The sequence below is a fragment of the Triturus cristatus genome, chromosome 11 (genome assembly GCF_964204655.1).
Source record: "Triturus cristatus chromosome 11, aTriCri1.1, whole genome shotgun sequence".
NCBI classification, from domain to species: domain Eukaryota; kingdom Metazoa; phylum Chordata; class Amphibia; order Caudata; family Salamandridae; genus Triturus; species Triturus cristatus.
This window is the reverse complement of record NC_140594.1, coordinates 348,764,060-348,908,238: the sequence shown is the minus strand read 5'-3', so window position 1 is coordinate 348,908,238 and position 144,179 is coordinate 348,764,060.

Sequence of the window (144,179 nt, the reverse complement as noted above, 5' to 3'; positions counted from 1 at the left end):
CTTTATGTGCCTAATATCTTCAGGCCACCCAGGCCTTAAAATGTGCACCAAAGTTCGACCACGGCTTTTACCCTCTATATCGTCTCTAGCCACAACATATTTCCCTTGAAATCTTATTTCTCTTTCTGCCATGTCCTAAACCTCCGTGAGCTTAGGCTGGAATTCATTTAATATCTTCTCATCCCTCGCTAGTGCTGGAGCTGCCTCCTTCCACCATTTCTAGTTGAAGGTATTGAGGCTGACCTTGGCTGATTTCAGGATGTCTGATTATTTGATTCAGCGTTCACTTCGAATGTATGCCTCAAGTACTTCCCTGACAGTGTTGTAATTATGTACCCTACCCAGGTGATTCAGAACTGCTACATGATGGACGTGCCAATTTCTGCTTTAAATGCAGTTTCTAACAGTGCCTTTGATGGGAATCTCTAAGCATTGTGCAGTTTTTTTACCTGGAGGTAGAAATCCCTTAAGTAGTTGTAAACGGTGAAAGTATGTACATGGTAGATGTGTGTACTATTGGACCCAAACCACAGCACAATGGTGTTTTGGGTTCTTTCTCTTAAACCAATGGCACCTTCCTTGCTTTTATTTTAGCAAAGTCTTTAAGATGATCTTTAATGTAAAGCTGGTAAGCCATGTCTTTTTCTACTGATTTTGTGGCAAGTCCCATGAGTCTCTCTTGGCTCATGGAACTGCGCAGATAGGTTTTTATTAATTTGACTTTTGAGAAACTCCTCTCTGGACTTGCCACTGATATCGGTAAAGTCAAAAGGATACGAAGAGCTACAAATTTTAATCGGAGCCCGGAGCGGAGCTGAAGCAATTATTTTGTTGTGATTTGATTGATTTGATTGATTGATCTGATTTGATTTGATTTATAGATTTGTATAGCACACGTATGCCCGAAGGCGTCTTGGCGCTGCGGAGCGGAGCAAGTAAAAAAAATGTTGCTCCGAACCTCTGCTAAATATGCTTACACTTTACAGACACAGACACAGAAATACATATGTATGCACACAATGTGCTTTTGAAAGTCCGGGATTCCCCGTTTTACATCTTGCTACACAGAATATTTCAAATCGGCTTACTGTTCACAAATGAATTATTTTTCGCCGTTTGTTTTCTCCCGGCCATCCCAAAATCTAAATTATTAAGCCGGTGCCATTTTGTTTCTCGCAACCCTCATACTTATTCACAATTATATAGGTAGGTTGGTAGGAAATAATATAACATAATAGTAATTATCTCATTTATATGAAACATGAATTGCACTTACCGTTTAGATATGTTGAAAGAGAAGTACAAAACCTAGCTCTAGCACAACGACCGTGCCTCAGGCACGGTCGTTGTGCGGCTCGATCCCCGGAATTCTGGCGCTGTCTCTTGCGGCGGCTCTCGACCCGTCAATGCTTAGTCCTAGAGGCTCTTCCCGTGTGATGATCTGGTGGAAGGCGGCGATTCAGCAAGCGTTGTATGATGTCGTCACAGAGGTCCGATCGGGTTGAGAGGATCGGGTCGAGAGCGAAATCGGAAGTCGGTATCTGAAGTTGAAGTCGAAAGTCCATTTCAGAAGTCCTTTTCTGCCAAAGTCCTCCCCGTCTTCGAGACTCGCATATTTATAGTGGTGCGCACGGCCCCCACCCGTGGCGCCGAACGTGACATCGAATTGTAGGGGCCCTACCCAATGCGCTTTCGAGGTCGAAGGCTGTTCAAGGCGGGGATTCCCAAATTCATGTTTGTTTACGTTTCGTACTCAGTAGCGGCTCTTTACTTTCCTACTTTCGAGGTAGGTAGAGGCAATGTTTCCATTAGTCAAAGGAAACACATATTAAGTAATTGTTCCCTATGCTTCTGAAAACAATTCGATGTTTTAATTTTTTCTCTATATCATCTCCTAATTAGCTCAATTTTTTTACTGTTCGATTTCAAATTAAAATAAATTGCCGCCCTACCCTTTTTCCACCCTAGATGGCCGCCTAGTCTTGCCTAATAGTAGAAACGGCCCTGTCTCCTTGCACTCCGCCTTGAGAACTTGCCACCAGGTATTTCTGGGCCTTCCTCTTTTCCTTTTCCCTTGAGAGTTCCAGGTCAGGGCTTGCCAGGTGGTATGTGACGCGGGCTTGTGGAGGGTGTGACCTATCTAGCCCAGTGTCTTTTCATGATTTCTACATGGGAAAAGAGTTGGGAAGTCTGCTGCCATAGGTTTGTGTTGTTGAAGGTGTTTGGCCAGCGGATTTGGCAGATTTTCCTCCTACAGGTGTTGATGAAGGTCAGGACTTTCCCATAACTACGATAAATTAACAATATGGTTATAATTATTTTAATGGGCTGCCTCTCCTAACCCATTCCAATATTTCTCTAGCATAACACCTATAGGATGCACATATGCATTAGGGGTGGGCGGAATTTGCGTAAGTGCGTTACGCAAATCTCCGCGAAACGGTAAAAAATCTCCGCGAACATGCAGAAATTCCGCGAACACGCGGAATTGCTTGTTCGCGATGGTTTTTTCCTGTTCACAGTTGCTGTTTGCGGGCTCGGGGAGAAATATCTCGCGAACATGCATTTTGAGAACGCGAACAAGAAAAAATTTCGCGAACTCGCGGAAAGCAGAATTTTGGGCAATTTCGCGTTCTCCGTGGAACGCGAAATTACCGAAATTTCGCAAATTCCGCGAGCGGAACGGAATTTGCCGCCCAGGCCTAATATGCATGTGCCAACCATCATTGTTCTGTTTTTTTACACTGAGGGGTATAAGATCAGTTTGTTGAAGTAAGCAGTAACTATTGTGTCTCTCTGAAGATACGCAGTACTTTTCTAGCCTTCCAGTGATGATTTAACCCTCCTATATGCCTGGTGATTAGTCACTGAATGGGTCAGCACCATATAGTACACATCTTGTTACCAACGTGAGCTTCGTTTTTCCTACCTTACAGTCTGTCTCTAGCACTTAACTATGCACCCTTACTTCTCAAAATGATCTTAATCCATTGCCCTACCCACACTCATAATGAGATCAACCAACTGACACTGGTAGCCACATCCCCCTTCAAGCACTATTGTACTCCCCCCCCCCCAACAGTATAATTGCTTTAGTTCTGCGGGTCACTTTTGGGGGGCAAAGCAAGTCAATCCCCATTCCAGATCTATATGAAGTGACAACGCCAATCCTGTCTGTTAGTGGTGGGACCCTGCTGCTTATATTTTTCTAGTCATGTTTTATTTAGTTAAACCACATGCTCAATACAATGTACATTTTCATCATTACAGATTTTTCGTGTGTAGTAGTGCTATTTGTGGCATGTCTGTATTTTGCTATATAATTACCACCCAGCATGTAGCCCTTTCACTTGGAAGCATACAGCTAACCTTATTTGTTCCGCAAACCCTCATCCTTTTCTAGAGCAAACAACAAACAATGTATGAAACCACTTAGCAATAACATGCGAGTCAGTTAAGGATACAATGTTATGCTTCAGTCATTGTTATCCATATTGCTCGCCCCCTCGCCTCAGCAATGTCCTTAATTCTGTTGCCTCTCTCCTTAATCTCCTTTTGAGGCCTTACTGCTATCTGTGTAGATTTACAGTTTACTCCACATGGCAAACCTGAGCAGAGCAGGGAAAAATCATACTCTAGTTCATAGCTTGCAATTTTCTCATAACTGCAGAGAAAGATCTTTGCACCTTTTATACACCTGCTGCAAAGTTCGGGAGCAAGAAGTATGACTCCAAAGTATTGCAATTTCTTTTTCTCATGTCTTTCAGAGAGCCATGTTTCTGTAGTTCATAAGCTGAGCTATTATTGGCTGGTGTGCATGCTCGACTATGACTCATGATGAGGAGCTATCTCTGCCAGATAATTCAGTCTTCATTGCTTCAATAAAAGTTCCCTTGTTGCTGGTGTTAGTGTAATTAGGGAGGCAACAATTTCATCTAGACCTGACCTGGCCTGGTCTCAAAGCCTTCATTCTTTTGCATATTGACTCAATTGTTTTTTTCTGACTTTTGATACTTTTCGTTATAGGCTGACGTGTCATCGTCGATATCAGAGGACTAATATTCTGCCTGTTCCAGTCTTGCAGCTGAGAGGGCCGGATTCTTGCCTACCTGGTTACCTCCAAGAATCCTCACCGGTCGCCAGGATCTTTTTATCTGCCAGATAGCGTGGAGGGGATGAACACAATTATCAAAATATAACTGCCAAAATTAGACTTCATTTGGAAAGGACCACTGACTCCGAATCTAAAATTTGTAAGATTTTATTACAACCAAAAACAGCTGGACATATAAATACCTCAAAACAAGGTGTAAAAGGTAAATGGGCCACTAATACAAAAGCTAGCCTACGTAAAATTCTCATCCGACTCAAAACGAAAAGGATTACAGATTCCAAAATCATCAAAAAGGCGATCGTAAGGCCAATGTCTAAATTGGGAATCATTAGTCAAAGGAGAAACGTTAGTCTGTCCCTACTCTATCTCTAAGGTGACATCCCTACTTAACATTCCCATCCCAGGCAAGAGAATCAAGGAAAGGTGTCAGAAGTGAAGACTCCTTGAAGAAGTACCTTCACTTAGTCAGAGCTCGTTCTAAGATGCTCCTTCTAGCTTCCCGTCTCAACCTTATCTGCTCAACCCACGGGGCACTGTCCCTAATACAAAACCCCAAAATCATAGAACACGCCCTTCGGCACACCTTCTCAGCCAGGTCTTCTCTCGGTAGTTTTCCACAAAGTTGTCTGGCATCCAATGACGGTTAGCTTGACCTTGGGTCCCAGGCACCTTGCGCAGCCAATGTATCTGTCTCACATTCCAATGCACTCCCCTGTTGGCTTCCCACAGCATCCTAACTCCTGAAACAAAGATCTATTCTCACTAACGAGCTACATGTCCTTGCACCTGCAACAGAAACATGAGAACGAGAAAAGGCAGTTCACATCTTTAAGATTTTACATTTCCCTGCAACCCAAAGCCTTTACCAAGGGAATCATTTTCGGCCTACAACATTAGCTAACGTAAGGAATGAACAGGCCTTCTCTTTAGCATATAGGTGATCAGGCCTTTACACATTAAACACTATTATTCTGCACTCTAAGCATTAGTTCACTACTTTCATATATATGAATAAGCAACCTACACGTAAGCTTTAACACGGCACACGTTTAACCTAATACATTGCATTGTACAAATCTAATGATTATGCGTTTTGTTGAATACATTCACAATAACTTGCAACGTTAACCCTCACAAAAGCATTATTACATTTCTAATCACCTCTAAGTTAAACGATCACATCAATACATTTCTATGACACTTCTAAACATACATTGGTTAATATGCGGGTGCTGACTAACGGTGAATATGATGCACCCCTACAAATTTCAGAATCTTGCGACGCTCTATCAGTTCCCCCCTTTGATGCCAAATGTCATCACACCATCACAATTTCATTCCCTTGGAGAAAGAACCGACCTAAACAGTGCTTGTTGCCATTCCATTTTGTCGGAACCTCTCCATTCTCTTAAGATTCTGGTATTGACTGTCCTGCAGTCTAGCCATTCGCCTCTCACTTGATCTAAGAGCTCTCTCAACCTTGTTTCCTCTGTACCACTTACAGGCTCTAATGAGTCCCCGCAAACAGATCACACAAACCACAACAATAACTAGTGGCTTCAATACAAATCCAAGGAATCCTTTTCCCAAGTACGCAAACCAACTTCCCACATGACTGAATCCTCTACCAATCTTCTCCCACACACCCTCTTCAGTCAAATCCGCAGTCTCTTGGTGAATCGTGGTAATGTTGTCAATATATTTCTCCAAATCCTTGCTGTTATCTGGAATATACGTGCAACATTCTTGAACTTTCAACAATTTACAGACTCCACCCTCTTTTGCCAATAAAACGTCGAACGCAAGACGATTTTGCAAAACCATAGTTTTTATCGACAACATCTCTCCATCCACCAACAACAAAGACCTCGCTGTATTCATTGACAATTCATCTACCACAGTCGCCAACCTTCTTATCCTCACATCATTCAAAACCACACCCAAACCTGGTATCATTGCTCCAAAGATATCACCAATCACTGCTCCTGCACTTGCAGCTCTCCACACTTTAGAGTGATGTCCAGTCTCCAAAAGATTTAAATCTTCTGTATGATAAATCTTCGGAAAAATAATAGCCAAATAACATGTACCATACCAATTCGCAGGCAACCTCACATAGGCGTTCCTTCCACACACAAAATACACAGTTGGAATCACTTGCACAGGACCTTGCAAAAAGATTTTAGCAGAGTCCTCCATGGTAAAGGTATGGTCACACGTACTATATCCCACTGAAACCTTGTCATAATAGGTCTGAGGACGTCCCACACACAAATTCCCCTTCTGTACTTGATCTAATGCTATAGGTCCATAACTTCCCTTTGATCGGTGTAATTTCTCCTCCTCAGTCCAATCTACTGGATTCTCTCCTGTGTTTCGTGTCTGGGTTAGTTATCTATATCTATCCTCAATTTGACCAATAAACTTCTTCTCAGTTTCTGATAATAAGAATGTCAAATTATGACTATGAGCATAAGCTGTATCTAAACTCGTAGTCGGTATGAAATAAGTCCGGAGTCTGTCTTCTGACTTATAGTAATCATACTTACTTCAGGAAGTACTGCATCGTAATTAGAAAATAGATAATCAAACTGTTTCCTCTCATAGAACATGCTAAGCAATAAGCTGCAAGAAATCCCATATGTTAGTGGAAGGTGATGGTATCTAATACCCTCATCTACAGTAGAAGGTAGGTGCATGCACACATAGCAATCTTTCGCATCCATCGCATCAACATACTCATTCAACAGCTTCACATAAGCATTAAACTTGAAATCACCTCTAGACAGGTCTACATGAAATCTACAACTTTCTTCAAGTGTCAAAGCTCTTTGGGCTCCTATAGTAACCCCTTTTTGACTGGAAGTGGTAGGTGTAGGTGTCCCCTGTACCTCCTCCTCCTCCTTGTGTGACACTATATATAAGGCTACAACTATCGTAACTATAGCAGCTATCACTACCCCTAAAAGAGTACCTATCACTAATTTAGCTCTACGGTGGGTTTTTCCAGCATCCGCCATCTTTGCAAAATTCTCAGAATTTCAGTTCAGCAGCAATGTAAAAGTCTCTTTTCTCATCCGAATATTGCTTGTCAAACCACATCCAAATGGTCGCACACTGCTGCCCTACCTGCGTGTTACCCCAAAGAACTGTGGTCCCTGTAGTTAGCGTCGGTGGATACACCTTTGCTCGTGTCGTGAGTGCAAGTGTGAATAGCGTTAGCCATCCCTGGACACGTGTTTCGAGGTAGTTGCCTCTCGTCAGCAGGGAGTAGGAAAGAGTGCAGGGTTGCTGTGTAGGCTGCTAAAATCATTATCAGGTAAAGTACCTCTCGTAGCAACGCAGGTGCGTAACCTGAGCCCGTCGACTCCCCGGCTCAAAGAGCCACTAAATAACTAAATCCAAATGGACGCACACTGCTGACCTACCTGCGTGTTACCCCAAAGAACTGTGGTCCCTGTAGTTAGCATCGGCGGATACACCTATGCTCGTGTCGTGAGTGCAAGTGTGAATAGCGTTAGCCATCCCTGGACACGTGTTTCGAGGTAGTTGCCTCTCGTCAGCAGGGAGTAGGAAAGAGTGCAGGGTTGCTGTGTAGGCTGCTAAAATCATTATCAGGTAAAGTACCTCTCGTAGCAACGCAGGTGCGTAACCTGAGCCCGTCGACTCCCCGGCTCAAAGAGCCACTAAATAACTAAATCCAAATGGTCGCACACTGCTGACCTACCTGCGTGTTACCCCAGAGAACTGTGGTCCCTGTAGTTAGCGTCGGCGGATACACCTATGCTCGTGTCGTGAGTGCAAGTGTGAATAGCGTTAGCCATACCTGGACACGTGTTTCGAGGTAGTTGCCTCTCGTCAGCAGGGAGTAGGAAAGAGTGCAGGGTTGCTGTGTAGGCTGCTAAAATCATTATCAGGTAAAGTACCTCTCGTAGCAACGCAGGTGCGTAACCTGAGCCCGTCGACTCCCCGGCTCAAAGAGCCACTAAATAACTAAATCCAAATGGTCGCACACTGCTGACCTACCTGCGTGTTACCCCAAAGAACTGTGGTCCCTGTAGTTAGCGTCGGCGGATACACCTATGCTCGTGTCGTGAGTGCAAGTGTGAATAGCGTTAGCCATCCCTGGACACGTGTTTCGAGGTAGTTGCCTCTCGTCAGCAGGGAGTAGGAAAGAGTGCAGGGTTGCTGTGTAGGCTGCTAAAATCATTATCAGGTAAAGTACCTCTCGTAGCAACGCAGGTGCGTAACCTGAGCCCGTCGACTCCCCGGCTCAAAGAGCCACTAAATAACTAAATCCAAATGGTCGCACACTGCTGACCTACCTGCGTGTTACCCCAAAGAACTGTGGTCCCTGTAGTTAGCGTCGGCGGATACACCTATGCTCGTGTCGTGAGTGCAAGTGTGAATAGCGTTAGCCATCCCTGGACACGTGTTTCGAGGTAGTTGCCTCTCGTCAGCAGGGAGTAGGAAAGGGACCACAGTTCTTTGGGGTAACACGCAGGTAGGTCAGCAGTGTGCGACCATTTGGATTTAGTTATTTAGTGGCTCTTTGAGCTGGGGAGTCGACGGGCTCAGGTTACGCACCTGCGTTGCTACGAGAGGTACATACCTGATAATGATTTTAGTAGCCTACACAGCAACCCTGCACTCTTTCCTACTCCCTGCTGACGAGAGGCAACTACCTCGAAACACGTGTCCAGGGATGGCTAACGCTATTCACACTTGCACTCAGGACACGAGCATAGGTGTATCCGCCGACGCTGACTACAGGGACCACAGTTCTTTGGGGTAACACGCAGGTAGGTCAGCAGTGTGCGACCATTTGGATTTAGTTATTTAGTGGCTCTTTGAGCCGGGGAGTCGACGGGCTCAGGTTACGCACCTGCGTTGCTACGAGAGGTACATACCTGATAATGATTTTAGCAGCCTACACAGCAACCCTGCACTCTTTCCTACTCCCTGCTGACGAGAGGCAACTACCTCGAAACACGTGTCCAGGGATGGCTAACGCTATTCACACTTGCACTCTCGACACGAGCATAGGTGTATCCGCCGACGCTGACTACAGGGACCACAGTTCTTTGGGGTAACACGCAGATAGGTCAGCAGTGTGCGACCATTTGGATTTAGTTATTTAGTGGCTCTTTGAGCCGGGGAGTCGACGGGCTCAGGTTACGCACCTGCGTTGCTACGAGAGGTACATACCTGATAATGATTTTAGCAGCCTACACAGCAACCCTACACTCTTTCCTACTCCCTGCTGACGAGAGGCAACTACCTCGAAACACGTGTCCAGGGATGGCTAACGCTATTCACACTTGCACTCACGACACGAGCATAGGTGTATCCGCCGACGCTGACTACAGGGACCACAGTTCTTTGGGGTAACACGCAGGTAGGTCAGCAGTGTGCGACCATTTGGATTTAGTTATTTAAAGGCTCTTTGAGCCGGGGAGTCGACGGGCTCAGGTTTCGCACCTGCGTTGCTACGAGAGGTACATACCTGATAATGATTTTAGCAGCCTACACAGCAACCCTGCATTCTTTCCTACTCCCTGCTGACGAGAGGCAACTACCTCGAAACACGTGTCCAGGGATGGCTAACGCTATTCACACTTGCACTCACGACACGAGCATAGGTGTATCCGCCGACGCTGACTACAGGGACCACAGTTCTTTGGGGTAACACGCAGGTAGGTCAGCAGTGTGCGACCATTTGGATTTAATTGCTTGTCAAACCAGTTCACACATCGCCTTGAAGCTGGAAGTCCCCTAGCAATTCTCAGTTCCTTATTTACATAGTCCACAAAAGACTTCCTTAGCCCTCTTTTGGTGTCCTGACGGAAAGTCCCTAACTTTATTCTTCTTCCACTCGGGCCTAGGTTATCTTCTTCTTTTGGACCTTTATGTACAGCAAAGTTTTACTTCTTAATCCAGAATGATATTCGCTCCCAACAGCTCTAAAACCCCTTGCAAAATCTCAAGACGAAGAATCACCAACTCCTGATGTGGTGGTACAATAGCAAAAGTCGGGAAGACCAGCGTCTCCAGAATCAACTCACGAACTTTACTCAGAAGCGGTGGATTCGGAATATTGAGGGTCAATATTCCTTCGATTTCCAATCCTGGAACTCTCAGTAGCACTTCTACCTTCAAGTTCAGAGAATTGCTGATCAATGTCAGGGATCTCAGCCTCCCTGTGCTCGGTAGGCCTGGCATCAGTCACAGCATATGTCCACTCCGGCGAGGCGTACCTTTGACACGGCACTCTTGCTCTCCTTGACCGTCTCAAATTCACTCGATCTCGCTCTTCGTCACTCTGCTCAGATTCAGACGTTTCAGAAACTGGGGCAAAATCTCTTCCAGGTGCCAATCGCAAGTTTACCCGTCTCTGGTTCACGGGCCAAACTCTCTCTGCTTCAGTGGCACTGCTGCTCTCCCTTCGAGTACCCTGTGCACTACTTCCTTCTTCAGCAGAATTTGACTACTCCACCCACAGCCACACTTTCTCCGTCTGAGTCAAATTCGGGGCTTCGATATGCACAACCCCTTTCAGCTCGGTCTAGTGCACAATCAACTGCATCAGCAACCCCCACAGCTTGGCTTGCCCTCTCAGATGGCTCTGCCACCTCAGCTGGATTTTCATTCACGAGAGGGGCTGTATCTTCCAAGGGTGCTGGAACTCTGCGGGTATGGGAGGCATGCACCCAGTTCGGCAGTCCCCCACACTTCACTGCCATGTTCGTAACCAGTATTACCTGGTACGGACCACGCCAACGAGCATCCAGGCAGCTCTTCCTCATGTGTTTACGCACAAGCACCCAATCCCCTGGACACAGGTCATGGCACAGGTCACTTGCGGCTGGAACAACTGCTGGTTGCACCTGCTGAGACACAGAACGGACTACGTCAGCCAGGCCCTTACAGTAGTCGAGAATCAAGTCATCAGTGATGTTAATTAAAGCAGTAGCAGGTATTGCTGGTACTCGCATTGCTCTCCCCATGAGTATCTCATGAGGTGACAACCCAGTCCTCCTATCAGGAACACTACGGAGACTCATGAGAACTAAAGGAAGTGCGTCGGGCCATTTCAGTGATGTCGAAGAACACATTTTTGCCATTCGTGCTTTCAAAGTCCCATTAACTTGTTCCACAATCCCAGAAGCCTCTGGTCGATAACTGCAATGCAATATCTGATCCACACTTAAGGCAGCACAAAGCAATTTCATGATCTCACTCTGGAAATGTGTCCCTCTGTCTGACTCCAAAGAGGTCGGGAAACCGAACCTCGGGATAAGTATTCTTAACAACAGTTTAGCTACGGTGAGTGTGTCACATCTACGTGTTGGGTAAGCCTCCAACCATCTTGAGAAGACACATACTACAACTAAGATGTACCTCAACCCATTGCATTTGGACATCTCATTGAAATCCAACTGCATCCTATTGAAAGGCCCTCCTGACCTCCCAATGTGGCTCAAAGTCACAGCAGTTCTCTTTCCTGCATTCATCTGCTGGCATGTAACGCACCTCTGACACACAGCTTCAGCTACTGCACGAAACTTCGGATTGTACCAGGTCTGCCGAAACACACGCATCATCACGTCTCTACCAAGATGTACAGCACCATGCACAGTCGTGCCATTGGATTCAACAAACATTCTGGCAAGACAGCTCGTCCATCATTCGAAATCCACACATCCACATCTCCCTTTTCACATCCAGCTCGTATCCAACTGTCTCGTTCCTGATCAGTAACTTCCTCCTGCACCCGTTTTAGTTCCTCCCATGCATCAGCCATGGTCAACATCATGCTGAGGTCGGTTCTCTCTTGGCTCTTTTCTACATGGCCTTCAGTAAATATGCTTTCATATTCTGCGCAAAACCGGGCAACTTCATCCGCATAGCTATTACCCCGTGACACGAAATTGTTCCCCTTGCTGTGCCCAGAACATTTGACAACTGCGATTTCCTCGGGACATTGCAATGCTTCCAACAATTGTCTCACATATTCCCCATTTCTGATGGGCGAACCAGAAGATGTCATGAACCCCCTCTGTGACCATACCTGCCCGAAATCATGAACGACACCAAACCCGTACTGACTATCGTGTAAATCGTTACCCGAATCTGGTCAGCAGCCAAACAGGCACGGGTCAAAGCAATAAGTTCAGCCACCTGCGTGGAGTATACTCCTTCTAAACAAGTGGCTTCAACCACTCCTGTGATGGTACATACAGCAAACGCTGCGCTCAGTCGACCAGCACTGTCTCTTAAACATCAACCGTCCACGAAGAAAATGTAATCGGGGTCTGTGAGCGGCTCGTCAACAATGTCTGGTCTCGGTGTGGTGAACAATTCAGTCACATCGAGGCAATCATGGTCCTCACAATCTTCATCATCTACGGTTGGAATAGGCAATAACGTAGCAGGATTTAAAACAGAACACCTCTTCAGTCACATTCTCTGCAGCAAGTATAACTTGCTCATAGCAAGTCAATCGATTATTCGTGAGGTGCTGTGTTTTAGTCCTTGTCATCAACAGTTCAACAGAATGTGGTACATAAACTGTAAGCGGATGACCCATTACAATACTCTTGCATCTTTCAATACTGACACCTGTTGCAGCAACGGATTTGAGACATCCAGGCAACGCAGAAGCTACTGGATCTAAAGTAGCTGAAAAGTAGGCAACTGGTCTACGGACACCTCCATGACTCTGAGTCAAGACTGCCAATGCACAGCTTTCCCTTTCGCAGCAGAATAAAGCAAATGCCTTATTGTAATCAGGCATTCCCAAAGCTGGGGCACAGCACAAGGCTTCTCTCAGCCTCAAGAATGATCTTAAACAGTCTTCGTCCCATGGTACCGGATCACTCACATCCTTACGCGTCAGCCGTTGTAAAGGCTTCGCTTCAAAGGAGAAATTGGGAATCCATTGGCGACAGTAGCCAAACATCCCCAAGAACATTCTGACTCCTCTCTGAGTTGTAGGCACAGACATATTCATAATAGCCTCATTACGGTCTGGTGACACCTTTCTCCTGCCTTTATCAATTCTATGGCCCAAGTACTGCACTTCGCTCAGGCAATACTGCAGCTTGTTCGGAGACACCTTATGTCCATTCTCTGCCAGATAATTCAGTAAGGCAATTGTATCGATCCGGCAAGCGTCTTCAGTCTCTGACGCAACAAGCAGATCGTCAATGTATTGCACCAGAACAGAGTTCTGAAGCAACACAAGACCTTCAAGATTCTTCTTCAAGATCTGATTGAAGATAGACGGGCTCTCTGTATACCCCTGTGGGATACGACACCACGTTAACACACGATTCTCCAGCCGGAAAGCAAAAAGAAATTGGCGTTCCTCATGTAGAGGGATCGAGAAGAAAGCTTGACACAAGTCAACCACTGTGAACCATTCAGCTTCACATGGGATCTGAAACAGGATCACAGACTGATTCGGTACCACCGGACAACATGGAACGACTATCTCGTTAATCTTTCGCAGGTCTTGCACGATCCTGAACTTCCCACTGGGTTTTTGTAGTCCCATGATAGGTGAATTGCATGGGCTACCCATGATCTCCTTTAGAATTCCCTGCTTGATCATCGACTCAATTACAGGTTTGATCCCTGCAATAGTTTCAGGTGACAAATTATATTGGGGCGTCCTAGGGAACTCTACATTTGGCTTAACCTGGATTTTCACTGGGTCTACACCCTTAACCAATCCGATCTCTACTCCACTGAGGTCCCAGACATCAATTGACACAGAATCCCTCAGATCTAATGGGAGTTCTTCCACTGTCAATGCCGAATACATTTCCACGCACACACGCTGATTCGCGACCTTGAAGGTCGCATCATCATCCCTCGTCTGTACCTCCACTCCCTTTGGGGTACAATAAATGGTGCAATTCAGCTTGCACAACAGATCTCTACCTAACAGGCAAACTGGACTGGAGTCACACACCACGAACTGGTGCCGATCTCTGAAATTCCCTATCTTCACTGGAATTGGCTCGGTCAATGGGCTAGTCATTCTCTTATTTGCTACACCAATGATCTGGATTGACTGTCCCAAGAGGGGTAGGTCAGGGACTACTGCAGATCATACAGTAGACCGTGTAGCACCGGTGTCAACCAAAAAGGTTGTAGGGTGACCGTCAATGTCCGCTTCCACAAATGGTCCCCTCTGATCTACCTCCAAGACTGCTCCAAGCGCGCAGTCCTCCTCCCCTCTCAAGCACGGTCGTGCCAACGGATCTGGACTGTATTCCTCACTCCCCTCAAACATGGGCATCTGTAGGTAAGTTCGGACTCCCTGTTGCGTATTCGGTATCCTAGGTGGTTGAGGAACCTGCATCTGCGGAACACCAGACCCCCCTTTGACCATCTTCGGTCAAGTCACTGTAGGGCTCATGTCCGCCACAGGAACCTGAACTACCTCTCCTTCTTGCTGTATCTGTTTTAAGGGTTCAAAGGACACTCGCGTTTCCAGTGTCTGATTTGGTGACAAAGATGACACGCAGTGGGGGGCGCTAGGTGGCGCTGGACCGACATGGCCGCACTCTAGTGAGGCTCCAGCCGGCCAGGCGAATTCACATCCTGCAGCACCATCCTCTTGCCAGATACGGATGGCCCAACGACACAAGCGTGTAGCGGAACCCACCGTGACCACTCGGCGAAACTTTGAAGGCGATCGGAGGCTCAGAGGCAGAGACATCGGCTCTCGAAGTTGCCGGGAGCCGCTCAACGCGCGGTGCTGATCAGCGGAGCGGATGCCCCTGTCACTCTGCACCGGGATCCGTGGGGCCTGCCTGGTCTCGCCCGGGACGCCGGCCTGTGACCCTTGCCGCCGCCATCCTCGGCCGCTTGCTGGGGGATTACCCCCCCCCCGGATGACTGACTTGTCGTCGCTGGAGGTGGCGTTCGCTCCGGGGACAGGCGCGGGGTGCCTATGCTCGGATCTCCGGTGGGTCTGTTGTGCCGGGAGGCCTTGGCACCATTTTGAGGATCGGCGGTAACTCTGGTCCCGCATCTGCTGGCCCGCTTTGAGCACCTTCGGGGGCGCGACTCGAACTGTGTGCCTACGGGATGCCTGCATGACACTGGCAGAGACGCGGAGGGCCAGCATTATACAGTCGCTGACGGGACCACTTCCCCCACTCTCCCCCCCTGACGGAGGGCGCTGGGGCCGAATCTGCGGGGGGACCTTGACCCTCTTCCCGGTTTTTTGCCCGGATACTTCCATAACTGCAAATGCGCCGCCTGGGCATTGCTGCAGCGCGGAGGACATCGGAAGCGTTGCAGAACCTGTCCGCCTCTGGACAACGTTGTGCCCTTGGCCGGCTGCCTGGGCGGACTACACCCCAGACGATCGACGGGCTGCTTCCTGGTTTACCTCCCCGAGGCTGGGGACTGGGTGTGCTGGGTGGCACTGTGGTGTACACGGACTGTTGCTGGACACCGCGGACGGAACCTACAGCACCATCTGGAGGCCACAACCCATACACTAACGGGCCTCGGCGGTCTGGGCTAGCGCACGCTGACAACATGGGCAAAACAGACGCGAAGCAATCCACACTGCACTTTAATGCCCCAAAAAAGAAAACACGTACACAATCCGCGGATAGAGCGGAACCAGACACTAGCGATGAGCCTGAAATAGACTGGAAGGCCCTCCTTGTGGGCATGCAGAAGAGCCTAACCTCCATTGACGCAAAGATCGACAGCATGAACACTCGCCTAGATGCGGTGGTCCACCGGTTGGACCAGCACGGAGAGCGCCTGAAGGAGGCGGAGGGACGAATATCTGAACTGGAGGACGGGGCCGGGGCCAGCGCAACTAAACTTTCTCAAATGGACCGGCTGCTCAAGGTGATTGCGGAGAAGAATGAAGACTTGGAAGCGCGCTCCCGAAGGAATAATGTCCGCCTGATTGGCCTTGCAGAGTCCAGTGGCGGGGGTCGCATGGAGGAGTTCATAGAGCGCCTATTGACTGACACCTTTGGACGGGCCTCTTTTTTGCCGCAGTTGGCTGTGGAGCACGCCCATCGCTCATTGGGGCCTCGACCAGTCCCCGGGGCTCCACCGCGCCCTGTCATCTTCAAGTTCTTAAACTACAGAGACCGCGACACCCTGCTACGCCTGGCCCGGGAGAAACAACCGATTTTGCACGAAAACACCACCATTTCGTTTTATCCGGATTTCACCCAGGCGGTACAGGAGGCTCGCCGCAAGTTCACGGGAGTGAATAAGAAGCTTCTACAGCGAGATATTCCCTATTTTATGCTGTATCCTGCCAGGCTCAAGATTACGCATCATGGCAAACCCCTTTTCTTCAGTAACCCACAGCAGGTGGAGGACTTTTTGAAAGAGCAGCGATCTTCCGTCTCGCGCCGGCGCAGCCCCGGGGCGAGGTCCGGATCCCGATCTCCGACATCTGCTCCTGACTGATGAGTGCTGCTGTCATGTTGTTTTTTTTGTGTTTTTTTTTGGCCTATGCCTTATTTCAGATGCACTTGTGGGAATGGCTGAATTCGCGAGGAGGTTGCTCTCAATGGGGTGTGTGCTATCCTAGCTCCCTTCGAAATTGATGCGGGCACGGGGTTACAGAAATTATGGGCCCCACCTGTAGTCCTACCCATTTTACTCTGATGTACTGGCAAGGTCATAGATGCCACTATTCGCCTTGGCACTCCCCCCCACCCCACTTATGTCCCTCGCCAAGCATGGTGACGGCGCAGTGGGTGAAATATTGGGATAGGGGAGGGTAGGTCCGGCTCACTGGTGTCCCCCAGAGAGGGAATACCCCACAGCATTGGTTATGTTCCTTATGGTTGACGGCAGGGATATGGATCCCGACAGGTTTGGGCTGTCGTGGTGGAAGGGGGTGGGACGAGGCATGGCTTCCTTGACAGGGGAAATGTTATTAAGGAGGGTCTCCTCCGACGAGTTGGGGAGGTCGGAAGGAACGGGAGGTGGGGGGAAATGTAAGTACCAAAACACACTTGGACATCGGAATACACACACTTGCACACTTGGCTTCGATGCTTTACAGTCTTCGCGGTGGGCCCCAGTGAAGGCGTTGTGACACACTAATCATGCGGTTGGGGATGGGCCGCTGAGCGCGGTGCTTGGCCACAAGACTTGCCCGGGACTACCACTCGGCACGCCTCCGTGTAATGGCACAAGGAGATGAGCTTACACAACGCGACCCACATAGCAGGGTCAATGTTCTGACGTGGAACATACGGGGGTTGGGTGGTCCGCATAAGCGTAGACAGGTCCTGGGATACCTTGATCGCCGTCAGATACACATTGCATTGCTGCAAGAAACCCACACGGACCCCCGCCGATTACCGACATTTGCATCTAGGTGGGCAGCTTATAGTCTCTTCTCTTCATACTCGACATACTCCAGGGGAACAGCCATACTAGTTAAAAAACATACTCCATTTGTGCCTTTAGGAGAAAGGACCGACGTGGAGGGGAGGTACTGTGTCGTGTGGGGGCGGGTGGGTGGGAATTGCCACTATCACCATTCCATTGCATCATCATATGGGCCCAACATTGACGAACCCACACACTTTATCTCCCTGTGGGAGGCCATACTGGATATAGGATCCACTCACCTAATCTGGGGAGGGGATTTTAACGCCAACTTGAATCCTGTTCTGGATTGGTCTAATGCGGGCACTCCACACTATACGCGCACTCAGGTGTACCTTTCTGATCTAATGGCTCACCATTCGCTGCTCGACGCCTGGCGCCACATTCACCCGGACGCGCAGGAAGGCACACACTGGTCGGCGCCGCACTCTACCTGGGCTAGACTGGACTATATCTTACTTTCCAGAAGTTTGGGGTCCTCTCTGCTGTGCGCATAACACTTGTCCTGAACCACTGATCTTGCTGAAAGCTACCTCGCCCTGGTTCCTGCTTGTTGCATTCTGCTGCATTCATCTGACTTCGTCAGAAGCTCGCTGGACACGCTATGCGGGTCCCGCATCGCCGTGTTTTCACCTGTGCCTGGAGTGAGGCTATCACGCTGTGGGCTGTGTTAAGTGCAGCAGGGCTGCGAGCAACAGAACAGGGACTCCATCTCCCAGGAGTCCCTGTGTGAACGATCTGCACCTGGACGCTCTCCCTGCTTGCCACGCCCCCTAACCGCCTCCACACCGTCATAAGTTACTTCGTTCACCTGCTGACCAAAGCACCGCACTGGTTAACTAATAACATGGTAATAACCCTCTGGGGTAAGCACCAGTTAGTGGATGAACTAGTCATGGCAAGAAGGGTGGATTGGATAGGAAGTGGTCCAAAACGATTTAGGGGGGACTGGGTTGTGTTGAACTTTACTGACCCGGCAGTACTGACTAATATATTACCAAATTTACTCCCCCCTCAGTGTAGATCAACCAATATCATTCCACTCACACTTGACTTCTTCTATCAAAGGAGGGGAAGTGGCCTCAATCCGAGCATTTTGAGGACAGAATGGAATTTGGTACAAAACAAACGGGGAAGGGCTACCCAAATTAACGAGTGGGGACTCAACATAGAAAATAGGTTCTCAGCTCTATCTAATCTGAACGATTGCGACTGACTTGTTGGGGGCAAGAGTGTAGTACCCTGTGAACCAACTGGCCCAAATAGTTTAAGTACCCTCACCAAGAAGAGCAATGTACGTGGCAAGAAGCCATTGCCAGATAGTGTGTCGGCTGAGCCTCAATTGGCTGGTCCTGCGGCTGAGGTGGGAAAATTAATCTCTTGGAACCTTGCTGGGCTGCGTTCTAAACTTGACTCTGGTGATTGGTTCAGCTTTGTTAACTCCTTTGATGTTTGTGTATTTCAGGAGACCTGGGCATGTGAACCCGTATTTGTGTTGGGATATTTGAATTTTTTTGTGCCCGCTCTAAAAGGCCCAAAGGGGAGACCAATGGGGGGTCTCACTATTTGGGTTCAGCAGTCCCTAAATCTATCAATTAAAGCTATGGAAACTAGTCATAGTGATATCCAGTTAATTAGAATGTCTACTGGCACTATAGGAAAACTTGATATTTATAACATCTACGCCAGAGGCAACAAGGGAGGCAGATCACAGGTATTAATTGCCTTGGGTACCCTTCTTGACACGCATTCGCAAGACAATAATATTGTCATTGCAGGTGATTTCAATCGGACTTTTGAACCTCTAGTCGCTGGTGAAGACTCCCTTGGGGACGAAGAGGATTCTCATTGGGGCATTCCTAGGTTAGAGTTGGCTCCAGTCATATGCTGGACTGAGGATGTGGTCGGTCTGAACGCCTTGTGTTTTGAAAAGGGTTTAAGAGCCTTGAATGGTAGAATAAAATCCGATAAACAAGGGGCTATGACATTTGACAATGGGCGGCACAAAAGCAGAATAGACTATGTATTCTGTAGTATGACCTTATGGCCTAGGGTCTCCAACATGGAGGTTGTTTGGAGAAGTGAGAGTGACCACAACCCCTTATGCGTGGAGCATGAATGGTGGCTAGCTGCCAATGGTCTCATAGGCCCTAATACTCTTGTTCCACCCTTGGTTGTTCCAGCAAATGATATGCGGAGGTTAAGGTGGGACAGGGTAGCAACCGATCAACAGGCCATTGATAAAATCAATTTTGAAACAGATAAAGCGATATTAGCTATGGAATCCGCTAATCCCTTTGCAGCTGGACTGGGTTGTGTGGTCAAAATTCATGACACTCTCTTTAGTATGATTAAAGATCAGTTTTTGAAGCCTGCCAAGCGTTACGGGGTGAGAGCCCGCAAAGGTGCAAAATGGTACAATGCTAACTGTAGAAATGCACGACTTGCTTTAGGTCGTGCCATCAAGAGGAGGGAGCCCGAATCTATCCGGCTAGCCAGGAAGGATTATAAAGCTTGTATAGTGAAGGCTAAGAAAGCCTGGGACGAGCGCCACTGGACTGAACTAAAATGTGCTAATGATAGAAAAGATTCTAGAGCGTTTTGGACCATTGTCAAGTGGGGAGGTGAGGGAGTGGTGGAGCCCCCTAATAACAATGTTCCACAGGATGATTGGGTAAAATTCTTTAGCACCCAGTATGCTGAGACATGTCAGAATGTAAGCGTAGATAGTATTTGTCTACCGACTTCTCAAGATAATCTCTTTAGTTATAAAGAGATTATGACTGCACTAAGCTCAGTAAATAGTGGGCCCGCCCCAGGGCTAGATGGCGTACCTGCTGATATTTTTATAAGTGATAAGGAACGGTGGTGTAAATACATCTACCTACTTATTAATACTATTGCGAAAGGAGCAGAGGTTCCGAAATCTTGGAGGGGTGCTATAATCATCCCAGTGTATAACAAGCATTTTCAATGCAATAGGTCTCCCATTTGCGAAAGTTTGAGCTATTGGCATTGTATATGACAATACCTTTTATTTATGTGTTTGAAAACCTGCAAGCTGTGCGTAAACAAGCACTTTGTACTTATAGTCCATGCTTATGAGAAGCAAGGCTGGCAGTCTCTTTTACTGCCAGCCTTGCTTCTCGCAAGGCAAGGAATATTCGTTCAAAGTGCATGTTTATGCACCGATTGCAGGTTTTAAAAACAAATGAATAAAAGGCATGGTCATTTACAATGCCAATAGCTCCAACTCTCGCAAATGCGAGACCTATTGCATTGCAAATGCTTGTTTTCTTTGTTATGCTGGGCTTCAAAACGCTAACACTAAGGGGCACCAGAGATCTGGGCTGCAGCAGCAAAATACACCAATAACCGGCTGCTGCAGAAGAGAACTCATAACTTATACGAGGGAAAGGCGCTCAGAAAAAAACAGCGTGAGGGAGTTTCGATGGGTTCAGTGGTAACCCCGACAATGGTACTACAAAACGCAAGAACTTCTAGAAATCTTCCCCTTTTGTGGCACGCATGCTGCAGAAGGGAAATAAGAGCACAAATGCAGTTTTGAGTATGGGAAATGTTGCAGATGTTTGAGTGGGTGACTGCATGCTCCCAAGTCCGAGGCTGGTTCATCTGCACATCCCGTTGCTTTGGTCATCGCTTTTTAGGGACTGTGGTGGTCAGAAGGACCCTAAAATTGCAGTTGCTACGAGGCATAGCTGGAGCACGTGAGCGTGAATAAAACGTGCCTGCACACGGTTTCCTGGTCTGCGTTGGGTTTTTAATGAAGACAGGAGTTGCCCACCGTCCCTGTCGCTGCCCGTCACCGCACTCCATTAGCGCATGCCGGGGGACCCGCTCTGTTCCTCGCCGTTCCACCGCACTATGTAAATGGGGGGGATTTCAAGGAAATGCCGGCATGAGGCAGCTGACATGTGTTTGCCCGCGATCCCCCACCCTCCCTTTCTCCTCCTCAAGCATGAGGCAGAGCCACCAGGGCAGAGAGCGCTCGGTACCGGGGATGACACAGAAAAGGCAGCTCCTCCCAAAAAGAGTTTCAGGACAAAGATGGCGGCCACCTAGACCCGGACCAATTAATATTGTGGAGCCATTGGGAGCAGCATAGCCCTGGCGGTGGAGTCAGCCCAGTCCCAAAATATGTGCTGTGGTCTTCTGGTGGAGCGGTAACTGTGCAGGATGGTGTGAGAAGTGATGTGGTGGATATGCAAGGCTGCGTGTGGTTGGCGGGCGGTGACGTACCATGGGCTGGCACGGACGGGAACCACGGTATGGCCCGGGGAGGCGTGGGGACTGCTTACGTCAGCACTTCCTGGTACAGCCGGTTGCAGGGCTCAGCACTGGGCATGTGCACTTGACTCTGGCTGGACCCAGCAGGTGGCGAGCGCTAAGTGAGGCCCGGCTCAGAGTGACTGTTTCTGCGGTTGAAAGGGGTAAAGGCACACGCTAACAGGCACATGTTCAGCTGGATGAAGGAGAGCGCGGAGATGCAGCGGTGGTGTGCAGCCTTTTCACGTTTAGTTTGTGCCGTGCACGTGCAGAATCTCCAGTCCGGGTTGGCAGGGCCGAAGGGCGACAGGGCAGACACAAACGCTGCTCCCAAAGAAGTAGGACACAAAAGCAACGACAAAAGATCTCGCCATGGCGAAGCAGCGCATGCGTGACCTAAAAAGGGATAGTTCATCAAGAGATGTTATAAGAGATGTCTCTTATGGGGAGAACTGTATCGGGTCACATGACTGCAATGGCCATCATGCATCACTACTAATTTGTGGAGGAACTAGAATGAGCAGATTAATGACTGATGTACTGCTTACTACAAAATTCCAGCCAGTAAACTAAGGCGAGGAAGCCGGAAACGTGTGTGGCCTCATGCTTGCAGCATGCCTTTATGTGTTTGCCGCAGAATAATTGTAACGTTGCCTGCCATCGAGTACGTCTCCATTCAAGGTTGAACTTCTCTTTTTTGATTGAGATAGAGATAGAGATATAGATAGATAGATATATATACACACACACACATCTACATATATACATACACACACACACACATATATACATACACACACACACACACACACTTACCAAGCAATACGCAAGATAGCTTTGGACAGGATTTAGGAAAAGATACATGGAAAATTACAAATGCTCCACATGAACAATAGCAATTTGGTTCAGGTAACCAATGTCTTGCCTTTAGGGCTCAGAAAGCCTTCTGTCCCGTGTGTAGCGTCACAGGGTATTACAGAGAGGTGACAGTGTACAGACGCTATGGGTTTTGTTGCCGGTGAAAAGTAAGCCTACTTGGTGTACTAAAAGTCTGAGTTTTGCCTACTGAAGCGAGGAGCTTCGTGATACTGCACCCTAATGCAGTAGGGAATTTGATCATAAATGCACAAAATTCCAACGAAATTATTATCCTGTAAGCATTTGCTTGCAGTGCTGTAGATTCAGATACTTCGCAAACTTCGGTCATCTAGTGTGGAGCTTGGACCTTTGCAAGTTGATTTTCGTCTAAGAAAGTCTTTCAAGTCATGGCATGCACTGGACTCCACCCTTAGGCAGCAGTGAGCATGGACAAAGACATGCTAGATTGTGAAGATAAACATACTCTGCATAGACCGTATAGTAGTACCCCTCCCATCACTAAAGCGGGGACTACTGTGTGGCTGGTACATATGTCTGAAATAAAGCCCATAGGACACACAGGTCAACCACCACAGCCTGCTGCAGAGCTACGACACCCATGCAGTTGTCTTTTTGGTACACGTGTGGGGTTGATCCAGTGATTGTTTTACACACTTCAGTTAGGGGGGATAACAAGGAGGGTTATTACGGCTCTACAACAGCAACCCTTTTGCAGACCGTCATAAAAGCCATTGCTCTTGGAATGCGAAAGAGGGAGGAGTGTTCTCTGCATGCAAGTAGCTATAGCTGGTAATTGGAAGCGAACTGAAGCGGATGAGAGATCAGAATTTTGCAGAATGGGGGTGTAAACAGAAGATGCCCTGGACAGCAGCGTTAAAAAGAGAGTAGGGGGTTTGGTGATGCAATACTGGAGACATTTTTTCCATTCTGCTGCATAGTTGGATTGAGTGGTTGGCTTGTGGGCTCACGTAAGATGCCAAGCACTCCTGTGAAATAAGGTGACCGTCCATTGTTTTAAGCAGATGATAGAGGTCTTGAGCCAGTGGTCGGGGAGGATGAGTGAGATGGTGGTCTGAGCGGTTTGAAAACCTCACCTCTGGACTCTGCGGCAGTTGGTGGACGGAATACCTAAAAGAATAGTGTCCTAACCTTCGATGTTGAGGGCCTAGCCTTCAAAAAGGTCTGGTGTGCAGTCAGAGGAGTCATTCTTCTTAGTCTGATGTTCTCCAAGCATCTCCCCTTCGACGGTGGTCTTACTCGCCTGGAAGTTGAGGCAGGCTTTGCACATGGTGTTGCTGTAGTTTGTAGAGAGGCAGAAGCTACAGACCTTAAGGAGGACAGGCCATGGGCTCTTTGCATAGCAATGGGGACAGTACTGGAAGGGTATCCGTTCCATCAACTGCAAACATGTCAAAAACGAGGGGGCACACTGCCCTGAAGTGCGTTCGGCGACCGGGGAAGTGGGAGACCATCAATGGGTGTCAGTCTCTGCAGTGTCTCAGAATAAGGTCACGGGCGATGGCTTTCCCCCAATTGCAGGGGTCTAATTTAAGAACGTGGGTCAGAAGAAAACAGACAAGACGCGGAGTCTCTGAGCTTCGCTGGTACACGGCCAAATACGCGGCAGAAAAATCCCCAATAAAAATCTAACTGAGTCAGTGTCAATGCAAACTATGGCGTGGGAACCTGTGACTAAAAAACCTTTGTTACAACAGGCAACTTGCTAACGCCTGAGGCCAAAACAAAATGGCAGGAGTATGCAGAGCATTTATATCTACAGCAACATATGCACTGACAAATGGTTCCTTTGAGTGGACCCTTAAACGCCCTACTATATTATTCTTTAAATCCTATATAGCTCAATGGAATGAGCATTTTCCATTTAAGAATACACGACTGAAAAGGTGTCAGGGAGTTAATCACATACCTCTAATAACAGCAGCCTCCAAAGCATATCTACTTTGGACTAATGTGGTAGCTCATTTTTTTTCAAAGCGCATAACGTACCAACTTTAAATAAAGGTTTCTTAGACATGGAACACCGAACTCCATTTTTTACTTTTATTTGAAGCCAACTGGTTTAGGCATATCCGGAGGAGGATTTCTACATCAACAAAATCGGTGCAAAACTGAAATGTTGCAGTGATTAGCCTGAAACGATGATGTATATTATAGCTTGTTAAGTTTTGAACAAACGTATGTTCGCGGAGTAATAGCTTTACAACTTCACAAACCAATATCCCTAAATTTCCCATGACTAGTTCTTGCTGATGTGCTTTACTTGGTCATATCAAAGCAGACTTTGCTAATGTCCATGCCATATACTTTGACTTATGAGGAAATGTGCATGCATACTCAGCCCCTAGAAGGTGAAACTAGGTTAAAAACTCAAGTACAAGACACTGCAAATAAATTTAATGAAAAAGTAGTGCCATAACTAGTCTAACTTTAGGTAATGAGAGCTAAATTAAACAATGCTTTGCTAGACCACAGGGAAATCTCTTTACTAGCGAAAACTAAATCACAATTTAGTATTTTCTTTACTTGTGTGACACCTTAAAGGAAATACACAATGAAATAAAGGTACTCTATATCACAAAGTTAAATCTCATGTGTGGCATCTGAAACAAGGTTTGTTCCAGATGTCAAGATGTCATGGCAACACATGACATCACACCCATGGTTCTGTGCAACCTTGATTTCCTGGAACTTTTGAATGTGTTCTTTCAAATGACAGAGAGCTCTTACCTGGTTAGGCTGTGGCATGGATGGGTTCTCTCTTTCCTTGGAATAAACCTAACCTTACAACTGTTACCTGTGTCCTGGGTGATCCTTTTCAGCTGCATGAGGATCTTACACTGGCGTAGTCGGCAGCTGAAAGGAAGAGGGACTCAACAACCTCAACTTTCTGGATATTTTCTGAACTTTGCGCTACTCTCAAGGTACTGTACATTTATATTCATTCAAGGGATTGGGAGCATCTGCCCCTCTGTCAATTGTCATGGACTCATCCCTGGATTAATCTGCATTTATACATTTACTTGAAGGTCCACCCGTCATTACAGAGACAGGGATATTTGGCTTTACTGTGGACACGGGTTTGTGGCAACTCTATAATCTACATCATTTTTGGGAGTTCCTAATGTCAAGTAGTTGTTAGGACTGGGAGCTTCGCCGCACGCTGGCCCCACCCTCTTGTTCCGTTGTGGGGTCGGGAGGCTGTTTCCTCGGTGCAGGCTCGTCCTTATCTTCAACTGACTTGTTTTCTCACTTAGAGAGTTGTTTTTGTGTATTCAACTTATGGTGCGCTTTGGGAAGTGAATCGCACTTGAGGTGGACGTACAATTCTTTTGTACTCTGATTACAAACTTAAGTTGAACATTGCACGACCTCAGACGCGAGCGGACATTTAAATGCAAACTCCAACGATCTTCCCAGCAACATCATTGCTGTATTGGAGAACTCTTACCTGGTTGAAGATTCTTCCATTCATGTTCTGGATTCCTTACACGTCTTCTTTCCTCTGGAATCCATACACGTCTTCTTTGCTTCGCATCCTCCTTTGACGTCACGTGCAGTGCGTGGTGGCCATTTTTGGTCTAATATATATATATATATATTTGGTTGCATAGCAACGGTACGAGTCTGCCTTTCAGGAATAAGCTTGAAATTATATATTTGTTTCACGTGTTAATACGGTGACATGCACACCCTTTTCTCTACCTTTTGGAAGTTGGGCTTTCAGGAATAAGCTTGAAATTATTTATTTGGAACCTTCTAGAACCTGGAAGTGGTATGTACATTTGACTTTGCATGTCCTTTCAGTGACACGCACACGGATACTCGCATCTTTCAGTTCCTTTTGGAGCAGTGGCACTTGATTTGCGTGTCATATCAGTGGCACGCTCACTAGCCTAATTATTTTTAGTTATTTCAGTGGAATTCGCACTCCATATTTAAACAAACATTTGACCATTTGGCATACACTTGCGTGTCATATCTTCTCTGACACACACTAATACTAATTCATCAACCCTGAAAACATTTTTATTATATATTGTCACTATATTGTTTACGGTTTTTATTAACCAACCATGCACAATGTAACAGCTCCTTTTTTCCTAATGTCACCTGATGAGCCCGCCATTAAGTGGCGGAAGTGGAAAAAAGTTAGTGAATGTTATGCAAAAGTTTGTGGTGCGAGTCTTCGTGCTGAACGCAGAACCTCTCCTTCACTGTCTTGGCCCGGAGGGACAAGATGTGTTTGATCACTTGCCTGAGCTCAGTGATGCAGAAGGTAGAGATCTCAATGAATTTGAAATCTGCATGAGAAAATTAGACAAGCACTATTTGCCAAAAGTAAGCACTATATTGGAGAAATACCAATTTGTTAAAAAGATGCAAAATGAGGATGAATCTAGCGAAGCTTACATCATACAGCTTAGGAAATTAGCATCTCCTTGCAAATTTTTTGAGTCGTTGGATGAGGATCAGGGACCAATTTATGGCAGGCTGCAATATAGAAAGGGTTCGTGAAGAACTTTGGCTAAAAGATGAACTCTCTTTAGATGAAGTGATTCAATTGGCGAAGAGGGTTGAGCATTCTTTAAAATGTGTTGACACCTTGAAGAAAGACAAACAGGTCTTGGTTCAAGTTGTCAAAGAAGAGTTTAAAACATTGGCTAAAACGGATAACTACTAAATCAAAAAAAACAAATCTTTCGTTACGAAGTATTTTAGATGTGATAAAGTTGGGCACTTTGCCAATGATAAAAAAATGTCTCACTCTTAATGTTGTATGTTATTTATGTTCCAAAACCAAAACATAAATAAAAGGCATTGTCATTTACAATGCCAACAGCTCAAACTCACGTAAATGCGAGACCTGTTGCATTGCAATCAGAAAAATGAAAAAATGAAATTTCAAATTATAAAATAACAATACAACTGTAGAAACGTGGAGTTAAAAGTTTAATCTTCTCGCCACGTAAAAGAGTTAATTAGATTTCACATCGGGTAAGACAGATCTACAAAGGCAAGCTAATAGTGCTGTAAACCTACTGTATTTTATTTCACGCTGTGCGGATTGTCAACATACGTGGTCATAATAGGCACTTTAAAGATGGTGGACGAAGAGCCATACTCTTGTAGTACTGAATCAGCAAAAGGGATCTCATTTTGAATAAATCGCACTAAACACTGTGAAGGCTTACGCCAAGTTTTTCAAAGATTTGTAAACAGGGCAGAGGAGAATCTGTACAGGGAACACTTTGGGCATGCACACCCTGCCTCCTAGGCAACAACTCCTCTCAGACGTCATCCGGTGGGATATTTAGTTTTCCTGTATACAAGTGCTTTAACACGTCATCGTGCTTTCAGAGGCGTGATATACTGAGGGCACTCATGGTCACAAAAACACTGACTGATAAGACCTTACAAAAGTGCATATTGTGAAAGCTGGCCTATAACTTGTTACCTCATCTCGTCAACCAAGATTATCCCAGTTTCTCGTATAGTCCATGGGCCTAATTCGCCCTCCCTGTCAAATCATTATTTTTTGTATGCAATTTTATATAACGCAAACACGACCCAAAGGGGTTCTAGGGCTTTACATGAGCACCGGCTACATTACACAAGGTCATATTAGTCTCTTTTATACACTGAATTGTGCAGGGTCACAGAATGTTAAGCCAATGCTGCTGAGACTCAAACATGGTTCACCAGTTTCAAAGTTGGTAACTTTGGCCCTAGCGCATTCCAAGTCAACAGCAATTTAAAGCCTGGATTTATCTACTACATGGGACATATTTCATTATCTTTACAAAGCATAAAGGTTTAAAACCTTTAAGATTGGCATTTCTGGGGCCCTGAAGCTCTGTGATCACTAAGGGTGAATATAAGTTTTTCAAAGACAGATCAATGTGAACGAGGGAAGGTCCCGATCCCACAGAGCCGGGACCAGTCATCCAAGTTGATCTCGTGGGAGAATTCCTTTGGGCTCATCCATTTGTGTGTGGATATTTCTTCCCTCACATGAATTAGCCACATTGACAAACTAGCAGCATCTTTCCAAAAAAGTAAACGGATCCAGGGCAGACTTCAATACGCACATTAGGCGCACCAACAACAGCTTACAACAGGAGAATGTCTAGTAATGAGGGTAAACAATTTGTGACAAACAGAAGAATTAATTAGAAATATATATGTGATGAAGGCAGCTGTAGAGAGCCCTCCATGCAATATATAAAAAGAGGGATTTCAAAAAAAAAAGTGCCAGAGCCTAATCCAATTCACATGTAGCTAATACCATTTTCCCAAAAAATGATAGGGACACGATAACTATCTGTTTGGATCCCACATTGTTTTTTTAATTTGATTATAATGATTAGTACCATTTATAGTGCACTTTAGTGTCCAGAGCATGTACTCACCTTTCGCGCAGATGAAGAGTGAAGTTATTTCTGCACTGTAAATGCATAATTTGGGAGGCTCGTACATTGTGTTTGGAGAAACTAAATGGGAAACTGATGCAAGTAGCTGTCGCCACGGATATAACTTAGCCAACATCTGTTTTCGTAGCTTGAATTATTAAGATTTGCTTTGGTGCACAGATAGCGGAATACGGGTTACTTTGATCCCATTGTAGCTAGGACGGAATTCACTTGTGTAATATGCCAAAACATGTCTTAGAAAACAGATGATCAACTGTCGAACATTCTGAAGAAAACGTGCCATTTGGACGTGTCAGGTTCGTTCATGAAAGGTTCTCACCTCCATAAAATAGATGACATTCACTCGAGGGGAACGTCCAGGTACTGCATAAATTAGATGGTTGCATTACATTAATCCAAATTCTTCTCGTTTATGTGTGTCTCAAAAATATACAGCTGACTGTAAAACGGGACGCATTTAATTGGTTCGATTGTCTGTGAAACAAGCAGGAATTGAGATAAGGGAGGGGGTGGCAAATGGTGAGCATTTTGCGGCGGCTTTGATGTTTTCAGTGGCCGCGCGGCTCACTGAGAACATCAAAGCCGCCGCGAAATGAGCTTTTGTAAACGGGGGATTTGAAAGTGCAAACTAGTGCTTTCAGGCTGCCAAATGGTGCGCGCGCCTGGCGCACATGCACTGTATTTGGAGGCCTGAAAGCACTCGTTTGCACTTCCAGATCCCCCTTTTACAAAAGCTCTCGCGAGAGCAGCGCTAAAGCGCTGGCTCCAGCGAGACCTAAAAAGGGCGATCGATCAAAGCCTGGTAACTATAGGCCGATAAGCCTCATTGATACCGTGCAAAAGATAGTAGGGCGGGTGATAGTAAACAGGCTTCTTGACTGGGTTGATGATAATAATGCTCTGTCACCTTTCCAAGCAGTTTTTCGTAGGGCTACAAGTACGGTGGACCAGGTATTCCGGTTTCAACTACTGCAATGGAGGACTGTGGTGTTGGGGGGGGGCCTGCCTTTATGCGTCTTTCGTCGATTTACGGGCTGCCTTCGACCTGGTGCCACGGTCGAAGCTGTGGTTTGTTCTTAAGGATTTGGGGGTGCCAGAGGTGCTACTGTCACTGATAATGCGGCTTCATGAGTTAACTTTTGCTAAAATCCAGTGGGGTGGTCAGGGGATGGTCACAGCGGTCTTCCCTGTTGAACGAGGTGTTCGACAAGGGTGCTCAATGGCACCAACCTTGTTTACTTTGTATATTAATGGTGTGGTCGCCCGTATGCTATCAGCGCAGGTGGACGCTCCCTCGCTTTCTGGTACAAAAATTCCCATTCTAATGTTTGCGGACAACACGCTTATTCTATCTAAGACCCCAAGTGGTCTGCAGCGTGCTCTGTCCATTTTTGATCAATTCTGTGGGGAACACGGTCTTGAGGTCAACGTGACTAAAACAAAACTCATGATTTTTAATCCCCATCCTAGTTTTAAATCAAAGATTATCATGAGTGGTCGTCCTCTTGAGGTGGTGAACTCCTTTACGTATCTGGGTATTCTCATTGCTGACAATAGTAGGTGGCGCCAGCATATAGATATTGCTACCTTGAGGCATAAGCAATTATCAGGTGCTATTAGCTCGGAACACAGAAAATCTTTGACGAAACCCGTTAAGCCTGCCTTGCAGGTTTACGAAGCGAAGGCGCTTGGGTCAGCTCTTTACGGGGCGGAGCTGTGGGGGTTCGAGAAGTTGAATACCCTACAAGCTTCGGAAAACAAGTTCTTCCGGGCAATTACAGGCACCCCGAAAAGTACTCCGCTGTTGCCTTTAAGGTACGATCTAGGTAGGAAACAAGTTTCCGATCTAGCTAGACTACGCCCAATTCTATACTGGAGAAGGCTCTGGACGACTCCCAAGCTTTCCCATTATGCTGATGGTTTTGAAGACGTTATCAAAGCGGATTCATTCCATAAAATAGGGTGGCTCAAATCGCTGAAGGTAACATTGTTTGAATTAGGTTTGAGCTCGCTTTAGCTAGATCCAGCAGGAGCAACATTTCCTACCAAGAGTGTCTTGAAAAATATCTATTGGGACTACGTTGCCATTAGGAGTATGAGTAGCTTTAGCACAGGGTCCATGACAGTGGGATTCCTCGAGGCGAAATTGTATCCTGCCCTAGAACCCTACTGGGATATTATAACCAAACCAGGTGATAGAAAACTTCTCTTCCAGTTGAGAGCCGGTGCCCTCCCCCTAAAAAGTCTTATACGTAAATGGGGAGGTGAGGTGTGTGATATCTGCCCAGCCTGTGGTTTGGGGAAAGAAACTCTTGGCCATTTTTTATTTTCTTGTAAGGCCTATTGTGTGCCTAGACGTGTATGGTTATCTCCAATGTGTAGGAACCTGGGGACTAATTGCAGTACTGTTGCCCTGCGAATTATATGTTCGAGTACTCTGTCTTGGATTTCAATTGCCACTGCTAAGTACATCGGATGGGCCTGGTCGATCAGGCAGAGACTGCTAGTCAACTGACTATTCTCTGCCTGGATAATTTTTCTGCACGTTTAGAGTTATGGCTTTTAGATATTTGCGTTTTTTAACCAAGTACATTTTATTCTTGTATAAACTCTTATCTTACTTGCTAACCTTGTAATAGGTGAAATTATTGTAATTAATTTTTTTACTTGAGACAACTGTGAATTGCTTGCTTTATTCCGACTGTTTAGTTTAATTGTTTTTTAATTGGTGTATGTTCTGCTTTTATGAGTGCTAACTCAAATAAAGCATTATTTGACTTGACTTGACTTGTCCCGAACCCATTCGGACCATGCACCCGTGTTGATCACCCTGGCTAGGACTGGACTGGCCGGCGCCCCGCTCCCCTGGCGCATGCAGCCTAATATCCTTCTAGATGAACTATTCAAGGTTGAAATGTCCCAGGAGATCACAGAATTCCTAGATCGGAACAGGGGGACAGTGGACTGCGTGGCGACGGTGTGGGAGGCCCTTAAGGCCACCATGCGGGGGGTATGCATTTCCAGGGGCTCGGGGGTTCTGCGCTCTCTCCGCACCACGCTGAGCTCCCTGGAGCGTGAGTTACATGTACTAGAGACTGCCCCTGATTTTTTGGATGACCCCAAGGCGCAACTCGACTACCGCACCAAACTTACCGAGTTCAAGGCTACTGCTGAGAGTGAAGTCCACTTTCGCGGTAAGCACTTCGCTGCATGAGCGTATGGGGAGGGTGAGCGACCTGGTAGATTTCTGGCGGGAGTGGTTCGCCGCCCGCGATGCGCTAACCACATACTGGGAGTCAAAACCCCTGACGGCACCCTGCTCCGCGACACGCACTCCATACTCTCTACTTTTGTGTCTCATTATTCTACCCTTTACACATCCAGACGCGAGTCGCCATTAGAGATGTCTGAATACCTGTCGGGACTCACTCTCGGATGGATCTCAAACGCCCAACGAGAGTTCCTCGCGGCTCCCATAGGGATAGCTGAAATCAAAGACGCCATAATGCAAACAGCGTCGGGCAAGGCGCCGGGCCTAGATGGCTTCCCTGTTGAGTACTACAAAACCTTCACTGACCCATTAGCGGCAGTTTTAAAAGAAGTGTTCGACGAAGCACATGAGACTGGCTCCTTGCCGCCCACTATGTCTGAGACCCCAATTGTCTCTCTTCTCAAGCCTGGAAAGCCCTCGGACTGCTGTGACTCCTACAGGCCCCTTTCCCTCATCAATTGTGAGTAAAGATCCTAGCCAAAGTCTTAGCGAATCGCGTTAATCTCTTGATCGGAGACTTGATTCTGCCGGATCAGGCAGGGTTTATTCCCGGCAGATCTACCTCCCATAATTTGCGGACACTCTTCTCCATCCTGGAAAACGCTGACCCCTCTCTCGCCCTGGTGGCGGTGTTTCTCGATGCCACCAAGGCAATTGACTCGGTCGAATGGGACTATATCCACTTGATTCTAAAGAACATGGGTATGCCGTTGGCCTTCTCCAGATGGATTCACATCCTGTATCGCCGCCCCATGGCAAGAGTCCTCATTAACGGCCGCGTGTCTGATCCATTTCTCGTCACCAGAGGCACTAGACAGGGGTGTCCACTGTCGCCACTTCTCTTCGCCTTGGCGATAGAACCATTGGCGTCTCGCCTTCGGCAGTATCTTGCGGCATCCCTGAGATGCCAACGGAGGCAAATTTTATTGTCACTGTACACGGACGATCTTACACTATACATCAAACATCCCCGGGATAATCTAAACCCCATACTTAGGGAATTCGTGAGATTCGCGCTGTACTCAGGAATACACATAAATTGGGGCTAGTCCGCTGTCTTCCCTCTTACGGGTGGTGTTGACAGAATCCCGCTCGACTTTCCCCTGGAGTGGCGCGAGACCGACGTCAAATACCTGGGCGTGTGGGTTTCCAGGGATCGGCAGGAAGTAATGCGCATGAACTATGGCAGGGCCCTCGAAACTATACGCTTGAATGTGACTAGGTGGCTGACCCTACCATTGACCATGGCCGGCCGGAACTCACTTATAAAGATGACTATACTCCCCAAACTGCTCTATCTCTTCCTAAATATACCGTTTCATCTGGGCGGCTATTTCTTTAGAACATTACGATCTGAGCTCATCTGCCTGGCATGGGGAGGGAAAAGGCCGCGGCTTAAATGGGGTGTGCTCACGCGCCCGTACATACAAGGTGGGCTCGACATTCCCGATTTCGAACTTTACTATAACTGCGCGCAGGCCCACTATGCATATTATTGGTTTCGGCCTTCCCCTTTCATGCCACAGACTGCGGTCGAACACTGGCTGGCTGACCCGATCCCGCTGGAGGGAGCAGTCCTTGCTGAAGTGTATTTGTCTCGCGCAGACCACAACCCCGTCCATACCATGGTGCGTGCCTGGGGTTTCCTCGCTAGTCACATGGGTACGATGCTCCCCTATTCCCCACTAATGCCACTAGTGTATCACCCAGCCCTCCCACTCCTGGGAGAAGGGCTGTTTCAGCAAATAAAACTAAAAATGGGTATCACCAGCTGGGGTGACCTATTCCATGAGGGCAAATTTCACGACCTCCCGCTCCTCTACGGGGACACTTCCCCCACCCCTCTGGAGGTCTTCGCTTTTATCCGGCTCCGCAGTGGACTACAGAAAATACTGCCGGCATATCCGGATGAACCTGCCGTTCTGGAGCCTCTCCACTACATGATTGACTCATCTTCCCCATCGCACATGGTCTCCTCTCTTTATCGGCGTCTATACAACCACATTGGGGGGGAGTGTTGAGGTCCCGGGCCTGTTGGGAGTCTGAGATCGGCATCGCCCTTACGGACGACCAGTGGGAGTTTTGCTGCCTACAAACTGAAATGATCTCCTCTAGCAGTAGATTTTGCCTTATACATTATAAGTTCCTACACCGTCTCTACTGTACTCCGGTACAGATGGGCAGGTTCAATCTTCGCGATAATGATCGCTGCGGCAGGTGCCACTCTCCTCAGGCGGACTTCGTACACCTGGCCTGGACGTGCCCGAGCATAGATGAATACTGGAGCCAGGTGTACACGGCCCTGGGGGAAATGCTAGGGTCCCCGCTCCAACCCTCTCCTTTACAAGCACTACTGGGGTGCACCCGTGACATACCTAAGCCAGATCGCCGCTTTGTCACTAGCGTACTACTGCTTCCTAAGCGCCGCATAGTGTGTAGGTGGGGAAGGGGGAGAAGTCCCAAATTCAAGGAATGGCTCTGAGATCTACTCACTTGCCAGGAAAATGTCCTTCAATACTCAGAGCAGCTTCCACCCGCCTCCCGCCCCCTTGACATTTGGGGACCCCTGACACGGTACCTAGCTGCGCGCAGCGATCGGACCTCGCCCCCTGCTGTCACTGAGGGGTAGCCCCCTACCGTCTGGTCCCACCATGGAGGGTGGTATCCCATAGGCGCCTTTCGCGGATAGAACTACATGCTGTCTGCCCATTCTCGCAATGGTTCCCCTGGGGTGGGTCCTGCCGCTGGAGACGCTGGTCGCGGCCTGTGGTGCCCCCCCTTCCGCTCCATTCCCCTGCACTAACATAGCATTACAATGCCGCCACTCGTGGGGATGGGTGGGTTGTAGCCCCCCCGCGGGGAGGGCATGGGGGGGGGGATACGGGGAGGTGATGAGCTTGACCAATAATGGACACTAAAGAATTATACAGCTGGACGTGGCCGGGGATCTCCCACCGGTCGAATGGGATCATCGAAAGGACCTGGCTAGCCGGATGGGACATTAAATAAATTGGCTGCCACTCCGAGGGCCCACCGCGGGGCCGGGATACTCCGATTGTATAACAGTATCAAGTGTAAGATGTCAAGAATAATGATGGTACTAAGTTTATTCCGTATATGACCAAGTGTGCTGTACTATTGTTTCTTGTTGAATAAAGACTAAATAAAGAGTTAAAAAAAAAAAAAGATGACACGCAGTGGTCTTTTTCAATGACGCCACATCCATTCCTGTCTTAGGATCAATTGACTTCGATCTTCCCTGACCCTGGGCGTTCTGGTTTCCTACTTGATTATTTCCCTGTTTTCTTCCTAGGGTCCCTCCATTAGACTGTCCCTGAGCGGTTTGCATCTGAAAAAGCATCAATTTGTCTTTCAGCTTCCTGTGCTTTGTTTCTATCTCATCACTACAGTACCTGGCATACCGTAAAATCTCATCCACTGGCTTATTCTGCCAACAAATCAAATGTATCATGAGACTAACTTCTGGCCTCAATCCCAACACAAATTTCAAAACAAACTGTCCCATGTCCTTCGTGTCTAACGCATCTAATCCACTATACTGTTTAAACGCCTGCAAAAGTCTCTCATAAAACTCATGCACCGTCTCTTTTGGCTCTTGCACTTTCCGATCTATCTTCACCCAATCAATGTCCTGAGGTGAGATTTTCGACTTCAACCATGTGATCACCTGCTCGAACTTTTTCATTACAATGGGCGACGGACCATTCGAGATTGGATCCCTGTCAGGTTCTGCGGTTGGCCACTCGACAGCAATTTTACATGCTGACCATAAATCACTCAGAACCACGATGTCAAATAACGTGTTCAAATCAACCCACAACACTTTCGAAATTTTGACAAACCGATCAACTTGCTTGTACCACTCTATGGGCTTCTCCCTCAGCCGGGGAAAATCATTTGTAAATGCAGCCAAATCACCCCTACTCCACGGTACATGCACATATCCTCCATTCTGTACCTCTCGTAACGGGAAATTCCCTACCTCTGTCATCCCTCCACCTGGGGGTGGCTTCTCTCCTACCGTTTTTCACGATCTTTTCTTCTTGGACCATTTTTCTTCCCACTTATCAAGCGTGATCCATGCACGCATTGCTATGATCAAATCCTTGATATGGGTTCTCAAACCCATGATTCCCTTTTCTTCCAATTCCTGATCACTATACTGCAATCTATGACTTCCTTGCAATGATTTCGTTTTGGAGAAGTCCACATCATACCATTTTGCCAATTCTGACAACTTCTCATGTGCAGCTTGTGCCTTGCGAGTCACATCCTTCGCTACAAAGAGTAACTCGTCTTGTTCGTACATGCATGTTCTCTCAAGAGGCAAGTTCCCACTTATGATCTCGTCTACCTCTGCCTTTAGCCTAACAACATCTACCATTTTCCCCTTCAGGGCTCCCTTCAGTACTTCCCTACAAGGTGCACCATCCCTTTCATCATAATCACCTTCCCGTTCCTGAGATCTACTCTCTTCTGACATACTCATAGGAACTATTGTGCCTCGTTCACTTTCTGCTGTTCTCACACTCTGATTCTGATTCCTCACTGGTGGTGCCCACATCCACAAATCTGATCTTGACTCGGCCAAAGACCTCGGCCTCACTGGTCTCACATCTGTCTGTCCCCTAGAAGAGTCTGCCGTAGCTGACAATGGCGTACTCCATTCTATAGGCTTTGGAGTTTGCTCCATCCCGCTCACTGATCCATTCCCTTCAACCACACTCCTCGTTCCTACAACTGACTGCACTGAACTTCCAACTTTCTCTTGATCTGGGTCGTAAACAGAAACAATGGGTCCTATGGTGACCGGTACCTTTAGAGCATCCGGTAACTGCACACCTCTCCCAACCTCTGTGCTGGCTACAGGCTGGTTTCTAGTACTCTCAGCTCCTGTCGAGATCTTTCCTTCTATTCTCACTTCTGACTGAGTCGGTACTCCACTATTCTCTTCTGACTGAGCCGATTTTCCCTCACAAGAATCATGATTATATGGAGGTGGTCTCTCGGACAACAACCTCTCTAGCAGGCTATCGTCTGTATCACTGTCATCATCCTCCTCTACTCTCTTTATCCCTGAGCCATCAGTTTTTACCAGTAGTGGATACAACCTGTCTCCTTCTATCGTTTGCACTCTCCACCTTTTCTCTTCTGCATCCCATCTTGCATTCTGGAATGCCTTAATCGACTTTTTCACCCTTTCCTGACTTCGATCTCTTTTCCTATCATACGCTGCTCTAATCCATGCATGCAACGCTTCAAACTGAGTTGGTCTCAGCAAGGGTCGTAATGCCGCCATCACAGATTTCGACTGGTACAACACTTCCAATCTAAATGTGCCATATTGCGAGAAAGCTAGCTCTCCTTCATTCTGGGTCATTTTATGCCAATTTTCAAGCCAAATTATAGTATGCAACCCTACATTTCTTGCCATATAATGCGCTGGAGTATCTTCGGGAGGCGCCTTTTCTCCCCCACGAGTAACCACATGTTTGTCACCTCTACACAATTCTCGGAAAACTTTAAAACATTTCATGATGAACAAATTTCAATCGCACACAATGTTTTCATTTACTTCCTGATGTCAAACCCCACCAATAACAGCGCGACTCACACCAACCGACCTATCACAGCGCTGCACCTTCTGACATCACCCGTCCTCCGCTTGCAGCAGTTCCCCTCCTTCACAGCATACCTCTGACCCTTGCATCCATCCCATTCATACGCTGAAATAACCATTTGTCCCAAACAAGTTACTTCTCTGACTGTCCGTCTACAGTCTCTCGAAGTTGTCGACCTCGGTTGGCAACTGTCTGCTCACGTCCGACCAGACAATCACCTCTGATAGGTTACAAATACTCAAATTCCACGTACAACAACACACGACCAGCGTCGGTTACTCACGCACTCACACATTCACTCCCCCTATCTCGGTCCAGGTGATCGATGACGTCTCACGATCCCCTTTCGGTGGTCAACAAAATCTACCCCGGGTGTCTTCTACACCACAATCGCTTAAGCTACTCGTCGAGCCTAAGACTTTCCCGGGCTGCGCGCGCTCACAGCCTGATCTCACAATCACTCAACACTCACTCCAACTCCGCAAGACATCACACATCAAAACAACACCGCAATCTACAACATCTCACCCTATTCATACTCACTCCTCCACGAACTGCCGCTTTCCGCTGCACTGCTACTCTCAGTCAATCTCCATCAACCGCCGTTGTCCGCTGCTCGCCATCTGATAAGTCACCATCACCTGACTTCTATGGGCCTCAAGGATCTCTTATCCTAATCTAGATCTCCCCTCACTATCGGAAACAACCATCCTACTCTGCTACCAACTGATAGGGCCGGATTCTTGCCTACCTGGTTACCTCCAAGAATCCTCATTGGTCGCCAGGATCTTTTTATTTGCCAGATAGCGTGGAGGGGATGAACACAATTATCAAAATATAACAGCCAAAATTAGACTTCATTTGGAAAGGACCACTGACTCCGAATCTAAAATTTTTAAGATTTTATTACAACCAAAAACAGCTGGACATACAAACACCTCAAAACGAGGTGTAAAAGGTAAATGGGCACTAATACAAAAGCTAGCCTACGTGAGATTCTCATCCGACTCAAAACGAAAAGGATTACAGATTCCAAAATCATCAAAAAGGCGATCATAAGGCCAATGTCTAAATTGGGAATCATTAGTCAAAGGAGAAACGTTAGTCTGTCCCTACTCTATCTCTAAGGTGACATCCCTACTTAACATTCCCATCCCAGGCAAGAGAATCAAGGAAAGGTGTCAAAAGTGAAGACTCCTTGAAGAAGTACCTTCACTTAGTCAGAGCTCGTTCTAAGATGCTCCTTCTAGCTTCCCGTCTCAACCTCATCTGCTCAACCCATGGGGCACTGTCCCTAATACAAAGCCCCAAAATCATAGAACACGCCCTCGGCACACCTCCTCAGCCAGGTCTTCTCTCTGTAGTTTTCCACAAAGTTGTCTTGCATCCAACAACTGTTAGCTTGACCTTGGGTCCCAGGCACCTTGCGCAGCAAATGTATCTGTCTCACATTCCAATGCACTCCCCTGTTGGCTTCCCACAGCATCCTTTCTCCTGAAACAAAGATCTATTCGCACTAACGAGCTACATGTCCTTGCACCTGCAACAGAAACATGAGAACAAGAAAAGGCAGTTCACATCTTTAAGATTTTAAATTTCCTTGTATTAGGGCATCAGGCGTATGCAGTGGAGCATTTCAAGCAGCAAATAAGCATTTGTGTCTCCTCCTTGCCTACAATGGATGTAGTCAGTTGTGCCTGGATGTCTGACAGTGTTAGCCAGTTACTTACCATGGTGTGGCACATTTTGAATATGGGTACATTGAGTGCAATTGGGCTGATATTTTAGATGTGTTTGTGTCATATGGTAAAAACCTACAATATTTCTCAACCGGGTGCTGCTTTAAGCTGTACCTGTCAGATAGGGTGTTGATTGTCTTCAGTAGCTCACTTGATGGTCACATTTGGGTAAGAGTACTGCACCCAAATTGGGGTTGATGATGCTTACTTCAGTCTCTTAAGCTTGTGAGCTGCATCCATCCCCACTCAACGACCTTTTCCTGGTGGGGACACCGTCATGCGAGACTCGGCGGAAAAGCAGGTAATGAGGGGAAAACTACTGCCAGGTTGAATGTGCCCTCATGAAATGTAACGGTGCTCATATTTTGACCTCCAGTGCCTTCAGGTCAGGTGCGCGCACTGTTTCTCTTGCACATCGATGATTCAAGGAAGCAGTGCTCCCAAGTGGCTGGAGACAGTGTTACAACAAACAAATGATGGACGGAATGCTGACAATGCAGACATTCTCCCCCAGTCAAGAGATCTGGGTTAAATCCATCGTTCTTTTGCCCACTACGCCACCCTAGTTCAGACATGGCCATATGCAAATTAGTCTTGACCCTGTGCCTCATGGGAACAGTCCAGCCCGAACCGCCAAGCCATGTCTTCCCTGGCCTGGAATCAAGCATCCTAGGACCGGTTTCTGGCTATCAGCCGTCATCAGCCAGGATAGCTTGACTCCAGTGGCGTAGTGAGCACCGGTCCCACGTCTGGGAATACCCATCCCACTTAGGGCGAAAAGCGTTACAACAAACAAATGATGGACGGAATGCTGACAATGCAGACATTCTCCCCCAGTCAAGAGATCTGGGTTAAATCCATCGTTCTTTTGCCCACTACGCCACCCCAGTTCAGAAATGGCCATATGCAAATCAGTCTTGACCCTGTGCCTCATGGGAACAGTCCATCCCGAACCGCCAAGCCATGTCTTCCCTGGACCGGAATCAAGCATCCTAGGACCGGTTTCTGGCTATCAGCCGTCATCAGCCAGGATAGCTTGACTCCAGTGGCGTAGTGAGCACGGGTCCCACGTCTGGGAATACCCATCCCACTTAGGGCGAAAAGCGTTACAACAAACAAATGATGGACGGAATGCTGACAATGCAGACATTCTCCCCCAGTCAAGAGATCTGGGTTAAATCCATCGTTCTTTTGCCCACTACGCCACCCTAGTTCAGACATGGCCATATGCAAATCAGTCTTGACCCTGTGCCTCATGGGAACAGTCCAGCCTGAACCGCCAAGCCATGTCTTCCCTGGACCGGAATCAAGCATCCTAGGACCGGTTTCTGGCTATCAGCCGTCATCAGCCAGGATAGCTTGACTCCAGTGGCGTAGTGAGCACCGGTCCCACGTCTGGGAATACCCATCCCACTTAGGGCGAAAAGCGTTACAACAAACAAATGATGGACGGAATGCTGACAATGCAGACATTCTCCCCCAGTCAAGAGATCTGGGTTAAATCCATCGTTCTTTTGCCCACTACGCCACCCCAGTTCAGACATGGCCATATGCAAATCAGTCTTGACCCTGTGCCTCATGGGAACAGTCCATCCCGAACCGCCAAGCCATGTCTTCCCTGGACCGGAATCAAGCATCCTAGGACCGGTTTCTGGCTATCAGCCGTCATCAGCCAGGATAGCTTGACTCCAGTGGCGTAGTGAGCACGGGTCCCACGTCTGGGAATACCCATCCCACTTAGGGCGAAAAGCGTTACAACAAACAAATGATGGACGGAATGCTGACAATGCAGACATTCTCCCCCAGTCAAGAGATCTGGGTTAAATCCATCGTTCTTTTGCCCACTACGCCACCCCAGTTCAGACATGGCCATATGCAAATCAGTCTTGACCCTGTGCCTCATGGGAACAGTCCAGCCTGAACCGCCAAGCCATGTCTTCCCTGGACCGGAATCAAGCATCCTAGGACCGGTTTCTGGCTATCAGCCGTCATCAGCCAGGATAGCTTGACTCCAGTGGCGTAGTGAGCACGGGTCCCACGTCTGGGAATACCCATCCCACTTAGGGCGAAAAGCGTTACAACAAACAAATGATGGACGGAATGCTGACAATGCAGACATTCTCCCCCAGTCAAGAGATCTGGGTTAAATCCATCATTCTTTTGCCCACTACGCCACCCCAGTTCAGACATGGCCATATGCAAATCAGTCTTGACCCTGTGCCTCATGGGAACAGTCCAGCCCGAACCGCCAAGCCATGTCTTCCCTTGACCGGAATCAAGCATCCTAGGACCGGTTTCTGGCTATCAGCCGTCATCAGCCAGGATAGCTTGACTCCAGTGGCGTAGTGAGCACGGGTCCCACGTCTGGGAATACCCATCCCACTTAGGGCGAAAAGCGTTACAACAAATAAATGATGGACGGAATGCTGACAATGCAGACATTCTCCCCCAGTCAAGAGATCTGGGTTAAATCCATCGTTCTTTTGCCCACTACGCCACCCCAGTTCAGACATGGCCATATGCAAATCAGTCTTGACCCTGTGCCTCATGGGAACAGTCCAGCCCGAACCGCCAAGCCATGTCTTCCCTGGACCGGAATCAAGCATCCTAGGACCGGTTTCTGGCTATCAGCCGTCATCAGCAAGGATAGCTTGACTCCAGTGGCTTAGTGAGCACGGGTCCCACGTCTGGGAATACCCATCCCACTTAGGGCGAAAAGCGTTACAACAAACAAATGATGGACGGAATGCTGACAATGCAGACATTCTCCCCCAGTCAAGAGATCTGGGTTAAATCCATCGTTCTTTTGCCCACTACGCCACCCCAGTTCAGACATGGCCATATGCAAATCAGTCTTGACCCTGTGCCTCATGGGAACAGTCCAGCCCGAACCGCCAAGCCATGTCTTCCCTGGACCGGAATCAAGCATCCTAGGACCGGTTTCTGGCTATCAGCGGTCATCAGCCAGGATAGCTTGACTCCAGTGGCGTAGTGAGCACGGGTCCCACGTCTGGGAATACCCATCCCACTTAGGGCGAAAAGCGTTACAACAAACAAATGATGGACGGAATGCTGACAATGCAGACATTCTCCCCCAGTCAAGAGATCTGGGTTAAATCCATCATTCTTTTGCCCACTACGCCACCCCAGTTCAGACATGGCCATATGCAAATCAGTCTTGACCCTGTGCCTCATGGGAACAGTCCAGCCCGAACCGCCAAGCCATGTCTTCCCTGGACCGGAATCAAGCGACCTAGGACCGGTTTCTGGCTATCAGCCGTCATCAGCCAGAATAGCTTGACTCCAGTGGCGTAGTGAGCACGGGTCCCACGTCTGGGAATACCCATCCCACTTAGGGCGAAAAGCGTTACAACAAACAAATGATGGACGGAATGCTGACAATGCAGACATTCTCCCCCAGTCAAGAGATCTGGGTTAAATCCATCGTTCTTTTGCCCACTACGCCACCCCAGTTCAGACATGGCCATATGCAAATCAGTCTTGACCCTGTGCCTCATGGGAACAGTCCAGCCCGAACCGCCAAGCCATGTCTTCCCTGGACCGGAATCAAGCATCCTAGGACCGGTTTCTGGCTATCAGCCATCATCAGCCAGGATAGCTTGACTCCAGTGGCGTAGTGAGCACGGGTCCCACGTCTGGGAATACCCATCCCACTTAGGGCGAAAAGCGTTACAACAAACAAATGATGGACGGAATGCTGACAATGCAGACATTCTCCCCCAGTCAAGAGATCTGGGTTAAATCCACCGTTCTTTTGCCCACTACACCACCCCAGTTCAGACATGGCCATATGCAAATCAGTCTTGACCCTGTGCCTCATGGGAACAGTCCAGCCCGGAACCACCAAGCCATGTCTTCCCTGGACCGGAATCAAGCATCCTAGGACCGGTTTCTGGCTATCAGCCGTCATCAGCCAGGATAGCTTGACTCCAGTGGCGTAGTGAGCACGGGTCCCACGTCTGGGAATACCCATCCCACTTAGGGCGATAAGCGTTACAACAAATAAATGATGGACGGAATGCTGACAATGCAGACATTCTCCCCCAGTCAAGAGATCTGGGTTAAATCCATCGTTCTTTTGCCCACTACGCCACCCCAGTTCAGACATGGCCATATGCAAATCAGTCGTGACCCTGTGCCTCATGGGAACAGTCCAGCCCGAACCGCCAAGCCATGTCTTCCCTGGACCGGAATCAAGCATCCTAGGACCGGTTACTGGCTATCAGCCGTCATCAGCCAGGATAGCTTGACTCCAGTGGCTTAGTGAGCACGGGTCCCACGTCTGGGAATACCCATCCCACTTAGGGCGAAAAGCGTTACAACAAACAAATGATGGACGGAATGCTGACAATGCAGACATTCTCCCCCAGTCAAGAGATCTGGGTTAAATCCATCGTTCTTTTGCCCACTACGCCACCCCAGTTCAGACATGGCCATATGCAAATCAGTCTTGACACTGTGCCTCATGGGAACAGTCCAGCCCGAACCGCCAAGCCATGTCTTCCCTGGACCGGAATCAAGCATCCTAGTACCGGTTTCTGGCTATCAGCCGTCATCAGCCAGGATAGCTTGACTCCAGTGGCGTAGTGAGCACGGGTCCCACGTCTGGGAATACCCATCCCACTTAGGGCGAAAAGCGTTACAACAAACAAATGATGGACGGAATGCTGACAATGCAGACATTCTCCCCCAGTCAAGAGATCTGGGTTAAATCCATCGTTCTTTTGCCCACTACGCCACCCCAGTTCAGACATGGCCATATGCAAATCAGTCTTGACCCAGTGCCTCATGGGAACAGTCCAGCCCGAACCGCCAAGCCATGTCTTCCCTGGACCGGAATCAAGCATCCTAGGACCGGTTTCTGGCTATCAGCCGTCATCAGCCAGGATAGCTTGACTCCAGTGGCGTAGTGAGCACGGTTCCCACGTCTGGGAATACCCATCCCACTTAGGGCGAAAAGCGTTACAACAAACAAATGATGGACGGAATGCTGACAATGCAGACATTCTCCCCCAGTCAAGAGATCTGGGTTAAATCCATCGTTTTTTTGCCCACTACGCCACCCAGTTCAGACATGGCCATATGCAAATCAGTCTTGACCCTGTGCCTCATGGGAACAGTCCAGCCCGAACCGCCAAGCCATGTCTTCCCTGGACCGGAATCAAGCATCCTAGGACCGGTTTCTGGCTATCAGCCGTCATCAGCCAGGATAGCTTGACTCCAGTGGCGTAGTGAGCACGGGTCCCACGTCTGGGAATACCCATCCCACTTAGGGCGAAAAGCGTTACAACAAACAAATGATGGACGGAATGCTGACAATGCAGACATTCTCCCCCAGTCAAGAGATCTGGGTTAAATCCATCATTCTTTTGCCCACTACGCCACCCCAGTTCAGACATGGCCATATGCAAATCAGTCTTGACCCTGTGCCTCATGGGAACAGTCCAGCCCGAACCGCCAAGCCATGTCTTCCCTGGACCGGAATCAAGCATCCTAGGACCGGTTTCTGGCTATCAGCCGTCATCAGCCAGGATAGCTTGACTCCAGTGGCGTAGTGAGCACGGGTCCCACGTCTGGGAATACCCATCCCACTTAGGGCGAAAAGCGTTACAACAAACAAATGATGGACGGAATGCTGACAATGCAGACATTCTCCCCCAGTCAAGAGATCTGTGTTAAATCCATCATTCTTTTGCCCACTACGCCACCCCAGTTCAGACATGGCCATATGCAAATCAGTCTTGACCCTGTGCCTCATGGGAACAGTCCAGCCCGAACCGCCAAGCCATGTCTTCCCTGGACCGGAATCAAGCATCCTAGGACCGGTTTCTGGCTATCAGCCGTCATCAGCCAGGATAGCTTGACTCCAGTGGCGTAGTGAGCACGGGTCCCACGTCTGGGAATACCCATCCCACTTAGGGCGAAAAGCGTTACAACAAACAAATGATGGACGGAATGCTGACAATGCAGACATTCTCCCCCAGTCAAGAGATCTGTGCTCACTACGCCACTGGAGTCAAGCTATCCTGGCTGATGACGGCTGATAGCCAGAAACCGGTCCTAGGATGCTTGATTCCGGTCCAGGGAAGACATGGCTTGGCAGTTCGGGCTGGACTGTTCCCATGAGGCACAGGGTCAAGACTGATTTGCATATGGCCATGTCTGAACTGGGGTGGCGTAGTGGGCAAAAGAACGATGGATTTAACCCAGATCTCTTGACTGGGGGAGAATGTCTGCATTGTCAGCATTCCGTCCATCATTTGTTTGTGGAGACAGTGTAGCATGGCCGGCAATGACTTCACGGTCATTACCAGATCCGAAACATACCACTGTCATGACTCCGCTGCCCACACACCACAGCCCCGCTATAAAGTCATGATACAGTATGTGGAGTGCTGCCGGCTTAGCCGCATTTTCTGAACTGCCACTGGGGTTGGCTGGTGGTAAAACCACCACAGTCGTAATTGGCTCTTAAGTGTTTGCTTTGCAACCAACTACCTTTGTGTAGTAAAAATAGTCCCAAAATATATATTTGCTAAACAAAGACCATTTACTTTAATTCCAGTTATACTTTGTATTTTCTTATATATTTTACTAAGATTTTGCATCAAGGCTGTGTTAAGTTTGTAGTTGGGATTTACAAAGCGATACAAATCAAGATTTGTGTTGCTTTGCATGGAATTTTAACTGGATGGTAATACAAGGCAGAGCAGCTTGCATTACTTTGCTTCGGGGAGGTGTTACATGGGTGGAGCAAGGGTGTTCCTATGCAATCACTCATGTATTTTTAACGCAAACACATATTTGCTAAGGTCACTAAACATGGGTTTGTGCCAAAATGATGTGCCTACCTGAGGCTGGTGTATAAATAAAAACTATCTTTATTTCTCCTGGTTACTTGCTCTTTGCTTGTCTGCTGCATTCTGCAACACACATACCAAGGGGAATTTTGTGCAGGAAGGTATGCGGATACAAAGTTATTGTGAATGTGCCGTTCGCACAAATAAATTACCTCAAAGGCACTGTAACAAGAGAACACAAGTGGCTGTTTTTTGCAGTGCTTTTGTGTTTTTGCACTACTCCTTAGCTTGAGTTTCTCATAATATTTCTACCTGTATTTAACGCATCTGATAATTATCGGATGCATTAAATACCTCAAGCCTCATTACATTTTGGCAGGTCAAACCTGCCAAAATTTAACAGGGAAAATGCGTACGATATTTACCATATCATGAGGATTTTAGTGTGTTGAGACAAAAATCTGTATCTTATTACCCAACAACTCGTTATAGGTGCTATTTATTGCACCCGATAAGTAACATCTAAACTCATAATTAGGTTCTTGGTGATTTCTTAAGGAACCACTCAACAGGAGTTTCAGGTAATCCAATACTCCATCAAATAAAGCCCCGAAAAATATCACAATTGCAAAAACAAAAAACAAATTATACAAATCCTTCTGTGGTTTCACCAAATACCTCTCCAAGTAAGCTCCAAACATACCAAAATTATTTTAAAAGTATTTCCTAAAAACAAAATCCATAAGCCCCCAAAAAGGAAAGCCTATCACAAAATACAGTCTTCTCTCTCTTTGATCATAGTCTTCTTTGTTAAAAGGAAACCACTGATAAAAACACAACGGATAAAAAGATTTGGTTTAAAAAAATAACCAGTCCATTCTGTGCATATGGGCACAATGTGTATGGGAATGTAAAACTGGTTAAAAGTAACAACATATAAAAACTAAAAAAATAAAATGTCTTCTATTGAAAAAAATGTGAAGTGTGGGAAAAGGTTTTAAAGTGTTACTTACTTGTTATCTAGAATGTTTAAAATGTGTTACTAAATATATTAAAATAAATAATATTTTTGTTCAAAATATTTTTATTTTTTTAAAATTACATTAACTAAAATGATTTAATATTTTCAAATATTGGTTTGTGTTTTTATTGTTTTACCATTAGTTGTTCAAATTTTAATTTTAATAATAATTTTTATCTAACTTAAAAATGGGTAAATATATTTTAACTTTCACAAAGTATAGGTTAAATGTTAATTTTATTTTTGACATTTTCTATTACAATCAGTAATTAATATGCAGGAATTTCAATTAATACCTGAATGTTACTAGATTTTCCCACCCATTACCTCTATATCTCTAGCATCCTGTCCCTAAAATGTATATATGTGTTTTAAGAACCATAAACTCAATATATATATTTTTTAATTAATAATATTTTTAAACTCAAATATAATACCCAGATATTTGAATCAATGCCTGAGTTATGATATACTTCCCCACCCATTACACCTATGTACCTTACATCTCACACACAAAGTATGTTAAAACAATTTTAAAGTAATATTATAATATCAAATATTAAATCATGTTTTTAATTGTAAAATGATTTCCTAAAAATTGAAGTTAATACCTGAGTATTAATACACTTCACCACCTTTTATCCCTAAACCTCTTGCATCCCATCCTTAAAATGTATATGTATGCTTTTAATACAAACCATAAACACAAAATATGTGTAAATGAATAATAATACTTAAATTACATCTCACTCCTAAAGCGTGTTGTTACATATTTTAAAATAATATTTTAAGATCTAAAACTTTTAAATATTTTAGTTTAAAAATTAATACCCAGTTATTTTAACTAATAACTGGGTACTTGTACACTTAAAATACCTAAAATTATTTCATCCCACATCTTATAAAACAATTCTGAAATGTATTAAACTATTAATTTTTAAAAAAACAATATTATCTTAGAATTTATTTTGTAAAAAGACATACTATTTGAAAACATACTCAAAATAATATATACTCACCTATGCTTACCATTATGCATGGTAAAGGCATACATTGTAAAGGCATATGTGATAAAGACATAAGTGTGGTAAGCGCATTTGTGGTGAAGATATATGCATGGTAAAGGCCTCCCGTGGTAAAGACTGTGGGCCTTGTTACGAATTTGGCGGTCCTCTTATAGAGCCACCACCACTCTGCCTACAGGAGGACTGCCAATGCCGTGGTGCACCCGCCTGCCGGATTCCAAGCTGAATACAGGGTGGGCGGGCAGGCAGTGCGGAAGCGGTCTCACGGCGGTGGTGTGTTAGGCTCATAGGTGAGCTTAACCTGCAGACCGCCTTTATGAGAGGGCCGACTGCACATTCCGGCATGGTGTGGAATGTACCATGCTGTGCACGCCATACTGTGTAGGAAGAAAGGTACAATTGTAGCGGGCCAAAACATGTGCCCCAAGCACGCACCTACATGTGCCGATGCGGCCGGGGCCCTATCAGGTCCCTCTTAACTGCATCTCCACTACCCCTTTCATGGCAGGCTCCCCGCAAAGAAAATGGCGATGAAGAGACAAGTCGCAATCTGCTCGCCGGTGCTGGCATTGGCACCACCAGCATATTACTTCCCATGTCTGCGCCACCATGAGATCCTGGATCTCAGCAGAGGTGGCGGTCCAATGGCAGTCTAACCGCCACACTCAGAATACTGAAGGCAGACCCGCAGTGGTGGCATTAGTTAGACCGCCACCACAAGTGCGGTGGTCCTCAGGACCGCCATAATTGTAATAAGGCCCTGAGTGTTAATGGCTGTTTCTTGTCTTGTGCACAATTGAATAAAGCTATAGTGCACATTTCAAGCTGGATCCTCTATCATGATTTGTTCTTACCTTTTTTATGTTATGACTTATTGTATAGCATTTTAAGCAGTTAGTAGTGGGATAAATACTGGTATCAGGTGCCTTTCTGTGAGCATGATATAGGACACTTTTCTAGAGAGAAATACATTATTAGCGAAATCAATAGTATGTGCAACCCTGGGCATGTGCAACAATTCATATATGAATAGGCTATCATGTAATTCTATAAATAACCTTAAAATACCATTGTAGCAATATGCCCATGCTTGCATTCAATCACAAATGATAATTAAGGAGTAAGTCACCGCAAGCATGGTAACAAGTGTTCAAACCTCCATAAGTAGGATTTTGTCCATGCAATTAAATACATTTATATTTGTAAATTTGAAGCACGGTCCTATATCAGGATTTTTTCATAACTATTTTTGATATTGATATATTTGAATAACATTGTAAAAGTTGAGCCCCCCCATAAGGCAGGTGTCCACACATAGGGCCTGATTACGATGTTGGTCGGAATGACCTTCTGACCAAAATGGGCCCGGTGAGATTCCGACCTCCTAAACCGCAAGATCTCCAACCACCGTATTATGCTGCATCCCAAGTAATTTTCCGAGTCCAACATGACCGCATCAGTCGGAAAAGTTGTTCTAAAAGGATTCCTGATCCACAAAAGCATTGGTTGTACCGATGTGCTGATTATGATGCATCCGACACAGTTGCGATTCCATGGCGGCTTGTCTGCCACATGGCAAGTGTAAATCAGAGAAACTGACACCAACTAACACAACATCAACCATAGTCTGCCTTCACAAAACTACACAGCTGATGTCATTTTAAAGAGTAGACACACACCTACAAATCTACCCATAAAAAAAACCTTGCCAGACCATGATCCTTTTCTATAACAATCCTGCAGAGTCTCACAGAGGACATAGCTGTTTCCAGTTACAGCCATCCTTTCACACATTTACGCACCGCAATTGCATCACTCACTGCACATTTTACATTTTTTGGGTTCTTTCTTTTCTTGTACACCTTTTCAATCTCACACTCACTAATTCACAATGACTACAAAGAGGCAGCCACGTTTTTCAGATGAGTTGACAGTGCTTGTGGATGAAATCCTCAGAGTTGAGCCATAATTATTTGGGACCCAAGTCAAACAAATTTCCATCACCGGAACAACCAGCGTTGAACATGAAAGTCAACAAGGTGCATTCAGTAGCCAGCACCGTGCATACAATGGAGAATATTAGAAAGAGGTGGTATGATGTCAGGAGGAGGGTCAAAGTCATAGCAACAGAAAACACTGTGTCACACAACGGACTGGCAGTGGCCCTCCCGTGCCACCCGTACCCTGTACTGCCTGGGAGGAGAAGGTGCATGCCATCCTGCCACCAGATAGCTTACTTGGAATAACTGAAGGAAAGGAGTCGGGTAAGTGACCACCAAACATCAGTCACAAGTCAGCCATGACACCTTAGGACACATAACTGCAATGGTTCAAGTTTTGTAAATATGCTTTTGTAAATGAAGCAGTAGCCAAAGTATTGTTGATCTGTAACTAATGCTGACAACCAGTATACCTGCACTGAACATCCAAAATTCCCCAACCAATTGCATTTACAAATGTCTACATGTAGAATGTCAGTCTATACCCATTAACTCATCATGGCACCAGCAACAACATCTGTCAGCATTCCCAATAAATGGCCCTTAACTAGAGTAAGTAGTTACCAGGTATGTAATGCCAACCGTTTCATCACCTAACTAGATCTTCCGAAAGGAAAGGACTACACCTACCATCAGCCACTCACACTCCACCTAGGAACAACAGCCTCCTGTGTCAGCCATCTCTCCTTGCAACTTTCCCTCACTGGCAGTAAGCAATAGGCCTAGGTGGGCTGGGTGGGAGGAGGACACATTCCACTGACCACAAATCCCATCAGGCCTTGCACTCCAAAGTACAGGCACCTCTGTCAGCCATCTTGCTACTACACTCTCCCTCACTGGCAGTAAGTCATTGGTGAAGTGAGGAGGGGAGTGTTAGAAATGACTTCATATCCGATCAGGCCTTGTACTCCCAACTACAGCCATCTCGGGCAGCCATCTTGCTACAACACTCCACCTCAGTGGCCGAAGTCAATGGTCAAGTGGGGGGGGAGTGATAGAAATGACCACACATCCCATCTGGCCTTAAAGTCCAAACTAGAGGCACCTCTGTCAGCCATTTTGGTACTACACCCCCCTTACTGGCAGGAAGTCATTGGCCAAATGGGGGGAGTGTTAGAAATGACCACGCATCTCATCAGGCCTTGTACTCCAAACTACAGCCACCTCTGTCAGCTATCTTGCTACTACACTTCCCCTCACTGGCAGGATGTTATTGGTCAAGTGGTGGGGAGGAGTGCTAGAAATGACCACACATCCCATCAGGCCTTGTACTCTAAACTACAGCCACCTCTGTCAGCCATCTTGCTACTACACTCCCCTCACTGGCAGGAAGTCATTGGTCAAGTGGAGGAGGAGTGTTAGAAATGACCACGCATCTTATCAGACCTTGAACTCCAAACGACAACCACCTCTGTCAGCCATCTTGCTACTACAATCCCTCTACCTGGCAGGACGTTATTGGTCAAGTGGGGGAGAGGGGTGTTAGAAATGACCACACATCCCATCAGGCCTTGCACTCCAAACTACAGCCACCTCTCTGAGCCATCTCCCTATCTTCACTCTTCCTCACTGGCAGGACATCATTGGTCAAATGAGGGGAGGAGGTGTTAGAAATGACCACACATCCCAGCAGGCCTTGTACTCCAAACGACAGCCACCTCTGTCAGCCATCTCTGTATATTCACTCTCCCTCACTGGCAGGAAGCAATAAGCCCAAGTGGGCTGGGTGTGCTGGGTGGGAGGAGGACACATTCCAATGACCACACATCCGGTCAGGCCTTGTACTCCAAACTACAGGCACCTCTGTCAGCCATCTTACTACTACACTCCCCCTTACTGGCAGGAAGACATTGGTCAAGTAGGGGGAGAGGAGTGTTAGAAATGACAACGCATCCCATCAGGCCTTGTACTCCAAACTACAGCCACCTCTGTGAGCCATCTTACTACTATACTCCCCTTCACTGTCAAGAACTCATTGGTCAAGTGGGGGAGAGGAGTGCTAGTAATGACCACACATCCCATCAGGCCTTGTATTCCAAATTACAGCTACCTCTGTCAGCCATCTTGCTACTACACTCCCCCTCACTGGCAGGACGTCATTGGTCAAGTGGGGGGAGAGGAGTGTTAGAAATGACCAGGCATCCCATCAGGCCTTGTATTCCAAACCAAAGCCACCTCTGTCAGCGATCTTGCTACTACAATCCCGCTAATGGCCAAGAAGTTATTGGTAAAGTGGGAGGGAGGAGTGTTAGAAAAACCACACATCCCATCAAGCCTTGTACTCCAAACCACAGCCACCTCTGTCCGCCACCTTACAACTATACTCCCCCTCACTGGCTGGACATCATTAATGAAGTGGGGGAGAGGAATGTTATAAATGACCACTCATCCCATCAGGCCTTGTACTCCAAACTACAGCCACCTCTGTCAGTCAGCGATCTTGCTACTACAAACCCGCTAATGGCCAAGAAGTTATTGGTAAAGTGGGAGGGAGGAGTGTTAGAAAAACCACACATCCCATCAAGCCTTGTACTCCAAACCACAGCCACCTCTGTTTGCCACCTTACAACTATACTCCCCCTCACTGGCAGGACGTCATTAATGAAGTGAGGGAGAGGAGTGTTATAAATGACCACACATCCCATCAGGCCTTGTACTCCAAACTACAGCCACCTCTGTCAGCCATCTTGCTACTACAATCCCGCTAACTGACAGGACGTTATTGGTCAAGTGGGAGGGGGGAGTGTTAGAAAAACCACACATCCCATGAAGCCTTGTACTCCAAACTACAGCCACCTCTGTCAGCCATCGTGCTACTACACTTTCCTTCACTGGCAGGAAGTCCTTGGTCAAGTGGGGGGTTGCTAGAAATGGCCACACATCCCATCAGGCCTTGAACTCCAAACTACAGCCACCTCTGTCAGCCATCTCTCTATCTTCCCTCTACCTCACTGGTAGGAAGTCATTGGTCAAGTGGTGGAGGAAGTGTTGAAATGACCACACATCCCAGAGCGCCTTGTATTCCAAACTACAGCCACCTCTGTCAGCCATCTCTGTAGCTTCACTCTCCCTCACTGGCAGAAGGCAATAGGCCCATGTGGGCTGGGTGTGCTGGGTGGGAGGAGGACACATTCCACTGACCACACATCCCATTAGGCCTTGTACTTCAAACTATAGACACCTCTGTCAGCCATCTTGTTACGACACTCCCCCTCACTGGCTGGAAGTCATTGGTCGAGGAGGGGTTGGAGTGTTAGAAATTACCGCACATCTCAGCAGACCTTCTAACTCAAGCTCACAAAAACAGTCACTTGTAATGTAACTCCAAAACCATTTACCAGACTCTTGAGTAGAAAGAATGAGCACACCACTCACACCATGACTACATTTTATTGGAAAATACAAAAACTGTTCTGGTTAGGCTGTTACTTCAATGTTCCTGATGATACATAGACCATGCACAGCACACAGGAGTAACAACAACTAACATTTTTAATTGATGAGTATATATGTCAAGCCAGTTATTTAGATCTGGAGCTCCATAATCCTCAAGTGTCATCTACAGAGTGTCAGGTACAAGTCAATGTCAGTAGACATACTACTATAAAATTTGAGAACATTACCATATTAGCACAGAGGTGAAGCAAGACCCTAATCCACATCATGATAAAGTTTCATTGTTTATGTCAAATAAAGGCTAACAATATGGGAATAGGTGCCAAATCATCCATCTAAAACTGTTTTGGGATCCAGGCATTTACTAAATGTGTACCAGTTGAGGTACAATGTATAATCACATAATTGACAGTGTCATATCTGTACCAATAGGTTGATCTGGAAACACCTCCAAGCAGAGTGAAGAAACCAGACAGTCTCAGATTCCGACCCTGAATGTGCTCCCTGGCAAAGAAGACTCTCCTGTACCCTTGGACGAGGAGGAGGAGGAACCTGGGCCATCAGGTTTGGCTCTGCACACAGCATTAGCATGTCTAGCAGAATCTACTGCAACATATCCCACCTCAGCCACCAATACACAGCTGACCCCTACCACAACAGACACACTGTCAACCACGGCCAACAACATCAACACAGTCCACTGTGGAGTTGACAGACCCAAACCCAGTCAATGAGGAAGGAGGATCGTATTCGACTGTGAAGGCACAAACAGTGTCAGCCCATGGGGATATGGGTGGTGGGGGGGATGTGTGAATCCACATCAGCAAACAGCTGGTGCCATTGATGCCCAGGCTAGCCTCTCCTGGTAACTGGATGCCTATTAGGGGTATCAGGGAGCAATGGGCCAGGTTTCTGAACACCTCCAGAACATTGAACAACGACAGACGTCCCAAGACCAAAAACTTGAGCGTTTCAATGACCAAATGGACGAGGTCATAGGGGTGCTGAGGGAGATCAGTACCACCCTCCACCAGGCATTTTCATCAACAAGTACCCCTCCCTGTGTGACGGCTCCATCTGTGCCCTCAACATCTGTGCAAGTACCACAGGAGCCTGTAGTTGTCTCCCTCAAATGTGTTGTGGGTCATCCAATGAAAGATAAGGGCAGGTTGGATGGCAATGCACAATTCCCAGCCAGTAAAAACAGCACACCTGATAACCTTCTTTGTGCACTAACCGTTCACTTTGTTGACCAATCATCCCAAATGTTCCACATCAGATGGAAGTACTCTGTTGGACTTTAGATTCTGATAACTGTGACTATGATCTGTTGGATTTCAACCAAAACCACTGTCAACTTCTCTAAATTGTTTTTGTTTCGCGTGTCATCACCTATTCACCATGTTTGTTAAATAAAAACACTTTGCGCATCAAAACCAGTTCATGTTGTAGCTTTGATATCTATCTAAAATTGTGGTAAGTATAATGTGATCACTCTGATGAACCTAGGTCAACAAGTACATGTAAATTGTAACTTAGGTGCCACAAAGTCAATCAAACGTGGCACCACAAGATAATTATACAGATTAAATGTATCATACAAACTTTATTCCATGGTACCTATTCACAGATAGTCAATTGTATGAGCAATCATCACAAGTTGACATCCCACACACCAATTTATGCCACCAACCTATTTTGTCATGTTCAATCAACAAAATAACAATTTAGGAGGAGCTACATGAGACAAAGCAAACTTCAATTCAAAACACTGGGTTCCATATGTTGGACCATTTAAGATTGTGATTACATCATTGCCTGCTACCATTTTTCCTTTTACTCGACTGCCAATATCAAGTCGTTTTAAACCGCTTTTAAATTTGATTCTAAAACTGGCTAACATGTTGTTGCGTGAACGGAGTATAACCTGAATGTTCCTTTTGCCCACTTAACAATGGTGGTTAGTTTGTGACTGCGTTCTGATCGACTAAAATGATTTTTTACACCGACTTCACACCCATTGGTTGATTGTGCAATTGGGGGTGGGGTTCAGTTTATTTAAAAAGAATAGCGGACTCGGTTGACTTATTGTGGATCATACCGAGAAAAAACGGAGACTCGGAATTGGATTTGGTAATGAGATGTTGATTTATTTTAGACATCGGATGCTGCCCTTACAAAATCTGTATCCCCATATTGATGTTACGTGTGTTTTTGCTTGGATTCTGTGTTTGGGTCACATGTGCCGAATTATCTATGACTGCGAGTATATTATTGCTTGGTATCACTTGGTTCTTTTTCTGGACTTTTAACTCCGAGTCACGTTAATTTGTGTCGATTTTTGGGTCCGAACCGGGTCAATATGCTATTGTTTGAATGGGCCAGGATCCAAATGACGAATGTACCCCCTTAAATATAGCAAATGTTCACTGCCAATTATCATCTTATGATGAATCATTTATAATATATAAAAGTTATTTCTTCATATAATCGGGCACCTACTGAAACAGATTGATTACCCAAACTGGAACTTGATCTGCTTGATTTGTTGGAAAATGGTCCCTAAGAATGATTGATTAACCACAGACATCTTGCTCTTCCACAGGAGTATAGGTACAAGTGTAATACACTGTGTCCTTCGAATAATTGGAGACTTTCTGAAACAGGAAACTTTTACATTAGGTATGTGATGTTTTATGTTATCTTGTGGAAATATTATGGTTATTTTAATTTTGCTGTACATTAAAGATAGCAATATGATGTCTTCCGCTGCCAGATTCCCTGTGATTCCGTCTAACTGTATATTGAGACTAATGTACTGCTGACTATACAACTACTTCTTGGGACTGGCTTATTATCATTTGGCTGTCGTCTTTTCAGTGGGAGATATGCTTGATTCAAATTGGTTTATTACAAATCTGTTTATAATATAAATGGGGGTATATGTGATATGCATCTTTTTAAACAAGTAAATATTGTGGGAGCACTCCTAAGACTGTATATATTGAGTACACTGATAGGTGATTAGGTTACATCTTTTTTATTTATTTCCCTTCTTACTATTCCGTCTTGCACCTCGTTCTGTTCCTTCCCTTTCTTTTTCCTCTTCGTTTCTGATGTCTAGGATGTCTTGGTAAAATGTTTGGTGATTAAAATTCTTTTAAGCAATTTTTTGGCTTTGTTGTTGGCCTTTGTTGGCCTCTAGCTAAAGATAATGTTTTTAAATATGTGTCTATCTATGTTATTAGTCCTGTGTCTTATGATTCAAATGTAATGTATATGTGTTTGTTTTGTTATGTTGCAGCCCTGATGAAGTTCCCCTAAGGGAATGAAACGCGTTGACTGGATCTTTGATATAAGTTTAATCTTGTATTTTATAAATTTGGAATAAAGAAGACTCTTACCTATAACCATCTGACTGTTGGACTCTCTGATTCGTGCACCCTCATCTAATCTCACTCTTTGATGATCTGGAACACAGTGACGCTGTTTAGCGGCTGGCGGCTGGGGTGGATTGCACGACCTCTATTGCTTTTGGAACTGATATGAGGTGCGGTAAGAAAGGCCCACGGGGGGCGTGGCCAGGCACCGTAGGAAATGGCCGCCTGATTCCCGAGCTCCGCCGGGACCGTTGGTGTCCCCACGAAATCCGAGAAAAATCCTAGCTGAGAGGCTCACCCATAAGAGCCCCCAGCTCCCTCAGGCTAAGTGCTCTATCGGAGCGGTTTCGCGGACTCCTGTGACCCACGGACAGCTCTGTACAGCGCTCGCGGCTCTCAGCGGCAGCCCGACACCTCGCGCCTGGAGCCCCGGAGCCACTGCCTGTACCAATCGAGGCCCCGGCTTCCGGCCTACTGCACGGCGCGGCCTGAATGGCGCCATCGGCGGGGGACGCCGCCTCACATGCGGCGCCGAGGCACCGCTAACCTGCAACTGCTTGGCGACGCTGCCTGCGAGACCCTGCAGCTCGGAGGGCCTGCAGACTGCCATAACTGGTACAGCCAGGCGACGACCTTGGCAGGAAGGAGGGCGTGGCCATTTTACCGTTCTGCTGCCACCTGAGTGGGGAGAGGAGACTAGCCGGCGCTGCCACTATAAGGTGAACTGAGGTGCCCGCCCGGTGGGGGGCTCACATCCACAGTTACTGAGGTGGCCTGAACGCCGGCGAACCGGCTGTGGGCAATGGTTCGAGGTCGCTGACCCCTGGACGTTAATACCAAGGCCGATAAACCGCGGCGCACGCCTCAACCAGGGGCCCCTGCTCTGCGCTGTGTCATTGGGGAGGACAGGTAGTGCTACAGTTACGCTCCGACTGTAAGGAGAAGATCGGAGCTGGGGCAGACCCACGGGCACTCCAAAGTAAGGGCGGGCGGAGAAATATCCGGCCCCAGAGGCACCAGTTCGAGCATGCGGCCTAAAGGGGGTCTTGTGATCCAGACTAACAAGCTGGACAACTACACGGTCACAAAAACGCCGGCGCAGCCCGGAGGGGCAACGAAGGAGGGCACAGGTCAAGCGGAACCCTCCCTGACGTTCATAATGGCTGCAATCCAGACCCTCGGCACCAGCCTTGAGACAAAGATGGACAAGATCACTATCGAGGTGAACCTGCTCCGGGCCGACTTGGGGAAAACCACGGACCGGTCCAAAACCAACGAAGTGGACATCAAAGCCCTGCGGGAATCGGAGAAGCGGCTCGAGGGCAGGGTCAATGAGCTTGTGCACCAACACCGGCAGCTGGCCCTACGGCTCGATGACCAGGAAGGTAGGGCTCGGAGGAGCAACATACGCGTGGTAGGTGTGGCCGAAGGACTTGAGGGGGAATGTATGGAGCTCTTTCTTGAGGATTTGATCCTCCGCCACCTGAAACCCAAGAGACTATCGAAGCTCTTCACTGTCGAGCGGGCTCACAGTGGCCCGATCCCAAAACCTAAACCAGGGGCCCTACCGCGAACAATTATTGCTAAAATACTGAACTACCGAGACCGTGATGCAATCCTCCAGGCTGCCAGACAACATGGTGATTTACAGTACGAGGGGGCCACGGTTCGCTTCTTCCCGGACTTCACGCTCCAGGTTCAAAAGGAGAGGCGCTCCTTCCAGGGGGTCAAGGCGGCGCTACGAGACCGCGGGATTCGGTACATGATGTTCTTTCCCGCCAAACTAAAGGTCATAACTGGCGGTAAATCCCTCTTCTTCACTTCGCCTGCGGCGGTGCAGGAGTGGCTAGACACGGCTGAGATTGCGGGGCCCCCTCGGCAGGACGGCGGACAATGGCGAGACACAGGGCACCCCTCCCCGGGGACAGCAGCAGGGAGAGCGGAAGGTGATGAGCGGAGCCAGCGGTCCTGGCGTTCGAGATCGAACAGTCCCCGCTGGGACTCACCCAGAGACAACACAGCGAGATAAGGCCACGAACACTCGAATGAGAAGCCGTCGGACAGTAATGTATAAACTGTGTTGAATGTAAGACTTGATTGCTCCAAGGAGCAGCGTGACTGCCTGCCCAGGGTTTCTGAGCCAGGCTCACTGTTTAGCTGATGCACTGCCGGCCTGAGGGGCTGAACGAATTGGGCACCACGGGCGGACGGCCAGGATGGGGCTGGCCCACGTACTTCCCACGTAGAGTTTCCTCGGTGGGTTCTCACCGGGGTAGGGTTCGGCGGCAGGCGCTCTGCTAATTGGGGTGGTGGGTAGTTCGGAACCCATGGAGCAGGGGGCAGGGGGCAGGGAGGGGGGGTTGTTTTTGCAGAGGGGGGCAGGGATGTTGGGGACAGACGCGGGGGGGGGAGGGTGGAGTGAATGGTTTGCCAGATCCTTGATCGCTTGCACTGAGTACACCTGCGGGGTGGGAACCAGGGAGGGGTGGGGAGTTGGGGATCCTTTACGGTCACACGAACTATGTTGCCATGGAGTCAGACGAAATGCCGGGGTGGTGGGACGAAGCACCTTACAAAGCAACGGATATGGCTAGGAGATGGGAGAAAAGTTTGAAAGTCCTCAGCTGGAATGTTAACGGATTAGGGGACAGACTTAAACGCACTATAGTCCTACAATTCATCAAGCGGCACCAGCCAGACGTAGTACTAATGCAAGAAACTCACTTGATGGGGAATGTATGTCAGGCCCTCAACAGATGGGGCTACACTCTAGCAGCTCACTCTGGCTTCACCTCCGGCTCTAGGGGGGTGGGGATCCTCCTGCGTCGCTCACTGCCCCTCCATATAGACCTTACTAAAACTGACCCACAGGGCCGCTTCACGGCTGTATCTGGACGGTGGGAGGGCCGCACACTTAACCTACTCTCTGTCTACATTCCGCCTGGCCTCCAAACTCGGGCCTTCGCGGACCTGGGCACGTTACTCCTTTCCCTTCCCGATGGTCAATTGGTGCTGGGGGGGGACTTTAACGCAGTGGTGTCAGGGACCCAGGATAGGCAGCCCCCCAGAGACCTGCCCCAGGGGCAGAGGTGGTTGGCAGACTTTCTTGAGGCCTTCAGGCTCACGGACGTCTGGCGCCTGCTCCATCCTACAGACAGCCACTTTACCTTTTTCTCTGGGTCGCATCATTCCTTTTCGCGCTTAGATTACATCCTTACTTTGCTACAACATGACATGACAATACGGGAAGCAGCACTTCTGCCTAGAGGCATTTCAGACCACTCACCGGTCCTTACGCACATAACAGTTGGAAACAGCCGTGAGGGCTGCATAGCACCAATAAACGCCTGGCATTTAAAACACGAGGACACCAGAAAGCAGATATCCAACTCAATCGCACAGTACTTCGACAACAATGTTGGCTCAGTAGACTCCCCCGTCACCTTGTGGGAGGCATTTAAACATGTGATTAGGGGGGAGGCGCTCTCAGCCATCTCGATTAGACGGAAGGAACAACGTAGGCAGGTCACAACACTTGAGGCAGATCTGGAAGATCTAGAGAGGGAGGCGCCAGAAACTGGGGCCAGGGAAGTCAGACACAAACTGCAGTTGAAGGCGGCGGAGTACAGAGCACTGGTTACCCAAGAGGCTCAGACTGTGGCTCGGCATAAGATGGGTAGACTTTATGATCAGGGCGATAAAGCCGGGAAACTTATAGCCTGGCTCGAGAAAAAACAACAGGCCAGAAAGGTGGTGCCAGAAATACGCACTGAGTCAGGGATCGTAGTTACAGAGCCCCAGGGGATAGTGGAAGAGCTTGCGAGACATTACCAACAGGTCTACAGGTGGGAGTCGGACCACCCGGAGGAGGACTCTATAGACCTCCTAACCGATATTCGAATGCCTTCCCTATCAGATGAAGATCGGGAGGCCATGGATAGCCCGCTTACTGAGGCCGAACTACAGCGTGCAATAGGAGACCTCCGCCCTGGTAAGGCTCTAGGACCCAATGTCCTCCCAATAGAGATTTACAAGCTGAAACCTGACGCCACCAGTAAGTATTTGAAACTCATGTTCGAAAAGAGTAGGGAGATAGGGGTGCTGCCTCGTGATCAGCGCATAGCGACCATAGTGGCGATACCGAAAGAGGGGAAACCCAAAGACTCATGTGCGTCATATAGACCAATCTCGCTCCTCAATGCGGAGCCCAAAATACTGGCCAAAACGCTTGCCAATAGGCTCAAATCGGTGCTTCCTTCGTTGGTCGACCCTGACCAATCGGGGTTCATGCCCCATCGCAACACGGCCCTTAACATTAGACGGCTAAATGGCGTATTGGGGCAGCGCCACAGATTACAGGAGGACGCGGTGGTGGTCTCTCTGGACGCCACCATGGCCTTCGACACCCTAGAGTGGCCATATATGTTCGCAGTCCTGCGTAAACTGGGCTTTGGAACTCACTTTAGAGCGTGGGTGCGTCTTTTATATGCAGAGCCCCTGGCACAGGTACTGGTGAACAACAAGGTGTCTGAGGTTTTCGCACTTGAGAGAGGGACTAGACAGGGTTGCTCCCTCTCTCCCCTTCTCTTCGCCCTTTCCCTTGAACCGCTCGCAGCCTGGATAAGGCAGGACATCTACCTGAAGGGTATAGTCTGGGCAGAAGGGTGGGAGGACAAAATATCCCTTTACGCCGACGACATCCTCCTGTACCTTTGCAGGCCGCGCAGGTCGATAATGGCGGCGCTCGATACTTGCCAGCTTCGGTCGTAACTCCGGCTTCCGGGTCAACTGGAATAAATCATATCTCTACGTCCTACATGGTGACCCTCCGAGGCTCCCTGACACGTGCCCTATCACGGTGGCAGAGGACGGGTTCAAATACCTGGGAGTATACATTACCACTAACAAGGCCCAATGGGCGCCTTGACGCCCATTGGGCAAAGTTTGCGCATAACAAGATTTATTTCATTCATTCATTCACATGATCGAAACCTCAAACCGCCGTTAAGTCGGCTCCAAAGGGAGGCCAAATCCTGGCAGCACCTACCACTGTCTCTATTGGGCCGGGCAGCCCTATTTAAGATGCTAGCGCTACCACGTTTTCTCTATGCGCTACAAAATTATCCAGACTTAGTCCCTAACACCTACTTTGCAGCGATTGAGGCGGTGCAGCGCGACCGCCTCTGGGCCGGGTCGCCCCGAATCGCCCCGAATCGCATTGACCAAACTCACGCTGGGGTGGTACGATGGCGGTATAGCCCTCCCAGACATTCGCAAATATTACTGGGCAGCCAACCTCTCAGCGATCAACCAAGGGACGTATGGCGATGGGAATGATCCCGCCTACGGTATGGACAGATGGCTGCTTCCCGGGGGGAACTATGAGATAGCACTCTACTCCAAACGGGGTACACGTCAACTCACTGGACCTACACTACACTCGGTACAGGTATGGCACATTGCTCAGAGGAAGCTCGGATGGTCAGGAGTCCTTACAATGGCCACGCCACTTTGGGCCTCTGAAAAATTAGGTAATCTGGGACGTACCAAGGGCTTCCGCAACTGGGACCTGATCGGAATCTCCAAAATCAAGGATATCTGGGGCCCTACAGGGATCCACACGTTCGCCCACCTACGGGACACATATGAGCTGGCGCAAACCGAATACTTTAGATACTTACAGGTGCGACACTCCCTGCAGGCTAATATCCCACCTGAGACTAAACTACCACAAACCTCCCCGCTTGAAGATAGATTACTTGATGGGCACATTACAGGACACGCCATATCACTTACATATAAAAAAACTAATCAATAACCCCCCCGACATGCTCCTACCCCTTAGAGAGAAATGGGTTGCTGATGGGCTGGAGATAGACGACGAAGAATGGCTGTATGCTTTGGCTTCACCACGTGAGGTCGCGATATCAGCCGGACTGCGACTAATCCAACCGAAGATACTACATAGAATATACATCTCTTGTACTAGGCTACACTTAATTATGGAGGGCTGACACGGTACTCTGCAGGAGGGGATGTGGTGGCACGGGTACCTTCTTCCATGTATTATGGGGCTGCCCGAAGATTCAACGGTATGGGAGAAGGGTGGTGCAGTGTATGCAGGAGGTATGGGAGGTGGAGATTCGCCCAGAGGCCAAGAGATGTCTCCTCAATATATGGGAGCCAACGGACCTGCCACCGAAAGGGAGGCTCTGGGTGACGCTCGGACAAATGGTAGCAGAAAGATACATTGTCAGACTCTGGGGAAGCCCTAATCCACCGAAACTGACAGACTGGCACAGCGATATGGACTGGTGTATGCTACAGGAAAAGACTGTGTATGTAGCGAGAGGGTGTCCCCAGAAATGGGTGGGAGTATGGTCCAATTGGAACGATTTCAGGGGAGGCATCTGTGAGCCTCCGTCCACCACGCAAGCCGGCTCGGAAGATATGTAAGGACCCTAACGACCTTGTGGCCCCAGGTGCTTTAGAGTTGGGCACTATAGTTGCATCACCGGCACATAGGTGGACTTACTGTGCTCAACGTGGTGACCGTGTTAGTTAGTTGGGGGGGGGGGGGTTGTTCGATTGTTAGGCTCACTTGACGATATTCTTGAAACATGTTCTTGTTTTATGGCTATAAAAAAGAGGAAAATGAGACCTTCACTATCCTCCTTTAAACTGTGAGACACTTGCACTTTATAACGCCGCCGTACCCCCGGGTTGACGGCAATGGGCTGTGTACTATACGAAGCAATGCATGTGTTACATACTGCGCGGCCAGCCCGAGGGGTTGTAGGCTGGAAGCTGTGTATCGTGGAATAATGCAATAAAGGGCTTTAAAAAAAAAAAAAGAAAAAAAAAAAAAGAAAAAAAAAAAAAGAAAGGCCCGCCGTTGTCGCAATTAGAATATTCAATGCAAAACACAAATTGTATTTCCTGTGAAGAACTAGGGTCGTATTATAGAGAATGCCCCAGGGGTGCAAGGGGCTTTCGCACCCACTTTTCGCACCCCCAGGGCACTCTGGTATTACAGAAGGGGACACAGATGCTTGTGCATCCTCTTCTTTAATACCGACAGGGCTGGCGCACATGAAGCCCCAGCGCTATCTGCAGGGGGCGTTCCCTCATTTACATGGGGCATGCCCGATGCAAATGAGGGCATCCCTCTTCCTCTGTGCCTGCGTCGTTTTACCAACTCAGGCGCAGAGGTAAAGAAGCCCTCAGGCGACACATTGACAGTGCCCCACCTCAAAGGTGGGGCACTGTCAGTGCGCCCCTGATGGTGCCCCTGACGGGGAGAAAGGGGTCCCACGGACCCCCCTGACATCCTGTTGCAGGCGGGTGCAGTCACTGACTGCACCCACCTGCAAGGGGATCTCTAATCCCCTTCAAAAGTGATGACGGGTTGCGCCTGCATAGTGAAAACATGGAGCGGCTGTAAAGCAGCTGCTCCATTTTTCACAGGAATGTGCTGCCCTCAGGGCAGCATGAGTTCGCAGCTGCCCTGGGGGCAGCGCATTATTGGTAATAGGGGCCATTTCACTGTTTGGCACGGCGCACGTTTTTAAAGGTGCACACTGGCGCAAACAGTGAAAATGCACAATTACCATAATACTGCCCCTGGTAGCAGATCACAAACACCATAAATGCCATACACAACCACTGTACTACTGGTCAGTGCGGACAGGTGCCATTACAACAAGTTGTGCTTCATCCTTAGGTAGGTTACAAGCATATGTCAGAGGTGTGGCACGGCACTGTGATATACAATGAGGACCCACATCTACAGCTACATCAAGTTTTCACACATTGGTTATCTCGGTGATATGAAAGGAAATTACCATGGTGTGTCCCTTCTACCACATTGTATATGAGCACATGATGCTACGCTCCTTGCAAAGCAAAGAACACACGATGGGATGGTGTTGTAGAACATTCCATTCCTACTATTGCAAGCAGGTGTCATAACAGAAATGTATGATTTAATTGCCAGACATTCCCAGGATCATTCCATGTCCAGGTTGTACTCAGACACAGCATCATATGCCTGGTGATGGCACACCTACGGAGCTCCCCTCAATTGATGACATGGCAAATTAAACTGAAACAACAAAATTAAATAAGATTAGCAAGGATAAATCAGGTCTCACATGTAAGAGCAAACTGAAACTTCAGCCATAACAATGTTGCTGTTAACACTATTTAGGCATGAATGACACAGTGTGCATGTAACTATAACCATATTCAAAACCTGTCCTGCACAAACATTAGCACACTTGTCCTACACTCTGATGTGCACATAGTCCAGACAGCTACACAACAACAAACACTGTAGTATTGGAAATACATCTCAGTGCATACTTACATTCATGAAAAGAAGTTGTTGATAAGCTGTTGTCGCAAGTCAACTACTTCCTCCTCACCACTGTTTTCATTGCCCAGGCATGTATCCTCTACCGGTGGCACCTGCTGGTCTCCTTCATCTTTAATTAGAGGGATGTTTTTCCTTATTGCCAGGTTGTGGAGCATGCAGCAGGCAACGGTGATCTGGCACACCTTTCCAGGTGAACATTGTAGGACAGCTAAATCCTGCCTACAGGAGGCCAAAATTCCACTTCACAATCCCCTTGTCCTCCCATGGGCCTCAATGAAGTGGACATCTCCTAGGGTGACTGGATCCGCAATGGCGTTGGTAAGCATGGCTGGTTGGGGTATACTGCAGTTCCTAAATGGAAGGTAGACATGAGTACAGTGTTAAAGCAAAAATTTACTAAATAGACTCACAAAACCACTCACAACAAACATCATTAAAATTCCTACTTACCAACAAGCCAGGCCCACTCTGTAAGTAGTTGAGTCATCAAACGGGGTATGATGCTGTTCTGTAGAATGTAAGAGTCATGGGCTGATCCGTTAAATCTGGCGCAGACATGGGAAATAAAACATATCTGGCAAACACACCACCTGTACATTGATTGAGTGGAAGTGCTTCCTGTTCCTATATTCTTGCTCATTGGCCAGTGTGGAATCAAAGCAATATGTGTCCCATTGATTGCTCCAATGACATGTGGGATTCGCCCAAACCCATAAAAATCAGCTTTCATATTGGAAATTCCCCTGGTTTGGGAAACGTTATGTAACTGTCCATGTGTCTGGTCAATGCCTGCAGCACATCTCGAAGTACATTGCTAAACAAAGGCTGGGACATTCCGCCAGATGTTGCCAGTGTGTACTGGAATGACCCCTTGACCAAGAGATGCGGTACTGCCATCACCTTAACTTTGGGTGTCAGTGATGTCGGATAGTAGTAATGTGGATGCAAAGAAGATGCCGACTGCTGGAACAAATCATTCATTGTCGCCTCATTGAGACAGTATTTTCAGATCACGTCTCTCTCTTCTCTGGTTTGTAGGTCAGGCAAGGGCCTGTAGATGGGAGGCTGTCTTCCGGCTTATCCATTATACCTATGTGTGGAGTGTATTCACAGTAGGTGTTAGATCACAATGTCCCCAGCAACATGCACTAAGACAAACACCAAAGACCAAGAAACCACACATGACAGTCCATGGCAGTGCAAACTAGATTTCACAGAACCAAACGTTTATGAACATACAACAGCATACATGTTATTTCTGAATATGTCTCAAATGTAAGTACACTAGACTCATATCACTAGTGGCAGAATTTGTTAGGCAAAATCAAGCACGGCATAGTCCACATCTCAGAAGCCAAGAACAAATGACTGTGCAAGTGTTGTCGTAAACACAGTAAGATCATGCTATGTATTGCATCGTGTATACCACATACATCTTGAGTTTCACTCAGCACTTCATACAGACAAATGTAACATGGTGGGCACTGTCATGTTGTCATGTCTGCACTGCACATATAATGACATACACAACCCTTTGACAATGTACATCATTCTTAATATGCAGATGTACACTTAAGTATAGTACACAATGACCACTTACAAAGTCCCATTTATTTTCAATGCCTCAGTAGAGTGTTTGAACTTTTGAATGTATTGGCCCTCTGGAAAGGTAGAATTCTGAACATGAGACACACACACACCCTTTCTACCTGGACATCACACAGATCGGGGACTGGGTGACAGTGGCTTCCAACACTGTTATATGGTGTATTGACACCTGTTAATGGACATGGGCCCCATACTGCCTGAGAGAAATGGAAAATCAGAAACTGTACTGTGTACTTCCATGTTGGTTTAGCCTGCCAACAAGTGTTTCAGGGTCCTCTCAAGGTGACTTCATCATGTGAGTATGGCTGTTTGATTTGGATGCTCCTTCAACACATAATAAAGCACATCCAGGCATGGCGTAGTACAAAACAGCAACATTGGCAAGATTTTATTCCCCAACCGAACCTTCATTCAAAGGTCGCGGTAGGCAGTTCAGAACTGAGGCGGACACAGCCATAGGCTGTAACTTGTTATGGTGACAGTTGCGGCTCGCTGATTGTGTCCAACCTGCAGTGAAGACCAACGCGGTAAACTTCCATTACTAATTTAACAATCTTACTTGCGGAGCACCGGCTATTTTGAACCACCCTGTTGGCAGAGTGTCAGACAGCATTTAAAGGCATTGGATGACTTCGGAGATGTGACCGACGCAGACCTACCTCTTTGATCACCCACACAGAAGACCACCAATGCGGTTTAGATATAAGTCTTGCGTTTTGCATTACAGATCACTAGCCTTCAGAAACTGCACTTCTACAGACCTCCCCATCTCTTTGCTGCTGTTCACATCCTCAGGGAGCAACAATGTCTTGCTGTACAGGGCCTCTGCCTCCACACCAGAGGAGCTGGAGATGGTGGCTGTACAAGCAGCTGTATGGCACACCAGAGCAGCAGGTGAGAACAATTCTGACATAATACATATTTTAAATGTCAGGTAACCATGCACATAGGGCAGATTGTTGCAATGAGACACACATCTGAATCTGTAGCAATTTGTTTAGAAGTGTGTATGTAAATGTGATGGACAAGTTCACTGCTGTATGTGCATCGGTACTGCTCTGGACTTTATATCACTGTTCTCATGTGAATGAATACCCCATCATCAACCACAAACTTTGTATGGTGTATTAGTTAGGAATGAACATGTCAGTTTGACATAATGATGCCTTCTTTTCTGTCATATTTCAAAATACATTTGCTTGTGGAGTCATAGCTAATCAAACTCTTATGGTGAATGTGAAATGGCATTTGCATATGTGGTTAAGTTGTTAATGAATACAGTCACAACAACAACTCCACCTACATGATGCAATATCAGCGTTATGTCAGTTATGTCACAAGCCCTCACATAGCAAGTCACAGTGCTCAACAATGGTCATGTCAGATGTAGGAAGGTGACCAGGTATATGGACTAAGAAGATTGCCGAAGTCCAGCTGGGCCGGGTGCCTCCAGGCAGGAGGGGCATGCGATGCACCCTGCCCCCCCAAAGCATTACATCCTGATGGTGGCCTATCCCAACCTCTATGGGCAGTTGAGAGCCAGACAGCAGCAAGGAGGTGGTCAGTATGTGCCTTGATGAACTTCATACAATACCATGCATGTTCACAGCCAGCCAGTGCAGCCACTGTAATGAATTTTAGGTTTTGAGACAATCAAGACCCATGTAATGTGTAAAGTAGCATGTGTAACAATAGTTGCTGGTGCATGGTTAGGTCCCTTGATTCTGGGACATGTAAGACTAAAATAGGCTGGGTATTGCCACTAGTGCTATTCCATTGTATAATGGGCACATGACAACACAATGTGCAAGAAAAAAATGTTTACGTATTTTGGTGATGCTCAACATAGTTTATTCCAAATGCCATTGTTTGCTCTGGGCTCTGTATTGAGACAAAAACACTTTTGTGCTATTTGATGCCTGTGAACTTGATTGTGACATGCTATGCAATACATGCAGCTAGCACGCAATGTGTAATTGCAGGCCTTGGTCAGTAGAGATTGAACTGTGTGAAAAATGTTACAAACAACTCTGGTGCTATCTGTTGTCCAATGTAGCAGCTGGCAAAATCTAGACTTATGTTTACTGATGTCACACGTCAGACTGGACCTTACCATAAGTGAGTGGCAGAATACATCCTATCTGATTTAAAGCAGATTCCATGTTTTGGACTATATGTAGGTGACAACAGATGTCTGTGAGTGCCTAACAAATTGGGTGGTAGGTGATAATGGGGAGGGGGTAAATACATGGATCTGGAAGTTACACATTGCCAATGGTACTGATGGTTGTTACAAGGGGCATTATGATTTTTAGGCACATAAAACAATGGTTTAGCACTGTAAATCAGATATCTGGAAATGTGGCTTCGCCGACATCTGAGAAGGGCAGATATATTCTAGCGAAGAACAGGATGTATGTTCGTACATCGCACTCCATTGCAACGTGTGCTTTTACCACGCGTGTAATACTTCGCATGATATCCTTTAACCTTTAATAAAATGCATTCTAGTTTAGTGTAAAAAATACAGTTTCGGCTATATTATTTGTTTAATGCGAAGGTATGTACGAAAAGCTACAAACACCGTGAAACCTCACGTTATCAGGTGATTGCTACAAGTTGCGATACTGAGCTGTCGCCTGTGACACTTCCCCTGAGGCAATACAATTATGAAGTTATTTTTTCAAGAAGACTTCACCGTGTTGCCCTGCCATAAAAACATAACACCGAAAAAATATTGACTTTCAAGTTAATGTTTTTGCTATCTGTAATGTATGATAAGCATGTGGCCTGAGCTTCCAATAAATGCGCGATGTAACAGCATGCACTGTAAACATCTCCGCGATATAAGCATGCGCGATGTAACACCATGCGTTGTAAACATTTCCGCGATGTGAAATGTTCGCTGTAATGTACCCGCGATGCGCTCGCATCGTTGTAACGGGTGTTCGCCGAAGAACACAACAGCATCTAAACTGGACAATATGTGAATGATGATATTTATCAGGGAGGGAGAAGCTGACTTGCACTTGTGAGGTGTGGACATCAGCAGGATGTACATGATAGGAAATAGTGTTTTCAAAAGGTATTAAGTGAATTTTTTTTACTAAGTTTGTGGCCACACAATGATACTACCTGGTCTGGTGGTATAGTAAGCTACATGTCCCTGAAGTAATATTCAGTCATTGTCATTGACAGTGTGATAAGCTGTGTTTACATGGCAAACTGTTAAAAGTGTTGCAATCTGCCTACAGTGCATTTTATAATTGCACTGTGCTGACATGATACTAATACTTGTACACATACATTTTTGGCTTGCTATGCCTATATTCCATGTGTAACTTCTAAATGAGTTACACATGTGACACTTAAAGCTAATTAATCTGCTAATAGGCATATGTGCAACTGTAATGTGATCCGAGTGAAATAGCCTGTTCAATTACTCCTACATCTTGATGGTGACTTATCAAAATGTGTTAACTGAAGCAGGGCACTTGTTGTTTCACAAGCTCTGGATTAAGGATAGCTCACTATATGCTGTTTGCAAAGGCTGCAGTGTTATTCAATTTCTTAATAGAAGGTCTATTCTCCACTGAATCAGATGAGGTAAGTGTGGTGTACTACAAGGGCATAAGGAGTGAGAGACAAAACTTCAGCTGGTACATAGATGTGGTTAAGATGTTGATTAGCAGAAACATGATATTGCATCAAACTATGTTCCTGACACCATTATGTGAAAGTGCGTACAGGTCTTGTAGCTTTCAGTAATGCGCTATTGACTCCATATAATCTAATGTTGTAATCTAAGTGCAATTTATAATGTTAGCCAATATGGGTAGAGTTGTTATTTCACCTATGTACCAAGTACATATCAACATCTCAACTTATTTTTCTTTCAAACATCAGACCAGGGCAGCGAAGGAGACAGCGCCACAAATGTTGGGAAAACAGCTGGCCACAGTGGTTCTAGAGCTGCCAGTGAGCAAGAGGGAACCAGTGGCACAGAGGATCATGGTAGCGCCACTGAGGAGCTGACCGACATGACAGCTAGAACATCTTTGTCAGAGTCCAGTTCCAGTGAACCTTCTCATGTGATGGTGGATCCACTTGGACCTGTGTCCACTGCACCTGAGTCTAGCCCCTACCATCTACACCCTCACAGCTGCTTCCCAGCTACCTGTCCATTGCCGCTCCCCTAAAAGGGGAGGGGTCTCCTTTGCACCAGTCACCTCACCCCATGCCTCTGTCTCCCCTGCTGCCCTGAGTGTAGAGGCCATTGACCACCTGAGGCAGATCTCTGTGGGTCAGACAGCAGTGCTGAATGTCCTCCAGGTGCATACCGGTCAGCAGACCCAGATGGTATCTTTCCCGGAGGGCCTTCACTCTGACATGCCTTCCCTAGAGAGATCCATTCAGGCTCTAGCCTCCACACTGACAGCAACCTTATACAAAAATCCAGCTTTCCACCCCACTCCAGTTGCTTCCCCATTTCCTATTCCCATACCTGACCAAAGCACACTCAAACCTGACCAGGCATCCACTTCAACATCAACACGCAGCACACAAACACACAGACATAAGACGAAAGACAGACACACACGCACTCAGCAGACACAAGACACCCTAACTTCCACATCCACTGACATGCAGGCAGACACAATACCCACTGAAACACATGGCTCACATTCAGACAAACAGTCAAACAGCACACCATGTCACACAGCCACGACAGACAGCACACCAGCACACACAGACATGCCACTTACGTGACAACACTCTGCATCCACAACCCCTATACTTGCCTCTCCTCGTAACCAATTAGCTCCAAAACTCCACCTCATTGCCCTTGACCTCTTCCCTTCCCAAACTGATAAACCCCCTCCCAAACCTAAAAGAAAGACCCTGCCGCCCCTGCCATACCCTTCCACATTCACCCCCAAAACACCCAGCCAGCCCCCTAGAGACCCAAAAGCAACAGCAAGATACCCGGAAGAGGAAAGCTCCCCATCCTTCCACCACCCCACCCCCTCCTAAATCCGGAAGATCATCTTCCCCATCTTACCCCAGTAACTCTACGGGGAAGAAAAGTAAAGGTAAAAAGTCCCCCTCCCCCTATTCCCATCACCACCCTTCAGGGATATAGAATACCGAAAATGGCAAAACCCAGTGCCTGCCCCCTACATCCTGCCCTCCCACTGAGCCAGCCAGCCAAGGACCATCCCAACCCACCCTAGTTATTTTATTTTGGTGCCTGGCCTGCCCCCTAGACGGCCCTTCCGGGGGAGGTATTGGATGGCTGTAATGCCATTCACAATAGTTGCCTATTTCATGTGGATGGTGTGTGGATCCATGACAATGTTTAGTAAGTTAAACTGTTTTTCTGTACCTACCAATTCACTACTGATGTATGTGTTAGTTATGAGGGCCTGGCTTATGGTACAGGAATGTGTGTCACTGGAGTTGATAGATAGTTATAATATGGTGTGATTATTGAGTTGTACTCTACTTTCCGAACAATTGTACATCAGCTTCTGGGCTTAACGCACAGTTAGAGTATGTGAGTCTGTAAATGCACATTATTAGTAAACTGAACATAGGCCATATCATGCTGATGTGATGTGCCTTTATATTCTGTCTTCGTGCACACATGGCTCCACATTTCATCTTCCACCCAGAGATATCATGCACCATACTTGACCATTGTTAGTTTGCATGATAGGGGATTTATGTGCTATCAGAGTGTTATGTTTGTTGTTAAGTGTGCATCAGGTTTGTCAAGGAGTGTTTGTGTGTCAAGTGATGTTGAGTGTGTGTATATGTCCAGGTATGATGTGTCACGTGCAAACAGTGGCACATCCACAAGCGTTAGGACTTCTGGGTTGTGGTTGAGTGTATCAGTCTAGTGATCTTTGCATTATGACTGCTTTATCTTGTGTGTCTCAAAATGAGTTGGAGTAGCTTAGTTTCACAGGGAAATTGAGGTGGGGAATCATAGCGATGTGTATTTGTCTATGTCGCCAGCTTTTTCAGCCAAATGAGCCACATGAATGTGCTTTCATGTATTGCTACACATGTGATATGTCAATACTTCAGGAATATGAAAGGATCTAGATACATGAATGCACACCTTACATTATTATTATCATTATTACGGAACTTGCAGGGTGCACAGCTACCCAAAAGGGTTTCCCGGCACTGGGCAAGAGTATGGGAAAGACAAGGAAAAACCATAGCAAAGTTTTAAAAAAAGCCAAGGTTTTTAGGCCCTTACAAAAAGCTAGGAGAGATGCTGAATCTTTCAGGGCAGCTGGCAGGGTGTTCCATATTGTTGGCTCTAAATAGGAAAAGGAACGACCTTTCATGTGCAACAGACAGGTTTTTGGTACCATAAACTGAGTCTGCAAAGCGGATATCAGGGGTCAGGAGAGATGATAAAGATGGACTAAGTCCCGGAGGTATTTACGAGAAGATCCATCTTTAATTCTAAAAATATAGCAGAGGGCTTTGAACTTAATACAGTTAGACAATGTCAGTCAGTGCAGGTCACAGAGAATGCTGGAGACCAAAGTACACTTCGAAAGACGGTAGAGGAGTCTGGCAGCTGCATTTTGCAGTCTGTGGATAGTGGTTTTATCAGCTCCCAAGTATAAGATATTGCGATAATCGATTTGAGACATAACAGGGGCTTGGATCACTGACCTCTGAGCTAAAAAAAAGGATCAATCATTTTTAACCACTTAAGCACAGCAAAGCAGGAGGACGTCACCTATGCCACTTGTTGTTTCATGGATAGTGATTCGTCCATGATGAAACCCAGGTTTTTAAAACTGTTAGAAAGAGTGGGAGGGTCACCCAGTTCAGCGTGCCAGTGCTGTGGCCCACCAGAGATCAGGTCTTTTGCATAAAGCCATCACTTTGGTTTTGGCCCTGTTAAGCTTAAGCAAATTGTGCTGCATCCATTGAGAAATCTTGTTCATGCCTGCACTGAGGTCAGAGAACCCATGTTCTTTTACCAGCGAGAGGGAGATCAGGATCTGGGTGTGATCTGCATAGGAAAAAAGAGGCATCCCAGTGTCTTCAACCACCTAGCCTGGAGGACGGATATATATGTTAAACAGCAAAGGGCTCAGCACTGAGCCCTGTGGTACTCCGCAGGGAGAGACGTGGGAATTAGACCTGGCTGAGGAGAAGAAGGCCTTTAAGGTGTGGTTCTTGAGAAAGGAGTGGAACCACTTTAGGGCCACTCCCTCAAGACCCAGTGTCCTCAATTCCCCCAACAGAATCTGGTGAGACACTGTGTCAAAGGCAATACTCAGATATAAAAGGATGAGTGCCACAGTTTCACCCTCGTCCAAGCGGTGCCTTAGCACCTATGTCATCCCCAAAAGGGTGGATTCAGTAGAGTAGCCAGCCCGGAACCCAGACTGGGAGAGAAGAAGAAAATTCTGGGTTTCCACAAAGGAAAACATTTGGCTGTTGACATGCTTCTCCAGAATTTATGAAAGAATGGAGTAGAGAGATAGGGTGGAAATTAAAGAGGTTAGAGGGATCCAGGTTTGCTTTCTTTAGGAGAGGAAGGACAATAGCATGTTTCCATCTTTGGGGTACTATCCCTCCCTTCGGAGAGGTGTTAAGGAGATCCATTAGCACAGATAGTGAGGAGGGGTCCAGATGGTGCAGCAGATGGGGAGGGAGGGAGTCAAGAGGAGAGCCTGATTTGATGGTGTGAAGGATGCAATTGAAGGATACAGTGTCCAGAGGGTCCCAGGTGTCCATTTTTGGTGGAGTGGCGGCTGCATAAATAGGACTAGGGTTCAGCCTAATATTAGACGGGCCAACCATGTCCAGTTCAGCTCCCTGTGAGCCGTTGCTCAACAGCTGAGAGTGTATATTAGCAACTTTATTGGTGAAAAAGTTCCTTGCATTGATTGTGGGAAAGAACAGGGGATCAAAGAGTTGCTTTACCACCCTTAAAGAGCGTTTTTGCATAGTTTGGGGCCTTCAAAATCTTTTGAGAGTCAAACAGAGACTGTGGTAAGTTGTTAAAGCATTTTTATAAGTGGTTTTGGCATCTTCAGTCTAGGATTTCCTCCAGTGCTTTTCTAAGACCTTGCATAGCTTTTTCTCACGTTTTAGCATATTATTAAACCAAGGCACAGGGGGCACAGCTTGACCCGAGTACTTAGCTGAGAGTAGGAGACATTTTTCCACTGCTCCTATGAGTCAGTGAAGGAAATATGCTAAAAGTCAGGTCTAGAATCACAGAGTAGTTTGTTAAGAATTGGAGCGTTCATTTTATACCAATTCCTGGCTATGCGTTCCGGGGCCAAATAGGTCAGAGGAAGGGGGGAGGCAATTTCCAGGGTAAAGGCACAGCAAAATGGTCGGACCAGGTGAGAGGGCAAGGAGGGCTCTTTTTAGGTCATGTAGATTAGAGAAAATTGGATCTAGCAAGTGCCCAGCCACATGTGTGGGGCAATGGTTACACAGTCTGAAGTTGGGGCCCCAAGGTCAGCAGTAAGCATGTTACCGGTAGTTCATTTGGGGTCTTCCAAATGATGGTTTAGATTCCCCAGAATAGTGAAATTCGGGTCTTTCAGGATGTGTAGGTTAACTAGATCAGGGAGGGAAAGGTTCTAGTTTCCGGCCGGGCCTGGAGGGCGGTTTAACACGATGCCAGAGAATGTAAAATTAGGTGTGAGTGTGAGCCATTGGTGAACCCACTAAACAGAATAAAATGTACGGATGAGTGAAAGCAGGGTTGTGAACAGCAATGAGGCTTGTAGGGCACAGCCACGAGAGTAGACCGTTGTGTACTTATTTAGATATGCATATGTACACCTACAGGTTGATGTGCGGCGATCTTGAGTATCTTCAGGGGATGCGTGGCTAAAAGGTGTGGTCACCCCGTAATGGTGTGTTGCGGTAACAAAAGATGACAGCAACCACCTGTTAAATATGTTACCTTCATAGACTTGCATGCGTTGACCTTTTGGCGAAGCTGTAAGTCACTGATTTTTATGTGTTTTCAATGGTTGACACCATCTTTCTTTTATCATTTTAAATTACCACAGTCTAAGCTTGAAGTACCAGTGAGGTGAAGACTGGACCCCGAACCCTGATGAAGTTGCCGCAAGTAGATTGGCAATGAAACATGTCGGCCTTTCCTAATTGAAATGGTCAAATACATGCCGTTCTTTTAATCGATGTATGTTTACAAGGGAGTCACACCTCATTTTAGCTTGGAGAAGCGAAATTTTTCTTTTCCTTTCACGACGGGGTCTTATACAGACCACTTCTTTCTTTTCTTCACTTCTCAAAATCTGGACACTTTCTCCTTTTTTCTTTACGGTTATGAAAGTTACCAATGATGATAACGTGGACAAACTGGTGAGTACCAACTAGCAGCTCCCTTGGTGTTGCTTACGTGAGGTACTTTCTGACCTTTCACACATTTTTTTCTCTTGCTTGTTACAATATGAAATGCCGCCTGGTGTATTGACAAATGGTGAAATCGAACACTCGGATCGGGTGGTGAATGGCAATCATTTTAAAAGCCAGCCTGTGGTCAGAGATATTGTTAAAACTGCTCCTGATATCCGTTAATACATTTGAATTAATTAGTGTTCGTGAATATTCAGTTTTTGTGGATTTATACATTTGTATTCCTACCTTTATGTTGGGTCTGTCCCTGTATTTCCAGTTCACACTATGAACACCCGATTCTGACATTCCCTCATTCTCCCTGCACAACATGCTACAGGACACGTTCACATTACTGCACCTTTGCTTTGTGGTCACTTGAGTGTGTAGGGCCGAGGTCACCAGTCTCTGGCCAAGAGAAGCATTATGTTTTTTTTTTAAGTGTTAGAAGCATGAGCGGCTGTAAGCCACCTTGTAATGCACCGTCAATTACAACTTTTGTCAATTATTTCCTGACTGGGAGTATGTGTAAAAAGGGGTAACAGAGCTTACCTGCAATGTTTAGATATGATTAGACATATTTAAACATCGCCAATTTATCAGAATAATTGTGAAAACATTGATGGGGGCCCGAGGATTTTCTTTTTGCAGGGGGTGCAGCATTAAGAAGTTTGAAGCTCACTAGTGTAGGAGTAGACATGTCACTTACTGTGGGCGACATCTGTGACGGTTCTGCTGGTCATCGAGTAAGTATGGAAGCGGTATGACTTCCACGATGGGCTCCATAACTGCACAGGAAATGTGGAAGCATGTTGTGGTAAGTTTCGGACCTATATACCTCCCTTTCCACCATCTCAGATGAAGTGGTTGCACCGACACAGACGGCACGTCAGAAATACGCATCGTAACAGGGTGGGCAGTTTTAGGGCCGGACCATGCTCGGATCTGCTCCATTCTACATTTCCTAAATTGTCGCATTCAGAATTTTCAGTTGGAGTTGGAAGAATGACGTTGGTCGGTAAGCTATGTGTTGTAGTGCATCACAATACTGAGGTCGGAACAACCGCTTCTGGCGCAACATCAGGCGGACAGACCGACCCCGACAATTCGCGGAGGCTTACCTACCGACATCGTAATAAGCCCCATAGTCTCGAAACTTGGTAACAGTAACACTTGTGTGTGAGTGTGTCTGTGCGCGTGTCCACTTTGGGAAGTGATCAGTTGTTACGTGTGCCCTGTGTCTCTTCTGCGTTTGTGAAATTTTGATAAAACATCGTGTTTGCATTGGCCTTTCTTTTCCACATGCAGTTCGTAGAAAACAAACCACCAATCTCCCAGTTCCAAGGTCAGATCATTAATTGTGTATTCTACTTCTATGTCTTTCTTGTGTTTTTTAAATTACACATTTGAAATGGACCATGAAGCGTTTTGAGCCTGCAAGGATGGATCTGCTTCCATTTGCACAACACCCCAAGAGAAAGATTAACGGGTGTGCAGCCTTTTAGAGACAGGAGCAGTATATAAACCGCCCCTTACTAAGAGCTATGAGAAGCCTACCTCCCCACCAGCAATATCAGAGCATTTCAATTATATGAACTGTAATTTGGACCTCGGTGAGAGCATCTCTCTTGTCACCTGGAAATGTTATTCATGCTTGTCACTGTTAAACCAAAGTTCAGTGTTAGTATTCCAGCACCCTCTGTTTGATGGCGACAGCTCTCAATATATTTACTGAATATTTGCTGGAGAAACAGGGTCCAAAGTATTTCAAGGACTTGTTCATTTTCACCCTCTTGCCGAGACTCATCTGTACCACATGGTTGTCTATTAACTAAGTGTTTGTGAATAGCATTGACTGAAAATATTAAGTGAAAGGAAGTGTGATGCAACTGTGAATGACTGACTGTAGAAGTTACCGCCTACTCAGCCACTCTCGACTCTCCTATCTTTCTTGTATTGCTCACCTTCCTGCTTCGTGACACAGAGACAACAGTGAAATAGGCGATCCTCTGTGGATGTCAGGCAGATTTCCTGGGTTCGAATCCCCTTGAAAACTATTCTTAAATTCTCCAGGCATTAGAGTGTTTTTGTGCCCTTAGAACTGCCACAATGGCCACTGAGTGGAGCAGTGTCAAGATGGATTCACCCAACAAACATCTCCAGAGCATTTCTACTTGACATGAGTTGCATCTCACAATAAAAAGATCCCAGAGCCAAGAATGTCCCTCTCGCCATTTGCAAGTATTATGTGTGTGATCTAGCATCCATTTGTGCAATGGAAGCAAGAATGTGAACTAAACCCAGTATTCTTTCTCCGCGTGGTGACCTAAAAGAAGCTTTCTGTATCCCAGCTGGAATCATTTAAATTTCACGTACTATACTCGATAGATGACTTATATGTGCAGCCTAAGAAACAAATCCTAAGTAGGCCTGGTATCCGTTTTAGGCCCTCATTACGATGGTCAGACCACCAACTGCCATTGTATCGGGCAGGTGACCGTCCGACAACGAGTCGGTGGTCCCACCCGGCCAATTGTGATCAGACCCCATGTAGGCGGTTGGAAAGTGCTTTATTCTACGGCAGCTTGTACGGATGTATGACGTTACAACGCACACTTTTACAACGCATGCACTTACAACGCATTTTTTACAACGCATAATCCATTACAACGCACTACACTTACAACGCATGACACTACAACGCATTTTTAAAAAATACCTTTACAACGCATACCATTACAACGCATAATATTACATTGCATTTAAGGTAAGTATTAGATAGTATAGGGGTAACAATTACTATTCTAACTCCAGGGGGTGCAACAGTAGGGTAAGTGTTGGATAGTATAGGGGTAAAAATTACTATTCTAACTCCAGGGGGTGCAACAGTAGGGTAAGTGTTGGATAGTATAGGGGTAAAAATTACTATTCTAACTCCAGGGGGTGCAACAGTAGGGTAAGTGTTGGATAGTATAGGGGTAAAAATTACTATTCTAACTCCAGGGGGTGCAACAGTAGGATAAGTGTTGGATAGTATAGGGGTAAAAATTACTATTCTAACTCCAGGGGGTGCAACAGTAGGGTAAGTGTTGGATAGTATAGGGGTAAAAATTACTATTCTAACTCCAGGGGGTGCAACAGTAGGGTAAGTGTTGGATAGTATAGGGGTAAAAATTACTATTCTAACTCCAGGGGGTGCACCAGTAGGGTAAGTGTTGGATAGTATAGGGGTAAAAATTACTATTCTAACTCCAGGGGGTGCAACAGTAGGGTAAGTGTTGGATAGTATAGGGGTAAAAATTACTATTCTAACTCCAGGGGGTGCAACAGTAGGGTAAGTGTTGGATAGTGTAGTGTAATATTATGCGTTGTAATGGTAGGCGTTGTAATGGAATGCGTTGTAAAGGTAGTTTTTAAAAATGCGTTGTAGTGTCATGCGTTGTAAGTGTAGTGCCTTGTAATGGATTATGCGTTGTAAAAAATGCGTTGTAAGTGTAGTGCGTTGTAACAGTTGCGTTGTAAAGGTTGTTCCCCGCTTGTACTGTGTGTAATTGTGTGTCTTTTGCAGGAAAAGGTCTGCAGCACACGTTGCAGCAGAAAAAGGCACTTTGTGCACATCCATGCACCGTATGTCAGGCACCATGTGGTGCCTGGCACTCGGTGCATGGATGTGTGAAGTAGCACTACATGTGCCTTCAGGGCCACTTAGCAGTGGCCCACGGCGGACGGGGGCCCTACTTGGGGCCCCCAAATTCCTTTTCCATCTGCCTACCGCCATGAAAAGGCAGCCGGAAAGGAACATTCAAATCCCTACGGTGGTGCCTGCACAGGCACTGCCTCCATTGTAGGGATAGAAGTCCGACCGACACCCCAACGGGATCTTGGATCCTGTCGGGGGCAGCAGTCCTACCCCGACCTCTGCAATCTGGCTGGCTGCATCAAAATGCAGCGGTCGGACCGAATCACTAGATCTCGGGCAGTCCGCTACCAACGGCCTGTCGGTGGTGATCCACCCCCCATCATAATTAGGGCCTAAGTGCTGCTTTTAAGGACCACATGAGGCAGTAGCAAGGACTTCAAGCATAAATGCAAACTTTTCGCAGTGATGCAAAAAGTTACAGGTGCAAAGTGATCGGTAAACTGTCTCCTGGAGGCAAGCATATTAGCATTTGAATATGGATGAGAGTAATGGCATAACACAAAATGGCGCCTTTCCCCTGCAGAATGTGGTGGGAGGGTGCCCCTGGCTCTGATTTATCTCACAGACACTCATAGATTTGACTATGTGGGAGTGGGGGCATGAAAGGTGGGGTCTCCGTGCGTCTCAGTGGCCAACATAACGCCCTTGGATGAGGGAGAGAAATGCTAATGAGGGTGTGAGGGAAGAGGAGGAAAGTTGTTCGCCCCACCATGAACCATGACCCTTCACCCTCTGCCATGCACCAAAGAATTTGATCGTTACCCAATTGTGTATTTGTCAAAAAGCAACAAAGAGAAAGCAGCAAACATCAACATGCTCCAAAAATATTTTACTCGATATTAATTTCCAATCTATATGGTTCTTGGGCATGAGCACTGATTACATTACAAGAATATAAGATCACACATCCTTACAACATACTACTACTATTTAGACTTTGTCACCTTCTTTATATGTCATTGTGTTGGATCTTACTGTCAATTTAAAGTTCAAATATTTTAAAGAGACCCTTATTCCTGATAATACAGAGAAAGTATCAGACCTCTCCGTGTTTAGCCACACCTCTGCTGTTGATATCACCCAGATTCACTCACCACTTTGCTTACAATAATATCTAGAAATAATTTGTAAGGCTACATACTTCACACCTTTATTTAATCTCATCTTAATCTTCTCCTGCTTCCTACTTTCCGAGGCCAGTAACGTTTTTTATCTTTTTTATTAAAGTGAATAGGGGACCTTGACCAAAACCAAGTGCACTCCTTGGAAGCCTCTTAACATCTCTAGGAAGTGTCAGTCAATTTCATCTCATTTTTGTTGCCTTTTTTCAGACGTCCAACATTGAGAATTAAAGTAGAAGCCACTGAGAGGCTGCGACTCTGATTTCGCCCGCCACTTGGTTTACAGTGGAAATATTGTGGGTTAAAAAGTAGACTGAAAAAAGGTGTGTCGAAAATGTCTACCTAAAAAATAGAATGAAAAAAATGTGTTGCAACAAAAAACTGAAAACCGCTGTGCCTTAAGGGGTAGCAATTGGCTTTCAGGGATCATGAAAGGTGAGCAATAATGGGTAGTAAGTGGTGATAGGGCTCAAGGGACTGGTAGGGTTACAAGATTGATACCATGAAGGGGTAGTTAGGGGCTTTTAGGATTCAGGGAAGGATAGCGTTAAAGAATCGCAAGGGTTTGATTAGGGTTCAGGCAAGGGTAGCATTATGGGGTAGAGTTAAGGGGTTTTAAAGGTCTAGGAATGATTGGCATTACATGATACAATGGGAACAAATAGATAAATTAAAGAAGGCATGTAATAAAAAAGATTTTAAAACTTCTACATTTTTGGTATTGTCAGGGGATATAATGACAGACATTACATTAGAACCCCAATGATTTCAACTTGACTTTAATGTAGTTTACATTTGAAAAGTTGACTCTATTACATACAACCTGCGTTTCAGAGCTACGAGCAGTCCTGACAGCTGGGAAAACACTTCCCTGCTGTCACATTTCCAACCTATATTGGACAGGACATCCAGCTAATGGGAATAGGGGATGCAGACAGGGAGGATGGTGTAACTAAACTTTGCCTCGGGCACCACTTGGAAACTTTGCAGTCTTTATAAAGGGCAATGTTTCCAGACTTCACCTGTCTTCATGGGAGGTGATTTAATTTCATCCACATATAACTGCTCTCGGAATTATACAGAACTCTGCTTCTGAGATTACATTAATTTTCTAAGAATTCTGCTCCTGCTAGTACATCGATTTGTTTGAAGCTCTGCTGTTTACATTACCCATGATACTCAAGAATGAATTTTCACTATCTCTATTACTTGTTATTTATTAATTGATTTAATTATTTTATATAACCTATATACAGAGAGCACCCTGAAGGCGTGGAGGAACACAATTATAGAACACCTGAGCTGACAACATATAGGAGAGTGCCAAATTATCTTCAGAAGGAAAGTAAACATCATTGTTTTCTGCTTCTTTCTGAATAGCAAGTTATTAGACATTCTTCTCATATTAAAGGGAAGAAAAATCAAGACCTTGGTTCCCAGTGAACAAATGACATCCACAACCACTTCTGGTGCGACTGATCCTCAAAATGCACAAAGAACAAATATGTTTTCCTCATATATATCTCTGAAATCTATGAGGCCTTGTCACAAACTGCATTTTTAGTATCTTTAGTTCTGCTTCAATAGTACTACTTATGTAGTAGAAAAAGCTTATTCCTAGCCTATGTGAAGAGGTCTCCACCTCTCTTAGCTTTTCGGTGCGGAAAGCTCCACTCCAAATGCAGAGGTCACTGCATACATATAGCTACGTTTTAGTAGTAAATGTGAGAGGGACAGGAGGAGTGCCTGGAAAATGGAGAATACGTACTACAAACTGTGTGGGGTTTAGGAAAATGTAAGGAGGGATTTAGGGAGGGACATGCACCCACCTACGAAATAGATCAATCCTATTGACAAACTTCACCTCTAAAGTTACTGTAGCCAAAAATGACACAAAGTAGTTGTTACAGTACTCCAGCTCACACCTAGAGTAAGTACAGAATCACACATGGCCAACTATTGGTACTGCAACACCCCCCCCCCATAGGAACTTAGAGAGAGAGGGGCTTAAAATGTAATACAATATAAAATAATCTTAAAAGAATTTTTTTTTTTCTAGGTTTTAAAAATACATAAGCACTTAAAGTTAAAAATTACATATGAAAAAAACGAAATATTATTTTATCATAACACATTTTTATAACGTTTTATCTTACAATAAATGTAACTCTTTTTTATAATTAATGAATTTTAATATTTATATACACAGATTTTAGCAATGATTATTACATAAATATAAACATAAATATAAACATTTACTTAGGTGTGCATCTTTTAATAAATGTTGACCAATTTTAATGTAATTTAGTTTAGTTAATTTATGACATCTTTAATTCAAAAGTAGGTTACTAGTGCTGTAGAATTATTTTCATTTTGTTTTACATTTAAAATAAATATGTAAAATTATTTTATATTAATGTGTAAAATACAAATATTTTTACTATTGTTTTTAATTGAAACATCTTTTTAAAATGTCGAAATATTATTTACTATAGGAAGATCTTTACAAACTGGCCTAGACCTCCACCTACATGTAAGAAGTTACAAGAATAAACTACATACACTTAAATTAGACTCCACCCTCAGAATTCAGCAGGGTGGAGACATGCAAGTGTACACTGTGTAGTAACTTCACACTTGAAAATGGTGAATAGACAAAAGTAGTACTGTTACTACAAAGTGAAAGAGTAAATTTAAACATGCAGATTTACTCACATGTAAATGTACCTTTATGAATAGGCCTCCATGCCCCAATCAGACCGAGCCTGCATTTCATGAATTTGGCTGGTTGCTTATCCCATTACAACCTTTTTAAAAAATAGGAGCCTCTGGCACATTAGTGGCTTACTTTAGCCTATATGACCTCATGAAAGAATCTGACCAAGAGAGGATTACCATGAGTGTTTAAACATGTTTACGAATTGATGTATACAATATGTTACCTTGTGATAGGTGTCGTACTTTAATCTCTGTGACCGCGTAGGGGACAGGGCCCCACCCCTGTCTATCCTGGTATTAGCAAACCGCAAATGGTTAATGCGGTATGTACGAGTGCTTTATATATCGTTCTAGCTATGAATGCACTGTGTACACGTTATTCTGCTTCACTACGCGGGTTCCATTTTGGAAGCAGTGGCCATCTTGTGATTGCCCTCACATAGGCTATAATGAAGCAACTACGGGCCTTGCAATGCATGTGCCTTTCCTTGACTCTTCTGTGACCTGGGCAGCTTGGCTCTGCTGCCCCAGGTCAAACTGGTCTCACGAGCTCCCCTTCCTCCAGCCACCTGTGATTAGCATCAGGGCTCAGCGCACCATAAAGTCCTTTCATCACACACAAGCCTCCGGCTAATCACTTTCGCACCTGCTTGTTCCTGCTTTATGGCTTGTTTCCCAAAACAGGAGATGCTCATGTTTATTGGGGCCTATCGATTATCTAATGTGGGATCTGAACCTTGCTGTGTAAATAATTGTGGGCTGGTTTAGCTGGAATGTGGGATGGTCATCATGACTCTGCCTTTTCGTTTGTAATGTACACGTGTATATTGCCGTATCATAAACCTAGGAATGTATGCCTGAGGCAGGGAAAACTGTATTTAAGATGAAGTCCGTTTCTATGATTTTCAGCAGTCTCCTGAGAACATACACGCTGTTGTACTTCTAGGATACCTGTAATTGGTCTGCAGCCAATAAATGAATCTTTGACTTCACCTAGAAGACTCTGTGTTTCTGTAGGTCTGGAACAGGGTGAACCCAGAAGTCATAGGGTGTGTGCCCCTGCACCGCTGGGACTAAAATACCCAGTACTTCAGTTTGGCGCCCAACGTGGGGCGATTTCAGCGGTACCATTCCAAGCCAGAGGTTCGTGAGGAGCTTCGTGTGGAAATTCCGGAGGAAGGCCGCCACTTCATCGACCCCTGCATGTCGACGTGGTCCGAAAGTCTTTTCTGCGAGGTTCTCCGCGTCCCGACGGCTACGAAGGACTGCTGCCCTGATTAATCGACCTGTTTTGGACCCTTGACGAGTTTTGAGAGAGCGAAACAATCGAGAGAGTCTTCTGGTGACGCCATCGATCAGCAATATTCAGTTAAGTATAAGTGGAGCGTCTCCCATTTGTTTGGTATCCCTCGGGATCGTTTTGATTTGGAAATTTGGAGTTTGCAAACGCCAAAGCCAGAGGACTCGTGTATTCACGAGACTATCGTAATCGATAATCCTCTGACGTTTAGGTCTAGACTAGTGAGCGAAGATGCCTGGTTCTAGAATATTTGGTAGAATATTTTGTTTGGGTTGTGGAAGAGATTTCCAGCTGGAGGAATCATGTCCGGTTCCTCCGGTTGGAACTCCAACTTATGAGCTCTATGTAAAACATGGCGTAGGCCCTATTGCATATAACGAAGTGCGGATCCACTACACCAGAAAAGACGGTGTTTTAAAATGGCCCCAAAATGGTAGTTTCGATACCGATATTTTAGATAATTTGGAAATTAAATTGTTTAAAAAGAAAGCCCGGCCGGCGATGTTTGATTCTTTCCGTTTGTGGCGAAAGGAAGCCAAACAGAAGGAAATTAAGCTAGCGAAAAAGAATAAAAGGGAGAGAGGAATGACAGTAATGCAAGCAGCTGTACAATTCAAAGACAATGAGGAGGAGCAGATGAATGAGCAATTGCACAGGCAGCGTAAGTTAGGGATCGACAAATGTTACCCAGCTTTACCACACTCTAAGCAGAATGAGTTAGAAGAAAAGGAGAAAGATCCCCTGATGTCGCATTTGTTGAGTTCGCCACCCCCGTATGCTCAGAATGCCACGGCGCCTCCCCAGCTTGTGAATATGCCACCTCCAGTCAATATACTGCAAGCCTTGCCGCTACCGCCAGCTGCTTTGCAGCCGGCTCCTATCCCTATAGCGCAGCCTTCTCAAGGGTCGCCAGTTGTGTTTCCAACTGCCCCCGCGTTTCCTGCGACTTTGCCTAGCGTATTGAGTGCCTCCCCTGACACTCTTCCTTGCACTACTCCAGTACCTGTTTCTGCATCCTCTTTTCTCCCCTCTGTTTATCCCCCTGTTTTCGCCTCAGCTTCTCCTTCAGCGCGACAGCGCTTAGCTAATGTGGTTACTACATTAATGTCTCCTCTCTTTGAGTCATCTGGTGCGACTCCTGGTTTACAGCGTAAGCAATTGCGCAGTCAATTGCCTAACCCCGATGAGAAAAAGGTAATAGATTGCATGGCGCGTAGATGGATTGTTTTCCCTTCACTGTATGATGTGGAATCGGTTGTCAACGTTTTCCATCAATGGGATGCCCCAAAACAGAGATATGTGTTTGAGAAAATGTGCGAAATTCTCTGTGAAGAATTGGAGGATAGTGGTAAAGACCCGAGCCCGCAGGAGTTGTGTAGAGTGAGGTTTGATTTTGGAACTGGTACAATTGTGGATCGCGAGGTAGATAAAGCAGTTGCGGTTGTATTGTCCTTCAGGAATGATGATTGTCAACAGTCATTGTTTGAACAAGATGTCCTTGTGGGGAAAAAGGTAAAAGCGCGACAATACCCCATGAGAGAAGTTCCCCTGGTATGGAAGGAAGCAGTTGCAGCTGATGCCGGTGCTGGTATCGCTGCTGTGCCAGCGCATTTCCAGCGTGTTTGGGTGCATGTTCCATGGAAGCGTTCTGAGGTGCTAGCGCTTAAGCAGACATTGCCTGATCCCCGTAAAAACCCTGCAGGATATTATAAAGAGTTGTCACAGACGGCAGGGTCATGCGTTATGAATCTGGCCGACATAGACATGTTGTTTGGTAATGTTGTTCCACAGCCCCTATGGGGATCAATTCGTAATGCAGATCACGATGCAGAACTAGGTGCTACATGGGCTGACATTATTGCCGCTGACGCTAGACAAACTGGTGGCGCGAAACCTGAGCCATTAATAGCAGAACTCCCTGGTAGAATCATCACGTATATGAAGACCATAATGCCCGCGATGCGCGTAAATTGGGACAAGCTATCTGCATGCAAGCAGAAGAAAGATGAAACAGTGTCAGACTTCTTTACCAGGTTTGAAGAAACGTTTATTGATCACAGTGGGCAAGATATGAGTACTGAGGGTGGCCAACGGTTATTTGTGGATAAATTTGTGCAGAATTTACTTCCTGACCTGTGTAAAAAGTTAAAAGATTCAGAAAGTTCTTGGGCTGTTTCCTCTTCAGCGCAAATACTGGCTACTGCACAGTATTACGAGAACAGAGATAAAGATGAAAAAGATAGAACAGATAAGAAAACGAAGGAACTAAAGACAAAGGTCCTTTTGCAACAGGCCTATCCGCCACGTGGAGGTCAGAATAATTATAGGCAACCCCAAGGGGTCTATCACCAACCCCAACAATTTCAGAACAATCAGCAAATGAATGGGTATTATCAACCACGTGTCCCTGTAGGTCCCAACCAATGTTCATACTGCAAAGAGGAAGGTCATTTTAAATATAGTTGCCCTAAATTAATGCAGCGGAACGGTAATGCGTATGGCGTAAGAGGTAGGGGTGGTCAGCAAGCTCCTAGAGGCAGAGGGCGTGGAAATGCTCCCCAGAACGCGCGTCCTCTGCCGCCTCAAAATACCATCAATAGTTTTGACCAGCAAGCTAACACAACTAGTAATACAGCTCAGTATTACAATAATGATTATTATGCAGAGGACGGCGATGCAGAAAATAATGATTACTAGGACAGCCGTAGACAGAGAGAGGGAGTTGTTTCAGTGCCAGTGGATCAGAGCGGACCGTATGTTGAGGGGACTACAGTAAATGTAACGGAGCCCTTTCTGCTAGACACTGGTGCTGCAAAGAGTTCAATCATGCATTCAAAACTCCCTGGCGCACCTTTGTCTGGCGATATAAATGTTTCAGTAGGTTTTTCTGGCGCCCCAGTTAGAAACCCGATTTCTAGTCCCATGTCACTTTCTATTGGACCTTGCGAGCTGAAAGCACCCCTGATTCTAACAACAGGTTGTGGTGAGAATTTGCTGGGGTTAGATTTGTTGAAAAGATTACATGCTACACTGTATCGTTCACCGTCAGGGGTACAACTTACATTAGGCAGGAAAGTGATTTCCCCGATGTACCTGTCTAAAAATACAATGCCGCCTGAATTGTCATCCCTTCCGGATGTCCTTTGGGCTACTGGTCCCAATGATGTGGGCCTCTTGGAGATACCGCCATACGTGGTAACTTTAAAGGCTAATGTCAGACTGCCACGTATTCCCCAGTACAAGATCTCTAATGAAGGCCAGAAAGCATTGTTAGACATTGTCAGCGATTTGATTAATAAGGGTGTAATTGAAGAGACAAGAGGCAACGTTTGCAACAGCCCGATTTTACCTGTTTTAAAACGAACGGACCCTTCACAGCCACCTGTTTACAGATTTGTGATTGATCTTAGAGAGGTTAATAAGATTGTTGTGCCACAGTTTCCAGTTGTCCCTGATATAACTGCCTTGTTAACGATGATTCCAGCCCCTGCTGCATGGTTTTCAGTGATAGATTTAAAGAATGCTTTCTTTAGCATCCCAATTGCAGAAGAGAGCAGAGACATTTTTGGCTTTAGTCTGGGAGGCCGAAGCTTCCGCTTCAAACGCGCTCCCCAGGGCTACTGTGAGAGTCCATCCATATACAGTCAAGCTTTGAAAGCGCAGCTTGATGCACTTGTTTTACCTAGTGGCGCTATTCTGATTCAGTGCGTGGACGATTTACTAATCGCCGCGGATACTGAAAAGATCTGCAAAGAAGCCACATTGTCATTGTTGCGCCATTTATCTGCTTTCCATCATAAAGTGTCTCTCTCCAAGCTGCAATATTATCGACAAGAAGTGACCTACTTAGGTCATCTCTTATCGAAGGAGGGAAGGAAACTGACCCCAGAAAGAATTCAAGCCATTGCGCAGTTGAGTGTGCCAAGAACACAAAGAGAAGTGCGTGCTTTCTTGGGCATTACCTCATACTGTAGGCACTGGATCCCAAATTTTTCCTTGTTGGCAAAACCTTTGTTAGCCTTAACATGCAAAGACACACCGAATCCTATCCCATGGTCGGAAGAGTGCCAGAAAAGTTTTGTGGAATTGCGCAATGCATTGTGTTCAGCACCTGTGTTGGGTACTCCTGACTACAGCAAGCCTTTTACATTGTATGTTCACGAGAAAGATGGTTGCGCATTATCAGTGTTAACACAGCCTTTTGGTGACAGACCGCGCCCATGCGCATATTTTTCATCAACCTTGGACCCTGTAGCGAGGGCATTGCCAAGCTGTCTGAGAGCGACAGCTGCTGCAGCTATGTCTATCCGACAATCTGCTGGTTTGGTAATGGACAACACATTGATCGTTATGGTTCCACATGTTGTAGACACATTATTAAACAGAACCAAGACACAACACTTGACTAGTGCGCGATTATCAGGCTATGAGCTCACACTGTTAGCAAATCACATACACATAAAGAGATGCAACACGCTGAATCCAGCTACGTTATTGCCAAATCCAGCAGACCTAGATGAGAATGAGCAACATGACTGTCTGTTCAGAACAGAAGAAGAGACGAAAGGGAGAGTAGATCTAAAAGATACTCCCCTGACTGAGTGTGATGGTACTTTATGGGTGGATGGTTCGTGTTTCAAGCTCCCTAATGGTGATACGACTGCTGCATATGCTATCACGACGTTACACACGGTCGTGGAAACTGCACGAGTGCCACATAATTCGGCCCAAGCAGCAGAATTAATCGCCCTCACGAGAGCGTGCGTGTTGTCTGAAGGAATGAGAGTGAATATATACACAGATAGCCAGTACGCCTTTGGCGTGGCTCACAATTTTGGACGACTGTGGAAAGAACGTGGGTTCCTGACGTCGCATGGAGCTAAAATTCAGAATGGCAAGTTGGTGAATGATCTCCTTGAATCACTGACCCTACCATTACAAGTTGCGATTATGAAATGCAGTGCGCACAGGAAAATCACAGATGATGTTGTACGTGGGAATGCGTTTGCTGATGAGATCGCGAAAGAAACAGCACAGAATGTAAAGACTAGAATGTATATTGCAGGCCCCGCAAGATGGGTTGATGATGTTGGGATGTGTGAAAACACAATAGAGAGTGTGAAGTCGCTTCAAGCTGAAGCTACAGAGAAAGAATTAAGCAAGTGGAGAGAAAGTGTGGGTAAGTTAGATGAGAATGGTTGTTGGATTGATCTGACAGAACATAGGCGATGGTTGTTGCCCGATGCATATGTGCCTCCAGTAGTTACAATGGCACATGGGATGGCACATATCAGTACGAAAGGAATTTGTAAGTTGTTGGCTCCAGTATGGCAGAATGCTGGGATTCCCAAGTGTGCAGAGAATGTGGTCAAGAATTGCATGGTATGCTTGAAATACAACCCTGGTAGGGGAACCCCAACTCCAGCTGGTCATTTTGCGCCCCCATCATACCCATTTGAAGTTTTGCAGCTGGACTTTATCCACATGGAAAGGTGCAACAACCTGAAATATGTACTGGTGGTTGTTTGTGCTTTCTCGAAGTGGATAGAGGCTTATCCTCTGAAAGATAACACTGCCCTGTCCACAGCCAAAGCTCTTGTGAAGGAGTTTTTTCCCAGGTTTGGAATGCCAAGAATGGTGTGGTGTGATAATGGAAGTGAGTTTGTGAGTAAAGTGATGAAGAATGTGTGTGAAGGGCTAGGTATAAAGCAAAAGTTCCACGCCGCAAATCACCCCCAATCAGCTGGATTAGTAGAGCGCTACAACGGTGCTCTAAAACTTAAGCTGGCCAAAATCCAGGCGAGCACCGGTCTTAAATGGCCTGATGCTCTTCCTTTAGCACTCCTGTCCACCAGAATGACCATACACTCACGAGTGGGACTTAGTCCCTATGAGGTCGTCTTTGGCCGCCCGGCTAATGTATGGGGCGTGTCAAGACCGGCGAAATTCAGTGAGATCGAGCATCCAGTACTACTCGATTACTTGTATGATTTGACTGTTAAACTGCGTGTTTTACATCAACAGGTGCATGACACTCTTCCTCAAGCTTCTGAAACTCCTGGACACCCTATCGACCCTGGCACATGGGTGCTGATTAGAAACTTCCAGTGCAAGAGCAACGACGAGCCTCGCTGGATCGGCCCTCACCTTGTCCTTTTGTCAACAAGATCAGCGGTGCGAGTGAAGGGGAAGAAACACTGGATCCACGGCACCCACTGCAAGGTAGTTCCCTTGCCCCTGCCATATGACCGGTGGGTCCAGGAGGGTATCGCCGACTCTGAGACAGACACTGTACCTCGTTTTGTATCATTCAGTGATGCACGCATAAAAGGCACAGTTTCAGACCAAGAGAGTGACAATATTCTGCAAGAGGCTGTGCCACTGTCAAATCGATTGGACACCACAGAGCCTGAACTTTTGTTCCAAGACCAAACAGCACCTGGTCGTCTCCGCTATAATTTGAGACCAAGGCCTATGGACAAATAAAGATTTCCTTACTATTTCCTTTTTGACATTTTAGCTCTCCCATCTGAAGGACTTTCTTGATTTTTGTTTTTCGAACCACCATCCGGGTTCAGCCGCAGGGTCGCGGTGCCAAGACTTTGGGGTACAGGCCGAAGACGTTAGGTCAACGGTTCTGGTTGGTCTAGGGCGTTTCCCTGGACTGACAGGCGTACTCCTTAGCAGAAGAAACTCATCCGCCGCGAGCGGCCCGATTAGAGGATGGAGTTTTTTAAGATGGAGAGACCCGTTGAGGAAATGAACTTTAAAGCAAAGATATGTAAAATTATGAAAAGTAAATGTTTTGTATTTTTGTGCCTATTTATACTATGTAGTATAATAATGTTCATCGTTGGATTTGTATTTTTCTCCTCCCAGGAGCCCATTGCACCCACTGTACAGCCTATACCTCTTTCTACTGCCTCCTCACACTCTTTTCACCCTCTGCCTGAACATGAACAAACCAGACGATCAGAATTTGTAAATAACTCGTTTATTCAGCTCTTGCACCAACACCAACTAGTAATGAATACAACCAATTGCTGGGTCTGTGGGTTAATGCCACATACCATTAACAAGGGTATTCCCTATTTGGTGCTGCCCTTTAGTTACAATGGATCGTCATGGGCATTCCAGACCATGTTCCTCTACGCTCTAGATGCCTACTCCCCGCGACAACCGCGTTCCATCAGACCTAGTACAAATAATAAAGCCTTAGTGAGAGGAATTGCCGATATGAGTAGGGATATTGATGCATACTCATCCATTCCCAAAGAAGAGCTGAGAGCTTATGTAGGGTGGAACGCGACGGGGTATAGTATTAGTCTGGGTGAAAGACAGCGAAAAATCTCATCTCCAATCTGGGTCGTACCTCACATAGGTCGGTTCTGCTTACAGGGTAATGGTCAGAATCCTAGAGCCCAACTGCGAAGAAGTGACTGTACTGAAATGTACACTTTCCCGTCACAGTTTTCCCCTGCGTTTTTGGCTGCCAAGGGTACACATTTCATCTGCAATGACCGAGCATACACATGGTTGCCCCCTGATTTCTCGGGCACATGTTATATTGCGAACTTGCTACCGCCAACATTTACTGCTGCCGCTGACTATCACAAGACCAGAGTTGTGAGGGGCGTGATTAGTAAGGAGGATACTGCCGGTCAGGAAGCAGGAGACTTCTTCTTGGGTTTCCTGCCGTTTTGGGGACCTATGGTAAATAGTAGGAACCTGAGACAACTGACTCGTGTGGTTGAATCCACTGTCAATGTAACGGCTGGTGCCCTTGGTAATCTGACCGCTGAGCTCCAAGCGGATCGCCTTATGACTTTGCAGAACCGCATGGTTCTAGACGTTATTCTTGCAGACCGCGGTGGGGTATGTAAGGTCATCCAATCCAGTTGTTGCATTTTCATACCAGATAACGCTCCAACAGTCTATCAAGCCATCTCCAAACTCCATAAAATATCTGAATCCATACACGTGGATAAGGGAGACTGGTCACTGGTGGGGTGGTTCTGGGAACTGATATCTGCCTGGGGTTGGAAAGTTCTAATGGTCATTGGAATGATCTTAGCCATTCTTTTCCTGTTCTGTCTATGCATACAGTGTGCTCCTGCGATGTGTGGCCTCTGTGCTACCTTATGTGTAAGGAAACCTGTATCGAGGGACGAGCTAAGTAATAGGATGATGCTACAGCAACATCTCCATGACTTTGTGAACATTGACCTAGACTCGGATTAAGATGAGTATAGTGATTGCCTATGTAAGGGCAAAAGGAGGGTCTGTCGTACTTTAATCTCTGTGACCGCGTAGGGGACAGGGCCCCACCCCTGTCTATCCTGGTATTAGCAAACCGCAAATGGTTAATGCGGTATGTACGAGTGCTTTATATATCGTTCTAGCTATGAATGCACTGTGTACACGTTATTCTGCTTCACTACGCGGGTTCCATTTTGGAAGCAGTGGCCATCTTGTGATTGCCCTCACATATCGCTAAAATGAAGCAACTACGGGCCTTGCAATGCATGTGCCTTTCCTTGACTCTTCTGTGACCTGGGCAGCTTGGCTCTGCTGCCCCAGGTCAAACTGGTCTCACGAGCTCCCCTTCCTCCGGCCACCTGTGATTAGAATCAGGGCTCAGCGCACCATAAAGTCCTTTCATCACACACAAGCCTCCGGCTAATCACTTTCGCACCTGCTTGTTCCTGCTTTATGGCTTGTTTCCCAAAACAGGAGATGCTCATGTTTATTGGGGCCTATCGATTATCTAATGTGGGATCTGAACCTTGCTGTGTAAATAATTGTGGGCTGGTTTAGCTGGAATGTGGGATGGTCATCATGACTCTGCCTTTTCGTTTGTAATGTACACGTGTATATTGCCGTATCATAAACCTAGGAATGTATGCCTGAGGCAGGGAAAACTGTATTTAAGATGAAGTCCGTTTCTATGATTTTCAGCAGTCTCCTGAGAACATACACGCTGTTGTACTTCTAGGATACCTGTAATTGGTCTGCAGCCAATAAATGAATATTTGACTTCACCTAGAAGACTCTGTGTTTCTGTAGGTCTGGAACAGGGTGAACCCAGAAGTCATAGGGTGTGTGCCCCTGCACCGCTGGGACTAAAATACCCAGTACTTCATAGGGAGACTTTATTAATAAACTTAATCTGAGAGTCAAACCATGCAAAACCTATAGGACTATACACTTAGAAACACTAAACCACAACCTCACATGAGCCTCCCTTGGCTGGAAGAACCAGAGAACAGGGGAATCCATCGATAAAGCATGCCACATTATATGGGTGAGGATTCATCATCCATGGGTCTTGAGGCTTAGGAAATCATTGTTTCCATACAGGTTCTGTGAACATTGGCAGAGATGTACTTTTTAGGTATTCACTTTTAAGATAGGATTGCCATACAACATCCCTCAAATCCTCCTTCCTCTAGGTTTGTAGCTTGAGTTCTACATACCAGGTTTTTCCATAACCAAGACACAAAGCAACAGCTGCTTAGACACTCATCCTTGGGCTGAAAAAGACAGCAGTGGGGTATCCTTTTCAAAGTTAGATGGGTAAGAAAACAGACTGCGGTCAGTTTATAAATTTGAGGTTTCAAAGTGAGGTTTTAGTCATAGATGAAATCAAGATGTCTTGCTGGGTCTACCTGTACAGGTTTAATGCATCAATTCTTAGGCCACCAGTGTTCAACAAAGATCTGGCAGAACAATCAAATATAACAAATTCTGTTGAATTGGCATTTAGTTGTAACAAATTGCTATTCAAACTTTAAGCTGCTGCATTCTTACAGGATTGACATGTCTGTTGAATGAAGTCAAGGTCAACTTCTTTCAAATAATAATCATCAGTGTAACCATAGAAAACTAAACCAAAACTATGGCTCAGCATGACTAAAAATTTGACATAGATGTTTAAAATGGTATGTCTGAGTGCATAATCCAGTCCAAGCACTGAGATGTTGATCTATATGGTCCTAAGAAGGCAGTATGGGTTATGTGTCAGAGTGTGCACCAACCACTCTTGCATCCTCAATCAGTCACTCTTTATATACATCGACAGTATAGCACCTGCACACTTTACACGCACTTATCTCACTTGCACTGCACCGTTTGGGATCACTTTTTTATCTTTAAATTATCTTGATCATGAAATTCCAATGATTTTACTTCTTTTGTCAAACAAATTGAATAAAACGGTTTTGTTTTGAAATAGAACCAATCTGTTGATGGTGAAACCAATATTTTTCAAGGAAATAGAGGTTAACACTCCCCCCTCAAGAGACCATTGTTTTTCTTTATTACGGGACTACCCAGGTTCCAGGGTTAATAGGTTGCCCCTTGTTCTTTTATATACCTAATAAGATGATCTTCATTTTCTGGCTCCAATTTGGGAAGCCTGATTTTTTAGAAAAGAAAAAAGAAAACTGAAGCGCAGACCTCCTTGCCTGATGTGAACTAGTGATAACAGAGTAAAGAAAACTGAACAGTACAACTCATAATCCAAATTAAGTTAACATAGGGCAAGTAGCATAAAGGCCAATAAAGTAAACAGGCTCCCCAAACTGTACTAGGAAAACAAAAAGGGGGCCCAACATAAGCCTAAATGCACATGCAGAAATCAAAGAATACCTGCACATTAGACAAACAGTTTTTTAAAATTATATCAAATGTACATTACGCAAAGTGTAATCAAACCATGTAAACATACATATACGAGGAACCACAATTCATAATACATTTAGTAAGGAATCTCATAACACATTCAAGATAAATTACAGTGATAATATGCACTTGGGTCTGAAATAAATGTCTTGCAGGCCAAATTACACCACATCAATATTTAACCAATTTAGAGCTCTCCTGCCTGGTTTGCTATAGACTCTATCTCAAGCACTATGTGCCATTGATCATTCAGAACCAATCTTCATATAGCTAGTATAGATTCTATTTTTAATATCTCAGCAATGCAAGATGAGAACACTCCTTGATCATGTATTATGCCTTGTGTTGCCTCTGGGCCACAGCCACAAAATCGACATACAATAAGCTATCATACCCTGGGTATTCCCAGCCATGGCAGCCCCCAACCTGATCATCATTTAAATGAGTCTCACTTTTGGTTTAATTGAAATATCTTTAAACAACACACTTTCAACGATAGGGCTCTCTTGATCAATAGTGTGGGAAAATATGTGCATTCAGAGGAACTAATCCCTTTCGATTGTGTCATTGACGATAAATTAGGAAACCTTTACCATAAATTATGCAAACCTATGTGCCATGTAAGTTTTTCCTCTTAAATTGGGAACTTTTTGATAGTCACTACAATTAAGAAACTATTAATTCTATGAAATAAAGCAGTCCTTCTAGTACTGATATTCTTCCTACAGCCATTATTGAGCCTAATGTTAATTGATGGGATGCACAGCTTTCTTTTTTTGCTTCATTGGATTGTGAAATTAGGGGATATCCTGGAGTCCACGGAGGGCGTTATAGTAAAACTAGTTTTGAACCAAGCATTGGCAAAGCCACTAGCTCTCGCCTCTGGGACCTAGTGGCTTTGCCAACACCTTTTGGCAATTTTGTACAGCACTGATGAAAAAATCAGAATACTTTTCCCAATGCTCTGCAGGATCAGCAATAAATAAATAAATAATAGGATGTGGTCATGCGACACCTAATAGTTGTGTCATTCCCTAGGTACGCACAAACCAGATGACATATATGAGCACATGTGCCACAATCCATGTGAGTGCCAGTGGAATGATGCAGGTGCTCTTTACTTTGTGTTTTTATTTACCGACAGGTGTGATGGTGGTTGCCAAAGAGGTGCAGGTGGGGAGCGAAGGGAAAGGCAGTGCATGAGGGAAAGAGAAAAATCTGGGGTCTAGTGAGAGCAAGTGAGTAGTGGAAATAAATAAATTAGCCAGATCAAGAGGATGCTGCAGAGCAAGGAAAGCCACTAAATAAGAAGCAGGCAAATGAGAATGACAAGACAGCCAACCTATGCTAAGCAAGGGGGGGGCAGAGAGGGGATCTGGGAAAGGTTCACTGTAGTCCTCCTCACCCCTGTCTGTCAACAAGAGCAGAGTGACCTTGGACCTCTCAAAGTGAGACTTGAGGCAGTTGACATTTCAGGACCTATAAAAGGTTTCTGGGGGTTTGGAGGTCCACAAGCAAGGTGACCTCCTCTTTGCACTCCTTTACCTCATATGGACCTGTCCAGCCGTCCTCAACGGCCCGGGGTTCCACTGGCTCCCTCACCCACACCTTCTGACCAGGTTGAAACTCAACCCCAGTGGCCTTCTGGTCATACCAGCTAAATTCTCAGTGGCAATCTTCCAGAACTGCTTCATCTGTGATCTTAGGGCCAAAATGCAGCTGACTATATCCTGAGGGGATTTCATGGGAGTAGAAATGCCCTGTAACACACCAACAAGTCAGGGGAAACCATGCCAAGGATGCCCAGGTCCTCCTCTTCCCCCACCATAGCCTCCTTGTCATCTTCCACTGTGTCTATCAACAATTGGCAATTTATGTTGCTGAATTATTTGCTTTAGATGGAAGAGTTCTGTAGGACATTTTGAAAATTCATTTTTAAAATGCATATATAACATCACACCGCACTATATGAACACCCTTTTTGGGATTAATCACATTTTACTGCATGGTAATAACAGCTTGGAACCTCCAGAGGAAAGACCCAGAGGTTCCCAGGTGTCATGTACACCCTAATTCTGCTGAAGATGCCGACAGGAGAAGAGGGAGGCCCTATTCATAGTTGTTACATGCGAGGACTTCATGTAGAGGACAAAACACACTAACACTGACTACTTCAACTGTTTCACACTGGTATGCCTGGATGCTGTGGATACAGGTTTCAGGAATGCTAGCTTCAGGGACACCAGTCTAATACTAGACGGCTGGCCCTGATGAATTTGCCAATAGTCTCAAGCAGTGAAAACATGCTGGCCTTTTACAAACTTGGGCCAGACATGACATTTTGTTTTTAACCATGTGCTAATTGACATGCAAATATAAAGTTGTGTGAGACAAATTAATGCATTTTTCCTTTTACATGACTGTTCCAAATCAACACAATTAGAGAGCCAAGACACCTTAGTTTTAGCTGCACACCAGATAATATTTCAGGATGATGCAAAAACTGTGGGAGGGGACAAAACTATAGGTAGAGTGGTTGCACTAGCCAATCTCAACAACCCCAGTAATTATAAGACTTTATGGGACACTTAAACTCTAGACGCATACTGTACCATACCAATGATGAGAAATGTGGAACACTAAACTACAAATATCAGTGTACCCAATTGAAGCTCTTGTACGTTGTCTCATCTCATTGTTTGACATTTACCACAATGGTGCCGCAGATTTATAGGCGTTTGCAGAAATCATACTTGCATTCACCTGCCAGGTGGTGGCTGAGCATCAGTTAACTTTCTGAAGCGCCTACATATCAATGCAATGAGGGTTCATAACCACTTTTGGACACCTAAATCATGTCTAAATTGAGCTTCGGTTGCAACTTTTTTCCTACTGTTATTTATCAAGTATGGAACATTGTCTAGAAAATTTGCCACTGACCTATTGATGAAATGCATTTTTGAATGGTGCCGTTGGGTTGTGTCACTATTTATGTCCAGTTGAATCATTTCTTTCAAGAATCTTTATTCAGTCATTAAAATGAAATGACCATAAAAGTACAGAATAAAATACATACAGTCAACAGGCTTAAAAAAATTCAATTTTCATAAAGTATATCTCCTTCTCAATTTGATAGCAGCAGAAATATTAGTGAGAACAGCAAAACAAATTTCAGAAGAAGATAAAGGTTTAAAAAAATCCATCCCTTCTTGGTAAAATGTAAAATGTTCAGGCATTAAAATTGAGCTTAAAAGCGAACTCGCAAAGTGCGGTATAAGGTGCAAAATAGCATAAAATGTACAGTGGTTTGAGTGGAAGATGTATCACAGGGACAGTATGGTTAAGATGTAAACTAAGATCCTGTGCAAGGAAAAGCAACTAAGAAATATATTGTATTTAATCTTTACCTTGTTAAGTAAATCTAAGTTCTGGATTTACTATACATTTTAAATAGGGCTCCATTCTAGAGGTGGTAGAGATTGGTATGTAATTCAATACTGGAGCCATGTCCAAAGCTCTCACCATTCGAGCCTCCTCTTTATATGAGAGGAATTTTTGCTTTAGTAAGGCTTTTGTTTGTGACCCAATACTGTCTGGAAAAATCAAAAGTGTTCTTAAGTCTAAGTTAGAAAGAATATTCTTAACATAGGTCAGCCATGGGATGGGGCTATTAGTGCTTAAATTTAAACAGTCTATTAACACTCAGCTAGAAAACCCGGCTTCAGGGGTGCTCCATATTTTAAAACAAAGTAAAAGCGGAGCCATTTTAACAACATCTTCCAAAAACCCCATACCCAATTCAAGGTGGGTGAAAAATGAAACATAGAGCAGGATTTGGGGATAGATAAAAGCCTGCAGAGAAATGTGTTCTTGGTTGCCTGCAGTCTCTTCTAGGCTTCATAACCCCCACACACCTGTTCCATAGGCTCCTACGGCAAGGCATTTACTCTTGTAAAGTTGAGTTATCTCCTTTGTGGACCAGTTTTCTTGTGAATTTAATAATCAAATATCAGACTATTCCCATTTTCTGAGTACTTTGATTTATTATTCTACCCCAGGTCAAATCGGCTTCAAATAAAATACCTAGGTAGTTAAAGAGGCAGATCTTTGCAATTGGAGTCTCCCCTAAAATAACGCTTTTTAATTTTGTGTATTTAGGACCTCTAGTTAAAATAAAAGTTTTTTTATGATTCACTTTAAGATTTAAGTTAGTCATAAAAGCGTTAAAACCTTTTAAAAGATTTTGCAAACCATTCGCTGTTTGTGCAATTAACCCCTTCAGTGCCCATGACGAGATGGTCTCGTCATGGAGCACAGTCGCGCTGTGCCCATGACGAGACCATCTCGTCATGGGACCCACCCTTGGGGGAGGCGCTGGCGCTCCCCCCGTGATTCCGCGATCTTTTTTTTTTTTGCTGGGGAGGCAGGGGAAGACCTTCCCCTGCCTCCCCCCCCCCCCGCCCGCGTCATCAATGACGTCAGCGCGGGAGCCGCGCTGACGTCACCGGAGGCTTCCCCTTTGCTCTCCGAGGCGCTGGAAGCCATTTGCTTCCTGCGCGTCGGAGAGTAAAGGTCAGTTTTGGGGCTGGGGAGGGGGTATTGTTGCTTCGGTGGGTTAGGAAGGGTGGGGGCACAATGCTGGGGGGTTGGAAATGTTATTGGGAACACTCTGCTTTGTTCCTGTGCTTGGATCGTCCAAGCGCAGGTGATTTTATGTGCATTTTACAAAAAAAAAACGCTCGTTTTCGTTTCTTTGTCGTTTTCTTGCGTAGGGGTGCTGCTAGCGTGGGATGGGGGTGGGGGGCTAAATAAAGTAATTATTAGGGGTTGCAAAGTGGCCAGATTGATTGTATGTGCATTGAAATACACCAGAATTATTTTGTTTTCCAGTGTAGTGGTACATTCGTTTTCTGGGCTTCTTTTGAACAGCATTGTTTTTCCCAGGGGGCAAAATAAAGTTAGGCAGAGGGATTGCAAAGTGGCCAGATTGATTTATTTTACATCTTGTGATCGGTGGGTGCTGGCAGGGGGGTGGGGAGTGAAACAAAATAGGTCAGAGGGGTTGCAAAGTGCCCTGTTTTTTTTTTTAGTATGCAAATACACCAGCATCACAGAGTTTGCCAGTGAAGTGCTACTTTAGTTTACTCGTGTAACGTTGAAGAGCATTGTTGTTCCCAGGGGGGTGAAATAAAGTGAGACAGAGGGGTTGCAAAGTGGCCAGATTGATTTTATTTGCTTCCAAGTACACCAGCATCAGAGTTTGCCAGTGAAGTGCTACTTTCGTTTACTCGTCTAACTTTGAACAGTATTGTTGTTCCCAGGGGGGGCGAAATAAAGTAAGACAGAGGGGTTGCAAAGTGGCCAGATTGATTTTATTTGCTTCCAAGTACACCAGCATCAGAGTTTGCCAGTGAAGTGCTTCTTTCGTTTTCTTGTCTTCCTTTGAACAGTATTGTTGTTCCCAGGGGGGGCGAAATAAAGTAAGACAGAGGGGTTGCAAAGTGGCCAGATTGATTTCATTTGCATCCAAGTACACCAGCATCAGAGTTTGCCAGTGAAGTTCTACTTTCGTTTTCTCGTCTTCCTTTGAACAGTATTGTTGTTCCCAGGGGGGGGCGAAATAAAGTAAGACAGAGGGGTTGCTAAGTGGCCAGATTGTTTTTATTTGCATCCAAGTACACCAGCATCAGAGTTTGCCAGTGAAGTGGTACTTTCGTTTTCTCATCTAACTTTGAACAGCATTGTTGTTCCCGGGGGGGGGGGGGGGGGGGCGAAATAAAGTAAGACAGAGGGGTTACAAAGTGGCAAGATTGATTTCATTTGCATCCAAGTACACCAGCATCAGAGTTTGCCAGTGTATTGCTAATTTTGTTTTCTCGTCTTCCTTTGAACAGCATTGTTGTTTCCAGGGTGGGAGAGTGTACTATTTCTGGAGGTACTGCAATACCTGGTTGATGGGTGAATTGGAAAACACAATGTGCACCATGGTTCTGTGTTTATGGATGTGGTCTACCATACTGCTTATGTTTTGTAAGGATGTAAGCAATGGACAGTGAAACGGTTCCCTTCAGGGCCCTCTAGTCATGTCCATAACTTTTCCAGTGAAACCACTCGCTGATTTCTGAATATTTAGTGAGCGATCGTTTAGGTAACCATGTTGTTTCTGCTTACATTTCACATCCTTTGCATTCCCTAGGAGTGTTTTTTGTTTTTTTAGGCAGCGTATTACTCATTAATCAAGTGCATAATTTGAATTGAGCCACATCCAAGTGTTTATAGCGGGCACAATTAGGTTATAGCTGAAGGCAGTGCGAGTTTCTCTCAGTGGGCAAGTATGGCGTTCAGTGGGGATGTGGCACTATTGCCGGAGCTGTTGAATTTGGAAATGGGGAACCGGGTTCTGCATTCATGACCAGTCTACCACACCACTGTACTGAGGGAGCACATTCCCATGCTACACCGTAGAAGGCCCCACTAGACCTTAGAAGGCTTGATGTCTTAGCACAAGCAGGTGTACTGTAGTGGTGTCAACTTACAAAAGAGTACAAGTAGAGGTATAAAAGTGCAATAAATGGCAGACACGCAAAACACAGGAACACACTGGGTAGGCACTTCTACGGGCATGGAGAACAGAATTTCCTATAATGTAAAGACTTCCTTCACACAATAGAGAGGGTGTGAATTAAGTTTGGAAGTGTCTTTGCAGGAGGAGAACTTTGAGGTTAGTTTTGAAGGACTGGGAAGAGGGAGGGGGTGGTCCGGAGCTGAGGCTCAGTTCCAGATTCTCGCCGCGTTGCTTGTAAAGGATTGGGCCATTGATCTTTCCTTTTTGAAAGTGGGAGGGTCAAGCAATACATTTTGCGCAGTACGTGATGGTCTAGAGCATTATATGCATATGTTACAATAAAGTTTTTTTTCTTTTTATTCTAGTCTAAAGCTTTTCGACGGTGGCTGTTCTGCAGTTTTGTGTAGTTGCATTGTGTTGGTAAGAAATTTTTTGTTGTTGTATTTACACCAAATGAGTAATAATATAATGTCTGAATGAATTTTTTTTGTAAGTGATGTCATAATGGCGGCATATTTAGTTAGTGGTTTGAGCATGAAATTCTTTGTGATGTGTTTTGCATAGTCTTATGTGTAATTGCTTTTCTCTTTTTTTTTTAGTGGGATATTGTTGATCCATACTGTGTCTGTACAGAGTTGGTGGTGGTGAGTAGTTTAGCTGCCTCTGGCAAGTGAGTGGTATTGTTTTGGAGTATATTTGAGTTTTTGATAAAGGTGCTTTTTGTTTTTTACTTATTTTACAGAGTTTGTTGTTGTTGACTTGTTTGACAAGTTACCTTTATTAGTGAGCAATATGGCTAGAATGACTGCTCAACAGGTGGTTGGCATGCTTCTCGAATCTTCCTCTGAGCATGATTATGAGACTGACAGTGCGTCTGAGGGAGAGGAGGGAGGGGAAGATTCTGGCAGTGAGTTTTCTCTCAACATGGAATCATCGGATGATGAAGGTACTCTCAGTGCAGATGAAGGTACTCTTGGTGTGGATGAAGCAACTCTCAGTGCGGATGAGGTGCCTGTCTTAGAGGAGGAAACTGCTGTGCCGATGGTGCAAGAGGCATCTGGATTGCAGTCTGAGGCTGCTAGGCTTCCTACTGGAAGTGCTGGACTTTGGGTTGATCCAAACATGGTGCAGCCGGTGTTGCCTGCCTTTAGCGGTGATGCAGGGTGTACAGTGAATTGTGAAAACTTTTTGCCTATACAGTTTTTTCAGTTGTTTATGGATGATGTATTTTTGGGTGAGATTGTTGAGCAGACAAATTTGTATGCTGAACAGTTTTTGAGGAACAACAGCGACAAACTTAGGCCCCAGTCTAGAGCTACCCGGTGGACTCCCACATATCTGGAAGAGATGAAGAAGTTTCTGGGTTTGACTTTATTGATGGGTGTGGTAAGGAAGCCAACCTTGGCTTCATATTGGTCTACTAGCCCCTTGTTGGCAACTGCCATATTTCCTGCAGTTATGACTCGTAATCGGTATTTACTTTTGCTACGTATGCTGCATTTTGTTGATAATTCTATGGCGTTGCCACGAGATCACCCTGACTGTGACCGTCTTTTTAAGATTCGGCCCGTTCTTGATCACTTAGTGGATCGATTTTCTGAGATCTATACTCCAGGGAAAGAAATATCTATTGATGAGTCTTTGGTCTTGTTCAAGGGCCGTTTGGTTTTTAGGCAGTACATCCCTAGCAAGAGGGCACGCTATGGAATTAAGCTGTATATGTTGTCTGAGAGTAGGACAGGATATGTTTTTAATTTTCGTGTGTACACTGGTAGAGATTCTGCTATTGACCCCCCAGGTTGTCCGTCCACTTTTGGAGTTGCAGAGAAAATTGTGTGGGATCTTGCTAGGAGACTGTTTAACAGAGGCCACCATTTGTACCTTGATAACTTCTATACTGCTGTGCAATTATTTAAGGAATTGTATAAAGTGGACACTTTTGCATGTGGCACAATCCGCTCTAACCGTAAGGCTTATCCGAAAGAGCTTGTTTGCAAAAAACTTCAGAGGGGGCAGTGCAGTTCCTTGCGTAGTGATGAACTACTAGCTGTAAAATTTGTGGACAGGAGGGATGTGTACATGCTGACTACCATCCATGATGAGAGAACTTCACCTGTGACTGTTTGGGGTCAGGTTGCTGAAGTGCGCAAACCTGTGTGCATTCTAGACTACAATAAGCACATGGGTGGTGTTGACAGAGTAGATCAGAGGTTGGAACCTTACTCTGCTATTCGGAAGGCTTATGTTTGGTATAAGAAGTTGGCCATCCATTTCTTCGAATTAGCAATGTTCAATGCTTTTATTGTGTTCAAGGAGTGTTCTCCTGCGTCAAAGTTGACATTTCTTCAGTTTCAGCACTCTGTGATAGCTAGCCTTGTTGTTGTGGAACAGGCAAGTGTTCCTAGATTTGGAGTGGTGGAGGATGTGGTTCGATTGAAAGATCGCCACTTTCCTGATTTCATCCCTCCCACACCGGCAAAACATTTTCCCACTAGGAGATGCAGAGTCTGTTGGCGAAGAGGTACGCGGAAGGAGATTCGTATGTATTGCCCCGACTGTCCATCTAAACCTGGGCTGTGTGTCCCTGCTTGTTTTAGAGCGTACCATACTCAAAAGAATTTTTGGGAGCATTCATGAGTGGTAAAGTTAACTGATTGGTTTGTAGTCTTTGAAAAATTTGATTCTGTTTCAAGGTTGCCGTTAGTGCAATGTGTTTAGTTTCTGATTTTGTGTTTGTAGATTTGTATCTATTTGTGATTTGTTTGTGTTTCTATTTTTGTCTAAAAAAATCCTAAATGTGTTGGCAGTGTGTGTGGACTGGCATGTCTTTGGCGGTGTACGTGGAGTTGTGCTTGGCTGGCGGTGTGCATGGACTGGTGCTTGGCTGGTGGTGTGCGTGGACTGGTGCTTGGCTGGCGGTGTGCGTGGACTGGTGCTTGGCTGGCGGTGTGCGTGGACTGGTGCTTGGCTGGCGGTGTGCGTGGACTGGTGCTTGGCTGGCAGTGTGCGTGGACTGGTGCTTGGCTGGCGGTGTGCGTGGACTGGTGCTTGGCTGGCGGTGTGTGTGGACTGGTGCTTGGCTGGCGGTGTTGGTTGAACTGGTGCTTGGCTGGCGGTGTGCCTGGACTTGCGCTTGGCTGGTGGTGTGCCTGGACTGGCGCTTGGCTGGTGGTGTGCCTGGACTGGCGCTTGGCTGGTGGTGTGCCTGGACTGGCGCTTGGCTAGCGGTGTGCGTGGACTGGTGTTTAGCTAGCGGTGTGCGTGGACTGGTGCTCGGCTAGCGGTGTGCGTGGACTGGCGCTCGGCTGGCTGTGTGTGAGTAGTGACTTGCTGCTGGTCACTACACACACTGCTAGCTGAGTGCCACTCCACGCAATCCATCTGCTTGTGTAGTTGCTGCGTCAGGAATGTGGGCGTGTGAAAGTGATGGGCCCTTGAATGGCGCTGTGTGCTGGTGTGAGTTTTGTTATGTGATGGGCCCGCGGCTGGCGGTGTGAATGGTTTTGTATGTCTCACGTGTATGAAAGGTGTATGAATGGCCTGTAAAGAGGTTGGTGCCTTGTCGTGGCTTTACAGCTCACGAGCTGTGAGTCAATGGTTCAGTTTCTCGCCCTTTCAATTATTAACAGTGCATTTCATTTTTGTGAAATCACTGGCTAATACAATTGTATAATCTGAACCATCACTCACCCTCGTGCCAAATCCAACCAGTATGTGTGCGTGCTTGAGGATTAGATGGCTGTGCAGTAATATTTGCCTTTCTGAAGCAGGGTGTACCTTGTCCCTTTTGTGAATTTTGTAATGTGTTGTTTTTGTGCCTGATGGTGCGAATGGTCTTGTGTGTATCACGTATGAAAGATGTGTGAATGGCCTGTAAAGCGGTTGGTGCCTTGCCGTGGCTTTACAGCTCACGAGCTGCGAGTCATTGGTTCAGTTTTTTCTCCATTGAATTATTGACAGTGCATTTCATTTTTGTGAAATCTCTTGTTAATAAAATTTGATATACTGAACCATCACTCGCCCTCGTGCCAAATCCAACCAGTATGTGTGTGCGTTTGAGGAATAGGTGGCAGTGCAGGAATCTTGGTCTTTTTAGTTTCTCTGCCAAGGTGTATGTTCCATGTATAAATAACCCACCAACTGTAGATATTGTCATAATCCCATGGGAGTTCATGGAGATGTCTCTCTTGTGCATTACAAAAAGTTTTTTATCCTCAATGTCCTGCAAACCTCACAATATCTGTCACATTGTTCATGCAATAATGTGCCGAAATTCTCACGTTGTAGAAACAATGTCAAAACGTTCTGGTTTTGCAAGGGGGTCAACTGTCTTTTTGGCCTGTGCTCGGCGGCCATCTAGGCAAACCTACCAAACCCATACATTTCTGAAAACTAGACACCCGGGGGCTTCCAGGGAGGTATGGCTTGCGTGGATCCCCCAACGTTTCCTTACCCAGAATCCCCTGCAAACCTCAATTTTAGCTGAAAAAATCACTTTTTTCACACTTTTTTGTGTGGGAAAGTTGTGGCATCACCGGGCTCACTCAAATTTCACACCTCCCAGCGTTCCCCTGGGTCTCCCGGTAAAAATGGTGCCTCACTTGTGTGGGAGGCCCAAGTACCCACGACAGGCAAGGGCCCCAAACGTAGTGAGGCGACATCAACATTGCCTATCTCAAAACCACCTGGTTTTGCAAGGGGGGTCTCTTGGCTTTTTAGCCCGGGGCACGGCGGCCATCTAGGCAAGCCTACCAAACCCATACATTTCTGAAAACTAGACACCCGGGGGCTTCCAGGGAGGTATGGCTTGCGTGGATCCCCCAACGTTTCCTTACCCAGAATCCCCTGCAAACCTCAATTTTAGCTGAAAAAATCACTTTTTTCACACTTTTTTGTGTGGGAAAGTTGTGGCATCACCGGGCTCACTCAAATTTCACACCTCCCAGCGTTCCCCTGGGTCTCCCGGTAAAAATGGTGCCTCACTTGTGTGGGAGGCCCAAGTACCCGCGACAGGCAAGGGCCCCAAACGTAGTGAGGCGACATCAACATTGCCTATCTCAAAACCACCTGGTTTTGCAAGGGGGGTCTCTTGGCTTTTTGGCCCGGGGCACGGCGGCCATCTAGGGAAACCTACAAAACCCATACATTTCTGAAAACTAGACACCCAGGGGCTTCCAGGGAGGTATGGCTTGCGCGGATCCCCCAACGTTTCCTTACCCAGAATCCCCCGCAAACCTCAATTTTAGCTGAAAAAATCACTTTTTCCACACTTTTTTGTGTTGGAAAGTTGTGGCATCACCGGGCTCGCTCAAATTTCACACCTCCCAGCGTTCCCCTGGGTCTCCCGGTAAAAATGGTGCCTCACTTGTGTGGGAGGCCCAAGTACCCGCGACAGGCAAGGGCCCAAAACGTAGTGAGGCGACATCAACATTGCCTATCTCAAAACCACCTGGTTTTGCAAGGGGGGTCTCTTGGCTTTTTGGCCCGGGGCACGGCGGCCATCTAGGGAAACCTACCAAACCCATACATTTCTGAAAACTAGACACCCGGGGGCTTCCAGGGAGGTATGGCTTGCGTGGATCCCCCAACGTTTCCTTACCCAGAATCCCCTGCAAACCTCAATTTTAGCTGAAAAAATCACTTTTTTCACACTTTTTTGTGTGGGAAAGTTGTGGCATCACCGGGCTCACTCAAATTTCACACCTCCCAGCGTTCCCCTGGGTCTCCCGGTAAAAATGGTGCCTCACTTGTGTGGGAGGCCCTAGTACCCGCGACAGGCAAGGGCCCCAAACGTAGTGAGGCGACATCAACATTGCCTATCTCAAAACCACCTGGTTTTGCAAGGGGAGTCTCTTGGCTTTTTGGCCCGGGGCACGGCGGCCATCTAGGGAAACCTACCAAACCCATACATTTCTGAAAACGAGTCACCCGGGGGCTTCCAGGGAGGTATGGCTTGCAGGGATCCCCCAACGTTTCCTTACCCAGAATCCCCTGCAAACCTCAATTTTAGCTGAAAAAATCACTTTTTTCACACTTTTTTGTGTGGGAAAGTTGTGGCATCACCGGGCTCACTCAAATTTCACACCTCCCAGCGTTCCCCTGGGTCTCCCGGTAAAAATGGTGCCTCACTTGTGTGGGAGGCCCAAGTACCCGCGACAGGCAAGGGCCCCAAACGTAGTGAGGCGACATCAACATTGCCTATCTCAAAACCACCTGGTTTTGCAAGGGGGGTCTCTTGGCATTTTGGCCCGGGGCACGGCGGCCATCTAGGGAAACCTACCAAACCCATACATTTCTGAAAACTAGACACCCGGGGGCTTCCAGGGAGGTATGGCTTGCGTGGATCCCCCAACGTTTCCTTACCCAGAATCCCCTGCAAACCTCAATTTTAGCTGAAAAAATCACTTTTTTCACACTTTTTTGTGTGGGAACGTTGTGGCATCACTGGGCTCACTCAAATTTCACACCTCCCAGCGTTCCCCTGGGTCTCCCGGTAAAAATGGTGCCTCACTTGTGTGGGAGGCCCAAGTACCCGCGACAGGCAAGGGCCCCAAACGTAGTGAGGCGACATCAACATTGCCTATCTCAAAACCACCTGGTTTTGCAAGGGGGGTCTCTTGGCTTTTTGGCCCGGTGCACGGCGGCCATCTAGGCAAACCTACCAAACCCATACATTTCTGAAAACTAGACACCCGGGGGCTTCCAGGGAGGTATGGCTTGCGTGGATCCCCCAACGTTTCCTTACCCAGAATCCCCTGCAAACCTCAATTTTAGCTGAAAAAAATCACTTTTTGTACACTTTTTTGTGTGGGAAAGTTGTGGCATCACCGGGCTCGCTCAAATTTCACACCTCCCAGCATTCCCCTGGGTCTCCCAGTAAAAATGGTGCCTCACTTGTGTGGGAGGCCCAAGTACCCGCGACAGGCAAGGGCCCAAAACGTAGTGAGGCGACATCAACATTGCCTATCTCAAAACCACCTGGTTTTGCAAGGGGGGTCTCTTGGCTTTTTGGCCCGGGGCACGGCGGCCATCTAGGGAAACCTACCAAACCCATACATTTCTGAAAACTAGACACCCGGGGGCTTCCAGGGAGGTATGGCTTGCGTGGATCCCCCAACGTTTCCTTACCCAGAATCCCCTGCAAACCTCAATTTTAGCTGAAAAAATCACTTTTTTCACACTTTTTTGAGTGGGAAAGTTGTGGCATCACCGGGCTCACTCAAATTTCACACCTCCCAGCATTCCCCTGGGTCTCCCGGTAAAAATGGTGCCTCACTTGTGTGGGAGGCCCTAGTACCCGCGACAGGCAAGGGCCCCAAACGTAGTGAGGCGACATCAACATTGCCTATCTCAAAACCACCTAGTTTTGCAAGGGGAGTCTCTTGGCTTTTTGGCCCGGGGCACGGCGGCCATCTAGGGAAACCTACCAAACCCATACATTTCTGAAAACTAGACACCCGGGGGCTTCCAGGGAGGTATGGCTTGCGTGGATCCCCCAACGTTTCCTTACCCAGAATCCCCTGCAAACCTAAATTTTAGCTGAAAGAATCACTTTTTTCACACTTTTTTGTGTGGGAAAGTTGTGGCATCACCGGGATCACTCAAATTTCACACCTCCCAGCATTCCCCTGCGTCTCCCGGTAAAAATGGTGCCTCACTTGTGTGGGAGGCCCAAGTACCCGCGACAGGCAAGGGCCCCAAACGTAGTGAGGCGACATCAACATTGCCTATCTCAAAACCACCTGGTTTTGCAAGGGGGGTCTCTTGGCTTTTTGGCCCGGGGCACGGCGGCCATCTAGGCAAACCTACCAAACCCATACATTTCTGAAAACTAGACACCCGGGGACTTCCAGGGAGGTATGGCTTGTGTGGATCCCCCAACGTTTCCTTACCCAGAATCCCCTGCAAACCTCAATTTTAGCTGAAAAAATCACTTTTTTCACACTTTTTTGTGTGGGAAAGTTGTGGCATCACCGGGCTCACTCAAATTTCACACCTCCCAGCGTTCCCCTGGGTCTCCCGGTAAAAATGGTGCCTCACTTGTGTGGGAGGCCCTAGTACCCGCGACAGGCAAGGGCCCCAAACGTAGTGAGGCGACATCAACATTGCCTATCTCAAAACCACCTGGTTTTGCAAGGGGAGTCTCTTGGCTTTTTTGCCCGGGGCACGGCGGCCATCTAGGGAAACCTACCAAACCCATACATTTCTGAAAACTAGTCACCCGGGGGCTTCCAGGGAGGTATGGCTTGCATGGATCCCCCAACGTTTCCTTACCCAGAATCCCCTGCAAACCTCAATTTTAGCTGAAAAAATCACTTTTTTCACACTTTTTTGTGTGGGAAAGTTGTGGCATCACCGGGCTTACTCAAATTTCACACCTCCCAGCATTCCCCTGGGTCTCCCGGTAAAAATGGTGCCTCACTTGTGTGGGAGACCCAAGTACCCGCGACAGGCAAGGGCCCCAAACGTAGTGAGGCGACATCAACATTGCCTATCTCAAAACCACCTGGTTTTGCAAGGGGGGTCTCTTGGCTTTTTGGCCCGGGTCACGGCGGCCATCTAGGGAAACCTCCCAAACCCATACATTTCTGAAAACTAGACACCCGGGGGCTTCCAGGGAGGTATGGCTTGCGTGGGTCCCCCAACGTTTCCTTACCCAGAATCCCCTGCAAACCTCAATTTTAGCTGAAAAAATCACTTTTTTCACACTTTTTTGTGTGGGAAAGTTGTGGCATCACCGGGCTCACTCAAATTTCACACCTCCCAGCGTTCCCCTGGGTCTCCCGGTAAAAATGTTTGGTAGGTTTGCCTAGATGGCCGCCGTGCCCCGGGCCAAAAAGCCAAGAGACCCCCCTTGCAAAACCAGGTGGTTTTGAGATAGGCAATGTTGATGTCGCCTCACTACATTTGGGGCCCTTGCCTGTCGCGGGTACTTGGGCCTCCCACACAAGTGAGGCACCATTTTTACCGGGAGACCCAGGGGAACGCTGGGAGGTGTGAAATTTGAGTGAGCCCGGTGATGGCACAACTTTCCCACACAAAAAAGTGTGAAAAAAGTGATTTTTTCAGCTAAAATTGAGGTTTGCAGGGGATTCTGGGTAAGGAAACGTTGGGGGATCCACGCAAGCCATACCTCCCTGGAAGGCCCCGGGTGTCTAGTTTTCAGAAATGTATGGGTTTGGTAGGTTTGCCTAGATGGCCGCCGTGCCCCGGGCCAAAAAGCCAAGAGACCCCCCTTGCACAACCAGGTGGTTTTGAGATAGGCAATGTTGATGTCGCCTCACTACGTTTGGGGCCCTTGCCTGTCGCGGGTACTTGGGCCTCCCACACAAGTGAGGCACCATTTTTACCGGGAGACCCAGGGGAACGCTGGGAGGTGTGAAATTTGAGTGAGCCCGGTGATGCCACAACTTTCCCACACAAAAAAGTGTGAAAAAAGTGATTTTTTCAGCTAAAATTGAGGTTTGCAGGGGATTCTGGGTAAGGAAACGTTGGGGGATCCACGCAAGCCATACCTCCCTGGAAGCCCCCGGGTGTCTAGTTTTCAGAAATGTATGGGTTGGGTAGGTTTGCCTAGATGGCCACCGTGCCCCGGGCCAAAAAGCCAAGAGACCCCCCTTGCAAAACCAGGTGGTTTTGAGATAGGCAATGTTGATGTCGCCTCACTACGTTTGGGGCCCTTGCCTGTCGCGGGTACTTGGGCCTCCCACACAAGTAAGGCACCATTTTTACCGGGAGACCTAGGGGAACGCTGGGAGGTGTGAAATTTGAGTGAGCCCGGTGATGCCACAACTTTCCCACACAAAAAAGTGTGAAAAAAGTGATTTTTTCAGCTAAAATTGAGGTTTGCAGGGGATTCTGGGTAAGGAAACGTTGGGGGATCCACGCAAGCCATACCTCCCTGGAAGGCCCCGGGTGTCTAGTTTTCAGAAATGTATGGGTTTGGTAGGTTTGCCTAGATGGCCGCCGTGCCCCGGGCCAAAAAGCCAAGAGACCCCCCTTGCACAACCAGGTGGTTTTGAGATAGGCAATGTTGATGTCGCCTCACTACGTTTGGGGCCCTTGCCTGTCGCGGGTACTTGGGCCTCCCACACAAGTGAGGCACCATTTTTACCGGGAGACCCAGGGGAACGCTGGGAGGTGTGAAATTTGAGTGAGCCCAGTGATGCCACAACTTTCCCACACAAAAAAGTGTGAAAAAAGTGATTTTTTCAGCTAAAATTGAGGTTTGCAGGGGATTCTGGGTAAGGAAACGTTGGGGGATCCACGCAAGCCATACCTCCCTGGAAGCCCCCGGGTGTCTAGTTTTCAGAAATATATGGGTTGGGTAGGTTTGCCTAGATGGCCGCCGTGCCCCGGGCCAAAAAGCCAAGAGACCCCCCTTGCAAAACCAGGTGGTTTTGAGATAGGCAATGTTGATGTCGCCTCACTACGTTTGGGGCCCTTGCCTGTCGCGGGTACTTGGGCCTCCCACACAAGTGAGGCACCATTTTTACGAGGAGACCCAGGGGAACGCTGGGAGGTGTGAAATTTGAGTGAGCCCGGTGATGCCACAACTTTCCCACACAAAAAAGTGTGAAAAAAGTGATTTTTTCAGCTAAAATTGAGGTTTGCAGGGGATTCTGGGTAAGGAAACGTTGGGGGATCCATGCAAGCCATACCTCCCTGGAAGCCCCCGGGTGTCCAGTTTTCAGAAATGTATGGGTTTGGTAGGTTTCCCTAGATGGCCGCCGTGCCCCGGGCCAAAAAGCCAAGAGACCCCCCTTGCAAAACCAGGTGGTTTTGAGATAGGCAATGTTGATGTCGCCTTACTACGTTTGGGGCCCTTGCCTGTCGCGGGTACTTGGGCCTCCCACACAAGTGAGGCACCATTTTTACTGGGAGACCCAGGGGAACGCTGGGAGGTGTGAAATTTGAGTGAGCCCGGTGATGCCACAACTTTCCCACACAAAATAGTGTGAAAAAAGTGATTTTTTCAGCTAAAATTGAGGTTTGCAGGGGATTCTGGGTAAGGAAACGTTGGGGGATCCACGCAAGCCATACCTCCCTGGAAGCCCCCGGGTGTCTAGTTTTCAGAAATGTATGGGTTTGGTAGGTTTCCCTAGATGGCCGCCGTGCCCCGGGCCAAAAAGCCAAGAGACTCCCCTTGCAAAACCAGGTGGTTTTGAGATAGGCAATGTTGATGTCGCCTCACTATGTTTGGGGCCCTTGCCTGTCGCGGGTACTAGGGCCTCCCACACAAGTGAGGCACCATTTTTACTGGGAGACCCAGGGGAACGCTGGGAGGTGTGAAATTTGAGTGAGCCCGGTGATGCCACAACTTTCCCACACAAAAAAGTGTGAAAAAAGTGATTTTTTCAGCTAAAATTGAGGTTTGCAGGGGATTCTGGGTAAGGAAACCTTGGGGGATCCACGCAAGCCATACCTCCCTGGAAGCCCCCGGGTGTCTAGTTTTCAGAAATGTATGGGTTTGGTAGGTTTCCCTAGATGGCCGCCGTGCCCCGGGCCAAAAAGCCAAGAGACCCCCCTTGCAAAACCAGGTGGTTTTGAGATAGGCAATGTTGATGTCGCCTCACTACGTTTTGGGCCCTTGCCTGTCGCGGGTACTTGGGCCTCCCACACAAGTGAGGCACCATTTTTACCGGGAGACCCAGGGGAACGCTGGGAGGTGTGAAATTTGAGCGAGCCCGGTGATGCCACAACTTTCCAACACAAAAAAGTGTGGAAAAAGTGATTTTTTCAGCTAAAATTGAGGTTTGCGGGGGATTCTGGGTAAGGAAACGTTGGGGGATCCGCGCAAGCCATACCTCCCTGGAAGCCCCCGGGTGTCTAGTTTTCAGAAATGTATGGGTTTGGTAGGTTTCCCTAGATGGCCGCCGTGCCCCGGGCCAAAAAGCCAAGAGACCCCCCTTGCAAAACCAGGTGGTTTTGAGATAGGCAATGTTGATGTCGCCTCACTACGTTTTGGGCCCTTGCCTGTCGCGGGTACTTGGGCCTCCCACACAAGTGAGGCACCATTTTTACAGGGAGACCCAGGGGAACGCTGGGAGGTGTGAAATTTGAGTGAGCCCGGTGATGCCACAACTTTCCCACACAAAAAAGTGTGAAAAAAGTGATTTTTCAGCTAAAATTGATGTTTGCAGGGGATTCTGGGTAAGGAAACGTTGGGGGATCCACGCAAGCCATACCTCCCTGGAAGCCCCCGGGTGTCTAGTTTTCAGAAATGTATGGGTTTGGTAGGTTTCCCTAGATGGCCGCCGTGCCCCAGGACAAAAAGCCAAGAGACCCCCCTTGCAAAACCAGGTGGTTTTGAGATAGGCAATGTTGATGTCGCCTCACTACGTTTTGGGCCCTTGCCTGTCGCGGGTACTTGGGCCTCCCACACAAGTGAGGCACCATTTTTACGGGGAGACCCAGGGGAACGCTGGGAGGTGTGAAATTTGAGTGAGCCCGGTGATGCCACAACTTTCCCACACAAAAAAGTGTGAAAAAAGTGATTTTTTCAGCTAAAATTGAGGTTTGCAGGGGATTCTGGGTAAGGAAACGTTGGGGGATCCATGCAAGCCATACCTCCCTGGAAGCCCCCGGGTGTCTAGTTTTCAGAAATGTATGGGTTTGGTAGGTTTCCCTAGATGGCCGCCGTGCCCCGGGCCAAAAAGCCAAGAGACCCCCCTTGCAAAACCAGGTGGTTTTGAGATAGGCAATGTTGATGTCGCCTCACTACGTTTGGGGCCCTTGCCTGTCGCGGGTACTTGGGCCTCCCACACAAGTGAGGCACCATTTTTACTGGGAGACCCAGGGGAACGCAGGGAGGTGTGAAATTTGAGTGAGCCCGGTGATGCCACAACTTTCCCACACAAAAAAGTGTGAAAAAAGTGATTTTTTCAGCTAAAATTGAGGTTTGCAGGGGATTCTGGGTAAGGAAACCTTGGGGGATCCACGCAAGCCATACCTCCCTGGAAGCCCCCGGGTGTCTAGTTTTCAGAAATGTATGGGTTTGGTAGGTTTCCCTAGATGGCCGCCGTGCCCCGGGCCAAAAAGCCAAGAGACCCCCCTTGCAAAACCAGGTGGTTTTGAGATAGGCAATGTTGATGTCGCCTCACTACGTTTTGGGCCCTTGCCTGTCGCGGGTACTTGGGCCTCCCACACAAGTGAGGCACCATTTTTACCGGGAGACCCAGGGGAACGCTGGGAGGTGTGAAATTTGAGCGAGCCCGGTGATGCCACAACTTTCCAACACAAAAAAGTGTGGAAAAAGTGATATTTTCAGCTAAAATTGAGGTTTGCGGGGGATTCTGGGTAAGGAAACGTTGGGGGATCCACGCAAGCCATACCTCCCTGGAAGCCCCCGGGTGTATAGTTTTCAGAAATGTATGGGTTTGGTAGGTTTCCCTAGATGGCCGCCGTGCCCCGGGCCAAAAAGCCAAGAGACCCCCCTTGCAAAACCAGGTGGTTTTGAGATAGGCAATGTTGATGTCGCCTCACTACGTTTTGGGCCCTTGCCTGTCGCGGGTACTTGGGCCTCCCACACAAGTGAGGCACCATTTTTACCGGGAGACCCAGGGGAACGCTGGGAGGTGTGAAATTTGAGCGAGCCCGGTGATGCCACAACTTTCCAACACAAAAAAGTGTGGAAAAAGTGATTTTTTCAGCTAAAATTGAGGTTTGCGGGGGATTCTGGGTAAGGAAACGTTGGGGGATCCGCGCAAGCCATACCTCCCTGGAAGCCCCCGGGTGTCTAGTTTTCAGAAATGTATGGGTTTGGTAGGTTTCCCTAGATGGCCGCCGTGCCCCGGGCCAAAAAGCCAAGAGACCCCCCTTGCAAAACCAGGTGGTTTTGAGATAGGCAATGTTGATGTCGCCTCACTACGTTTTGGGCCCTTGCCTGTCGCGGGTACTTGGGCCTCCCACACAAGTGAGGCACCATTTTTACAGGGAGACCCAGGGGAACGCTGGGAGGTGTGAAATTTGAGTGAGCCCGGTGATGCCACAACTTTCCCACACAAAAAAGTGTGAAAAAAGTGATTTTTCAGCTAAAATTGATGTTTGCAGGGGATTCTGGGTAAGGAAACGTTGGGGGATCCACGCAAGCCATACCTCCCTGGAAGCCCCCGGGTGTCTAGTTTTCAGAAATGTATGGGTTTGGTAGGTTTCCCTAGATGGCCGCCGTGCCCCGGGACAAAAAGCCAAGAGACCCCCCTTGCAAAACCAGGTGGTTTTGAGATAGGCAATGTTGATGTCGCCTCACTACGTTTTGGGCCCTTGCCTGTCGCGGGTACTTGGGCCTCCCACACAAGTGAGGCACCATTTTTACGGGGAGACCCAGGGGAACGCTGGGAGGTGTGAAATTTGAGTGAGCCCGGTGATGCCACAACTTTCCCACACAAAAAAGTGTGAAAAAAGTGATTTTTTCAGCTAAAATTGAGGTTTGCAGGGGATTCTGGGTAAGGAAACGTTGGGGGATCCATGCAAGCCATACCTCCCTGGAAGCCCCCGGGTGTCTAGTTTTCAGAAATGTATGGGTTTGGTAGGTTTCCCTAGATGGCCGCCGTGCCCCGGGCCAAAAAGCCAAGAGACCCCCCTTGCAAAACCAGGTGGTTTTGAGATAGGCAATGTTGATGTCGCCTCACTACGTTTGGGGCCCTTGCCTGTCGCGGGTACTTGGGCCTCCCACACAAGTGAGGCACCATTTTTACTGGGAGACCCAGGGGAACGCAGGGAGGTGTGAAATTTGAGTGAGCCCGGTGATGCCACAACTTTCCCACACAAAAAATGTGAAAAAAGTGATTTTTTCAGCTAAAATTGAGGTTTGCAGGGGATTCTGGGTAAGGAAACCTTGGGGGATCCACGCAAGCCATACCTCCCTGGAAGCCCCCGGGTGTCTAGTTTTCAGAAATGTATGGGTTTGGTAGGTTTCCCTAGATGGCCGCCGTGCCCCGGGCCAAAAAGCCAAGAGACCCCCCTTGCAAAACCAGGTGGTTTTGAGATAGGCAATGTTGATGTCGCCTCACTACGTTTTGGGCCCTTGCCTGTCGCGGGTACTTGGGCCTCCCACACAAGTGAGGCACCATTTTTACCGGGAGACCCAGGGGAACGCTGGGAGGTGTGAAATTTGAGCGAGCCCGGTGATGCCACAACTTTCCAACACAAAAAAGTGTGGAAAAAGTGATATTTTCAGCTAAAATTGAGGTTTGCGGGGGATTCTGGGTAAGGAAACGTTGGGGGATCCGCGCAAGCCATACCTCCCTGGAAGCCCCCGGGTGTATAGTTTTCAGAAATGTATGGGTTTGGTAGGTTTCCCTAGATGGCCGCCGTGCCCCGGGCCAAAAAGCCAAGAGACCCCCCTTGCAAAACCAGGTGGTTTTGAGATAGGCAATGTTGATGTCGCCTCACTACGTTTTGGGCCCTTGCCTGTCGCGGGTACTTGGGCCTCCCACACAAGTGAGGCACCATTTTTACCGGGAGACCCAGGGGAACGCTGGGAGGTGTGAAATTTGAGCGAGCCCGGTGATGCCACAACTTTCCAACACAAAAAAGTGTGGAAAAAGTGATTGTTTCAGCTAAAATTGAGGTTTGCGGGGGATTCTGGGTAAGGAAACATTGGGGGATCCGCGCAAGCCATACCTCCCTGGAAGCCCCCGGGTGTCTAGTTTTCAGAAATGTATGGGTTTGGTAGGTTTCCCTAGATGGCCGCCGTGCCCCGGGCCAAAAAGCTAAGGGACCCCCATTGCAAAACCAGGTGGTTTTGAGATAGGCAATGTTGATGTCGCATCACTTCGTTTGGGGCCCTTGCCTGTCGCGGGTACTTGGGCCTCCCACACAAGTGAGGCACCATTTTTACCGGGAGACCCAGGGGAACGCTGGGAGGTGTGAAATTTGAGTGAGCCCGGTGATGCCACAACTTTCCCACACAAAAAAGTGTGAAAAAAGTGATTTTTCAGCTAAAATTGATGTTTGCAGGGGATTCTGGGTAAGGAAACGTTGGGGGATCCACGCAAGCCATACCTCCCTGGAAGCCCCCGGGTGTCTAGTTTTCAGAAATGTATGGGTTTGGTAGGTTTCCCTAGATGGCCGCCGTGCCCCGGGCCAAAAAGCCAAGAGACCCCCCTTGCAAAACCAGGTGGTTTTGAGATAGGCAATGTTGATGTCGCCTCACTACGTTTTGGGCCCTTACCTGTCGCGGGTACTTGGGCCTCCCACACAAGTGAGGCACCATTTTTACCGGGAGACCCAGGGGAACGATGGGAGGTGTGAAATTTGAGTGAGCCCAGTGATGCCACAACTTCCCCACACAAAAAAGTGTGAAAAAAGTGATTTTTTCAGCTAAAATTGAGGTTTGCAGGGGATTCTGGGTTAGGAAACGTTGGGGGATCCATGCAAGCCATACCTCCCTGGAAGCCCCCGGGTGTCTAGTTTTCAGAAATGTATGGGTTTGGTAGGTTTCCCTAGATGGCCGCCGTGCACCGGGCCAAAAACCCAAGAGACCCCCCTTGCAAAACCAGGTGGTTTGGAGATAGGCAATTTTGATGTCACCTCACTATGTTTTGCGCCATTTCCTGTCGCGGGCACTAGGCCGACCCACACAAGTGAGGTACCGTTTTTCTCGGAAGACTTTGGGGAACGCGGGGTGGGTGGAAAATTGTGGATCCACGCAGATTCCAGAAATTTCCATCACAGAAAGATGGGGAAAATGTGTTTTTTTTGTCAATTTTGTACGTTTGCAAGGGATTCTGGGTAACAGACCATGGTGGGAGGCAGTCAAATCACCCCATCCTGTATTCCCCTGGGTGTCTACTTTTCAAAAATGTATAGGTTTGCTAGGTTTCCCAAGGTGCCCGCAGAGCTAGGGTTCAAAAACTACAGCTAGTCATTTTTCCAAAAAAGGGTCATTTTTCGCTGCGAAATTGAGGTGTGACCAGGTTGCGTTTTGCGCCGTTTCCTGTCGCGGGCACTAGGCCGATCCACACAAGTGAGGTACCGTTTTTCTCGTAAGACTTTGGGGAACGCGGGGTGGGTGGAAATTGGTGGATCCACGCAGATTCCGGAACTTTCCACGACAGAAATGTGTGGAAAATGTGTTTTTTTTGCGAATTTTTTAGGTTTGCAAGGGATTCTGGGTAACAGACCCTGGTGGGAGGCAGTCAAGTCACCCCATCCTGGATTCCCCTGGGTGTCTAGTTTTCAGAAATGTATAGGTTTGCTAGGTTTCCCAAGGTGCCCGCAGAGCTAGGGTTCAAAAACTACAGCTAGTCATTTTTCCAAAAAAGGGTCAATTTTCACTGCGAAATTGAGGTGTGACCAGGTTGCGTTTTGCGCCGTTTCCTGTTGCGGGCACTAGGCCGACCCACACAAGTGAGGTACCGTTTTTCTCGTAAGACTTTGGGGAACACGGGGTGGGTGGAAATTTGTGGATCCACGCAGATTCCGGAACTTTCCACGACAGAAATGTGTGGAAAATGTGTTTTTTTTGCGAATTTTTTAGGTTTGCAAGGGATTCTGGGTAACAGACCCTGGTGGGAGGCAGTCAAGTCACCCCATCCTGGATTCCCCTGGGTGTCTAGTTTTCAAAAATGTATAGGTTTGCTAGGTTTCCCAAGGTGCCCGCAGAGCTAGGGTTCAAAAACTACAGCTAGTCATTTTTCCAAAAAAGGGTCATTTTTCACTGCGAAATTGAGGTGTGACCAGGTTGCGTTTTGCGCCGTTTCCTGTCGCGGGCACTAGGCCGATCCACACAAGTGAGGTACCGTTTTTCTCGTAACACTTTGGGGAACGCGGGGTGGGTGGAAATTTGTGGATCCACGCAGATTCCGGAACTTTCCACGACAGAAATGTGTGGAAAATGTGTTTTTTTTGCCAATTTTTTAGGTTTGCAAGGGATTCTGGGTAACAGACCCTCGTGGGAGGCAGTCAAGTCACCCCATCCTGGATTCCCCTGGGTGTCTAGTTTTCAAAAATGTATAGGTTTGCTAGGTTTCCCAAGGTGCCCGCAGAGCTAGGGTTCAAAAACTACAGCTAGTCATTTTTCCAAAAAAGGGTCATTTTTCACTGCGAAATTGAGGTGTGACCAGGTTGCGTTTTGCGCCGTTTCCTGTCGCGGGCACTAGGCCGATCCACACAAGTGAGGTACCGTTTTTCTCGTAAGACTTTGGGGAACGCGGGGTGGGTGGAAATTTGTGGATCCACGCAGATTCCGGAACTTTCCACGACAGAAATGTGGGGAAAATGTGTTTTTTTTTGCCAATTTTTTAGGTTTGCAAGGGATTCTGGGTAACAGACCCTGGTGGGAGGCAGTCAAGTCACCCCATCCTGGATTCCCCTGGGTGTCTAGTTTTCAAAAATGTATAGGTTTGCTAGGTTTCCCAAGGTGCCCGCAGAGCTAGGGTTCAAAAACCACAGCTAGTCATTTTTCCAAAAAAGGGTCATTTTTCACTGCGAAATTGAGGTGTGACCAGGTTGCGTTTTGCGCCGTTTCCTGTCGCGGGCACTAGGCCGATCCACACAAGTGAGGTACCGTTTTTCTCGTAAGACTTTGGGGAACGCGGGGTGGGTGGAAATTTGTGGATCCACGCAGATTCCGGAACTTTCCACGACAGAAATGTGGGGAAAATGTGGTTTTTTTGCCAATTCTTTAGGTTTGCAAGGGATTCTGGGTAACAGACCCTGGTGGGAGGCAGTCAAGTCACCCCATCCTGGATTCCCCTGGGTGTCTAGTTTTCAAAAATGTATAGGTTTGCTAGGTTTCCCGAAGTGCCCGCAGAGCTAGGGTTCAAAAACTACAGCTAGTCAGTTTTCCAAAAAAGGGTCATTTTTCACTGCGAAATTGAGGTGTGACCAGGTTGCGTTTTGCGCCGTTTCCTGTCGCGGGCACTAGGCTGACCCACACAAGTGAGGTACCGTTTTTCTCGAAAGACTTTGGGGAACGCGGGGTGGGTGGAAATTTGTGGATCCACGCAGATTCCGGAACTTTCCACGACAGAAATGTGTGGAAAATGTGTTTTTTTTGCCAATTTTTTAGGTTTGCAAGGGATTCTGGGTAACAGACCCTGGTGGGAGGCAGTCAAGTCACCCCATCCTGGATTCCCCTGGGTGTCTACTTTTCAAAAATGTATAGGTTTGCTAGGTTTCCCAAGGTGCCCGCAGAGCTAGGGTTCAAAAACTACAGCTAGTCATTTTTCCAAAAAAGGGTCATTTTTCACTGCGAAATTGAGGTGTGACCAGGTTGCGTTTTGCGCCGTTTCCTGTCGCGGGCACTAGGCCGATCCACACAAGTGAGGTACCTTTTTTCTCGTAAGACTTTGGGGAACGCGGGGTGGGTGGAAAATTGTGGATCCACGCAGATTCCGGAACTTTCCACGACAGAAATGTGTGGAAAATGTGGTTTTTTTGCCAATTTTTTAGGTTTGCAAGGGATTCTGGGTAACAGACCATGGTGGGAGGCAGTCAAATCACCCCATCCTGGATTCCCCTGGGTGTCTAGTTTTCAAAAATGTATAGGTTTTCTAGGTTTCCCAAGGTGCCCGCAGAGCTAGGGTTCAAAAACTACAGCTAGTCATTTTTCTAAAAAAGGGTCATTTTTCACTGCGAAATTGAGGTGTGACCAGGTTGCGTTTTGCGCCGTTTCCTGTCGCGGGCACTAGGCCGATCCACACAAGTGAGGTACCGTTTTTCTTGCAAGACTTTGGGGAACGCGGGGTGGGTGGAAATTGGTGGAGCCACGCAGATTCCGGAACTTTCCACGACAGAAATGTGGGGAAAATGTGTTTTTTTTGCCAATTTTTTAGGTTTGCAAGGGATTCTGGGTAACAGACCCTGGTGGGAGGCAGTCAAGTCACCCCATCCTGGATTCCCCTGGGTGTCTAGTTTTCAAAAATGTATAGGTTTGCTAGGTTTCCCAAGGTGCCCGCAGAGCTAGGGTTCAAAAACTACAGCTAGTCATTTTTCCAAAAAAGGGTCATTTTTCACTGCGAAATTGAGGTGTGACCAGGTTGCGTTTTGCGCCGTTTCCTGTCGCGGGCACTAGGCCGACCCACACAAGTGAGGTACCGTTTTTCTCGTAAGACTTTGGGGAACACGGGGTGGGTGGAAATTTGCGGATCCACGCAGATTCCGGAACTTTCCACGACAGAAATGTGTGGAAAATGTGTTTTTTTTGCCAATTTTTTAGGGTTGCAAGGGATTCTGGGTAACAGACCCTGGTGGGAGGCAGTCAAGTCACCCCATCCTGGATTCCCCTGGGTGTCTACTTTTCAAAAATGTATAGGTTTGCTAGGTTTCCCAAGGTGCCCGCAGAGCTAGGGTTCAAAAACTACAGCTAGTCATTTTTCCAAAAAAGGGTCATTTTTCGCTGCGAAATTGAGGTGTGACCAGGTTGCGTTTTGCACCGTTTCCTGTCGCGGGCACTAGGCCGATCCACACAAGTGAGGTACCGTTTTTCTCGTAAGACTTTGGGGAACGCGGGGTGGGTGGAAATTGGTGGATCCACGCAGATTCCGGAACTTTCCACGACAGAAATGTGTGGAAAATGTGTTTTTTTTGCGAATTTTTTAGGTTTGCAAGGGATTCTGGGTAACAGACCCTGGTGGGAGGCAGTCAAGTCACCCCATCCTGGATTCCCCTGGGTGTCTAGTTTTCAGAAATGTATAGGTTTGCTAGGTTTCCCAAGGTGCCCGCAGAGCTAGGGTTCAAAAACTACAGCTAGTCATTTTTCCAAAAAAGGGTCATTTTTCACTGCGAAATTGAGGTGTGACCAGGTTGCGTTTTGCGCCGTTTCCTGTCGCGGGCACTAGGCCGACCCACACAAGTGAGGTACCGTTTTTCTCGTAAGACTTTGGGGAACACTGGGTGGGTGGAAATTTGTGGATCCACGCAGATTCCGGAACTTTCCACGACAGAAATGTGTGGAAAATGTGTTTTTTTTTCCAATTTTTTAGGTTTGCAAGGGATTCTGGGTAACAGACCCTGGTGGGAGGCAGTCAAGTCACCCCATCCTGGATTCCCCTGGGTGTCTACTTTTCAAAAATGTATAGGTTTGCTAGGTTTCCCAAGGTGCCCGCAGAGCTAGGGTTCAAAAACTACAGCTAGTCATTTTTCCAAAAAAGGGTCATTTTTCACTGCGAAATTGAGGTGTGACCAGGTTGCGTTTTGCGCCGTTTCCTGTCGCGGGCACTAGGCCGATCCACACAAGTGAGGTACCGTTTTTCTCGTAAGACTTTGGGGAACGCGGGGTGGGTGAAAATTTGTGGATCCACGCAGATTCCGGAACTTTCCACGACAGAAATGTGTGGAAAATGTGTTTTTTTTGCCAATTTTTTAGGGTTGCAAGGGATTCTGGGTAACAGACCCTGGTGGGAGGCAGTCAAGTCACCCCATCCTGGATTCCCCTGGGTGTCTACTTTTCAAAAATGTATAGGTTTGCTAGGTTTCCCAAGGTGCCCGCAGAGCTAGGGTTCAAAAACTACAGCTAGTCATTTTTCCAAAAAAGGGTCATTTTTCACTGCGAAATTGAGGTGTGACCAGGTTGCGTTTTGCGCCGTTTCCTGTCGCGGGCACTAGGCCGATCCACACAAGTGAGGTACCTTTTTTCTCGTAAGACTTTGGGGAACGCGGGGTGGGTGGAAAATTGTGGATCCACGCAGATTCCGGAACTTTCCACGACAGAAATGTGTGGAAAATGTGTTTTTTTTGACAATTTTTTAGGTTTGCAAGGGATTCTGGGTAACAGACCATGGTGGGAGGCAGTCAAATCACCCCATCCTGGATTCCCCTGGGTGTCTAGTTTTCAAAAATGTATAGGTTTGCTAGGTTTCCCAAGGTGCCCGCAGAGCTAGGGTTCAAAAACTACAGCTAGTCATTTTTCTAAAAAAGGGTCATTTTTCACTGCGAAATTGAGGTGGGACCAGGTTGCGTTTTGCGCCGTTTCCTGTCGCGGGCACTAGGCCGATCCACACAAGTGAGGTACCGTTTTTCTTGTAAGACTTTGGGGAACGCGGGGTGGGTGGAAATTTGTGGATCCACGCAGATTCCGGAACTTTCCACTACAGAAATGTGGGGAAAATGTGTTTTTTTTGCCAATTTTTTAGGTTTGCAAGGGATTCTGGGTAACAGACCCTGGTGGGAGGCAGTCAAGTCACCCCATCCTGGATTCCCCTGGGTGTCTAGTTTTAAAAAATGTATAGGTTTGCTAGGTTTCCCGAGGTGCCCGCAGAGCTAGGGTTCAAAAACTAAAGCTAGTCAGTTTTCCAAAAAAGGGTCATTTTTCACTGCGAAATTGAGGTGTGACCAGGTTGCGTTTTGCGCCGTTTCCTGTCGCGGGCACTAGGCCGACCCACACAAGTGAGGTACCGTTTTTCTCGGAAGACTTTGGTGAACGCGGGGTGGGTAGAAAATTGTGGATCCACGCAGATTCCAGAACTTTCCATCACAGAAAGGTGGGAAAATGTATTTTTTTTGTCAATTTTGTACGTTTGCAAGGGATTCTGGGTAACAGACCATGGTGGGAGGCAGTCAAATCACCCCATCCTGGATTCCCCTCGGTGTCTACTTTTCAAAAATGTATAGGTTTGCTAGGTTTCCCAAGGTGCCCGCAGAGCTAGGGTTCAAAAACTACAGCTAGTCATTTTTCCAAAAAAGGGTCATTTTTCGCTGCGAAATTGAGGTGTGACCAGGTTGCGTTTTGCACCGTTTCCTGTCGCGGGCACTAGGCCGATCCACACAAGTGAGGTACCGTTTTTCTCGTAAGACTTTGGGGAACGCGGGGTGGGTGGAAATTGGTGGATCCACGCAGATTCCGCAACTTTCCACGACAGAAATGTGTGGAAAATGTGTTTTTTTTGTGAATTTTTTAGGTTTGCAAGGGATTCTGGGTAACAGACCCTGGTGGGAGGCAGTCAAGTCACCCCATCCTGGATTCCCCTGGGTGTCTAGTTTTCAGAAATGTATAGGTTTGCTAGGTTTCCCAAGGTGCCCGCAGAGCTAGGGTTCAAAAACTACAGCTAGTCATTTTTCCAAAAAAGGGTCATCTTTCACTGCGCAATTGAGGTGTGACCAGGTTGCGTTTTGCGCCGTTTCCTGTCGCGGGCACTAGGCCGACCCACACAAGTGAGGTACCGTTTTTCTCGTAAGACTTTGGGGAACACTGGGTGGGTGGAAATTTGTGGATCCACGCAGATTCCGGAACTTTCCACGACAGAAATGTGTGGAAAATGTGTTTTTTTTCCAATTTTTTAGGTTTGCAAGGGATTCTGGGTAACAGACCCTGGTGGGAGGCAGTCAAGTCACCCCATCCTGGATTCCCCTGGGTGTCTACTTTTCAAAAATGTATAGGTTTGCTAGGTTTTCCAAGGTGCCCGCAGAGCTAGGGTTCAAAAACTACAGCTAGTCATTTTTCCAAAAAAGGGTCATTTTTCACTGCGAAATTGAGGTGTGACCAGGTTGCGTTTTGCGCCATTTCCTGTCGCGGGCACTAGGCCGATCCACACAAGTGAGGTACCGTTTTTCTCGTAAGACTTTGGGGAACGCGGGGTGGGTGGAAATTTGTGGATCCACGCAGATTCCGGAACTTTCCACGACAGAAATGTGGGGAAAATGTGTTTTTTTTGCCAATTTTTTAGGTTTGCAAGGGATTCTGGGTAACAGACCCTGGTGGGAGGCAGTCAAGTCACCCCATCCTGGATTCCCCTGGGTGTCTAGTTTTCAAAAATGTATAGGTTTGCTAGGTTTCCCAAGGTGCCCACAGAGCTAGGGTTCAAAAACTACAGCTAGTCATTTTTCCAAAAAAGGGTCATTTTTCACTGCGAAATTGAGGTGTGACCAGGTTGCGTTTTGCGCCGTTTCCTGTCGCGGGCACTAGGCCGATCCACACAAGTGAGGTACCGTTTTTCTTGTAAGACTTTGGGGAACGCGGGGTGTGTGGAAATTTGTGGATCCACGCAGATTCCGGAACTTTCCACGACAGAAATGTGGGGAAAATGTGTTTTTTTTGCCAATTTTTTAGGTTTGCAAGGGATTCTGGGTAACAGACCCTGGTGGGAGGCAGTCAAGTCACCCCATCCTGGATTCCCCTGGGTGTCTAGTTTTCAAAAATGTATAGGTTTGCTAGGTCTCCCGAGGTGCCCGCAGAGCTAGGGTTCAAAAACTACAGCTAGTCAGTTTTCCAAAAAAGGGTCATTTTTCACTGCGAAATTGAGGTGTGACCAGGTTGCGTTTTGCACCGTTTCCTGTCGAGGGCACTAGGCCGACCAGCACAAGTGAGGTACCGTTTTTCTCGAAAGACTTTGGGGAACGCGGGGTGGGTGGAAATTTGTGGATCCACGCAGATTCCGGAACTTTCCACGACAGAAATGTGTGGAAAATGTGTTTTTTTTGCCAATTTTTTAGGGTTGCAAGGGATTCTGGGTAACAGACCCTGGTGGGAGGCAGTCAAGTCACCCCATCCTGGATTCCCCTGGGTGTCTACTTTTCAAAAATGTATAGGTTTGCTAGGTTTCCCAAGGTGCCCGCAGAGCTAGGGTTCAAAAACTACAGCTAGTCATTTTTCCAAAAAAGGGTCATTTTTCACTGCGAAATTGAGGTGTGACCAGGTTGCGTTTTGCGCCGTTTCCTGTCGCGGGCACTAGGCCGATCCACACAAGTGAGGTACCTTTTTTCTCGTAAGACTTTGGGGAACGCGGGGTGGGTGGAAAATTGTGGATCCACGCAGATTCCGGAACTTTCCACGACAGAAATGTGTGGAAAATGTGTTTTTTTTGACAATTTTTTAGGTTTGCAAGGGATTCTGGGTAACAGACCATGGTGGGAGGCAGTCAAATCACCCCATCCTGGATTCCCCTGGGTGTCTAGTTTTCAAAAATGTATAGGTTTGCTAGGTTTCCCAAGGTGCCCGCAGAGCTAGGGTTCAAAAACTACAGCTAGTCATTTTTCTAAAAAAGGGTCATTTTTCACTGCGAAATTGAGGTGTGACCAGGTTGCGTTTTGCGCCGTTTCCTGTCGCGGGCACTAGGCCGATCCACACAAGTGAGGTACCGTTTTTCTTGTAAGACTTTGGGGAACGCGGGGTGGGTGGAAATTGGTGGATCCACGCAGATTCCGGAACTTTCCACGACAGAAATGTGTGGAAAATGTGTTTTTTTTGCCAATTTTTTAGGGTTGCAAGGGATTCTGGGTAACAGACCCTGGTGGGAGGCAGTCAAGTCACCCCATCCTGGATTCCCCTGGGTGTCTACTTTTCAAAAATGTATAGGTTTGCTAGGTTTCCCAAGGTGCCCGCAGAGCTAGGGTTCAAAAACTACAGCTAGTCATTTTTCCAAAAAAGGGTCATTTTTCACTGCGAAATTGAGGTGTGACCAGGTTGCGTTTTATGCCGTTTCCTGTCGCGGGCACTAGGCCGATCCACACAAGTGAGGTACCGTTTTTCTCGTAAGACTTTGGGGAACGCGGGGTGGGTGGAAATTTGTGGATCCACGCAGATTCCGGAACTTTCCACGACAGAAATGTGGGGAAAATGTGTTTTTTTTTGCCAATTTTTTAGGGTTGCAAGGGATTCTGGGTAACAGACCCTGGTGGGAGGCAGTCAAGTCACCCCATCCTGGATTCCCCTGGGTGTCTAGTTTTCAAAAATGTATAGGTTTGCTAGGTTTCCCAAGGTGCCCGCAGAGCTAGGGTTCAAAAACTACAGCTAGTCATTTTTCCAAAAAAGGGTTATTTTTCACTGCGAAATTGAGGTGTGACCAGGTTGCGTTTTGCGCCGTTTCCTGTCACGGGCACTAGGCCGATCCACACAAGTGAGGTACCTTTTTTCTCGTAAGACTTTGGGGAACGCGGGGTGGGTGGAAATTTGTGGATCCACGCAGATTCCGGAACTTTCCACGACAGAAATGTGGGGAAAATGTGTTTTTTTTGCCAATTTTTTAGGTTTGCAAGGGATTCCGGGTAACAGACCCTGGTGGGAGGCAGTCAAGTCACCCCATCCTGGATTCCCCTGGGTGTCTAGTTTTCAAAAATGTATAGGTTTGCTAGGTTTCCCAAGGTGCCCGCAGAGCTAGGGTTCAAAAACTACAGCTAGTCATTTTTCCAAAAAAGGGTCATTTTTCACTGCGAAATTGAGGTGTGACCAGGTTGCGTTTTGCGCCGTTTCCTGTCGCGGGCACTAGGCCGATCCACACAAGTGAGGTACCGTTTTTCTCGTAAGACTTTGGGGAACGCGGGGTGGGTGGAAATTTGTGGATCCACGCAGATTCCGGAACTTTCCACGACAGAAATGTGGGGAAAATGTGTTTTTTTTGCCAATTTTTTAGGTTTGCAAGGGATTCTGGGTAACAGACCCTGGTGGGAGGCAGTCAAGTCACCCCATCCTGGATTCCCCTGGGTGTCTACTTTTCAAAAATGTATAGGTTTGCTAGGTTTCCCAAGGTGCCCGCAGAGCTACGGTTCAAAAACTACAGCTAGGCACTTTGCAAAAAAAGGGTAATTTTGCATTGTGAAAATGTGGTGTGACCACTTTGCGTTTTGCGCCGTTTCCTGTCGTGGGCACTATGCCTACCCACACAAGTGAGGTACCATTTTTATCGGGAGACTTAGGGTAATTCAGATTTGTAAAGGAACGGTTATTATCTATTGACTTTCTATGCATTTCTGCTTTCCAAATGAAAGATATTGTGTAAAAAAGAAGTCATTCTAAAAAATGACTGATAATTCTCATGCTAGTATGAGTATTCCCAATTTCAGAAATGTGCAAATATCTACTGTTTCTAAACTCTATATTATGTTCCCATTTCAGAAATACATAGGTGTCTTTCATACCGATTTTTCCATGTACACTTTTTTACAGAATAATTACTATATACCCGGTACATAATAAAAACCCATTGCAAGTTACTACTCAGTTTTTGGCTCTGGGTTCGTCGGGTTCTTGGTGAACCTACAAGTCCTATATATCCCCACAACCAGTAATGTCCAGCGGATGCAACGGTATATTGCTTTCAAAGAGCTGTCATAATTAGAAGAAGTTACAGGTGAAAACGTTGACACAAAAGGCTGTTTTTTTCAACTAAATTTCAATTTATCCTACATTTAACTGTTTGTTTCTATAAAAAAACCTTGATGGATCTACACAAATGACCCCTTGCTGAATTCAGAATGTTGTCTTCTTTTCGAAAATGTATAGCTTTCCAGGATCCACTATTGCTTTTGTACCCATTTCAGACACTAACTGGAAGGAGGTCAAAAGCACAAAAAATTGTAAAAATAGCCTATGTCCCAGAAAAATGCCAAAACTGTGTAAAGAATGTTGGGTTTTTGTCAAAAGTCAAGTATCCCCGAAAAGCTGGGAAAATGGTGATTTCAACCCCACAAACCCTTTTTTGATAACATTTGCAGGGAAAAACCCAGATGCTTTCATTTGCAGCCCGTTTTTCCCATTTTTCCAAAAAAAAACCAAAATTTTGCTGTATTTTGGCTCTTTTCTGTGACCCCTCCAGGGGAATCCACAAACCCTGAGTACCTTTAGAATCCCCATGATGTTGGAAGAAAAGGACGCAAATTTGGCGTGGCTACCTAATGCGGTCAAAAAGTTACAGGGGCCTAAGCGTGCACTACCCCAAATAGCCAAAAAAAGGCCTGGCACAGGAGGGGGAAAAGGCCTGGCAGCGAAGGGGTTAAAACCACGTCATCCGCATAAAGTATAACTGGAACTAGGTTATAGCTGTTTCTGGGAGTATTATTAATAAAGAGCCCCAAGCTGAGTCCAAAGCATTAATTTCAAAATAAAAACAAACCTGGAGCTAAAATACAGCCCTGCCTTACCCCTCTTGCCAATATTATGGAACTTGTACACTCTCCATGCTGTGTATAGCGAGCACTGGTAATAGTACCCCAGTGAAGGGCGCCTAATAAGGTTCACCAAGGGGGGATTCCACTCCTGCAAGCTCCATCAGTTCCCATAGTTTCCTCCTATCTACCAAGTCAAAGGCACAGGAGAGGTCCATAAAAGCCTTGTGAAGGGCACCGCTCCTGGACTTGACGTACTTTCCCATGATGAGTGATACATTTAATGCTTGCTCAGTGGTCCCTTGACCTGGGTGAAACCCATATTGTACTTTAGAACAAAATGAGTCCAGTTGAATGATTTTTAATGGAAGAGTAACGTAATGTAATCAAGGTCCTACAGTCCTCTATCGTCAAAGCCTTCCATAAACTTTCCTTTGTTCCTCTTTTATAAGTATTCAATTCAATTCAATAAGCTTTATTCGGTTCATATAAAACAACCATAAAAGCACATTTAAAAATCATTGTTAAAAACCAGTACAATTCGTTAAATTGATGGATTATGACTGTTAATACAACTTTAAAACAACATACTTTTCCTTGCATGAATTGATCTCAGAATGTGTGTCGCAACATAAAAACAAATATCAGGTTCTCGCATTGTAAACAGTAAACTCATAGCAGCATTTGTAGTTAAAGTGCAATATTTTTTAAACAAAGGTTTAAGGAAAGCAATACGGAGGTTCAGAAACAAATCACATATAAGGAGAAAGGGCAGAGTACTTTGTTTAGTACGTCCATCACATGGGCAGGGGGAAACGGAATACTTTTTTACACAGGGAAATGCTACCAAGTGAAGAACGATGCCTAATCTCATTCTTGTGAGGACAAATCGATGTGATGATCTAGTTACCTGGCTCAAATATGCTTGGAAACCCTCAGTTTCTGAGAATGAGTAATAGAACTGGCAAGTTGTTAATTGCCCACTAATTTTTTGTCGTACAAATTTTCTCTCCCTCAGAAATGTATTTTTCAGTTCAATTTTAGACATTTCTATTACTTCATTGGGGTTTTCCAGAATGTTTATTTTAAATAGATCCTTAAAAGTTTGTACTATATAATTGAGCCAAGGGATCTTTAAACAGTTATCTAGTTGGAGACAGTCTTTAATAATTTTTCTGTTGAACGCGGTCTCTTCTTTCAGCCATATAGATCTCCAGCTCAATAATGGTCTTAGCCCAATTAGGTCCGTCAGATAGTTAATCCCCACTTTGCTATGTATTAGATCAGAGGACGCTGAAGTGGGTAAACAGAGCAACTTTTTAAGAAACATATTTTCCTCTGTTTGCAAATCACCATGGTAATGATGACCCCAAACCCCCACATCATAGAGTGCGATTGAGGTACATCTTGATTGATAAAATGCATCATATCTTTAATGCGACGGTCCCCTATTTTAGCGGCAAGCCTGAAAATCCCATGTACACCTTTTGCCATTTTAGACCTACCATTCATCATTTCTTGTGACCATTTACCTGGTGAGAAAAAAGCATAGGGTCCATGATTTCACGGGCTTCCCACCAGTCACCCTCTTGTCCGACGCCTTCCCCGCTGACCTTGTGACACCTAATAAGATGATCTTCATTTTCTGGCTCCAATTTGGGAAGCCTGATTTTTTAGAAAAGAAAACTGAAGCCCAGACCTTCTTGCCTGAGTGAACTAGTGATAACATAGTAAAGAAAACTGAACAGTACAACTCATAATCCAAATTAAGTTAACATAGGGCAGATAGCATAAAGGCCAATAAAGTAAATAGGCTCCCCAAACTGTACTAGGAAAACAAAAAAGGGGCCCAACATAAGCCTAAATGCACATGCAGCAATCAAAGAATACCTGCACATTAGACAAACAGTTTTTTTTAAATGATATCAAATGTACATTACTAAAAGTGTAATCAAACCATGTAAACATACATATACGAGACACTACAATTCATAATACATTTAGTAAGGAATCTCATAACAAATTCAAGATAAATTACAGTGATAATATGCACTTGGGTCTGAAATAAATGTCTTGCACGGCCAAATTGCACCACATCAATCTTTAACCAATTTAGAGCTCTCCTGCCTGGTTTGCTATTAGACTCTATCTCAAGCACTATGTGCCATTGATCATTCAGAACCAGTCTTCATATAGCTAGTATAGATTCTATTTTTAATATCTCAGCAATGTAAGATGAGAACACTCCTTGATCATGTATTATGCCTTGTGTTGCCTCTGGGTCACAGCCACAAAATCGACATACTATAAGCTATCATACCGCGGGTATTCCCAGCCATGGCAGCCCCCAACCTTATCATCATTTAAATGTGTCTCACTTTTGGTTTTATTGAAATATCTGTAAACAAAACACTTTCAACGATAAGGCTCTCTTGGTCAATAGTGAGGGAAAATATGTGCATTCAGAGGAACTAATCCCTTTCTATTGTGTCATTGACGATAAATTAATAAACATTTACCATAAATTATGCAAACCTATGTGCCATGTAAGTTTTTCCTCTTAAATTAGGAACTTTTTGATAGTCACTACAATTAAGAAACTATTAATTCTATGAAATAAAGCAGGCCTTCTAGTTCTGATATTCTTCCTGCAACCATTATTGAGCAGAATGTTAATTGATGGGATGCACAGCTTTCTTTTTTTGTTTCATTGGATTGTGCAATTAGGGGATATCCTGGAGTCCTCGGAGGGCATTATAGTAAAACCAGTTTTGAACCAAGCATTGGCAAAGCCACTAGCTCTCGCCTCTGGGACCTAGTTGCTTTGCCAACACCTTTTGGCAATGTTATACAGCACTGATGAAAAAAGCAAAATACTTTTCCCAATGCTCTGCAGGATCCGCAATAAATAAATAAATAAATAATAGGATGCGGTTACGTGACACCTAATAGTTGTGTCATTCCCTAGGTAGGCACAAACCTGATGACATATATGAGCACATGTGCCACAATCCATGTGAGTGCCAGTGGAATGATACAGGTGCTGTTTACTTTGTGTTTTTATTTACCAACAGGTGTGATGGTGGTTGCCCAAGAGGTGCAGGTGGGGAGCGAAGGGAAAGGCAGTGCATGAGGGAAAGAGAAAAATCTGAGGTCTGGTGAGAGCAAGTGAGTAGTGGAAATAAATAAATTAGCCAGATCAAGAGGATGCTGCAGGGCAAGGAAAGCCACCAAAGAAGAAGCAGGCAAATGAGAATGATAAGACCGCCAACCTATGCTAAGCAATGGGGGGGCCAGAGAGGGGATCTGGGAAAGGTTCACTGTATTCCTCCTCACCCCTGTCTGTGTGCAGAGTGACCTTGGACCTCTCAAAGTGAGACTTGAGGCAGTTGACATTTCAGGACTCTAAAAGGTTTCTGGGGGTTTGGAGGTCCACAAGCAAGGTGACCTCCCCCTTGCACTACTTTACCTCATATGGACCTGTCCAGCCGTCCTGCACGGCCCGGGGTTCCACTGGCTCCCTCACCCACACCTTCTGACCAGGTTGAAACTCAACCACAGTGGCCTTCTGGTGGTACCAGCTAAATTCTCAGTGATAATCTTCCAGAACTGCTTCATCAGCGATCTTAGGGCCAGAATGCAGCTGACTATATCCTGAGGGGCTTTCATGGGAGTAAAAATGCCCTGTAACACTGGGGGACCACCAACAAGTCTGGGGGAACCATGCCAAGGATGCCCAGGTCCTCCTCTTCCCCCACCATAGCCTCCTTGTCATCTTCCACTGTGTATCAACAATTGGCAATTTATGTTGCTGAATTATTTGCTTTAGATGGAAGAGTTCTGTAGGACATTTTGGAAATTCATTTTTAAAAATACCGATATAACATCACACCGCACTATATGAACAGCCTTTTCGGGATGAATCAAATTTTACTGCATGGTAATAACAGCTTGGAACCTCCAGAGGAAAGACCCAGAGGTTCCCAGATGTCACGTACACCCTAATTCTGCTGAAGATGCCGACAGGAGAAGAGGGAGGCCCTATTCATAGTTGCAATATGCAAGGACTTCATGTAGAGGACAAAACACACTAACACTGACTACTTCAACTGTTTCACACTGGTATGCCTGGATGCTGTGGATACAGGTTTCAGGAATGCTAGCTTCAGGGACACCAGTCTAATACTTGAGGAAATTAAAATATTATGAGGCCTATGTGTCCCCGTGTGTTCCCCGTCGCTCATGTGCACATGCATGTAACCTATGCATTTCCCCTCCATGGCCTGTCTATCATGATGCTTATGCTATAACGTGGCCTGCCATCATCCAGTCTCCCATGAGAGAAACGACAAATCTGCACTGAGGCCCACACGTTTTGCATCATGTTTTCCCGCATTTTCATGAAAGCCCATTATTGTGGCTCAGCCAGAGCCGAAAAGAGGTTTCAGGCCTCAGAACGCTCTGAAAGCTGCAGCTGCGTATCCTTGGCCTTGCACACTTGGGCCTCAGCCAAAGGGCCCCTGTCCGAGGTGCCGAGACAGTATTGAGCACGGTTATCTGCTTACTCCTAATGAAACACATTCCTGCCTGGAGAAGGAGGAATAAACACGACCCATCTGCAAAGAAGAGAGCCTAGCCTTTCTGTCTCTTTTTGCGTGATTGCAAAGCTCACGTCAGTGAAAAGCCCATAGTCCCCGTGTAAGGCCCACGCAGTAAATGAAGAAATAGATGCCACATTGGCTCTTCGTGATGGGCAACCTATGTCACAGATCAGTCCCTACCCCAGACTTTAGATATCAGATAATACAAGATGTGCTGGTCGTCCTGACACTGAAGGCCTCACTTCCAGACTCCCCGGTTGCACAGCAACCCTTCCCCACGTCAGTTACACGTCATGCTCGAGTTGAGCACAAGTAAGGCAAAGTTCCAGTAAAGTTCCAGCTGATCACGCAACCCCCTCCAGGCATCCACCCACCTATGACACTCACCTATTATCATCAAGTGGACGCCCACCTTCACGCCTACCTACACACCCACATGCTCTTATCTCATTCTTTCTTGCTCCGCCTGAAGCACTCCTGCTTACGTATATTATTACAATGTATATATACTGTACTCTGTGAATAAAGTTTGAGAATATTTTGAGAATTCTGATCCTGATCCCTTGTGGTGATGGAACTATTCTCCCTATAACTCGAGTTATTGGAATAAAGCCCTTTTGAACCTGATACCACGGACTCTGCCTCTTGCTTTATGCATGATCATATTGATATTATAGAAATTCTGAGTGCGTAATACTTTATTTACGACATTTAATGGCGCCCGAACAGGGACAAATCTCTTTTCCCACGCGCCGGAGATGAAGGTCCAGTTTTGCCCCCTTCCACAGCCGTGACGGACTTCAAGTGTACACGTCGCGGGTTTTCCTGCCAACTCCCTCAGGCCAACGAAGGAGACGGACTGCGACCAGGCATCCATACGAGGCGGTGAGGATTGCGGATCGTCCCGACCCAGAGCCCACCCTGCGAGAGAGCTGTGTCCGAGGTTTCTAGAGATCCACCTAAGATACGCCATTCCCTGCGCAGCGTCAAGTGTCCGAGGCCTTCAAGTTCAAGTTCAAGTTCTGCTTCCCGGTGAGTTTTTTCATGGGGGTTGCAATAAAGACGGGTTCATTTAATGAACACGGTAAAGACGTGTCTCACTTGTGAGACCGGTATGTTCAAGAGCATGCATCAAGTATTAAAGTCCAAGTATTCAGGTGCACCGATATAACTGTATGAATGTTATTGTCTTAGTCAGGTTCAGTTAGGTTTGAATGTGTCAGGTTTTTATGTAAGTTTGTTTCATTGTGATTTTTGTTTTTTGAGTCATTGTGATTTTTGTTTTCGGTTACATTCCAACATGCCGTTATTTTCGAAACTGCGTAAGATATGTACCAGAAAAGGTGTACTAGAGGAACCAGTTAACATTCCGCCTAGAGACACACCTGGACATTTCATGTACTGTAAGCATGGTTTAGATGCCGTGTTGTTTTTAGAACTATGGGTGGATTACACGAAGGATTTAGAGACAAAGTATAGATGGCCCATCACGGGAACGTGGGATGCGGAATGCATTACCAAGGTAGAGGAAGAGATATGGAAGAGAAAATCTAGACCTGCTCAGAAGGATGCCATTGAGTTATGGCGCAAGGAGTCACATAGAAGAACAGAGAAAGAGTTCCACAAAGCAGAGAGAAGTAGACAGGAGTCCGAAAAAGCCAAAGAAGAGAAAATACAGGAGGAAGGGGAACGGGTAAAAAGAGAGCAGACTGAAAGAAAAAGAAATACTGTCGTTGCTGGTATTTATCCCGTCCTTTCAGAGGAACTAGCAAAAGTGGCCCCAGTAGAAAGACCCATTAGAGTGCCACCGCAAGTACCCCGAAAAATAAAACAAACAGCATCCGACACGTTCATTAACACCTACCTAGAGGAATCCCCACCAGCATACGTGGACGGATTTTTCCCTGCACCCCCAACGCAAGAACAGCTCCAGGAGCTCGAGGACGGCGGGGAGGGAGGATCCGGGGCAACATCAGGAGGGGGGCCGACAGTAAAAGTAGACATCTCCGAATGTATATATGACCCAGATCCAGGAAAGGGCAGAATGCTCGTGTTTTCACTACGGCTTAGACGAGCAGTCGCAGATTTGGAAAAATTACCAGATATGAATAAACATCTAAAGAAAATGTACACATTCATAAGAACAGGGGAAGGTTCTGAGTGCATAGCAGAAGCTGTACAAAATAGAAAAGTAATTATTAAGAACTATATCCTTCGCTTCCTAATTAACTGTCTGATCAGGGAAAAAGACGAAGGTGACGGGGACGTGGACCGTTGTTATATTGGTTGGAGTGATCGCATAGATGCCGGTCAGCATGATAAATCAGGACAGACAGACAACATGTTGACCAAAATCCGATAGGCAATAATAGCGTCACACGAAGGAGGCCCAAACGAAAAGGCTGAGTTATCATCTGATGACGAAGCAGGGGACAAAGACAGAATACATTATGTGGGCCATGCCCGGCGATTCGAAAGGCCCAAGGGCCTCAATCACCGTAAACAGGGAACGGCTATAAAAGAAAGATATTCCCTTGAAAGTTTGTTCCAAATCACCGAAAAAGCGGTGAATAAATGGTTAGGTAACGATCAGCCCCTCACCCCGACCAAAAATGAATTAGCACGGTCAGCCACCCTGTGGGTATCCCAATATGATATATATAATAATGATATCGTAGCACAAACGTTCTTGAGCCTCCCACCAAACGAACAACGCATAGCTGGTGTTTACATGGTCCAACATTTGATCACGTTGTATGAGAGTCAGTATTCTGGTCCTGGTCTATTGTATAAGTTGCTAGACGACATAATTCTAGACAGGTGGATGAACATGGGTACTGAATTGATTAATGTCATCCTGGATCAGCGACACAAATATATAGTATACGTGACTAGGTCCCTGCTTCCCGCTCCACCACAGGTTAAGGGACAGTCATACGACAAGCTGAACCCCCTACGAGAGGTTCATCCTGTAAAGGATGCAAACAATGAACTGCAACGGGTGTATGTCTACACCCCCTTGTCAAAATTAGAGATACTGGAAAGGAAAAAAAATTTACCCTCCCATGATCAAGATCCGGGGGGTTTTCACCGAGAACTAAAAGACATTCTTCGCTTAGGAGAATATACATATACTGACATTCTAAAGTTATTAAAAGTACTATTGCCTGCTGGTATTTACGAGAAGCTTAAAGGACAGGACTGGGAGGTGGGAGAGAAAAAGATCAGCTGGGATCTTTTGGAAAGAGAGGAAGAAGCAAGAGGCCCGGGGGTTGGTCTGGGTCCCCGAGCTAAAGACTTACCTGAACTCCTTGTACAAGTTTTGCCCAGATTATTAATTACCAAAAAGGAAGACTGGGATGCTATTTCAGCCTGTAAACAGAAACCATACGAGGACACTAGCGATTTTTACTCTAGGTTTGAGAAGTGTTTCACTATCAATAGTGGCCTTAAGCCCGGTAGCGATTCATATCCCCATCTTTTCGTGAGCGAACTAGTAGAAAATTCCCTACCAGAGGTGAAGTATAGGGTACTGAAGGTTGAGAGTACTTGGCAAGCAAACAGCCCGTCCCAAATGTTACAGATGTTACAATACCACCAGAACAGAATTAGAGAAGAACACGACCAGGAAAAGAGACGCATGAAAGACACAAAGATGAAGATGCTGGTGGCCCAATCGACACCGGCAAACACAAACACGAACAAGAATAGCACGAAACAAACTAATGGGACCTGTAATTATTGCAAGAAGCCAGGCCACTTCGTAAATGAATGTGCAGTCCTGAAACACAATATAGCTATAGGTAAAACAAAGCCACGTCCTTATCCTCCCAAAGAAAATAACACACATCAGACATCAGATACGTTTCCACCGCCGCCGCAACTTGTCCATGCACCTGCACCAGCCCACGCCACAACACAAATGTATGAGCACGCTCAAAATAACTATCCAGAATACCAAGCATATTCATGAAGCAGCCCAGAGAGGGAATTCGACTTGCCCCTTATTCCAGTTCCTGTGGACCAAGCGGGTCCCTATGTACATGCACGTTTACTAGGACAAAATAAAAAGTTTTTGATTGACACTGGGGCGAGTAGAACTACCATCAGTCATTCCGAGGTTCCAGGGGCACCCCTCTCGGGCTCAAAGAGTATATCCCTGGGCTTTTCAGGAAAGCCTATTATTAATGAGGTTTCAGAACCAGTCTCTTTAGGAGTTGGCCCATTAATACATACAACAGACTTACTGCTTACTAAATCATGTCCAGAAAACTTACTTGGTATAAAAACATTAAAAGAACTGGGAGCAATTATTTGTTGCTCGCCAGAAGGAGTGCGACTGTATTTACGTGATTTCAAGGGTCATTTTGTAATGAAAGATATTGACATCAGGCTCCAAAATGTACCACAGCACCTATGGGCACAAGGCCCGACTGACATAGGTTTCATGAACATTACACCACACCAGGTCACCCTCAAGGAAGGAGTAGTGCTGCCACGGATTAGACAATACAAAATCCCACCTGAGGCTGAAGTAGGGTTACTGAAAATAATCGATGAACTCATCGCACAAGGGGTGGTGATAGAAACAGATTCAAACATATGCAATTCACCTGTTCTTCCTATTCTTAAAAGAACTGATCCCAATACATCACCTGTCTATAGATTAGTTGTGGACCTGCGAGAATTAAACAAATGTGTGGTGCCACAGTACCCTGTGGTCCCGGACATTTCTTCATTATTGACTGCCATTGATGCGAAGGCTACGTTCTTTACAGTTATCGATCTGAAGAACGCATTTTTCAGTATCCCAATACATCCGGACAGCCAATATCTTTTCGGTTTCAGTTTAAAAGGCCGCAGCTTCAGATTCACAAGAGCACCACAGGGCTTCACGGAGAGTCCTAGCATCTACAGTCAGGCACTAAAACGACAACTAGACAGTATTCATATGCCTACCACTACAGCGCTGATACAGTATGTAGATGACATTCTCATCACTGCAAGATCGGAAACTGACTGTGAAAATGCATCACTCAAGGTTTTACACTTCCTGGCTGACAAGGGGCACAAAGTGTCCCCTTCGAAGCTACAATTCTGTGAACAGCAAGTGGCGTACCTTGGGCACTTGCTATCCAAGGAGGGTAGGCGACTGACACCAGAACGTATTCAATTGATTTCTGGCCTTTCACAGCCCAAGACACAAAAGGAAGTACGTGCATTCATTGGCCTCACTTCATATTGCAGGCAGTGGATTCCCCAGTATGCTTACATAGCCAAGCCCCTAATACAGTTGACAACACAGGAGGCAGCTTCTACTAAAGTCCTCCCTTGGACACAAGAACACACTGTGGCATTTGAGGAATTAAAAAGAGCTTTATGTCAAGCACCAGTTTTAGCAATCCCTGATTACAACAAATCTTTTATGCTTTTTGTGACAGAGCGGGATGGAACAGCACTCTCTGTCCTAACACAAGATCATGCAGGAAAACACAAGCCCTGTGCTTATTTTTCTAGTACATTGGACCCAGTAGCACAGGCTTTGCCTGCGTGCCTAAAATCTGTTGCAGCAACGGCCTTAGCCATAAGACAAAGTGACTCGATAGTGCTGGGCCACCCCCTGACAGTACAGGTACCGCACGCAGTAGAGGTTCTCTTGAACCGAACACAAACCCAACACCTGACTGTAGCGAGACTGACAGGTTATGAGCTGACGTTGTTTCAACCACACATAGAGATCAGACGATGCAACATATTGAATCCTGCTACTCTTTTGCCCTCCAGTACAGAAAACGTTTCCCCACATGACTGTGTTGAAGTAATACATACCGTGACTAAACCAAGACAAGACTTGACAGACGTTGCACTCCCAGACCCTGACCTAACACTCTATGTTGACGGCTCATGCATGAGGACGGGGGCGGGAGACTTAGTAGCAGCATATGCAGTGACCACTGCTACTGAAATCATAGAGACTAAAAGAATAGACATACTGTCAGCACAAGCAGCAGAGCTCATCGCTCTGACACAAGCATGCATAAGAGCTAAGCACTTGAGAGTAAACATTTACACCGATTCACAATACGCATTCGGGGTAGTTCATGATTTCGGAGTACTGTGGAGAGAAAGAGGTTTCTTGACCTCTCACGGGGCCAAGATACAGCATGGCCCCCTTATTCAATCCCTTCTGGAAGCGATACATTTACCAACAGCCATAGCTATCCTAAAATGCAAAGCACATACTAAAGCGACAGATACAATTTCTCAAGGCAATGATCTGGCAGACCGAACAGCTAAACAGACAGCTCAGACCCCGCTAGACATGACAAACTCACAGGTACCATCAATGACCAAAGCCATGACAGTCAGGGATCCTTCCAAGGATGTACAAGACATACAGACACATGCTACTCTAGACGAATTAAAGAAATGGTCGGAACAAGGAGGGGTACTGACTGATCAGGGTTGGATGACTAAGGGCAAAGAAACATAGTTTCTTCCTGATTCGATGGTACAAGTGATCATAAATACCGCACATAGTCCTGCACACTTAGGAGAGAAAGCAATGCTAGACAGCTTACAGAATATATGGTTCAACAAGCACCTGCGTGCAGCAGCGAAACAAAAAGTCAGAACATGTATGATCTGTTGTCAATTCAATCCAGGTAAAGGCATTCCGATGGAACAAGGTGGATTCCATCCACCTGACCATCCTTTTGAAGTCCTCCAAATGGATTATATCCAAATGGACAGATGTAGAGGTTACAAGTATGTCCTGGTAGTAGTATGTTCACTGACAAGGTGGACCGAAGCTTATCCAGTCCCTGATTATACTGCTGTAACTACCGCCAGACAATTGGTGCAAGAGTTTTTCCCACGTTATGGATTACCGCGTGTCGTATATTCCGACAACGGTCAGCCTTTCTCCTCTGAACTCATGAAACAGATGTCCCTTCTGTTAGGGTATACCTGGAAGTTCCATTGTGTACGACATCCTGAGGCAGCAGGCCTTGTAGAAAGACACAATCAGACCTTAAAGATAAAACTAGCAAAGATTTGCACAGACAAAGGTGTAGATTGGATGGTAGCCCTGCCGGTTGCCCTCTTTTACATGCGAATGGTAGCCCATTCTAGAACAGGCTTATCTCCCTATGAAGTGGTCTTTGGTAGACCACCGAATATGTGGGGCACTCCAATGCCTAAAAAGATTACTGATGTTGATAGTAGCATGCTGACAGATTACCTGGCTTCCTTGATGTCTGCACTACTCTCTTGTCGTTCGCAGGTTGCTGCCGCCTTCCCTGACAACACCCAGGTGAAGGAACATTCCGTTGCTCCTGCGGATTATGTCCTAATAAGGAACTTTGATAGAACGAGTCCTCTTGAGCCGAGGTGGAAGACGCCAAAGTTGGTATTATTAACCACGAGGACCGCTGTTAAAGTCGAAGGACGGAAAGGATGGGTTCATCTTCATCATTGTAAACGCTACTTCGGGAATAACGATTCTTTTAAAAAGGACACAAACTTTTCAGACTTTGAGCCCCCTTTACTAGAGGAGACTCCCCAGCAGGAGTACAAAGCTAAACTTAGATCTAAAAAGTCAGAACCCGTTTGATCAATTAAGTCCACTAGGTGGTGAAGCGGTTGAACATGTATTCTGGCTTGCATAAGATCTTGGACACTAGTAATGATAAAAAGAGCAAGATGATAAGCAAATACTGTAAAATATTACGTGGTAGATGTATAGTGACTTTGATTTTTCCCCTTTCTTCTGTGTATCACGATAATATGTATCAGCTTAATACTACATGCTATTTTTCCTCCTATTGCCTCACTATTACCCTCCTCCACTAATGATACCATAAAGCACACATTTAGTGATCTGTCATCCCATGAGCTATCATATCGACTTGCCTTACGCAACAATACCTTTATTCAGATGCTGCACCGTTCACATCAGACTAGCAATGCTACAGACTGCTGGGTCTGTGGCCGACTTCCCCCGTATCAGAAGGTGAAGGGAGTGTTGCCTCTTTTCCCTTTTCCATTCTCCCATAATGGTTCTTGCGGAGCATGGTTTGCCTTAATGGCATCCATCAACGGTGATGCCAAAGAATGTCAAGACAAGGAGTGTAGGGGCGACTGGGTATGGGGTAACATGAATAAAGTCATGAATGAAGCATGTTTTCCAGATGAAGAAGGTCTTCCCCAAAGGAAAGGTACAGATCTAGAAAATGAAGAGTATCTGCAAGGAAATGCGACCCTCGACTTTATAGTGTTGAATGTCAAGCCCATACACAATTTAGGTCCATCCTCAATTACAGTCCTGCCAGTAAAAGGGAACTTGTGTGTCAGAAAAGAAGGATCAGTACATTTGGGGCACAGCGAGTGTAATACTATAATAGTGTTTAAAGACAAAGGAAAGTCCTATTTCAGAGCATCACGACACACCTACGTTATTTGTGGCCAGACAGCCTATGTAAAACTGCCCTTAGACTGGGGTGGGACGTGCTACATATCATTTCTTTTACCACCCGTTTTCTTGGCCCCATCGAACTATCATCAAGATCTCCAACTAGCACTTATCAGACACAGACGAGGGCTCGATGCCTCTGGCATTGACCAGACTGAAACAGCTTGGGAGCAATATACAGATTTCAACAAAGGATTCTTTTTCTTCATAGGTCCCGTCCAGAATAGTAAACTTATCCGCAGGCTAACAAGGATTCTAGAAACAGTTGCTAATGAGACTGCATCAGCCCTGGGGAACTTGACCCAGGAACAGTCTGCTATGAGAATGGTCGTTCTTCAGAATCGTCTTGTTCTTGACGTCATCCTGGCGGATAGGGGCGGGGCCTGTAGGGTCATCGGTTCCAGCTGTTGCGTTTTCATC